The sequence below is a fragment of the Micrasema longulum genome, unplaced genomic scaffold (assembly GCF_059751315.1).
Source record: "Micrasema longulum isolate JH-2025_06_02 unplaced genomic scaffold, ASM5975131v1 h1tg000082l, whole genome shotgun sequence".
NCBI lineage: Eukaryota > Metazoa > Arthropoda > Insecta > Trichoptera > Brachycentridae > Micrasema > Micrasema longulum.
In genome coordinates this window covers 1-142652 of record NW_028277288.1, presented here as the reverse complement: position 1 = coordinate 142652, position 142652 = coordinate 1, and the positions used below count along the sequence as shown (strand labels likewise).

The 142652-nt window shown below is 37.2% G+C and overlaps 13 protein-coding genes and 2 long non-coding RNA genes across 30 annotated transcripts; 5 read left to right on the top strand and 10 right to left on the bottom strand.

Moving 5' to 3' along the window:
• Positions 1-9058: 9058 nt before the first annotated feature.
• On the bottom strand, positions 9059-16430 carry LOC148284874 (uncharacterized). The gene is made up of 4 exons (XM_088233807.1): positions 16414-16430; positions 12765-15512; positions 11150-12722; positions 9059-9697 (listed from the first exon to the last, which is right to left on the bottom strand). Exons 1-4 carry the CDS (start codon positions 16428-16430, stop codon positions 9059-9061), a joined length of 4977 nt encoding a protein of 1658 aa, XP_088089933.1.
• A 1072-nt stretch (positions 16431-17502) lies between these two features.
• On the bottom strand, positions 17503-18513 carry LOC148284873 (uncharacterized). Its single transcript, XM_088233795.1, has one exon. The coding sequence runs from the start codon at positions 18511-18513 to the stop codon at positions 17503-17505; it is 1011 nt and encodes a 336-aa protein (XP_088089921.1).
• A 236-nt stretch (positions 18514-18749) lies between these two features.
• On the bottom strand, positions 18750-25359 carry LOC148284872 (uncharacterized). The gene is made up of 2 exons (XM_088233780.1): positions 25307-25359; positions 18750-20925 (listed from the first exon to the last, which is right to left on the bottom strand). The coding sequence occupies exons 1-2, from the start codon at positions 25357-25359 to the stop codon at positions 18750-18752; spliced, it is 2229 nt and encodes a 742-aa protein (XP_088089906.1).
• A 5380-nt stretch (positions 25360-30739) lies between these two features.
• On the top strand, positions 30740-34592 carry LOC148284871 (uncharacterized). The gene is made up of 5 exons (XM_088233589.1): positions 30740-30901; positions 31197-31386; positions 32299-32416; positions 33269-33922; positions 34468-34592. The coding sequence occupies exons 1-5, from the start codon at positions 30846-30848 to the stop codon at positions 34518-34520; spliced, it is 1071 nt and encodes a 356-aa protein (XP_088089715.1). The 5' UTR covers positions 30740-30845; the 3' UTR covers positions 34521-34592.
• A 396-nt stretch (positions 34593-34988) lies between these two features.
• On the bottom strand, positions 34989-40474 carry LOC148284870 (uncharacterized). The gene is made up of 4 exons (XM_088233654.1): positions 40325-40474; positions 39501-39602; positions 38102-38283; positions 34989-35226 (listed from the first exon to the last, which is right to left on the bottom strand). The coding sequence occupies exons 1-4, from the start codon at positions 40398-40400 to the stop codon at positions 35140-35142; spliced, it is 447 nt and encodes a 148-aa protein (XP_088089780.1). The 5' UTR covers positions 40401-40474; the 3' UTR covers positions 34989-35139.
• Positions 40475-46804: 6330 nt separating this feature from the next.
• LOC148284869 (uncharacterized) lies at positions 46805-47885 on the bottom strand. The gene is made up of 2 exons (XR_015823602.1): positions 47648-47885; positions 46805-46967 (listed from the first exon to the last, which is right to left on the bottom strand). It is a non-coding gene; the product is annotated as an uncharacterized LOC148284869 (long non-coding RNA).
• A 4368-nt stretch (positions 47886-52253) lies between these two features.
• On the bottom strand, positions 52254-56629 carry LOC148284868 (NPC intracellular cholesterol transporter 2-like). Of its 6 annotated transcripts, none has more exons than XM_088233354.1 (5): positions 54509-54518; positions 54083-54230; positions 53315-53422; positions 52910-53094; positions 52254-52389 (listed from the first exon to the last, which is right to left on the bottom strand). In XM_088233354.1, exons 1-5 carry the CDS (start codon positions 54512-54514, stop codon positions 52282-52284), a joined length of 555 nt encoding a protein of 184 aa, XP_088089480.1. In that variant the 5' UTR covers positions 54515-54518; the 3' UTR covers positions 52254-52281. The 6 variants fall into 6 exon arrangements, with proteins under 6 accessions (XP_088089480.1, XP_088089472.1, XP_088089496.1 ...); XM_088233346.1 differs by having other exon boundaries at positions 54083-54239; positions 54509-54516; XM_088233370.1 differs by lacking the exon at positions 54509-54518 and adding an exon at positions 54354-54498.
• A 2807-nt stretch (positions 56630-59436) lies between these two features.
• On the bottom strand, positions 59437-83813 carry LOC148284866 (uncharacterized). 5 transcript variants are annotated; one of them, XR_015823618.1, is made up of 11 exons: positions 83253-83813; positions 82559-82639; positions 70464-70673; positions 69355-69462; positions 68826-68981; positions 68392-68535; positions 66556-67782; positions 65598-65655; positions 63765-63930; positions 60697-62128; positions 59437-59710 (listed from the first exon to the last, which is right to left on the bottom strand). XR_015823618.1 is itself a non-coding variant. In XM_088233483.1 (10 exons), exons 1-10 carry the CDS (start codon positions 83569-83571, stop codon positions 62042-62044), a joined length of 2556 nt encoding a protein of 851 aa, XP_088089609.1. In that variant the 5' UTR covers positions 83572-83813; the 3' UTR covers positions 60659-62041. The 5 variants fall into 5 exon arrangements, 3 of the variants coding, with proteins under 3 accessions (XP_088089609.1, XP_088089621.1, XP_088089633.1); XR_015823620.1 differs by lacking the exons at positions 82559-82639; positions 83253-83813 and adding exons at positions 73176-73235; positions 73337-73925; XM_088233483.1 differs by lacking the exon at positions 59437-59710 and having other exon boundaries at positions 60659-62128.
• LOC148284867 (uncharacterized) lies at positions 74324-77879 on the bottom strand. Its single transcript, XR_015823642.1, has 2 exons — positions 77662-77879; positions 74324-77133 (listed from the first exon to the last, which is right to left on the bottom strand). It is a non-coding gene; the product is annotated as an uncharacterized LOC148284867 (long non-coding RNA).
• On the top strand, positions 78015-94374 carry cin (Molybdenum cofactor synthesis protein cinnamon). 6 transcript variants are annotated; one of them, XM_088233558.1, is made up of 6 exons: positions 85499-85529; positions 86917-87160; positions 87456-88407; positions 89108-89436; positions 91077-91545; positions 93408-94374. In XM_088233558.1, the coding sequence occupies exons 3-6, from the start codon at positions 87478-87480 to the stop codon at positions 93531-93533; spliced, it is 1854 nt and encodes a 617-aa protein (XP_088089684.1). In that variant the 5' UTR covers positions 85499-85529; positions 86917-87160; positions 87456-87477; the 3' UTR covers positions 93534-94374. The 6 variants fall into 6 exon arrangements, with proteins under 6 accessions (XP_088089677.1, XP_088089669.1, XP_088089704.1 ...); XM_088233551.1 differs by lacking the exons at positions 85499-85529; positions 86917-87160 and adding an exon at positions 78015-78089; XM_088233543.1 differs by lacking the exon at positions 86917-87160 and having other exon boundaries at positions 85450-85529.
• Positions 94375-96322: 1948 nt separating this feature from the next.
• CHOp24 (transmembrane p24 trafficking protein CHOp24) lies at positions 96323-101408 on the bottom strand. The gene is made up of 4 exons (XM_088233641.1): positions 101212-101408; positions 100948-101129; positions 99172-99324; positions 96323-96620 (listed from the first exon to the last, which is right to left on the bottom strand). Exons 1-4 carry the CDS (start codon positions 101345-101347, stop codon positions 96471-96473), a joined length of 621 nt encoding a protein of 206 aa, XP_088089767.1. The 5' UTR covers positions 101348-101408; the 3' UTR covers positions 96323-96470.
• Positions 101409-105704: 4296 nt separating this feature from the next.
• Positions 105705-131663, bottom strand: Dna2 (DNA replication helicase/nuclease 2). Its single transcript, XM_088233421.1, has 21 exons — positions 131304-131663; positions 130402-131121; positions 129301-129452; positions 128161-128368; positions 126055-126315; positions 124694-124841; positions 123649-123796; positions 122023-122406; positions 121272-121457; positions 120153-120250; positions 118093-118234; positions 116710-116844; positions 115763-115929; positions 115212-115317; positions 113894-114032; positions 112632-112721; positions 110942-111045; positions 108688-108871; positions 108074-108277; positions 107113-107334; positions 105705-106341 (listed from the first exon to the last, which is right to left on the bottom strand). Exons 1-21 carry the CDS (start codon positions 131322-131324, stop codon positions 106117-106119), a joined length of 4044 nt encoding a protein of 1347 aa, XP_088089547.1. The 5' UTR covers positions 131325-131663; the 3' UTR covers positions 105705-106116.
• Positions 131664-132408: 745 nt separating this feature from the next.
• On the top strand, positions 132409-133055 carry LOC148284862 (zinc finger SWIM domain-containing protein 7-like). Its single transcript, XM_088233473.1, has 2 exons — positions 132409-132608; positions 132694-133055. Exons 1-2 carry the CDS (start codon positions 132521-132523, stop codon positions 133053-133055), a joined length of 450 nt encoding a protein of 149 aa, XP_088089599.1. The 5' UTR covers positions 132409-132520.
• Positions 133056-133058: 3 nt separating this feature from the next.
• Rad1 (Radiation insensitive 1) lies at positions 133059-137955 on the top strand. Of its 2 annotated transcripts, XM_088233454.1 has the most exons (5): positions 133059-133187; positions 133868-134109; positions 135213-135441; positions 135681-135812; positions 137185-137955. In XM_088233454.1, the coding sequence occupies exons 1-5, from the start codon at positions 133077-133079 to the stop codon at positions 137308-137310; spliced, it is 840 nt and encodes a 279-aa protein (XP_088089580.1). In that variant the 5' UTR covers positions 133059-133076; the 3' UTR covers positions 137311-137955. The 2 variants fall into 2 exon arrangements, with proteins under 2 accessions (XP_088089580.1, XP_088089587.1); XM_088233461.1 differs by lacking the exon at positions 133059-133187 and having other exon boundaries at positions 133955-134005.
• A 2547-nt stretch (positions 137956-140502) lies between these two features.
• LOC148284860 (uncharacterized) lies at positions 140503-142631 on the top strand (the record flags this gene model as incomplete). Its single annotated transcript, XM_088233767.1, has 1 exon — positions 140503-142631. A coding segment is annotated over exon 1 (2129 nt), but the record flags the coding sequence as incomplete, so codon positions are not given.
• Between the last annotated feature and the right edge of the window lie 21 nt (positions 142632-142652).

The following is a 142652-nucleotide window of genomic DNA, read 5'->3' as shown; positions in this document are numbered from 1 at the left end:
CCGTAAAGGGTTTCACCGGCCACGAGGCGAAATTGACATTGAGTGGCGCGGGTCCCTGGGAGCTGGGGGCCCAGTGAGGAGGTCGCGAACATCATCTCGGCTTCCAAAACAATTTCTGTCATCCTGGTACCGAAAGGACCTTTGAGACCTCGTCACTTACCTTTTATTGGGCCAACATGTACAGGACGATAAAGCGGTACATTAGTTCGTGCGAGGCGTACAAACATAGCACCCAGCCTAAACTCGGGTTAATGAGCGTACCCAAAGACCTGCGGAAACCTCTGACGTCGCTCTCAGCTGATCTCATTGGCCCCCTACCACTCTCCAACCAGCGGTTTTGCCACATACTAACGGTTGTGGACAATTTTTCTAAATATGTCTGGGCCTTCCTCTTGCGGAATGCCAATACAAAAAGCGTGATACGTCTGTTGGAAGAAAACGTATTCCTCCCATACTCGGTACCCCGAACCTCGATCATCTACAGCGGTTGGCAGTTTATTTCCGAGGAATTCCACAGGTTCACAGAGTCTTACGGCATGTCCCATTTTATGCAGAGAATTTACTTACCTTGTCAGAGTCACCTTCAGGATCTGTCTAACGTCCAGACTCGGCATCATTTTCTGTTGCCTCATCAACATCGGTTTCGATTAGTATAATACCATTGTTGATCAAGAACTGAAGTACTGTGTTCAATTCTTGTTCAATTTGTGCAATTCTTTGCTCCCTCTCCAACTTCTTATCATCCGCCAGCTGTTTTGATCCGGGATATAGCGGAGTAATATGCTAAATTGTTGCATTAAAAACTGAATTTTTGAAACTCCTGAAAACGAACTCTGCTAATCGAGAGTGCAATTCTTTTCGCTTCCTTCCCGCAGTAAGAAGATGGTTGTGTTTGGTTACACTCCACAACCCCTCGATCGTATTTGTATGGATAGATCGATCGTCGGGGTCATCGTATTGCACGCTATAAATAATTGTACCCTGGTAAACTATCTAAACCTGCATACGCCCTCCATCCGTCACCTATAATCCGTGTTCCTTGAAAGTAAAATACATCTTGTAGCCGACGTCATAGTCCTTTATTTTATTATTGTATGTTAGTATAAATGTTTCAATTATTATTTTACTTGTATTTAATATATAACCTAGTATGTATGAGTCTGCGAGGCTAATTCCGTGCCTAACCGGCCGCTGCCGTATAAAGGACAAATTAAGCGGAGCGTGTCAAGCTAGCGGCCCTTTCACGTCCGCTCTAGTCGGCGCTCGATTGTGCAATGGAGGGACGGAGGCGGGGGTCGGGGCTTATACGTTGGCTAGGGGGCGCCTATTTACGTTGGCCGCTCGGGAGAATACTCGACAAGAGTGGGGGGCCGGCACCATTCCCATACCTAAGTTAACCGTAGGGTCAGATTTTGTAATCTTGTATAAATATGTGCACATGTGAGAAATAAAGACATCGATCGAAAACAGTAAACACTCTCTTTTAACTCTACTCTGCCCGATTACTTCGCCACTGCGTCTTCAGATCTTCACTGCATCTTTCCTGGACTCAGCCGAATCCAGAAGCGGATTTACAACCTGCTAGCCGCCACTGTCAGCCGACAGTATTTGGAATAAATATTCATACCTACGGGCTACTGATACCTATCGCAGCTCGCAGTAGAATACCAGCGCCTTGCCGAGATTTTTACAGTCTCACTATTCTTTATACGAGGCGGAAACGCGTCTCGTACAAAGTGGTCCTTCGAGCCGGATCTTCTACTGAATATCACAGCCGCCCAAGATGACTCCTGTATTGCGATCGGGGAAGAACGCCGCCGAACGGGTGGACCCCGCCATATCTGAAAGAGAATCATCCGACGACGATGCTTCTGACAACGCTTCTCAAGCATCAGCCAACACCATCAGATTCCTGAAGGCACAGAACAAGGAGCTTCGCATCCAACTGAAGCGCCAGAGTAGAAGAGAGAGCCGCCCACAGCCGTTGGACGGAGAACAGGGACCATCTACACTCCCGCCATTGGAAGGATCTGAGGAGAGCGCTGCTGGACTCACAGAGACGTGGGTCAACCGCTCCGCAGATCCCATGGCGCAGATGGCCACCGCTATTGCTGAGATGGCCTCAGCAATAAGAACCTCGTCGATAGGGAGCCCCAGGCCGCCTAACGTGGAAGACGACGGCAGAGTTGGGGCCATGATGGCCCGACAGTCCAGCGCCAAGGACCTGCCCGTCTACACAGGAGAGCCGCTGGAGTGGCCCACCTTTAGCTCTCAGTATCATCAATCGACTGAGATGTGCCGCCTATCAGAGCCGGAGAACCTCCTACGTCTGCAGCGCGCCCTGAGGGGGCGAGCGAGAGAGGCGGTCTCAGCGCTACTCGTAGAGCCGCGTAACGTCGGACAAATCATCCGAACTTTGGAGCTGCGCTTTGGCCAAAAAGAAGTCATCGTCGCAGCCATGCTGGATAGAGTAAGGAGACTCCAATGTCTTCAGGGTACTGGTTCGACGGAGTCACTGATCGAGCTATCTGGTGCCATCAGCAACGTGATCGCTACTCTGGAAGGCTTCGGTGGTGAATATCTTACTACCCCGCAGTTACTAAGCGAGCTAGTTGCGAAACTACCGCTATGTATGCGTACATCGTGGTGGGGGGCCAGACGAGGTGATAATAACAGAGCCACTGTTAAAGATTTTTCTGTCTGGCTAGAAGAAATATCGAGCGCCGCAATGTTGTGCGGAGGTATCGAACCGAACATTTATAGTGGAAAAGGCAATCGAAAACGCGAGTTAGTAAATACCGCGGTAGTGCCTCAAATACCTACAGGTGAGAAGAACAAGTGTGCATTGTGTAATCGATCTCACCCTATTCAGTCGTGCCGGGACTATCTAAAGTTATCAGTGGCCGAGCGATGGCAAATAGTTAAAAGTAAAAACTTATGTTTTTCGTGCTTAGGGGAATCGCATAGGGTTACGCAATGTAAACATTCGCGTGAGTGCAGCGTTGATAGGTGCCGTTCATTGCACCATAAAACGCTTCACGAATCTAACCGCGGAGAAGTGCGCGAATATCGACCTACCGCCGAGGTCGAAGCCTCAAGCTCATCGTTTTCGCGACAAAACAATTCCTTGAACGGAAATCAATCCGCAAGGAGAGAATCAAGTGAGAATTTAGTGAGTGAAAGTGAAAACCGCTATGACAATGAAAACTCACGAAATAGAACAGTTGTGAACACGTGGTCAACGAACGGACCGATTCTTTTAAAATTATTACCGGTGGAAATAAGTGGACCAGCGGGAACAGTGACTTCGTACGCCTTGTTGGATGAAGGGTCTACAATTACCCTCATCGACAATGAAGTGGCGGACCGTGCAGGTGCGTCAGGAAAAATACGAGGACTAAAAATTCACGGGGCCGGTGGCATGAATGTGACGGATGAGTCATCACGTCGCATAACAGTAAATATCCGCGGCGATAACAGTGAAATATACAAAATGCGAGCTAACACGATGCAATATTTAAATTTACCGCCTCAAGCCGTAATGGACGACGGACAAATTAAAACAGTGCGCCCGCAAATTTTAATTGGCCAAGATAATGCTTCCTTGATTGTAACGAGGGAAGCAAGGAAAAGTGGGAGATATATTATCTCCGTTACTGCATTAGGAGAGGCGATTCACGGCGGTACAAATATAATGCCGTTTCAAACAATCGCCGCAATACAAGACAACGCCCGATTAGAAAATCTTGTGAAGAAAAATTATGCCGTTGACTCGTTAGGTATTTTGCCGACAATTAGAATATCTTGCAGTGAAAAAAGAGCAATTGATATTCTTCAAAACACTACTCGACCTCTGATATCGGGACAATGGGAAACAGGACTTTTGTGGAAAGATGACGTCATAAGCCTCCCAAATAATCGGCAAACGGCGCTACGAAGACTAGAACTAATTGAAAAGAAATTTCGCAAAAACGAATCCTTTGCTATCGCGTACAAATCGAAAATAAATGAGTATATTAGTAAGGGATATGCCCGAGAGCTCACATGCATTGAGAAAAATACATTGACGAATAGAACGTACTACCTACCGCACTTCGCAGTTAGTCATGTGAATAAACCCGGAAAGCTACGTATTGTCTTCGACGCCGCAAGTAAATATCGCGGTGTTTCGTTGAACGATTGCTTACTAAGTGGACCAGATATGCTAACTTCACTTCTAGGGAACGTGATACGATTTCGAGAGGGAAAAATTGCCCTCGCGGCGGATATTAAAGAAATGTTTCTGAGAATCCGAATACGCGACGAAGATCAACAGTCACAAAGATTTCTTTGGCGTGATAATGAAGACGAACATATCCGGGAGATGGTCATGAGCTCAATGACGTTCGGAGCTACATGCTCACCGAGCAGCGCTCAGTTTGTTAAAAATAAAATAGCGGAGGAACAATCACTTGGAATGATGAAAGCAAAGATGGCCATTTTAAATAATTTTTATGTAGACGATTTTCTAATAGGAATCGACTCGGTAAAAGAAAGCATTCAATTGCGAAGCGATATTACCACAGTGCTCGGACGAGGTGGTTTTGAGTTAACAAATTGGGCCTCAAATAATCCAGATGTAGTACGAGCAATACCGGAAAATCTGCGTGCGAATACATCTATAAATATAATAAGTGGACAAGATGTAACCGAAAGAGTGCTCGGGATAAAGTGGAATCCAGTTAGTGACAATTTTTTGTTTAAATTCAAAGAAACTCCAGCGGTGTCCGAACTCTATATACCTACCAAGCGCGAAATGCTTAGTGAAGTAATGAGCATTTTTGATCCCCTTGGATTCATTGGGTGTTTAACAATCCGACCTCGTATCTTACTACAAGAGGTATGGCGTTCGAAAACTAATTGGGACACTGAAGTAGATGGAAAATACGCGGTAAAGTGGCATAAATGGTTGAAAATCTTACAAGAAACAAATTGCGCGATTCCGAGGCAATGCACAAGCTATAAAGAAGCACCGGTAGAATTACATGTGTTTTGTGACGCTTCGGAGCAAGCAAGCTGTGCGGTGGTATATTTCGTCGAAAGGACAATGGACAAAAGTTTAATCACATTCATAGGCAGTAAATGCAAGGTGAGCCCATTGCGTGCCTTATCGATACCGCGGCTCGAACTGCAAGCCGCTCTTATAGCAGCGCGCCTAGCAGCTACTATTAAAAAGGAATGTGATAGCCGTATTATAAAAACTATTTACTGGACGGACTCGACAACTGTCTTAATTTGGGTACAGAGTGATGCGCGAACATACTCACCATTCGTCGCACACAGATTGGGTGAGATAGACGAACTTACTAACTCAACGGAATGGAGATGGGTGCCCACAAAGCAGAATCCAGCAGATTTAGGTACCCGAGATGGAGAGATACCTGACCTTACGATGAAAGGAATGTGGTTCGGAGGTCCTGAATTCCTCAAATATTCTGAAGATATGTGGCCACCTGTCAAAGGTTTAAATACAAATCGAAACCTGGCTAACACAGAGTTGCGGACCGAAACAATATGTTTGAACAGTGCAATAATGCTGAATGCTCTCCCGGATCAGAACAGGTTTTCGTCGTGGCAACGTTTAATTAGAACTACGGCGTGGATTTTTCGATTCGTCAACAGGTGTCGCAAAAGAGAGCGAATCATTAGCGCTACACTAACTGCTCAAGAAATATCAGCATCGGAACTTACATGGATTAAGATTGCACAATCCGATAGCTACAACAAAGAGATAGAAATCCTTTCACGGGGGGAGTCTCTCCCGAAAGCCAGTAAAATTTCGTGTCTAAATCTATACCTGGATAAGGATAATGTTTTAAAAATGGGTACTAGATTAATGGCAACAGACAACATGGCCGCTGAAATAAAGTCGCCTATAATTTTAGACGGAACTCATGCTTATACACGCCTGCTTGTAAGAAATTTCCACGAAAAAGCTAATCACGCAAGTACAGAGAGGACGATGAGTGATCTAAGGCAGCGTTTCTTCATCACAAAATTGAGATCAAATATTCGACAAATAATACACCGTTGCCAATTTTGTCGAAACGAAAGGAGTCATCCGATTGCGCCATTAATGGGACAGTTACCGGTAGCACGCCTAGATCATCATGTTCGTCCGTTTACACACTGCGGAGTCGATATGTTTGGACCTTTATATGTAACTGTTGGGCGACATAAAGAAAAGCGCTACGGGGCCTTATTTACATGTATGACGACACGTGCGATTCATATCGAAATAACTCACTCTTTAAGTGCGGACGCGACCATCCAAGCTCTTCGAAGGATGGCCGCGCGACGCGGACACCCTAACACGATGTATTCCGATAACGGAACTAACTTCAAAGGAGCGGATAAAGAAATATCGGAAGCAGTACGACAACTCGCAGACAATCCTGAGCTTCAGAATGCAGCCACCGTGCGGGGAATTCGATGGAAATTCAACTCTCCGGCAAGCCCATTTATGGGGGGTAGCTGGGAAAGGTTGATCCGGAGTGCAAAGCGCGCGTTAATGGCAATATTAAAAGAACAGGCCCCAAAAGAGGAAGTTTTATTGACAGCCATTGCAGAAGCAGAGTTTACTGTGAATACAAGACCTCTGACTCACCTGTCACTCGACGCAAGAGACGCTCCACCACTAACACCTATGCATTTCTTGATAGGTGATGACGGTAGCCAACCTCACTTAGCGGACTACCGAGACACGCCCCCAGAAGTGTGCCTTAAAAAACAATGGCGAATCGCCCAAAGAATGGCCGATCAATTTTGGAAAAGATGGCTTCGTGAATACCTACCAACCCTCGCCCAGAGACAAAAATGGAGGGAGATTACAAAACCGCTAGAAGTAGGAGATGTAGTGATAATCACGGACCAAGCTCTACCTCGGAACGAGTGGCCACGTGGGATAATTATCGAGGTCAACCCGGGACGAGATGGTATCATCAGAACCGCAAGGGTCAAGACAGCGAAAGGCGAATTCACGCGACCAACGGCCAAACTCGCAGTACTTAATGTAAAACAAGATGACGTCTGATTACTAAGTAGTGTCTCTCGACAGGGGGGAGTGTAGCCGACGTCATAGTCCTTTATTTTATTATTGTATGTTAGTATAAATGTTTCAATTATTATTTTACTTGTATTTAATATATAACCTAGTATGTATGAGTCTGCGAGGCTAATTCCGTGCCTAACCGGCCGCTGCCGTATAAAGGACAAATTAAGCGGAGCGTGTCAAGCTAGCGGCCCTTTCACGTCCGCTCTAGTCGGCGCTCGATTGTGCAATGGAGGGACGGAGGCGGGGGTCGGGGCTTATACGTTGGCTAGGGGGCGCCTATTTACGTTGGCCGCTCGGGAGAATACTCGACAAGAGTGGGGGGCCGGCACCATTCCCATACCTAAGTTAACCGTAGGGTCAGATTTTGTAATCTTGTATAAATATGTGCACATGTGAGAAATAAAGACATCGATCGAAAACAGTAAACACTCTCTTTTAACTCTACTCTGCCCGATTACTTCGCCACTGCGTCTTCAGATCTTCACTGCATCTTTCCTGGACTCAGCCGAATCCAGAAGCGGATTTACAACCTGCTAGCCGCCACTGTCAGCCGACAGTATTTGGAATAAATATTCATACCTACGGGCTACTGATACCTATCGCAGCTCGCAGTAGAATACCAGCGCCTTGCCGAGATTTTTACAGTCTCACTATTCTTTATACGAGGCGGAAACGCGTCTCGTACACATCTTGTTATCTTGATTTTCAACATTAAATATATTTCTTAGTCAAACAAAAAAAAAAATATTACCCGGAGCAATTTCTGCATTATTATAGGCCACAAAGTTTGGCGCTTCCATCGGGCACTATTTCTAAGAAGCATTTTTAAGTTCCGCCATCAACACCTGTGATTTATGAAAACCAGATCGGTTTGTTGCATAATATTTCTATTTGGTGTGAAAGAAACTCTCGCTTCTCTCCACTCCGCCCAAAATCCACGTTTCAGGAACTAACCGACCACGGTTATACTTCCTCCGTGCGAAAATGGATTCGTCCATCTCGACAACCTTTCCTAATCCACCTATCGCAAGAAGGTTATCATAGAATGACGAACACATCTCTCGGAGGTAGCTAGTGTGGTCGGCAGCTGTACTATTGGTGATGTCGCATTCGCTCTTGATCATTTTCACCGGAGACCCTTTCGACCACATAAAAATAATTTTTATCATGGTTGAAATGGCCAGGTTGCACTTCTCAAAATAGCTTCCCACGAGTGGACTCTCTTTTTTCGTTTTACCGTCGTTTGCCGGGCAATTGCAGCAAGCAAAGGTAATTCCGGCGGTCGATTTCTTAAACGTATATTTCTTCATACTGCCATTACACTTGTTACATATTTTATGCTCTGGTAGTAAATTATTTGAATGACAAAAATTGACCGCCGCCTCCTCGGTGTGTGTAACCGTCATTCCCAAAGTAAAAAATGACAAGTCTTTTTCCCTGAAAAATCACAAAAAAAAAACATTAAAATTCAAAAGAAATTAAATTGGTGTTTTAAGTTAAAATGCATATTTCTTTCACGTTAAATATTGATATTTTCGTTGACTTTGACTCGGTAATAAATGAAGAAACAACGGACGCAGGATGCAGTAAGTAGTTTTTACGACAGTAGCTTGGTACCCAAAAACTTGCGCAAATTTTGACGTTGCGGTGGGTCAGTTGACCAGGCGGTGGGGAAGTGATTTTTTAATAGACAGGCGTTAAAGATTTTGGTTGTTTCTATAATGTCTCTAATGGGGAGGTGTTTGAGTAAAATATTGTGAATTTGATCGGGGCCTGCGGTTTTGTTATTGTGGAGGCGTTTAATAATGCGAATAAGTCGGGCGGGGGTGCAGAGGGGGATGTCTTCGGGGGGAGTTTCGGGGGGAGTTTTGGGGGAATGTTTGATGTTGTGGAGGGAGGCTGCTACTAGGCGGTTCTTTTCAGGGTCGCCTAGGCCGCTGGTGACCGTATACGCTATTTCAAACGCTAGCGGTGGTCTGTGGAGCCGGGTGTGGGGCCTAGGGGTATCGGGGGGTCTGTAGTGGGGGGAAGGAGAGTAGGAAGGGGGGGGTCGGCTGGGTTGGCTAGGGCTTCCCTGAGCCACTTTCGCCCATGCGCGGCCATCTGTGTGGCCGCCAGTATTGGATTTTTTAGAAGTTTACTTTCAAGGGATTGCAGTCGCTTCATGGCTGCTTGTCGGTTGCAGGGAAGAGAATCCTCGTCTTTCGCCCATAATAACCCGGTCTCCCACCGTCCGGATGGTAGCTGTCTCGTTGAGCTGTTCATGAGCTCCGCCGCGCACATATCTGCGGCGCGGCAACGTTCCACAGTGGTTACACCTAGCGAGTCAACGGCGAAGCTCATCTTCACTAGTTCCACTAGGTCCCTTTCACTCCGGCCGTCTGGGTGTAACTCGAAGGCTGGATGCACTGCTCCGCCGTAGGTGACGGCTCCTAAGGCCGTCTCAATTGTCTGCCCGTCCTCTTGTAAGACCGGCAGGCCTGTTGACACTATCAGGGTGGCGTAGTCAAGGCCGATCAGCATTCTTGGCTTGATGCCTGGCCCGTGCGTTTTGGTTCTCTTCCGGTTGCGTTGCGGCAAGTCCATGACCCGCACCGTCTGTGCCTGGACACCAAATTCCTTTTCCCCTTTGACGAGGATTACGGAAACACACTGTGACTGTAGCGTGTCCGCTTTCCCACTGGCGCCGGTGATCCTCAGCTCCTCGCAGGCTCCGGTGGCGCCCACTGCTCAGGCGACATCTTCCTCGAGGAGGGTCACAGACGAACCCTCATCCAATAATGCGTGGATATTTACTGACCCGCGCGGGTCCTTCAAGGTTACTGGCACTACCTTAAAGGTCACTGGGACTTCCGTTCGCCTTGTCATTAGGACATGTCGAGACGCTCTCGAGGCCAAAGCACAACGCCGGTGTCTTGCCATCTTTATCATTTTGACGCTCTCTTCTCATCTCCGTTTTAAGAGTGAGACTGCAGGCATTAGGTTTTCTGCCTTCGCTACCTTAAAGCATTCACATCAATCGCAGCAATCTGATTTCGAAGAATGAACACCAATATTTTGATTCTGTACATCAACCGCTTAGCTGGAAGATGTTTTTTAGTTTCGCACATAGTACAATACAGAGAATATATTTTTAAAATATTGAAATTTGATTCCAAATTCGTCCTTGAGGTTTTAGCCAAGGCAGTAGTGTAATTCTTTAATGGCTGAAAAGGACTTGATATGTTGAATAATTCTGTTTTTTTGGTCAGCTGGTGGTCTATGTTTCGACGATTCAGACAACCCTCTTCCGTCTGGTTCAGGGTTATTTGTCCCGGTTTTCGTAAGATGTACATCATACACTGGTTATTGTAATATTGAAAAGTTAATGTTCTTCTTGACTCTTTATTATCGGTTCCCCAAATGCTCCGCAACTCTTCGTACTCAGGATTACGTTTTGAAATAATATTTCATTTGTCTTCCGGCCATTCTTGGACACCGTATGATTTTTTAATTTTTTAATTTATTTTCTATTATAGGAAACATACAGTACAATTACAAAGTTTTATAGTATGTACAGTTAGACTTAATTCTAATGGACCAGTGAAGTTTCCATATTAGGTATATTATTATATCTAATCTTAATTCTATGGTCTAAGGTTAATAACTATTTATAGTGCAAAAAAGAAGAAAAAAATAAATAAATGAAAGTAGTTTAAAAATTAAAATCAAAGTAAAAAAGATATTTTTAAAAGTTTGTAAAACTACTACTAACGTAACATATTACAACAGAGATGAAGAACATTTTAAATAAGGCAATATAGAAGTCTAGGCATCTTCAGGGCTTATGACCTGTCATTGGCTGGTTTAAGTGGCCACTTTACATCACTGTGTAACAAAATAAAAATTTCATACGTTGCCTGGTATGTAGGTGAAATAATTCAATTAGATGAATCTCACTCGCATAAATAAAGGTTTCAGCTCTTTAACTACTAACGTATTTACAATAATGGAAATAATATAAAAGTATGCAATAATATGAGACTTCGGTCCCTCGTTAGGTAGAATAACTGCTACCTTCACAGCTGGTCTGGTGTAAGTCCCGCTTGTTGTCTTGACGTCCACCACACGAACTTGCCCGTCCCGGGCAGGGTCGGCCCGCGTTATCCTTCCTCGGGGCCATCGGTTCCGCGGCAAGTTGGGGTCGATGATAATCGCCAGGTCTCCCACCTGAAGGGGTGGCGCTGGATCACGCCATTTCTTGCGTTGCGCTAGCGTGGGTAGATACTCTGTCAGCCAGCGACGCCAGAACATATCTGCGATCTGCTGCGAGATACGCCACTGTTTGCGGAGACAAGCTCCTTCTTCCGTCTTGTCGAAATACGCTAACGTCGGCTGTGTGTTGGCGGCTCCAAGTAAAAAATGGTTTGGGGTGAGCGGTTCATCGTCGTCTGCCTGTGTTGAAATGTGGGTCAGGGGGTGGTTATTGACCGAATACTCCGCTTCCGCTAGTACGGTCTTGAGCGTTTCCTCGCGAGGCGTCTGTTCCTTTAGCGTCGCTTGTAGAGCTCTCTTCACCGACCTTATGAGCCTTTCCCAGGCTCCCCCCATGTGGGGTGATGAAGCGGGTATGAACCTCCATTCCATTTGGCGATTCGTTATTTCAGTGAGCAGCTTGGGGTTTGTCAGAAGTTCGGCCACGGCTTCACGGAGCTCCCTGTCGGCCCCGTGGAAGTTAGTGGCGTTATCTGAGTACATCACCTTGGGACAGCCTCTTCGGGCGGCCATCCTTCTGATTGCCATAATAGCCGCATCACTCTCTAGGGATGAAGCGAGCTCGATGTGTATTGCTCGCGTCGTTAGGCACGTGAATAGGGCGCCGTATCTTTTCTCTCGCCGGCGGCCTATGGTCACTGTCATAGGCCCAAAGAAGTCTAGGCCACAGTGAGTGAACGGAGGCATGCGGTACGCTAGCCTGGCTTCAGGCAGTTGACCCATGAGTGGCGCGCGTGGTTTACTACGTGCCGCTTGGCACGCGGGGCATTCACGCGCTATCTTCTTCGTCCTATTTCTGAGCTTCAATATGAAGAACCGAGCTCTGATATCCGCTAGGGTTCTCTCCACGCCCGGGTGTCCACCCGTCGTGTGGTAGTGTGAGATGAGGAGGCGCACATATTGGCAATCGCCATCTAAAACGGGCGGCGCAACGCTTCCTGTCGCGATGCCCTCTGCGGCCTGCAGTCGGGTTCCCATTCGGATTATGCCTTCGCCGTCTAGGAAAGGGCAAGTCGCGTGCAGGCGACTTCCCGGTGGGATGGGTTTCTTCGTTTTAAGCATCTCGAGCTCCTCTCGAAAGGCGGTTTCTTGCGATCGTCTGATCCAGCTTACTTCGGCTGCTAATGTCTCGGTGGCGCGCAACTCGCGGTCCCCGCCCGGTTGTGCTGCGGGGACCGTGCGGCGGCATCGTGCGATGAATCGCTGCATCCATGCTGTGGTCCGGATGAGTTTTATCCAGGAGGAAAAACGCTCCGGCCGGGGAAGGGCCTCTTCCCTATTCGCATGACCGACGAAGTGGCGCGTCGGTTTTGCCTCTAACTGGTCCCCGGACGGCTTGATAAGGGCTTTCTCCTTAGGCCATTGGGCCTCCGGGCTGCGTAGGAATTGTGGGCCGTTGAACTACAATCCTCCGGGCCTTAGGTCGGGAGGGTCCTTGTCTCGGGTCCCCAGGTCAGCGGGGTTGTCTTTCGTTGGGACCCATTTCCACTCCGTCAGGTTCGTCAGTTCGTCGATTTCTCCGAGGCGGTCGGCCACAAAGGCGGAGTACTTCAGGGGGTCAGTCCGGATCCAACATAGGACTGTGCTGGAGTCCGTCCAGTACACGGTGCGCGCAATGTTGGCCCGGCTTTCTTTCTTCAGGGTGGCGGCCATACGGGCCGCTAGCAGCGCGGCTTGTAACTCTAGCCGCGGCACAGAGAGTGGTCTCAGCGGAGCCACTTTGCATTTTGCCATTACGAATTTCGCTGACTCGTTGTTCGTAAAATACGTGACGGTGCAGCAGGCTTGTTCCGATGCGTCGCAAAATACGTGTAGGGTTATGGGGTCCGTTTTAGAGCGCAATGAGCAGCGCGGGATCGCACAACCGTTCTCGCTCAGGAGCTGTAGCCATTCTTGCCATTTCTCCACGTGGTCGGGCGTCAGGGGTTGATCCCATCCCGTGTTGGATCGCCATACGGCTTGCAGCAGTATCTTCGCCCGGATCGTAAGGCAGGCTATGAAGCCCACCGGGTCGAAGATGCTCATGGCCGCACTCAGCATCTCGCGCTTCGTGGGCCTCCGTGGTATTGCAGGTATTCCTTCTTCGTGGTTGAACACGAAGTTGTCACTCCGAGGGTCCCAGACAATTCCCAGGATACGCTCCGTTGTGATCTCGTCGCCGATCGTGATGGCGGTGTTGGCGCGGTCTTCGTGCTTCACGTTGTCCAGGACGGCCGCCCGGTTTGAGGCCCACCCTGTGAGCTGGAATCCCCCACGGCTGAGTACGAGGGTTACGTCCTGTACCAGCCGTGCGGCGGCTTCTTCGCTATCCACGGCATCCAAGTAATCGTCCATATACATGCGTTTTTCTATGGCTTCGGCGGCTTCTGGATATTCCGCGGCGTAGGCTTGTGCCACTTGATTCCTCACAAACTGGGCACTGCTCGGGGAGCACTTGGCCCCAAACATCATTGAGGAGAGCATGAACGTCGATGGGTCCTCATCCTCTTCTAGTCTCCACAGGAACCGTTGGGAGTGGCAATCGGCCTCCCGGATCCTGATGCGCAGGAACATCTCCCTGATGTCTGCGGCTATGGCGACTCGGCCTTCTCTAAATCTGATCAGGTTACCCAGCAGGGATGAGAGCAGGTCTGGGCCGGTGAGAAGATGCTCATTCAGAGACGTTCTTTGAAATTGCGCGGCTGCGTCGAACACTACCCGAATTTTGCCCACTTTATTCGGGTTTGTTGCCGCATTTTGCGGTACCAAGTACCATTTGCGTGGATGATACGCGTCAATCTCTTCAGGTTTGAGTTGAATCGCGTAACCCTTGTTTATGTAGTCGGTTATCTTGGCCCGATAGGCGTTGGCCAGCCCGGAGTCCTTGCGCAACTTCCTTTCTAAGGAGCGCAAACGGGTTAAGGCCGCTAGGCGATTGCAGGGCAGAGTGTCGCCGTCCTTTGCCCATAGCAGGCCAGTCTCCCATCGGCCGGATGGGAGCTGTCTGGTGGAACTGCTCATTATTTCGCGCACGTCCACGACGCGGCGTCTCTCTCCTATAGAGACTCCCAATGAGTCTACTGCAAAGCTTTGTTTCACTAGTTCTTCTAGCTTATTGTCGTTTGGACTGTGTTCGGCGTGGAAATTCGGGTGTACGGTCCCTCCGTACGTCACTGGGCCTAGGGCGGTGTTCACTGTCATCAATCCATCCTCCCTTATCACAGGCGGGCCGGTGGACACGATGAGTGTGGCGTTGTCAAGACCGATGAGCATTCTCGGCTTGACGGTGGCTTCCCTTGCAGCTTGCGCACTACTCCGGTTCCGGTGTGGTAGATCCATTGACTTGATGGTTTGCGCGTTTATTTTGAATTCACAGCCGCCCGACACAATGGTGACACTTATACGTTGTGAACACGGAGTGTCAATTGCACCACTCGCGCCCGAGATAACCAACTCTTCCTTTGGTCCCGTTACACCGATCGCCCGGGCGATGTCCTCTTCCACCAAAGTGACGGATGATCCTTCATCCATCAATGCGTGAATGTTTATTGTGCCCCGTGGGCCTTTTAAGGTAACCGGCACTACCTTGAATGTAATTGGCACTTCGGCTCTTTTGGTGAGCAACACTTGCTCATTGTCCGCGGGCGCTGCTGGCCCGCTTCGGCTTTTATGTAACAGCCGGTGATGGCTCCGTCGGCACTCGTTGCATTTCGCGGCAACACAATCGGGCGAACGATGGCCCGACTCGAGGCATTGAAAGCACACTGCTTTGTCTTTCACGATTGCCCACTTTTCTGTATATGTCCTTTTCGCGAACTCGCGGCACTGCACCAAGTTATGGCGGTTCGAGTCACAATACACGCACTGAGGTTCTTGTGTCACCAATACATGACGTTGCGGTGTGCGCTTGTCCTTCCGGGCGTTCTCGGCGCGCCTATCGCGCTTATCCGCTCGCGCGTTCTGACCATGCGCGGGCATGTCCAGCCCACCTGATGACGGCACTACACTTGTGAGATCTCCCATCCAGTTCGCGAAGTCGTAAATGCTGGCCTTCCTAGGCCTGCTCATCCGGTGGCTGAACCAGAGCCACTTCAGGGGCATCGGCAGCTTGGCGACGAGTTCTGACAGCAGCTTCGGGTCGGCGAGGTAGTAGGGGTCGATCCCTTCGACGGTGGTGATGACGTTTCTGAAAGAAAAAGTAACATACATTCTAAATATGCAATTTCTGGCAGCTAATTTCTTATGGATTTTATAACACATATATCACTACATAAAATAAAAAAAATTATATTGATCGGGTGTCTCGGGGATATTTTTGTAGGCCTTTACAAACTCAAATGATAAACTTTTATAATCCGATAATTCACTGTTTAGTTGTTTCCCCTCAAACCCATGAAATAAAAAAGCAAAATAATATAATAAAGTGAATTATTAAGACCTTCAATTGAAATATCCATAATGTAAAACCAAGCAATAGTGCTAATGCTTTGCTAAAAAGGTGTTGTCAACTTGGGAATGCAAACGCTACTAAAACAATGAGAAATGTTTGGTGCCTTAATTAGCAACTTTGGCAACATCGCATCGCGTTAACATTGTTGCCATATAAGTAGTTGACTCGGTTTAGGGTGCTCCATTTATTTTGTAAGAAATAATTGTAATTAAAAATAGTGAATAAATAACCCGATTTCCCGCTAAATTGACTTTAAAACCTCAGTACGATGTTAAAAAAATTAGGACATAATATTGGACAAATTTCGGACAAACAATAATTTTGTTTGTTGAGTTATATTATAAGCAAATGCAATATAATCTAAGAACGTAAACAAACGTCTCCGCGCGGTGTTCCATCAACACATTCATAAATACGAGTGAGTACCTATATAGTATAATGCTAGCGCTGTTCCGGACGCGCAGGCGGATCTATAACTAGATTATTGTAAAATGTATCATGTTTGTTAACTTAGTATAGGGCGGAGGTGTGGTTGGGGCGACTTCGTTGGTGATTTTCTCTCCTGAGAGAGCGAGGGAGGGGCCTTTTCGGGCATCCCTTGTAATTTGCCGTGTGCGGGCCTCTGCAGAGGGCGCACTTGGCGGGTGTATCCATGCTTTTAGTGCAGGTTGCTGATTCATGGTTTGAGCCGCATTTAACGCATCTCGGTTGAGCGTAGCAGCATGCGGCGCTGTGGCCGTGTTCTTGGCATTTGAAGCATTGCCCAAGGCGGGGTCTGCTTCTTAGTGATTCTACAGCTATGCGGAGGTGCAGCACTGTAGTTAGTTCAGTAAAGATTTTTTTACTGTCCTCTGTATGTTTGAGGTTAACTAGCATGAGTCGGATGGCCTTTCTTTGGGGTCCGGTCCGCATTCGGTGTACGGATACCACTTCATATTTTTTATCTAGGTCATCGGCGACTTCTTGGGCTTCGATTCCTTCCGGAATACCTCTTGTAACGTACGCGTTACCACGATAAAATTTCGCCGGTTCGTCACCCGCGTCTGCCGCAGTCAAGCTTCCCGGCGTAAGTGGGAAGCCGCCCTCCCAGACAGAGTCAAAGACAAAGTCGGAAGGTAGGAGCACAGCTGCGCCGACCGCAAGTCAACCTCAATAGCCCTGAAAAGGACTTTCCACCCGGTCCAAGTGGTGCAGAGAGGCGAAGGCAGTCAGCAGGCAGAGCGGAGCGAAGAGCGAAGTGCAGGAAGGCGAACAGGGCGGAGAACGGAATAAAACACGTGTGAACTGTTCAGAGTTAGGAACTCAACTGATTTAATTCCTCAAAGTGACCGCCTTATAAAGCGGTGCGCGTCGGGCTCCGTGAGTCGGCCATCCCACCCGCGCCGGCTGCCTCGGAGTGGTGGGGGTAATCCTTCCCCGCCACTCGCTACATGACGCCGGCCGCAGGTGGCGTAAATACGGGCGCTCAATGCCCGTACGGGCCTTTTCGTCGGCAGCCGCGACGCGCGCAACATGACATTTACATACAATACATTTTTATACATTTTATATACGCAAAACCTAGCTATTTTTCCCCGGTAATACTGAGGCCAGGCTCGAAAGTGACCATTTTATCTTTATTGAGAGCCCAGCACTCAGTTCTATACATTTACCGGGGATCCTTTCTAGTTATTACATTATTTTTAATTACTCTTCTTTACGCGTCCGGAACACTCCCCCCGTGCAGCTAGTCTATACTGTTTTCCTGCTGGGCGCGTTGTTCCTCTTCCTTCATTAGTACGGCGATCTTCACCGCTGGTCTGGTGTAGGTGCCGTTGGTGGTCCGCACCTCGACGACTCGTACTTGTCCGTCAGCTGCTGGTTCTGCACGGGTGACTCTGCCGCGAGGCCAAGAATTCCGCGGCAGGTTTGGGTCCATGATGAGCGCGAGGTCCCCGACCCGTATTGGAGGCGCGGGCTCGCGCCATTTCTTCCTGTGCGCCAAGGTGGGAAGATATTCCTTCAGCCATCGGCGCCAAAACATGTCGGCCATTTTCTGGGCGATCCTCCATTGCTTATGAAGGCAGGCCCCTTCTTTCTTTTTGTTATAGTATGCCAGAGTTGGCTGTGTGTTGGCTGACCCGAGCAAGAAGTGGTTCGGGGTCAGCGGTGCTTCGTCGTTGGGCTTGGTTGACACATGCGTGAGCGGGTGATTGTTCACGGTGTACTCTGCTTCAGCCAGTATGGTTTTGAGGGTCTCCTCTCTTGGAGCCTGCTTGTTGAGGGTTGCGTGGAAGGCTCGTTTTACAGATCTCACGAGTCTTTCCCACGCTCCCCCCATATGAGGTGATGAGGGCGGAATGAATTTCCACTCAATTTTGCGAACTGTAAGTTCGGCGAGCATTCTGGGGTCCGCCAGGAGCTCGTCTACGGCCTGTTTCAGCACTTTGTCCGCTCCCCTGAAGTTGGTAGCGTTGTCCAAGTATAACGCGTGTGGGCAGCCTCTGCGGGCGACCATCCTTCTTATGGCCATTATGGCGGAGTCGCTTTCGAGGGACGACGCTAGCTCCAGGTGGATCGCGCGTGTGGTGAGGCAGGTGAACAGTGCCCCATAGCGCTTTTCTTTTCTTCGGCCGTTGGTGATCATCATCGGCCCGAAGAAGTCGAGCCCGCAGTGCGTGAACGGCGGCGTCCTGAAGGCCAGTCGGGCCTCGGGCAGTTGTCCCATCAGCGGGGGTTGGGGCCGGCTGCGCAACATTTTACACAGCGGGCACCATCGTGTTATCTTCCTCACAGCCCCGCGGAGTCGCAGGATGAGGTAGCTGGCTCTCAGGTCGGCGATCGTCCTCTCGACTCCCGGGTGGCCACCATGTACATATTGTGCTCGATCGCCTCTGCTGCGGCGGGAAACTCTCTCGCGTGTGCTCGTGCGACTGTGTTTCGCACGAATTGCGCGCTGCTGGGTGAGCACTTTGGTCCAAACATCATGGAGGCTCAGGCCAGGTCAGGTCCCGTCAGTAGATGGTCGTTTAACGCCGTCCTCTGGAACTGGGCGGCGGCGTCGAACACGACCCTTATCTTGCCAGGCTTGTTGGGGTTTGTCACCGCGAAGTGGGGCAGGTACCATTTGCGCGAGTGGTGGGCGTCTACCTCCTCGCGGCTTAGTTTGACGGCGTATCCCTTTTCAATATAGTCCGCCATCTTGGCGCGATATGCGATCGCCAGTATCGGATCCTTCCGTAGTTTATTTTCCAGGGAGTGCAGCCGCTTCATGGCTGCTTGCCGGTTGCAGGGCAAAGAATCTCCGTCTTTCGCCCACAGTAAACCGGTCTCCCATCGTCCGGATGGTAGTTGTGTGGTTGAGCTGCTCATGAGCTCCGCCGCTCGCACATCTGCGGCGCGGCAACGTTCCAGGGTGGTTACACCTAGCGAGTCAACGGCGAAGCTCTTCTTTACCAGTTCCGCTAAGTCCCTTTCACCCTGGCCGTCTGGGGGTAATTCAAAGGCGGGGTGTACAGCCCCGCCGTAGGTGACGGCTCCTAGGGCCGTCTCAATGGTCAGCCGCCCGTCCTCTTGTAGGACTGGCGGGCCTGTAGATACCATTAGGGTGGCGTAATCAAGACCGATTAACATCCCCGGCTTGATGCCTGGCCCGTGTGTCTTGGTGCTCTTTCGGTTGCGGTGCGGCAGATCCATGACCCGCACCGTCTGTGCCTGGACACCAAATTCCTTGTTTCCTTTAACGAGGATTACGGATACACGCTGTGATTGTAGCGTGTCCGTGTTCCCACTGGCACCGGTGAGTCTCAACTCCTCGCAGGCCCCGGTGGCGCCCACTGCACGGGCGACATCCTCCTCGAGGAGAGTTACCGATGAACCCTCGTCTAGTAGTGCGTGGATCTCCATCGACCCACGCGGGCCCTTCAAGGTTACTGGCACTACCTTGAAGGTCACTGGGACTTCCGTTCGCCTTGTCAATAAGACTTGCTCGTTCGGCGCACTGTCCCCTCTCTCGCGGTGTAGCGACCGATGATGCCGCCCGTGGCACTCGTCGCACTTCGCCGCTTCACAGGTGGTCGTTTTGTGTCCCGGTTCCAGGCATCCGTAGCACACGAACTTGGCACGCACAATTGTCCACCTCTCCTCCACCGTTTTCCGGAGAAACTTCCGGCACTGTCCGAATGCGTGTCCACTCATGTCGCAGAACAGGCATTTTTTGTCTTGAGTGAGAAACACGTGTCTTTCTTGGGTACACCTTTTCTCTACTCGGGCGGGTTCCGTGCTGATCCCGATGCAACCCGCGTTTGGTATTGCACCGGTCAGTCTCGCTAGCCACAGTGCCAGATCCCTGGGGGTAGCTTTTCTCTCGGTGTCCGCTCGTGACATAATCCACATCATCCTCTCGACTCGTGGCAGCTTCTGAGTCATCTCGGACAGAAGCTTCGGGGAGGAGAGGTGGCTTCCATCGAGGCCTACTACGGTCGATACGACGTTTCTTATCGCGACCGCGTAGTCCGTCAGGGCCTCCAGGGATGCGTTGTCGGCCAGTTTAGGGAGTTTCCTTATCCGCTCCAGTACTCTGTCCACGACGATCTCCGGGTGTCCAAAGGCGGCCTCTAGCATCTTCACAATGTCCGGCACATTTCGGGGATCTACCAGCAACGACGACACTGTGGCCTTGGCCCGTCCTGTGAGGGCTCGTTGCAGGCGGAGAATGTTCTCCCGGTTTGTAAGAGAGCACATCTGTGTCGATTGATCAAATTGTGCCTTAAATATCCGCCATTCTAGCGGGTCGCCGGAGAATTGCGGCAGATCCCTAGCGCCTGTTTGCCTCGCCATAAACGTGTGCCACTCCGGCGGCTGTCTGTACTTCGTCACAGGCTCGCCAGTGGCACCTGGCGGCATGTATTCCGTGGGTAGCCCCTGTTGTACCCACGCGCTCACTGGGTCACGAAACTCGTAGCCCCCCAGCGGTATAGTACGTGCCGCCACGGGCTTGCCTGGCCCGGCGGCGTAGTGTACGTCGGCGTCCTCCCTTCGGCTGTGTGCAGGTGGCGCCTCGTTGTTCCGATGCCGCTCATTGTAGCGGCCTTGTAGTTGTGCGTTCGTCGCTCCGGCGTAGGCCGGATCAGCGGCGTAGTGTGTGTTGGCGGCCTCCTTCGACCTTCGTCTACACAAATATAGCCGAAGGTCTCTTTCTAAATGCCGACGTAGTATATATAGTGCCGGGTACTGTAAGTTTTCTGCTTTCACCAAATCGTGGATATTGTCAGTTTTATTTTTACATTACATTTTTTTTTACATTACATTTTTTTTTTTTTTTTTGCACCACTACAGGCCAGGAGGCCTAATTACAGTGGTGAATTACATCACAGAGCACCCAGGCTTGAGAAAAATCACATTTTAATTTTTGTGTTCTCACCGGGAATCGAACCCGGAGCCTTCCGTGCGTGAATCGAGCGTCTTGACCACTACACCACGGAGGCCGCCAATTTTCTTTACATCTCGTATACCAATTTCCAAGATTCGATTTCCGGACTTTACGATTCGCATGATTCGGGTTGCCTGCGCCCGGTCCCAAAGTCAGCACGTGTCACAAAGTTTTCGATCTTGCTATTGTTCTTACACCATCAACACCGTTATCTATCTTTTGTAAAATTTCCACTTTTCGTGTTAAAGTTGAGGTGTCACGTTTACACTCTCAGGAAGACTCCATTTCGTAAACTATTCAAACAAAGATATATATGTATTTATTAGATTAATATAAACCATCGAAAAATTAAAATCATTTTACTTTGCATTAGCCCAATCCATATTACAGTACGGAATAATCGGATGGGGTGGTGCTTTTAAAACAAACATTTTACCTGTCGAAAAAATACAAAAAATTATTTTTAAAGTTATTTTGAAAAAACTATATTAAAACAATTTGAGGTTTTAGATATAAAATTATTATATAAAAAGAATTATTTGCTGCAAATACATAAAGACAAAATAAATAGTAGTATTTCTAGGTCACAAAAGTAAGTACGCGACCTAGAACGGGTGGTAATATCTTAATTCCCAAATTCAAAACAACTACAGCACAACATCATTATACTTACAGAGGAATATTTTTCTTTAATGAAATGAACAAAGAAAAATATAAAGTACAGTCAGGAATACAATATAATTTAAGAAAGAAGTAAAAGTTACATTCATAATTCTTTATGTAGCACTGATTAAAAAACACCGTTTACGTATTATTTTTTTTGTAATTTATATATGTTCCTAAAAATATAATAATTAAAATAAAATAAACGATTGCAAGACGTCACTCCCCATTATGTACACAATATTTTATTTTTATTTTACGTAATGGGAAACGTTAATGTAAATATATGTATTTAATTAATATAAAAAATTGTATTTAGTAGTAATATTTATATTTATTTGTTATCTGAAATAAAAAATTAAAAAAAGAATGCGGTTGCTAGAACTGAACAAAGTCCAAAAATGATGATTGACTCGAGTGAAATATACAGTGGCCTGGGCAAGATCGTGGTATAGTTACTGAGTGCGCAAGAGTCGGTTTGCAAAGCTCGGCGCTCGAGTCTATAGCTATAGCCATGCGGCGGATTACTGAGAGGCTGCTGTTCATAGTTGTATGGAAGATCACATACTCGATGCTTCAAATAGGTAGTTTTAGTAATATAAAGAAAAATTATTAAAATTTAAGAGCACCATCTAATGTATACAAATAATATTTATTTATTATATTCACTCGGAGGGTTTTTACATGACGGATACAAAATTAAAATGAAAGCGTTTCATGATACAACAAGACAATATGTAAGTCTAATAAACATGTACCTAATAAACAGTTTCTTTTTTTTTAAGTATCAAATTACATTATGCTTTCGAATTACATTATGTTTTGTAGAAATAAAGATTAAAGTAGGTAGGTACATAATTAAATGTTTTTGAAAATCATAATGGATTTTTTTTTCTGGTTTACACATGAGCTTGTCCAAATGTTTGTAGATAAAGACTGGATTTGACCCCATAGAGAGTTATCAAAATTAAGAGATAGAGAACATTTTAGAGAACAGAATAAGAAATATAATGTGTATGTAGGTGAAATAATTCAGTCAGACGAATCTCACCCCCATCAATAAAGGTTTCAGCTCTTCAACTTACAAAAATCAACATGTGAAAGAATTGAAGAAATATGGATGCTCAAACATAGGCAAAATGGTAAATGTTACACACTGCGTAAAGTGGCCACTTAAACCGGCCAACGACAGGTCGTAAGCCCTGTAAATGCCTAGATTTACTTATTTCCTTCTCTAAAATGTTGTCCATCTCTGTTGTAACATACATATTATGTGGGTGCATATAATATGTATTTGTATGTTTGTTTTGAATTAAAGTACGCATATTGTCATACCTACTATGTTTTATTGTTGACATTACATTGTATTCAGTGCATTTTGTGGTTACCTACCGTACTAGTATTGTATGGGACTCGTTGCACATTATCCGTTCAGTGTGTATCAATTAAATTTTAAAATAAAATGCTTTTTTTTTCAGAATAAGGTTTAGAAATTTACCACACTTTAAAAAATATAATTTATGACATTACTTAACTTTTTACAAAAAAACTTGATTTACAAAAAGGTTTCGTAAGTTGATATAATTTTTTATTTTATTTTTTATTATCAAACTTCTAACCGAGCTCTTTCTTGTTCTCTTTTCAATATAATTACAAGTTTTAAATAATAAAAATTATATACACTTACGCACCCACACACACGCACCCTCTCCTTAATTCATTCACACACGCACATGCACACTTTCCCTCATTCATTCACACATACACGCATTCACATACACACACATGAATACAAACATCACACACATACAATTACGTAAACTCTTTTTCTAATATATTATGGATTATTAGATTTAAAGTGGATTTTTTAATTGGCTCTAGTATTGTTGATATATTTCTACTTACTTTTTTTTGTAATAGCTGTCAAAATCCCAAAGAAAATACAGTAAATAAAACATGCTTCTGTAAAAATTTCATTTTCAATAAATGTATCAATTATCATGATTATTGTATTTTTTTTGTATGTGTACGATAAAATAAATTAATCAATAATGGATGGGTCATGGACTCTGTAAATGTCTAGACATTCATATTTCCTTCTCAATCTCTGTTGTAATCGATGCAGTCGAGTTTTGCTCGGGATCGATGGATGTATCAATTTTATTGTTAATCATTAAATTTTTATGTTTTATATCGAATGTTATTTTTACTTGTAAAAAATGTTTAAAATTATAATTATCTATTGCGATAACATTGTATATATGTACTTATAAAACAACTTGTAACGAAAATTCCAGAGTTCAAAGTTAATAAATTAATAAAATAAGACTGATTCAGTTGTTTATTCTGTTCTTCCCATGACGCTGCACTACAAGGTTTACTATGCGACTTTCAAATCAACAAATAGTATTGTACAGCCGACAATAGGGAAATATCACATACTGCGAATACCGATAAAAATATAGGAATGGATTTAGAGTAATTAATTGTATTTTCAAAATCAATATGGATATTCCGGAGAAATGTTTTTATATCTTTGATGGGCGGACATAAGACCAAATGCAAAAATGCAACTTTTCAGGAGAGCAAAAAAACTTTATTATGAACCCAATTATTTAGCTACAGAACTCATATTTTGCAAAATGGGTCATTATTTATAGATAATTTCATTTGTGTAACAACATTCAAGTAATTTGTACAAATGACAGAAATATTCCAGATATACTTGAACGTACATACTTGAACCATTAAAGATGGGACAGAAATGAGTCTACTTATACTTCTAGAACTGACTAATACTATTTGTACTACTTAATGAATGATAGAAATGAGTCTACTTATACTTCTAGAACTGACTAATACCATCTGTACTACTTAATGAATGATAGAAATGAGTCTACTTATACTTCTAGAACTGACTAATACCATCTGTAATACTTAATGAATGATAGAAATGAGTCTACTTATACTTCTAGAACTGACTAATACCATTTGTACTACTCAATGAATGATAGAAATGAGTCCACTTATATTACTGAATCCATCTTGTACTATTTGTGCCTCTGAAAATATGATACAAATGCGCATACTTATTTTATTAAAACCAAAGTTTAAAAGACTCAAAGTTGTTTATGTTTCGAGTAGTCATAGAAATGTACTGTTAATACCATTGATGCAGTATGCAGTATGTACATGTACAAGTAACATTTTCGCATATAAATCTCAAAATGAACACTATTACGGGACCACAGCCCGATTCAAATGATCTGTTCCTATCCAAAGGGAATTTCCAGAGCAGGATTCTCCTACTACTTTACAAGAGTCTCTTTATGTATTTTTTCTTTTTATAATATATACATCTTGAAATTAAGTTTGTAATGTATTTTATTTTTAAAATAAATTAATTGAATTGAATATCTTCGATTTTGCACATTTCCCGTTTGAAGTAATTTCTGACCTGATTGTTTTGGGTATTTGAGTGTTTTGGGTAATCGATCTGAGGACCCTCATTTCTGATGTTCTCGGCAGGTTCTTCGTTCTCGCGGTGTCTGCTCGTGTTTCTACGGAATATGTCAAGATGGGTCCCACACATGTCTCATATATCTAACTTTGCTGTCAATTCGCATGTTTTTATTTTTCCATATTATCTCTTTTAGGCATCCCGACACTTGTTCCATAATTTAATTTATCCTATACTTATTTTATAGCTGGTGTCAAAAAATAAATCTTCCTTCTGAAAATGTGACATCCCAATATTATGGAAATATATCTTTAAAATGAACACCAGCTTGCTATTTCTATTATCGCTAAATATTCTTGGGGCTATTAAATCATAACGCCATGCAGCGTGCATGTGTTTTCATCAAATACACAGTATCACAATTTAGCAGATACTTAACTTTTCAACTAAATGTTGTAATAATAAAACAATGCCTTATTAAATTTTAAAATATCACAAACATGTATATTAGCTAATCCCCCTGGCTACCGTGGCTCTAAAGCTTTCATTAAATTTGTTATTAACAATTAATGTATATTTAAATACTTTTGTTGACTGCAGATATTGTAGACTCAACTTCCGCCCTGCCGAATACTTCAGCAGCCGCCATCAGCCAGGCTATTCCACCCCGAGTCACTTCAGTTTCAGAACTAATGGAGAATTCACCAGATTTAAGTTGTAACTCGATTGTCTTATTCAGAGTACCATCAGATTCACAGATATGTATCTCATGAGCATACCATATTTGATTGTGATTGTACTTATGCATTTGCTTTACATCGGTGGTATCAAATATCATTTTACTGTTTCTTTTACTTGATTGTATGGTCTTTAAGAACGCCATGGACTCAGGTTTATAAAATGTATAACTATAGATGAAATTTGTCATTTCAGAGCTCCATAGAGCTTTAACTAATTACACACTGCAAATTGGGACAGTCATATATCCAGAATTAGATAAAGTGGTTTCTGAAAATTCAACGGTCAAAACAACATGTAAGCGTATTTTTTGCATTCAAAATCACAGATTTTTTCCAATTGTGTTAGTTTAATGTTTAACAATGCTAGTGCCTATTTGCTATTGTTTCGGATTGCTCGTGTGAAGTTGACAGGGAACCATCAGTTTCTGCAGCAGCTTCGGTGAAGGGGTGGGTAGTCGGTCGCTCGTTCTGACCATTTATTTCTCCCGAGTTTGATGACTTGTTTTGTCCAAATACTCGTGTACAAAGTATAATAAGATTTTTTTTCAATGTTATAACATAAGCTGTATAAGCTTATAAGCTGTATCAAATAAACTTTACTAATGTAACAAAGCATTTTTCATTTTTAAATCCTATTGAAAAATGACATCTTTGTGAGAAATTAAGTAAAAAGAGAATGGACGCAGCAAACTCTGGTGACAACTGTCGTTGGCTAGGCCATATACTGCGGATGCCTCCTGAGAGTCTTAACCACGCTTGCTTACTTTACAAGGCATCAGGTTTTTGACATCCTGGACATCCACTGCTGACTGTGCGTCGGCAATTTATGTCAGAGCTTCGGGACGAGAACCTGACTCGGGAGGCCGCAAAGGGGTTGGCAGCCGATAGAGATGCATGGAGGCTCTTTGTGGATACCATATGCTCCAACTAAGGAGCGGACATAGAATGATGATGATGATGAAAAATGACAAAAATTGAATAACTTAAGGAAAAAGGTATTAAATACGTATACCAACCAATATTGTGAAAAATTAATATGAATAAATGCAATTTCATGTAGTTGATAAAAAGTAAATAAACCTCCTTAGGTTGTTTCGTTTTGACATTTGAATTTTATTCTTAAATATTTATTTTTTTTAGATTTATGGTTGGTGAGTTTATGTTTTTTTTTTTTTTTAGACTGCGAAAAGGTAAAAAATTAAGACAGAGAAAAAATATTTTCCTACACTTACATGGAAGATAACTAGAGTGTAATTTGTGGTCATTTTGTCTCGAAAATTCGATCGTGAAGCACATGCGTTGAAAATAACATATTTTGCCAAGATTTTAACAAAAAGTTGGTGGTTTTGCGATTTATTTTTGAAATTCAATTAAATATAGTAAACATCTGATTGCCAATGCTCGTATAAAACGTGGTACACTGGGGTGGAAATTTTCTCTTAAAAAATTAACTGTTATTTTGTGGTCCAGTGTAACAATCCTACTGTTGTGCTACAAAGTGAAGTGTTGTATTTTTGCTATTCAATCGGGAATCGAACCCTGAATAAACAAACGTGAATGAGGCATCGTCTAAGCCGTTATACCACGTTATCCGCCAAATTTAATTAATTTTAACGGCGTTTTTGATATTGCGCAACCATCAGTTGCAACATCGAAGTGTACAAAATGTGTGTTCAATTAGTGAAATAAATAGTAAAACAAACTTAAGTCAGTTTAATTACTAAAAATAAAAATAACTGCCTTTTCGCGTTTTTAAAAATGTGGATTTAAAAATAAAGTACAGGTATTTATTTTCGGGAGCGATTAGTAAATTCTATATACAACCACCTGGGCTTTACAAAATGTAATTGTGACCTGAGGTGGTATTCTAAACGCAAGAGCGCGCGTAGAAAACGCATTTTTAACGCGTATTTAGTACTGAATACACGCTAACAGCAGCGATCTGTTCGCCCACAATTCCGTTCAGAATACCAGCCCTGGCCGAAAATCGAACCCGAAAATAGATTACGTTAAGCAAACGTCTTAGCCATTCACCACGTGGACAATTTTGGCGTTTTTTAAAATTCTATTATTGCTCAATAATTATTATTGTTAAATCTCGGGAGTGTTACAAAGTGAAGGTCAGCTTGAATAAAAAATCGTAATGTCGGTTTAATAAAAGTGAAAATAAAAATAGTTACATCTTGCAATTTTTAATAAATTTGCGTTATAAAAATAAGTATATAATTTATTCCGGGCGCTATTTATTAAAAATAATTACTAAATAAAGTGGTGCACCATCAGGGAAGGCGACATTAATTGCAGGCAAGCAGATGACAGCAGTATGTCAAAACTTTAAATTATTATTAGATTTAAAATGGGATAATATTTTTTGTGCTTTTCTTGTCTGTATTTACAGGTTTTATATTGTGAATATTTTAAACAGTAAACACATGTTTTCAATAAATGCTTTGTTTGTTTCACTAACATACATAAAAAATAGAGCGCGTTTATTTTATCAACAAAAAACACGGAATTCTCTGATTAATTTGTCTTTTTTATATTTATTATTTATTAACATACAAAAATATTGAAAAATCGTAAAATAATTCATATAGCAATATTTTGTTTGTTTAATCAAAGTAAATAAAATAATTAACAACTATTTCACAACGCTGCGCAAGTATTGAATACCTATTTAAAAGCAAGCTTAAGGTAGAAGGCAGCGTTTTTTTTATTGCCACGATTTCAAAACTCTAACTCAGAAACATAAATGTTTAAATAAATAAATAAATTAAATAAATTAAATAAATAAATTGAAATAAATTGAAATTGAGTTTGAATGCTTTGAATATTCCAGGCAAAGCAGAATCAAAGAGTAGAACGTAAATTTAGTTAAATAAAATTTATTTGAGATTACCAGCTTTAACGCAAAAATTATCAATATACAAGTTTATGATATACGTAATACATAAAATTATGTAGTGTAGTAAATAAATACATGATGGTTTCATAAAAAAACAAAGTCTCATATTTATATTGATCGTGTTTATGAATATATTGTATAGCATTATTTTATTGCCCTTGTTTGTCATTGCTGCATAGTTTTATGTTTTTCTTTTGTTCAGTTTTTTGTACACTGTTGTAGTTGGGTGAGTTACCCCCACCACTCGCTACATGCTGCCGGCCACAGGTGGCGTAAATACGGGCGCCTATTTCGTCGGCAGCCGCGACGCGCGCAACATGATGATTACAAATTTATATTTAACATTATTTAAAATATTCTATGGCTATATTTTGCCTCGGTATTACTGAGGCCAGGCTCGAAATTGAATAATTTATCTTAATTGGGAGCCTAGCGCTCAGTCGTACATATACCGGGGATTCTAGCTAGTTATTTCATTATATTTTATACAGTTACATATTTTATCAATTTATACTACGCATCTGAAACAATAATAATAAATGAAAGCACGTTATTACAAATAAGATGCAATATTAATACCTATATACTTTATAAAAATGATATGTTGTTTGCAGAACCGGAGCGGAATGAGTAGCAAATAGTGAAGCTCTGACAGAGTTTCGCTATTCGCTAGTGATTCCTTGTGCTATGCTTTCGCAACAGTGTGCTTGCGGCGTAAGAAAAATAATGTTTTATGCCGACTTAAATTAAGCTTTAAAAATGTATTTAATTATTAAGGAAAAAAATTGAGCATGTCAAAATGTTTGTAGACAAGGACATTTTAAAGAAGGTAATATGGAAGTCTGGAAGTATTTATCGGTCATATGACCCGCTTACTAGGCAACGCCTGAAAATATTTTTTATTTTGTATGTAGGTGAAACAGTTCACTCAGATGAATCTCACCCGCATCAGTAAAGGTATGCTCATTTACTTCACCAAAATCAAAAAGTGAAATTACGTTCCTCCACATACCCGAAACCGTTTTATAGACCGTGGGTCCTTCGATCGGTTTCACTCGTACAACCCTATATATTTTTTGGTCAAAAAACGAGTTACTCTTTGAATTTTCAATTGTGTATATCGCTATTTTAATTTAATTTAACTCTACTACTTTCACTGCCCCTTTCACTGTGTATTTAGCTAATTATATGGAGGGCCTTTGTCGAATATTATAACAAAAATCAACAGATGTAAGAATGGAAGGTATATGGATGTTAAAATATTAGCGGAATGGTGAATTTTACAGTGTGTAAAGTGACCACTCAAACCAGCCAGTGACAAGTAAATGCCTAGACTTCCATATTTCATTCCCTAAAATGATCCAGAAAATAATGTTAATTAAGAATGTTTAAAACGAATATTTATAATAATCTGTTTATATTGTATTATAATATTATATACCTAGCTGCTTTAAGCTGTATTTTAAAAAAATATGTGTTTATTTTATTTGTTCATCTAATTTTTTATAATATCTTATGCAATTTTTTCTCTCTTTTTTAGCTTATTAAAATTTTTCTATACCAATTTCTAAACAATGTTGTATCTTTTATTTCTTTATATTGTATTTTTTTAATTTTATGTTTACGCGTTTCGTCACCGATTTTTATATACCTATTTTGATATTTTGCCTCTAGACAATAGTTCTTAGTTTTTTTTTGGCTTACTATAGATAATAGATAACTATCATAAACCGTAACTGCCGGGAAACTTGAAAATTGAACTTTGTCTATGGTGTTGTTGACGTTTCGAATTCGGATTATGCTGTTTTGATTGATAATATTTCTTGACAAAATAATTGCACATTATAATATACTTGATGCCAATTCAAACGACCAAAACACTTATAATAAAATGACGTCGGCTTATTTGCATTTAATCAAAATGTATCAGCTAGTTGCCATTCAAAAGTAAGTAATATAATGTAACAAATAACCTAACATTTTCAGAAAATATTAAAAAAGCCTAACGGCCGGCCTTTAATTAATAAAACTGAACTTTAATAATATAGCAAATGAACTCAGATTTACATACTTTTTTCGAGGGCACAGTCAATACCGTTACAAAATTATTTTTAAGAGAATTGTTGTGCCTAACTCAGATTTTCTCGAATGTATTTAATTTTATTATTATTAATTATGTATTTCATTTTAAAATATGCTCATTTATGTGGACTAAAATATTTAAAAACATTATTTTCTTCAGTTATGCAGCTGAGAAAGAGAACATTGAAAACAGCCTCCCTTGTAAGAAGCTCTCTATGAAGAAAGTGACTCGAGGCTACTGCTGTGTTTGTAGCAGTACGGAAAACTTAAGGAACATTCACCATAAGTACATTTACGAAGACGAAATAGGCGATTGCGTGGATATGTTCGCCTCCTGCTTCAACGTTGAGGTAATATAATATTTAATTTATTTTGATTTCGGCTGAGGTTTATAAGGTAGAAAGCAAACCTTTGCGAGTACCCTTTTATCAACAGAGCAAATGGACAGTGAAAGGACGACTAAAAAGAATGAGGAACTTCAGTCCTACGGGAAATTGGATACAAAAATATTTTCTTGCTCGCGGTAAAAATTCCTTAAAAATGTACAAAAAAATAATAAAAACTAGTTTAATAAAAATGCACTAATTTGATTGACGTCACTGGTTCATATGAACCAACCAGGATGTGACGGCTGTGAAGGATACCCGGCTGGCTTACATTGGCATTGGGAAGAACTAACAGAGAAAAACCTCTGACGTCACACGCGGAGTTATTTCAGAAATTCAAAACTTAAAAAATCATAGCGCTGTAAAAAAATAAAAATATTTTTGGCTTATAGTCCTTAAAATATAGCTTGATTAAAATGAGAGCTGTCAAACTAATGTCACCAGTGATGAGAAATTACTGAGCACTGATCAAATCGATTTTATCACTTTTTAAATGCAAACATGAAACTCTGTTTCTGAAAATTGATATAAAAACGCAAAAACAAGCCTATTATAGTGTGCTTAAGACAATTATTCACCAAAAAATAAGACATTTATACTTTTTTCATGAACAACATCACATGAATTATTTTTTTATTACATCAATTTGTCCCATCTCTAACATTTTTGCAAAATGATGTAACCTTTTAAGAACGTCGTTGATAATTAGGTTTATTATTCTTGTATTATTCTACTTTGACTATATAGTATATACCTGCTATTACATGTGTCTTTTTTCTTTTTCTATCATACGTACAATGTATGTCATCCTAATTTTGATATGTAATATGACTGTGCCAGTAATCCTGTATAACTGCCCTCTGTTTTTATACTCAGATAATAGACAACGAGAAACAAGGAGAGATTTGTGAGACTTGCATTATTGCCTTGAAGGACGGCGCCCACTTCAGGAGGCTGGTAGAAGCTTCTGTTCAGTCACAGAATGAGGCCCTAGGTAAGGTTTATCAAAACATTATCATTTTATTTTTTCTTACACGTTATTTGCTCGCTGTTGAAACTGCATCTCCCAGGCGAATGTGTGATAAAATGACTTATGATAGGGGGCGCAAATGTCGAGATCCGTGCATTGACAAAATCACGAAAGGAGTCCTGTGTCGGTTCAGACATTAAGAGTGAATGGACAGAGATAAAACAGCTAAGATATTTACCATGCAAATGATGGATGTAGAAAACGAGAAAGTTATGGCACGACCAAATCTAACAAATAGGCATGTTACAATTTTGAATAATTGTTGTGCGTGCGTGAAAAGATGTATGAATGTAGAAGAAGCGAAGTCTGTCTCCAAAGACGGAATAAAGATGGATTTTAACCTTTTATCTCTCCCTTTTTTTTAATTTTTCTGTTCCTTACAATATTTTATGATATAAATAGTAATACAAGTGTTTCTAAGTTAATATGATGATGTGAAAGTAACCTCAAAACAGGTCAACGCCTAACTCAAAAATTTAAGTGTTTATACAAATTTATAAACAACATAATATATTCAATTATTTTTACAGAGTTAGCTATAGTTGATTGATTCGGTGTTTATTTTGTAGAACTCCATATTTAAACTTATAGTATTAGAAATCAAACACTGATTTGAGTCTACTGAACACTTTATTTTATTTTTACAAATATAAAAAATATAAAAACAAAAATTTCGTGACAATTGTTTCGCTTTGTTAGGGCATTTTCAAACGAATGTCAAACAAATGTTTACATTCGTTTGAAAATGTCCCTAACAAAGTTTCGTAAAACAATTTTTTAAAATTTATTCACCGTGTATTTTCTTGATTATTTCAGCTGTAGATAATTATATGGCCACAAGCAGCAATGCAGAAAACGATTGGTTAAATACAGTCGGACAAGAGATTAAAAAACATGGTAACAAAACTATATTTAGCAATCGAATACCAAAAAAGCCATTAAACTGTATCAAGCCAACCCTACCGAGAGGACTAACAGTCTGCCCAATTTGCAACGTTGAATTCGACTCCCACTTCAGCCTAGTTCGGCATCACACCTCCCACTACCATAATTACCTCTGCGAAATATGCGAGAAAGGATACTATTCCCTGAATAATTTCAAACGCCATACGCAGCTGCACTCGAACAGGAAGCACCCTTGTCAACTATGCACCAAAGTGTACTCCAACAAAGACGCGCTGAATCAGCATGTGCAAATCCATCACAGGAAAATGAAGTTGTATCGATGTCGCAAGTGTCCGGAGAGATTCTCGGCTAGTTCCACGCGGCAGAAGCACATGTTCGACAAGCACGGAGTCGACTGTCGCAGGTTTTCGTGCGCGCAATGTGGGAAAATATTTTTCACGATCCAACATCACAATTCTCATGTGAAAAGAACACACCTAAATCTCAGAGAATATGGTTGCCAACAGTGTGACAAGTCTTTCTACACGGCTAGAGAATTGAAATCACACTCGCTGAAGCATTCTGGTAAGACTTTTCTTCAATGTTTATAGGCTGATCCGATTATATTAACTTTTGTTTGTGGTTTATGGTAGTGTCGCAGTATTAATAACCCGCCACAATAAATACGACCTCACTCTTCCGACTCTGGAAGCCGACTGACAAGTCACAACTTGTTCATACTTGACCCTGACCTCAACGTTCAGGCTATCGGACTTAATGCTTCAAATGGATGTAGCGCCAGCAGTTTCTACTATAAAAATTAATTCACTGTAATTGTTTATCTCACCTTCTTAGTTAGGAAAATAAAAAATAATAAAATGTCTAAATTAAGACGGTCAAATTAATCATAGAAACAAAAAAGATCGTAACTAATTTCAAATGTTACATAATATCTTTGGCATTATTTTTTTTTTTCAATATAAGGAAAATAGTTAAAAAATTATATACACACATATGAGCTTTTCCATTGGTAGATAGATACATTTAAATGGAAAAAAAATTAATCAAACCAATTGAAATATTTTACAAATCAACGCTAATATTTATAGATATATATTTTTTCTTTTCAGATGTCCCGGAGTTACCCTGTCAAGTGGTCCTATGTGAAAACACATTTGCGTGAACATTAAAATATAACTAATGAAATGCGGTTTCCGATATTTCCGATATTATAACTGGAATATGTCAATATTGATAAATGACTTTAGTCCAGTTTCAGAGCTCAAAAAAGCATTTATTTAGACTCTTAGTTTACTTAATTTATATAATAAAAAATATTATAGCTACCCACATAGAATTAAGAATAGTCCAGAAACTGCATACGCACATCAAACAGAAGGCGACTCAACTACTCATAAATGAGCACTCTGGTCCGAGCGCCATTCGTCGCCCTGGCGGCCACTCGGGAAGCTTCGGTCGCGGCCGGGGGGTTTGACCGCCTCTCCGCGCTCATCCCAACGATTTTTACTGTGCAGCTATCATCTCCGACTGGGAGCCCGCAAAAAGGCCGCTTGGCTTGGTGTCAATGTTTAATGCTCGGCGCTCGTTCGCCGTGTCACAGGCCGCGTTCTATGTCCCTTTTCCGCACGCGCGGCGATGTCCAATACAGTTTTTTGTTTTTTATGGGAAAATAAATAAAATAAGGGACGATTGTCAGGTATCGAAACAGCAAAAGAACAATACTTTCCAAGTTGCTTTTTTTTTATTATGATTAAAGTTTATAAGAAAAAAATACAATGTTATCAGTCGGCGATTATGCAATCTACTTTGAAGCATTGGAAGACAGTTTCGTTATCTCCAATTAGAGAGAATTCCAAATTCACATCAATCTGAAACAAAAAATTGAGCATGTCAAAATCATGTAGAAGAGGATCTTCGGGTATTTCATCGTCATAGAAAGATACCATTTCAACAGTCATAACAAGTATTTAACAAATTATGGAAGTCAGGCATTTACAAAACTTTTCTCCTATCGTTGGCTGATTTGAATATTACAACAACAAACATTCTACTATAGCGGCATAACATGTAAAGTGGGAAAATGACGTAAATTTCGAATTTGCATTTATCCCCTTTAATTTAATATTAACATAGCCAAACGCATAGAATTATAATAGTCCAGAAACGTACTGGTGGGATTAAAAGGGAATATGGCAGGATCACATTTCATGTGTAAGAAGTGAATTCACAAATATTATTTAAGAATTAAATTATTTTACCATCTGTCAGATTGTTAAATAAAATTAGGTAAGCATTTTGTTAGTATTGCCCCCTGGCAATTGTCAAATTTTTTACCCAGTTTTCTATTAATAAGCCTTAATAGGTATTTATTTATTTAATTACTAAATGATTATGCAATGATTTTTTCACATTTGTAATATAATAAAAGTACCTGTTTATTTTTATAGTCTGGTTAGTAAAATATAACATAACATAACACGAAATTATCTTATATTTGTGTATATTGTTCGCGGTCTGGCAAAATTACGCGGCCTTTTTACGCATGCGCGCTGGCGGGATGTCGGGTAGAGGGGGGACGTTTGGACACAGTACGATGTATACAAATTTGGTTCTACACGCCTTCTGGTATATTATAGTTAGTAATTACCTCTTTGTCTATGGAAACTATTACTTCACACATATTTACCATTTAATCCCACCAGTCACAAGTTAGTTTTTTTCTACAACTGTTATTAGAATTATTTTTTAGTAAAACATAAGTGTCAAATATTACCCGCTTTACAACGCAAAAAAACTCATTTGTATTGAGTAAGTAGTTTCGCATAAATTCGTTTTCAAATGCACAAAGGTGGAAAGGATTTTCCAGTATCCTACCAGTCACATTTATTCAAATAAAAATTACGCAAAACATATTGACTGTTTGGCTTTTTCTTGAAAGCAGTATAATAAAATGGTTCTCTATCTTGTTTTAAATAATGTTTTACTTTTGTATGAATTTAAATGACATAGTTACAACTCAAAGTTGGTCAAATTCTGGAATCAAATGTCCCACCGGTCACAATGGAATGCCGCTATAATAGAATCAATTTGTTATTTAGATTTAAGGCTTTTGCGGCCAGAGTCTATGTTAAGCCCTGAAAGTTTATGTGATAAAATAAATGTATCATTGATAGAATGATGTCTTCTTCACAAAAAATAAAAACTCAAACGAGAACAAACCTTCCTCTTCAATAAACACTTCTTTACTCAAATTTTTATTTTATTTTTGCGAATAAAATTTTTCTTGATTATTTTTTTATTAACATAAACGGCAAATCTGCCCTTAACAAAAATTTATAATACTAACATATTTGGCTTAATATTTTTTTTTTTTAAAAACATAAATTTCCTTTTACCCAAGATTTATAAAAAAAAAATTTACCTAAACATGATACAACATATTCAGTAGAAAGTTTAAACAATTTAAGAATAAATGTAAAAAACAAATTAAATAATAAAATATTTTAGAGTAATATAACAAGAACATCATGAGTACTGTTTCATACAGCTGGGCAAAGTGAAAAAAATCTTATATATTATGAAATGCATAAATAAATAAATATAATTACCATTCACCATCTTTGAAAAAGTTCAAAAGGTTTGTTCTATAGGAACAATACCCTACATTAAATATATCCGATACGTGGGAATAACTATATTTGCAATAAATTAGCCCATAATTAATGTAATAAAGTATAAAATTATTTTAACAAATTGTAACAGAGATGAACAACATGGTAGATACGGGAATATGGAAGTCTAAGCATTTACAGGGCTTGTGACCCGTCATTGACTGGTTTAAGTGGCCACTTTACATGCCGTGTAACATTAACCATTCTTTCTATGTTTGGACATCCGTTTTTCTTAAATTCTTCCATCTGTTAATTTTTGTGAAGTTAATGAGAAACCTTTATTGATGCGGGTGAGATTTTTCTGACTAAATTGTTTCTCCTACATTCTTGGCAGTGAAGAGATTATTATTTTTTTTTTTTTGAATGGATGTTCAAACACGGTCAGAGTGGTGAATGTTACACAGTGTGTAAAGTAGCCGCTTAATTCAGCCAATGACAGGTCACAAGCTCTGTAAACGCCTAGACTTCCATATTCCCTTCTTTAAAATGTTCCATCTCTGTTGTAATATGTTTTAATCTGCTTAACTCCCCAGGGTGTGAAATCTAGTATTTGTTTTACAGAAATTTGGACAAACTCAAATTTATTGTTATAATAATAAGGTTATTTAAAAAAAAACTGTATTTTTTTTTTTTAAATCACAAAAGAAATATTTGTGTCTTATAATTTACCCAAATATTTAATTTTGAGGGCCATTTTCAACGAGTTGTAAATAACTCACTATTAAAAAATGGGAATCGAGTTGGGGTAGAGTGGGATTCGAACCACAGACCTTTGGTCCGTGAGTCCGAGACACTAGCCACAGGACCACAACCCGATTAATTTCTCTACTCTCCGTTTTCACTTATCTTCATTATTAATATGACCTTATTTAATGCTGTTTTGTCAACACTGGATCTTAATGGAATGGATTCCCCCTGTTAAGCACTATCTTACTGTCCAACGAAATGTTTTATCGTAAGTCCAAAAAAACATTTTTTAAATACAATTTCAGTTAGCGCTCAACTTCCTCATTCAAAGAAGTCTGAATGATAAAGTGGATGATATAACTATAAAAAAAACATTTTGAAATACCTTAGGGAAGGGTGAAACGAGCATCTCCAAATGGTAAGTCAGAATCTCATCCTTCTCTATGGGGCAGTACCCGTTGGTTATGGAGTTACAGGCGTCGGCCTGCTCTCCCTGGAGGGGGTAGGTGACGGTTATAGGGCCGACCTTCGCTCGCACCTTGGGGACCAGAGTGTATGTGTTGATGGCTGGAATAAAGTCATTTTTTTTTAATGCATGAAGAACATACATTTAAAAAAATATTTATATTTAAATTAGATTATGACCAAGTTTTCATAAATTACCTATCAAATGTAAATATAAAAAGTGACAAAAATGTTGTAATGAAAGTAAAAACTTATAATCTCAATGTTTTATATTAATATATGGAGGTTTAAAATAAATTTTAAAAAAATATTATTTTGTAACAAATTTAATATTTGATTACAACGCGCCCCTCTTGTTCATTGATCACAGAAGATCAATCTATTCAAATTTCTATGATGTGATCAATCTGTGTTCGGACGATTTCTAGGCTAGTTGATGCAAAAGCTTAAAAGATTTTTTTTCCATAAGTTTTCATCATCATTCCCTTTTCGTACCTAATGGTGCATAGGGCACTGCATTGGTACACCAATTGCAGTGTATCTTGATCATTTTTGTTACATGAAGGTAAGATGATCGGTCTTACGCTTCAGGTACCAGTCCAGGGACTACAAAATATTTCGGTATGAAAACACCCTTGTAAATAAATACTTCATATTGACCATGTCGGGAATCAGACCCGAGACCTCTTGCATGGTAAACAAACGCGCTGACCATTACACCATGAAGCCGACAACAACTTTTACTAATCAATTACACTAGTATAATTATCATTGTAAAGCTAGGGTTTCCTAGGACAGCAGTACCTGTATCTTAACGTGTTGATAACACCGTTTTTCTAGGAAACCACTCTCTAGTCACCGTTACGACGGCTGTCCACCGCATCAGCGTTCACTATGGTCGTAAAGATTTGGGCACCGCTGTCCTAGGAAACCCTAGCTTAAGCTACGACAGTTTCCCATTTTTTGACGAGATTATTCCGTTGGTATAAAAATTAAGAGACTTGAATGCATAAAACAAATATACTAGTGTTTTGAAGTAAAAAAAATATTTAGAAAGTTCGCTAGCAGTCTAAATAAAGGGTTTTTTTTTTACACAAACATTGACAGTATAGATCAATAGATAAATTAAATAACATAACACTCAAATCCGATTTTCAGATTTTCAACCTTCGCATTTCAACTTTAGAATTCTTTGCTGGCTATATTTGAATTGAAATAACCATAGAAAAAAACACAAACTTCAGCTTTTTTCAGGCGCAAATTTTATATCGATGGAATCAACTTTTTAATAGCCTTTCATCATCAAATTGATTACTTACGTGCTTTGAAGGTGATATCCATCACAGCGACGCCTGACAATGTACACGGTTCCTTATCACATCCCTCAATTTTCACCAAAATAGCGTCGGGACCACTCGTACCTGAAATTGGTGATAATTCTAAGATAAATAAATATAATCGGTGATAATACAATATTTTTTTCAGTTTAAAGTTTTGATTTATTATAAAAATTACTTAAGCGAGTATGGTAAAAATATTATTATTATGGATAGTTTATATATTATGTACATAGTTTAATTTTCATAATAATGGACGCTTTACAAAAGTTATGAAAAAACGCAGTATCTAATTTGATTTAACTCGTGAGGCTTCGACAAGCATTACTAACAAAATTAATACAGGGTTGCTGTGATGGCTTCGACATATAGAGTACATGACTATAAAAATATAATAGTTTAAGTTTCAAAAGGCAAAATAAATTTTAAAAGTATTTGGAGATCAAAGCAAGATCTCGAGAGAGTTTAAAAAAGGAATGCTGGATAAAATTAAAATGGATGATCGATCGAAAATCATGGTGTGTTACCATGCCTGAAGTCTTGAGTTCAAGTTCCGTCGAAATCAACAATTGTATATTTATTTAAAGAGGATGTGTTATCGCTACAATATTTTTCATAATTTACTCGGACCACCATTGGAAGTCTCGTGCTTATAATCAATAGATAATCTTGTATTTATGAAATAAATTTTGAGTCCCAATGCAGCACCAAGAGTAAAGAGGAGAAAATTAAAATAATTTTTAATACTGATATTTGACACTGTGTAGGTACTCTTCAATGCTTGATGAATTTTTTGTAGTACTTACATTTTGAGACAATCGTGCCCTTTGCTAGGGACACTGAAGCCAAAATAACACACAGTAAATATATTTTTGAACACATTATGACTGATATCTAACTATCGACAAGAAGTTTAGAAAACAATGGGACCTTTTATATATTTTTAAAGAATTTTATCTTATCTTACTTTGAGCTTTTAGATTTGAGAAAATAATACATTTCTAGAATCAGATTACAACAAACAGCAAGCAGGTGTTCAAGATCTGTCGGAAAGATAAAACTGTACTAGTAGTATTTTAATAGTAATATAAATATGTTTCAAATATGTCGTCAGTGTACTGGTAAAACCTCAGAGTAATAACGCGCTGCCGCTATAGAGCCGCCCATACGGACAAAAGTCATTCTAGCGTTATCATCAATCACGAAGTTAGCTATCGTCTATAGTTAATATAAACAGCCTAATACTCTCGGCCTATAGTAGGTACTCAGGTTGAGAATCACAAGTACGGTGACGAAATGGTCAGTTTTGCGTTTTTTGTTAAACCAAATGTTGCAAATCCTCCAAATGACAAAATTTGAGAAAACAAGTTATAAATGCAGTTACATGCTATTTTTTGAGCTTTATCAACTGATAAAATTCTCTGAGATTTAGTTTCGATGTTATGTAGTTTTTCACCCACAATTTCTTAATGCTTGTTTTTTTTAATTGAAATTGTTGAAAATCATTAATTCCGTTTACTAAATAATTTTTTTGAAATTCCACCCATTGAAACAGTTTGCGAATTAACATGATTTCATAAGTGTTCCGGACGCGCCGGCTATTTAAATAAATAAATACATAAGAATGATTTGTATTTTATTTATCTTAAATATATGAATAATATAGTACCCCGGCATATGTAAGCCAAGTACAGAGCCCCTAATAAAGACGAATTGTTTCACTTTCGGGTTCCGCCTTCGGCTATACCGGGGGAAATATAGAACAGGGCATAAATGAGTATAATAATGATTAAAGTATTGAAAATTAAATGAATTAATTGTAGTTCAGAAAAATATGTTAAAAACCTGTGCGATGAATACAATGTTATTTTACTGCCAGAAGCTTGGCTTCTTCCTTTCAATGTCAACTATCTGTCAAACATTCATCCGAAATTGTTGAGCTATGAAAAATGGACCATTAGTTGAATTTTAGCCCTTTGTGTGCTACCGCTCTCCGCTCTGCCTTTCCGACTACCTTCGCCTCTCTCGACCGCTTGGACTAGGTGAATAGACCTTTTTAGGGCAATTGAGGTTGACTTGTAGCCGGTGCAGTCGTGCCCCTACCTTTCCGCCTTTCCTTTTGGCTCTACTTGGGAGGGTGGGTTCCCGTTTATGCCGAGAAGTCTGACTACGGCAGGCGCGGGTGACAAACCAGAGTAAAGATGTGGTAATACGAACGTTACAACGTACAAAGCTCCAAGATTTGTGAATATTGATTTTAATTTGTATTATGGAAAATTCATATATAACTTCGTCAATGCCGGTCCCAAGCCCGGATGAATCCTCAGTTTCAAAATTTATGAAAATGGTTTTAATAAAAATGAACTGATTTGAATCAACCAATCAATTACAGTATTGACATGAGTTGTGATAGATTTCCGATTTCCAGGAAACCATTGTTTTCAACGTTTAGTATAATTTGATAGCTACGGGGTTCTACTTTTAAATGTCACATCAACTCACCGAGGAGAACTAGTGACTTTACGGGCGGAGTTTCAAAATTACAAAACTTTAAAAAATCATACTGATGTTTTATGTCTTTAATATTTAGTAAACTTTAAAAAATCATACATGTTTTTTTAATTTTTTTGGCTAGCTAGTCTAGTAACAAAAAAAATATTTTAAAAACCACTGAACTTCCTCATTATGGTTTTCACTCCGCCTTGACCAGAGTTCTTAGGTCCTCCAACAAATATCCCAGTCTTGATTTCTTTGATTACAAGTTATCTTCTTTCATCCAATCACTGAGTCAAATTCAATCACTACTTCATCAATTCTTTCTCTTCCATTCCCACCTATTCCAATCTTGCTTCCCTCTCTTCCTTAATGATCATGTATTATATTGATGATCATTAAGTATTCTTGTACTATTCTACTTTGACTATATACCTACTATTACATGTGTCTATTTTCTTTTTCTATCATTCGTACGATGCATGTCGTCCTAATTTTTTTCCCAATAGGTTTAAGTTCACCCATTACTTTATTTATCAAGGCCAAATCAAAACAGACAAAAAGCAATAATGCAAAACACTCAGTGATGAATCCTGTAACAGACGCGGCGGATCACTGCTTCGTCCGTAGCAATCGCGCCCGTCACAAGAACTGTATTTCTATAGGTGCTGGTGTCAAACGCAGAGTGGCCGGGCGTAGGCGGGCCTCGGCCGACGAACGATAAGCTCCGGGGGAGGTATCGTCGCCTAGAGATCCCTTGCGGGGTCGCTAGCGAGTAGCGCTGGCGGCCGCAATCCTGAGTCAGGCAACCGGGTTGTAAGGCCGGTATCTCTCCGTCGGTGGGAACGGCGGGGTGTGTTCCGGGGAAGTATCCAAGGGTCCAAATTATCCGGGGTCCAAAATCCAATCCAAAGAGTATCCGAGTTCCAAGTCCAGGGGGGTAGCGGTGTTCGAATCCAGGTGGCGATGAGGTCCGGTTTGAAGCGAGGTAGGGAGGTGAAGTGGAGAGTAGAAAGCCTTAGTAGTGTGGTGAGATGACTGACTTTATTTTTCCCCGGCGGGGCTATATATACAACATTTTGCCGTGCGGCGGTGGGCTAGGCCAATAGCGGGCGGTGCTAGGTTGACCAATCACGCGGCGAGAGAGATAGCGAGCACATTTGCCGGCTCTATCGGTCTCTCTCGCGCCACGTATAAGGTCCCCACCCTCCCGCTACCGGCCGCAGTTCCCCGCCGACCGCGCGGCGATCAACACTTATACAGAACAACATAAAAACACATTATGGGCATACAAATATTTTCATGACTTCTAATCTATATGTGGGCTTCAGTATGGCGATCACCACCCCCGAAAGTGACAAATACTAGTCTTTATTGAGGAGGTGGTAGATCGCTTACACATACTGAAGCCTCCTATGCTACATTAAAACCCCAGGAAGGGCCGCCAAGTTGGTGCATGTACTTTTACGTCGGCAACAAATCCCATGTGGTGTAAATGCTGATCCTCTATTGATCAATTTTATTATAGAGCCATTTGGAAGTGCCTATTCAATTTATAGGGTTTTGGCATGGAACTCAACCTTTTTTTTTGTTTTTTTCTATATTTTAAAATGGAGTTTGAAATAAGTTTTAAGTACAATACTTTCTAATAAAATAAATAAAAACACTTAAAGGTTTCCCACCCGTACACTTGACTTTATTTATTAGCTCCATACGTAATATTTAGTAAACATTGGTAAAATAAAATAGGATAGAGTTCATTAGTTAAGTATACCTTGATAAATAATCTTGTATAGCTTTGTGTGGTTAAAAACAGAGATGTTTATTTGTGTTTTTATTTTTTATATTTATAACCACAAAGTTAGAGCTTCAAACACAAATTATAATACTTTATTTTTTTATTTTAAATATTTTTTTCTCTGTAAAATTACATTCAAACATATTTTTTTCCATTTTCGATTATAAAGGGGTTGGCAATTGTACGACACATAATGTTGCCTTAATTTGAATACAACATAAGTATTTAAAAAAATGTATTTGAGGTTATGATTAAATATTTTTCCCCATACAAAGTAACATCTTTCTCTGTAATTTGAAAGAAGATATTGTTTAAATAAAAGAGATGTTTGCAGTGGTAAAGCAGTTAGTATTTATTTGTTAATTTTTGTTTGGATGGAACACTTAAAAACCATGTATACCCTCAAAATAAAATATTTGTTTAAAAAAACACTAAATTTAATTTAAAATTCCTGATTAACGAAGTTTTTATTGTCTCCGGTAAATGTATTATTTAGTGACTTACGTTGTATTCTAACTAGGCGGCGATATGTATAATAAAACAAAGTCCCTTTTTTACAAATATATTTATATTTTGGCAATTTCAAACTTATCAAATATATTAATGTACAGGTCAAAATAATAATAAGTATCCCAAAAAATCTATTCGATATACATCATTTAAGCTCCGACAACTTTGCAGGCGACCTTGAAGCACTGAATCACTTGGTTGTTGTCTCCGAGAAGGGTGAACTCCAGGGTTAAAGAAATCTGAAATAAAAAAGTTTGTCATATTTATGTCTGATTGGTACGTGTAAATAACAAAATTCAGACCCCTATTATAGAGATGCCAAGAGATAATTTTCCCGATATTTGTTAATACAGTTAAATTCTAGGCAAAAAATTGTTTGTAAGGTATGAGGTTTATTTAAAACAAACTTCTTTTCGCTATCCGTCCCCAGGAGTGCATAGGGCACTGCATTGGCACTACAATCGCAGTGTATCTAGAGTATTTTTCTTACACGGAAGGTTAGGTGATCAGTCTTATGCTTCAGTTACCAGTGTTCAGGAACAGCAAAATATTGCAGTGTTAAACCACTGTTTAAACAAATATTTTACGTGCCAGAAATCGAACCTGGGACCTCCAGAATTGTAGGCGGATGCGCCAACCACTACACTATGAGGCCAATTTATCCCCACTCGATTTCCATTTGCAGGATTTTTTACCTCTGAGTACTTATCCATCTAGTTTAAAATGCGTAGAGGATTTTGGTTTTATTTTACACACAGAACTGTATTCTTTATCCGCCTGGACACAGACACAAATACAAAATACCATTTTCTGGGTTGTTATGCCATGTACAAATAGCACTTGTGTTGCCTTTTCAGGGAGCTTTTTAACACCTGGCATAGCTGCAAAATGCGGTATCTAAAATGCCGTGAAAATCTACGAAGTAAAATTATTTATGCCGACAAATAAATAATACCTTGGGGTATCCTTTGATGGGCATGGCCAGTTGGTACACATACTGCTGGTCCTTGACAAGGGGACAGGCGCCCCCGTTCAGCAAGCCCTTGCAGCCGTCCTGGAGCCCTCCGGGCAGGGGATAGTTCACCGTTATCCCGTCCACCGTCGCGCGCACCTTAGGGACCAGGGTCTTGCTGTTGCTGGCTTGAAGTTGTCAAAATTAGCGGATCAAAAAAAGAGTAGAAAATAATTCTGTGGCATTTAAGTAAAGAGGTACAAGCTGATTGTACCGGGGAACCATTTAAAGTTTCTTACTGCTTGAATTATTTTATTTACCTTGCAATTTCAAATTATGCATTAACTAATTTTGTTATTAAAATAAATATTTTTTCCTTAACTTGTATCTCTTTGCCCGATCTTCTGTAGACTTTATAGAGTAAAACTGCATACTTAACTAATTTTCTCAGTTTAAGTGACATGTGCCTCTTTACAAAAAACCAAAGAAGTATTATAACCCTTATGTGTATGTGTCAAATGAGTCTCCATAAAATACAAGACATGCTTTATCTCTCCTATTTAAAAAAATAATAAACTAGTATTTTGCCATAACAGGCCTAAATTCATAGAAATTAGAATAGTCCAGAAGGAGCGTAGAATCATATTTGAATACATCGGACTGTGTCCAATAATTCCCCCACTATGCCCTACTTTCACCGCGTGCATTCGTGAGGTCGCAGTGTAATGTTGCTTGATGGTAAAAAAAAAACAACACAAATGTAAGGTAAAAAAAAAAAGCAATCGGTTAATTTCTCTAAAATTTTATTGTGCACGCGGAAATATTGATTGACACAACAGAGCAGATAAGTAAAGGGTCATTTAATAAGAGTAATTGAATTAATGAACTTTAAACTTCAAATATAAAACAAATTTTATTTTACATAAAACGGATATTTTTATATCATGTTAAATAATATTTGATGTTTTGAAGATAATGTCGGCCAGATGTCCACCACAGAGTTGTTTAATCCGAGATTCTATTTTCATTAATTCTCTCATTAGATGAGCAAAGTAGTGTAAAAAAAATTACTACCTAGGCAACACTAACGAAATTTCCATTTTGTTTCTTCGACAATCTGACAGATGGAAAAATAATTCAATTTTTAAGTAATGCATTTGTTATATACACATTCATTTGCTAATTACACATGAAATGTGATTACATCCTGCTTCTTTAAGATCCTAGCAGTATTTCTACACTTTAAAAGGACACAACACGGCATAGTTGAATTCAAATCAGGAGTTGCATACTGAGCGAAATCTACAAAGAAACTAATGTGTCAAAATGTAAACCTACTCATTTATGAGTAGTTGAGTCGCCTTCTGTTTGATGTACGTATGCGGTTTCTGGACTATTCTTAATTCTATGCCAAAATGATATAATTATTTTTAAAAAATAATGAAAAGCAGATTATAATCTACGGATGAATTCTGTTATATATAACAGAATTCATCCACACTGTAAATTTTGTTTAAGTAGGTACCTACACTGATGAATACTGTATAAGACCTTTACATGATACATTAAAAATAAAATAGTAACTTACGAGCTTTGAATGTGATGTCCATTATGGCGTTTGTTCCATCCACGAGGTTACACGGCTCCTTGTCACATCCCTTGATGTCCACCTTGACGGCGGAAGGAGAGGTTCCGCCTGGAACATCCAAGCATACATAATATGTTATAAATATTTTGCAAAGGTACATCATTCTTTTAAAAAACAGGCACAAGATTGAACTCACTAATGTTTTTTTATTTTATTTTCACTACAACAGATCGGTCGAGACTCATCGGTCTCGTGATGTAGTGATCAGCGCGTTTGTATATCATGCGAGATGTCTCCAGTTTGATTCTCAACAAGGTTGCAAATCACGGTAATTCGGAAAATTGAGTGCTGTCATTGCACGCAATCAAGAAAATAATCCATTACTTTTTAGCTAGTTCTTCATAAAAGTGAGAAAAGTATTTGTCTCAAATGAAATCCTCACAGAATCCACTTTGAGGTCTAAAAACCTGGTCGAGACCGGATTTATCGGATCAGATGGTAACCCTACTTGTGATTAATCTTACAGATTGAATTGAAGAAATATAAATGTTTAATAATAGGCAGAGTAGTAATTGTCAGACAGCGTGTAAAGTGATTACTTAAACGAACGAACCAATGACAGGTTATCGCCGACAGTTACTTTTAGATGATAATGTTGCACTTGTTAGAAAATGGCAATATTGTCATGTAAATAAAGCAGTTGGCGATAACACAGGGCATAAGCCCAGTAATGACTTCCATTTTTCTTCATGTATATTTTATTTTATTTATACACTGAGCATAGTTACATTTTTGAACAGCAGTGGCGGATGTTGCGGAAACGAAGGCAAGGACGAAGATCAGGAAGAAAGCTTTGGAAGACATTTTGTTGGTTGTCTGCTCTCTGCTGTTTGCTGTCACTGAGAAGATTAGAACTGTATGTGTGCTCCAATAAACCTGTGAACACTATTTATACTAAATTGTATTTTTGGAATGCCCTTTAGTCTTACAGATTAAAATTTTTATCACACATGGGTGATATAACTAACAGATGGTCATGGTAATCTAATAAAATCTCACTCACAAGTTTAGTGATTTTTCACATACATACAATACTCGCACATCCATACACATATACACACATCCTCACCAACCCTAACATGTATAATAATAACACTGATACACTAAAACAAGTACTTGGCACAAATATTATTATTTCGTAATAAAAGTTATCCTCATAATGTAATTGAGACACATTTTATACATATATATTTCAACCGACACGTTGAAACTATTGTATAAATTCTATGTGTTTTGTTTTTATGAGAAAAATAAAATTATGGAAATTCATATATGACTTCATCAATGCCGGTCCCAAGCCCGGATGAAAGAGAAGGAGGGTTTCTGTATAAGGTAAAAAAGAAGAGTACTCACAGCCCAGAATACTCAGCCTTGGAACACAGACTGATCACTTAAAATATATAAGACATGTGACATATATGACATATGACATATCCATCTTGACATATTTCATAGAAACACGAGCAGACACCATGAGAATGAAGAACCTGCTAAAAACATCAAAGATGAGGGTTTTCAAATCGATTATCAGAAACAGTCTGCAAGACTAGGTCAGAAATGACTTTATACGGGAAACTTGCGGAATTGAATATATAGTGCACTGGAGCAGATCCCGTAGAAGATTCTGGAGAGACCACATAAACATAATGAGCAGCGATAGACTCATCATGGGAGACTGAGTAGTCTAAGTAGAACAGATCGTCAGATCTACAAGAAGACAACGAAGAAGAAGAAGAAAACTAATACGGCGCATCCGAGATCCTAATTAATCAAGGCCCTTAGAGCTGATCAACTGAGGCCCGTGGGGCCGATTTAATAAGGTCATTGGACAGATTCATAAAGGCCTGTAAGGCTTATTAACTGAGGCCCAAAGTGTCAAATTTACTAACAGTCAGCGATTGATGACTGTCAGCAATTGCTTTAAGAACATGGCTGAATAATTGTGAGACCCAAAGGGGTAATATTTCAAGGTTGCCGATATCTTAATTAACCGAGACCCGAATGGCCGAATTCTCTAACATGTAACAGTCTGTTGCTGGCTAGTTGATAAATATGTTAACAAATTACAACAGGGATGGAGAAAACCTTAAAGAAGGGAATATGGAAGTCTAGGCATTTACAGGGCTTATGACCTGTCATTGGCCCTGTCAAGCCCTGTAAATGCCTAGACTTCTATATTCCCTTATTTAAGGTATTCTCCATCCCTGTTGTAATTTGTTAATCTTAATGACTCCCGAGGGGGGGAAATCCAGTCTTTTGTCTACAAACATTTGGACAAACTCAAATATTGTTATAAATATGTTTACAAAATATTGATTAATTAACGAAGCTTAAATGTGATTTTGATCGTCCTTGGTCTCGGCCGATGGTTTTTTGGCATATGCATATTTGCCTGTCATACCTAAACAACAGTAGCAAATTGTAATTTTGTTTACAGGTAAGCTATAAAAATGACCATAAGTTTGTACCTACATAGTACATAATATTATAATAAAAGTAATATATAAATTGCTATTTTTTCTGTGGTTATCACACAGGTGATACAACAACATCTCTTATCTATGAAATCAACTCAAACGGTGATCATTATTAATTTCGTGATATGGCTATATTCTCTATTATTTTAATACATAACTTTTATAAAAGTTGCCACAGTGAATTCAGTAGATATTCCCATTACGATTGAAATGTCAACTAGCTGATTTGTTATCAAAATGAATAATACCAAAAATGTCCGCATCAGGCACCCCACATGTCCTGCGATATAACTGCATGAAAGTAACGGTGGTCATATGTTAAGTGTATCATCTCAAAGAAAAATATCCCTTAGGAAACAATGTTCGAAATACTGTTTCCCAAATTGAGAATATTCAAATAATTTGTGTAATATGCAAGCTTACTTTAGGAGGTCAAAACTGCTACTGGATTTAAGATATAGCATACTTATTTGTACAAAGAAATAAGCTGGAATAACCGTCTAATTTCTTGGCTCTCTGCTGGATGGCACTAAGCCCATTTTATTAATGTTTTTTGGAGTAAAATACAAACGGTGGCAATGATTTAAAAGAAATAATCATTATTTGTTTGTTTTTCTGTAAATAAAGTTACCATAAAACATTATTATGGATAGCTAAATATAATGGTAAGCTGCGCATAATCGCTTATATGGGCTACAGGTGAAGACCTCAATGGCTATGATGGGGGAGATGAAGTGCATCAGTTATGGCAGAACAGGCGGAAGGGAGACAAATCTTCTATCACCACTTATACCACCCGGACATACTTCGGGCTATAGGCTATTGGGAGACAGCGGTGTCGGGTAGGACATTGAGTTGAGGATGGCAGCGGAGGAACAATAGTCAACGGTGGCACCCTAAGCCGCAGTTAACAAGAGGGGTTACTCGGCGTCAGGTGGCAACTGGCTGTAAAAAACCAAATCTCCTCGTCCGATGTGTAGATTGAGGACTAGGAGGGCTGACCCCAAGTGAATAGGACCACAAGCTGGAGGAAGAAGAAATGTGATTTTGATCATTTTCTTCTACGTTAATTAACACCACATATGGCAAAATACACCCTGAATGGTATCTGATGAACTTTTAATCATCAAATCATTCTTCTTTCGTGAATCTTTATCAATGGGTCTTTTCCTTGCATCTTTAAGATTACAAATATAAGCGGAAGCTACTGGAGCTGCAGTTTATCTAGCAGCTAGAAACTAGAAACTATATAATAAGAATATGTCTTCTCTTCAGGATTGTTGAAATAAATTAGATTTTTTAGTCCTATTCAAAATCCTCCATTTTGAAATGTATGAAAAAATTGATGAAAATGGTTTCAATAAAAATTTTAATGACGTCACAGGTCTTTGTGAATCAACCAATCAATTACAACGTTGAGCTGTGATAGATTTTCGGTTTCCAGGAAACCACTTTTTTCGACGTTTAGTATATTTTAATAGCTACTGGGTTCTACTTTTAAATGTTACATCAACTCATCAGGTATTGTTAAAAGAAAGGAGATTTTTGCAGTGGTAAAGTAGTTAGCATTTATTTGTTAATTTTTGATTTGGATAGAACACTTAAAAACCATGTATACCCTTAAAATTGTGCATTCTATATGGGATTGCCCAGAACTTTTGTCACTCGTCAACTTCAGGGTGCCTGGAAGGATAACTAGGCGGGTGCCACCGTTTTGCAGTAACAACTCACGCACAGTGTATAATTGTAATGCCGTATTAAGCCGACTTCATGAACTCGGCAATAGTTGTTCCCACATATCGGATATATTTAATGTGGGGTATTGTTCTTATAGAACAAACCTTATAAACTTTTTCAAAGATGAGCAGTAATCATATTTAATGTAGTTACTTCATATATGATTTTCTGTTTTTTTTTATTTTTTTTTTTTATATATATTTTTATTATAAACCTTATTATGTTTAAAATTTGATTTACTTTTTATATTAATTTTTAAAGTTCTCGTATACTTTTTATTTCAAACTTTTGTTTTATTTAAACTTTTTTTTTTTTTTTAAATATTATGTTATATAATTTTTAGGCTTGATTATTGTTCCTTAGTTTTGAGTGCAAATATGTAGTTTAAAAAATATCAAACCTTATATGTTTATATTATAAATTTGTAAAAGGCAATTATGCCGTGTATGTTAATAAAATAAAAAAAAAAAAATAAAAATAAAACAAAATATTTGATAAAAAAAAAAAAACTAAAATTTAATTTTAAATTCCTGATTAACGAAGTTTTTATTGTCTCCGGTAAATGTATTATTTAGTGACTTACGTTGAATGAGGAACTTCAGCCCTACGGGAAATTGGATACAAAAAATGTTTTCTTACGCGGGGTAAAAATTAGAGCATTAAATTGTACGGCAAAGTTTCTTGAAAATGTACAGAAAAAATAATAATAAATATTTTGGAAAAAACGCACTACTTTAAATGACGTCACTGGTTCATGTGAATCAACCTATAATCTAAGAGCTATGGAAGATTTCCGGTCTGCTTGTCGCTTCTGGACCAATGGGAAGAACTGAATGAGAATAAGCGGAAATGAACCTCTGACGTTACAAGCGAAGTTATTTCAGAAATACAAAACTTTGAAAAATCGTAGCGCCGATAATACGATATATAAAAATTAAAAATAAAAAATTTTGACTTAGTTTAACAGTCTATTAACAAATAAAAAAAAAATTAAAAACCACTGAACTTCCTCATTCTAACTAGGCGGCGATATGTATAATAAAACTAAGTCCTTTTTTTTACAAATATATTTATATTTTAACAATTAAAATCTTATCAAATAATATATTAACGTACAGGTCAAAATAATAATATGTATCCCAAAAAATCTATTCAATATATATCATTTTAGCTCCGACAACCTTGCAGGCAACCTTGAAGCACTGAATCACTTCTTTGTTGTCTCCGAGAAGGGTGAACTCCAAGGTCAAAGAAATCTAAAATAAAAAAGTTTGTCATATTTATGTCTGATCGATTGCAGTAAATAAAAAAACTCAGACCCCTATTATGCTGATCCGGAGATGCCAAGAGATTAATTTACTGATATTTAGTAAAATTCTAGGCAAAAAATTGTTTGTAAGGTGGGGCAGCGGATTTATTTTAACAAACGTATTTTCGCTATCCGCACCCAGAAGTGCATAGGGCACTGCATCGAAACTACAAGCGCAGTGTATCTAGAGCATTTTTTATACACGGAAGGTAAGGTGACCAGTCTTATGCTTCCAGTTACCAGTGTCCAGACAGCGAAATATTGCAGTGTTATACCACCGTTAAAACAAATATTTTACGTGCCAGGAATCGAACCTGGGACCTCTAGAATCGTAGGTGGATGCGCCAACCACTGCACTATGAGGCTGATTTATCCCCATTCGATTTCGATTTGCAGGATTTCTACCTATCTAAAACGGCATAAAAATCTACAAAGTTTAATTATTTATGCCGACAAATAAATAATACCTTGGGGTATCCACTGATGGGCATGGCCAGTCGGTACACGTACTGTTGGTCCTTGACAAGGGGACAGGCACCCCCGTTCAGCAGGTCCTTGCAGCCGTCCTGGAGCTCTCCAGGCAGGGGATAGGTCACCGTTATTCCTGCCACCGTCGCGCGCACCTTAGGGACCAGGGTCTTGCTGTTGTTGGCTTGAAGTTGACAAAATTTGCGCATCAAAAAAAGAGTAGAAAATGAAGTAGTATTTTACTATAACAGGCCTAAATTATATAATTATTTTTATCAATTATGAAAAACAGATTATTAAACGGAATTTGTCCGGACTGTAGTTTTTGTTTAAGTAGGTACCTACACTGTTGAATACTGCAGAAGGCCTTTACGTGATACATCAAAAATAAAATAGTAACTTACGGGCTTTGAATGTGATGTCCATTATGGCGTTAGTTCCATCCACGAGGTTACACGGCTCCTTGTCACATCCCTTGATGTCCACATTGACGGCAGAAGGAGAGGTTCCGCCTGAAACAATCCGAGTATACATAATATGTTAACAATATTTCGCAAAGGTACATCATTCTTTTAAAAGACAGGTACTAGATTGAACCTTTTTTTTTCACTACAGCATTAGGTTGAGACTCGTCGGTCTCGTGATCAGCGCGTTTGTATATCATGCGAGAGGTCTCCAGTTCGATTCCCAACAAGGTTGCAAATCACGGTAATTTGGAAAATTGAGTGCTGTCATTGCAAGCAATCAAGAAAATAATCCATTGCTTTTTAGCTAGTTCTTCGTAAAAGTGAGTTTGCATCGGTTGCGAAAAGTATTTGTCTCAAATGAAATCCTTACGGAATCCACTCTGAGGTTTTAAAATCTGGTCGAGACCGGATTTATCGGATCAGATGGTAACCCAACTTGAGATTGATGTTACAGATTGAATTGAAGAAATATAGATGTTCAATTATAGGCAGAGTCGTAATTGTCAGACAGTGTGTAAAGTGATTACTCAAACGAACGAACCAATGACAGGTTATCGCCGACAGTTACTTTTAGATGATAATGTTGCACTTATCAGAAAATGGCAATAATAAAGCAGTTGGCGATAACACAGGGCATAAGCCCAGTAATGACTTCCATTTTTCTTCATGTATATTTTATTTTATTTATACACTGAGCATAGTTACATTTTTGAACAGCAGTGGCGGATGTTGCGGAAACGAAGGCAAGGACGAAGATCAGGAAGAAAGTTTTGGAAGACATTTTGTTGGTTGTCTGCTCTCTGCTGTTTGCTGTCACTGAGAATATTAGAACTGTACTTGTGCTCCAATAAACCTGTGAACACTATTTATACTAAATTGTGTTTTTGGAATGTCCTTTAATATTGCAGATTAAAATTTTTATCATACATGAGTGATATAACTAACAGATGGTCATGGTAATCTAATGAAATCTCACCTCAAGTTTAGGTGATGTATGCAATTTTGTTTCAACAAAATATTTTCTTTTTAGTTTAATAAAAAATATGTTTAAAAAAATCCCTCATCAAAAGATGCATTGTTTAAATTATCTCAAACAAAATTAAGTGTTTTATTATTTTCAAAACAACAAACCATCATGCCGTTTCACCATAGAGATAGGCACAGAAGATAGAATACCTCACTCTGTCTTGCATATAGACTTTGCTTCCTCTACGTTCATTCATCTTCTCATGAATATGCGCCGATTATTCCAACTAAAAAGCTCTGTAAAAACTTATCTATCTTCAAGTAATTTGTTGGATTTGGTCGCATTTTAGCCGTTCTTTCGCTATTCATTCACCCATGTCCAAACCAGTGCAGAACTCCTTTCCTGATGCTGTTGATAATGCTCTAATGAATCTCGACAATTGTGGCCCTATTGTGCTTACCTTATTTTACCCTATTTTACCACACATTGGCCTGAGAAATCGTATTTCCATCGCATTCATTCTTGTATTTCAAATATCATACTCCGCTTCCATACATAATCCTTCTTATTTACATTTAAGTCAAGATTGAAATGTCACTATCTAAATATTTAAATTGTTCCTTTATCCTTCTTCTTTCCTTCCCATCCCCTCTCCTCTCTTCATAGTATAGTGTTAATTTTTTTTTTTACATATATTTATTTTTGTTAATCTTTGCTTTTGATTTTTGTATAAAATTGTAAGATTCAATATGTCCATGTATTTATAATTTTCTCAAACTGAACGATTTGGGTAGGTAGGAAGAAATTGCCTTAAGGCAATATGCCCGCCCTTATATGTATATTTATTGTATATGTATATAAACTGTCAAATAATAATAAGTATTGACACCAGGATTTTATTGCGAATGGCTAATTTTGTCTCCTGTGACAAACATTTATTTTCCAAAATTGATTTTAGTGCATGTTCACCCCGTTTCCGCCATCCTTGTCCAGAAGGGGTGGATTTGCCGCGAAAGGTTTCACACGTAAATCCTGTACACTTCGCCAGACTCTCGACTCGTGCTTAATTCGCGATTACATGTTAGGCACGAGAGAATCGCGGTGAATTCTCTCTTTCTTGACAAGCTCTAAGATTGAAAAAAGTAAAAAAATTTAATTTTGCCTTAAAATATTTTTTTGTAATTGTTCGAAAATAGTAAAAAAATTACGTAAAAGGTTTTTACCATTGAAGATTTAGATCTCAACACGTCTTGTGGCTATAGATAGCATATTCATTTGTCTCTGATGAGATATCAATCTGTAAAATTTGTCAGAAAAATTTAAGTGAAAAATAAAGTAAGATGAAGCGACCGATTTTGCTCATTTTAATGAAAACGTAACAGTTATTCAATATTACATTTTGGCCCTCATAAAATTACAGAAATCACTCATGATGAAGAATGGAGATTTTCTCTTTGTTTTTTATTTGCATCGCAATAGGCCAAGAGGCCGATTGCAGTGGTGAGAAAGAAGACCCAAGCTTAAGAAAAATCACATCCAATTTTTGTGTTCTCTCCGGGAATCGAACCCGAAACTTTCCGTGTGCGAGTCAAGCGTCTCAGCCATTACAACACGGTGGCTGTCACAGATGTCACGTATTTATGTTTTTAAAAACCAACAGTGAGATATCTCTGGAGAACATAATATTCGGACTTAGAGGTGTGCAAAGGGTCTGACTTGAGTTTAATTATTTGAAGTAGATTATGAATACTGTATTTTCATATTATTTATGTTCAAAGCATTAACTTTGTGGTCAAACATTTTAATTAATATTAGTAATAAACTACTCACCGGTAGACCACAAAACCGCAAACCACTGAAACCCCGAACTGCGAAACCGGTAGACATAAAAAGTTGGTGAGTGGTTAAATACAAATATTTACTAGTATTAACTTTTTTTTCACCATCTAACTTTAATATTTTATTATTTAAAAACATTAGTTCTCAAAATCGGAAATTTCGGATTTATCTCACTGCTGCTTTTATATATTCCGCCACATTGTCTTCTGTTACTCTGTACGCACACAAACATTATTCTCTACCTTCCATAACTCATTACACAAATACAAGAGTTACTAGATTACTCCACCCTGAAAAAAACAACTCACTACTACTCGGTTAAAGTGTACAATCTACTTGCATTGTCCATAAGGACAATTAGTAAGTAATCACAATATAAAATTGCTATTAAGAAATGGATTGTCTTGTTTATAAAATTTAGTCTACAAGTTTATATGAATTTGTTATGTTTTTTATGATTATTTTAGTTTATGTTGCTTATTATGTTTAAGATATCATTAGGTTAATTAGTTCAATTACATTTTTATTTTCTTATTATATTAACTATGTTTAATAACTAATTTATGTTTGACAAATTACAACAGGGATGGAGAATACCTTAATTAAGGGGTATGGAAGTTTCATTCATAGGCAGAATGGTGAATGTTAGTGTGTAAAATGGCCACTTAAACCAGCCAATGACAGGTCATAAGCCCTGTAAATGCCTAGACTTCCATATTCCCTTATTTAAGGTATTCTCGATCCCTGTTGTAATTTGTTATTCTTAATGACTCCCGAGGGGGTGAAATCCAGTCTTTTGTCTACAAACATTTGGACAAACTCAAATATTGTAATTTATGTTTCACTTATTGTAAAATGTTTCCTTTGGCACGGGACCCCAGTGAGGTGCCTTTTTCTCGGCATTTACAGGACTTATAACCTGTCATTGGCTAAATTAACTGGCCACTTTACGCACAGTGAACATTCACCATTCTGCATATGTTTGAACATCATTTTCAGCTCTTTAACTTCACGAAAATAAACAGATGGAAGAATTTAAGAAATATGGATGTTCAAACATATTAATGTTACACAGAATGGTAAATGTTACACAATGTGTAAAGTGGCCACTCAAACCAGCCATAAATAAGCCCTGTAGATGTTTCCATACTTCCATATTTAAAATATTTTGATAAGAAAATGTTTTTTTTTTTTAATATTGTAATCCCATAATTATTTTTTGGAAATCAGATAAAGTTAATAACAGCGAAGATAAAAAACATAAATGACCATATTTACAAAATATGCTTTCGTTTTATCATTGATCAAATATTTTATCACTTGACAACAAATACACGTGTATTTTTCATCAGAAAATATGCAGTATCTATCTATCTAGGTGTCCACAAGGGACATGTGGGACATTGTATTTGTATCTGATTCATAATACATATTTTATTTTCAATCTTCCCCACCAGGTGACAGGTGCAAAGCTAATTTTTCTTATCGCAAGTAGTCATTTTAATTGACATTAAGTTTTAGTAAATACATTTTTAGTTTCAAGTGGCTTTAATCTTAAATCCTGCACTGATTATTATCATTATTGTGTCGGACACCATTTAATACTTATTTTTTTATAACCATTTAATGTTGATTTAATAAGATAATTAATTTGTGAAGTAATCCAATTAGAATCAAATTGATATTTAAATTACTTGAATTTAATTTTGATATTTGAAAGTCCGACGCATTCCGCTTCTATTAGTTTTAATTTGGTTAATTTAGAATAATTATCTGTTGCACGTGTAATTTATTTCATAATTTTTTTAATAACTTCAAATTTTCACCCATTATTTTGAGTTTTCCCGCGTGAAACAAGTCTACATATTTTGTACTGAAAATTATTTTTCTTCTTTTTTATTTTGTTTGTGTAAAATCAGGCAAAAAACTCAAATCCATGAAGATTGGCGGTTTCCGCGGTGGAATCGGGCCCTCGGGGCGTCCGCAGTCGTTCTTAGAAAAATCAGTCAGGCGGATTCAAGAGCGCGAAAGTTTGAATCTGGCCGGCGCGAGATGGAAAAGACGATGCCGGGCACCGATCTCGCTGCGGTCTTCAGCGATCAACTTTTTAAAATCTCTACAATTTGGCTTTAAAAAAACGCATCCTTTTATAACTTTTAGTTTTCCATACACATTGAACAAGCCGCATCAAATCATCAAGCGACTCAGATATCTCAACTTTGAACGACCGTATTTAATTCCACCTTTGCAGTATCTACCTGGAATTTGCGCCATTTGGTCGGGCCTGGCGAGCTCTATCTGAGGAAACCGAGAAAGTTTAGAATTTTTACCTACCTGATTTCAAACAAATTAATTTTGCAATTTTTATAACTTTTATGCTCATAAAATACAGGTAAATCTAGTGCTTCAAGCCAGCCCTTTAATAAAGGAGAGTTTTTTCCACCCCAATTGCTGGCCGGGCACTGTACTTTGTAAACGTCATACAAATTTTTGTATATTTCGATATTTTACGTGATCTCCAATGTTGTAAAGTGAAAAATAAAAAAAACTATTTGAACATGCACTTTTTTGGTTGCGCCGTGACAGAGACGGTGCAAATGTATTGACTATTGATATTACCTGTGCAACTTTTGTGAATAAATGCTCAGTTTTTCTCTACTTTGATTTAAATAGTGAAATTGTCACCTCCGCCTCATGCCGCTCCGAATCTGAAGATCATTGGACGCTTTGCCCTGCAGTTGTAGCTGACCCCGTCTAGAGCCTGACCAGGTCTAGACGGGGTTATCCTACGGACTAAGCAACGAGGTTCTGCACTGCTGGCCTCCGAGCCGAAGCAGGGTTCGGGAGATCGACCTTCACTAGGGACGGCGGCGCCTGCGCAGCGGCCCCTGAACGCGACCTCTCTTCCGACATTAGTATCCCTTTCGCCCCCTGCGGAGTGAGGCCGTAGCCGTATTTCTAGCGACGCACCACCTCGGTTCCGGATTTAGAGTCCGGAACCAGGAAATGGAACAGCAGTCGGATGGCCGAATTTTTCGTTAGCCCAGTGGCCGCCCGCGACCCTTCCGGTCCGGTCTCTCCTCGTTCTCTCCTCGTTCTCTCAAAACTGAATAAATACAATAAAAAAAATATTGATATTTCTTTGTCCTTTATTACTAATATGACATTGTAAGGTTTTTCTATGACCATTCGTCAAACTTATTATTTTTATAATATAATTGGAGAGTGGGTTGTTACAAATAAAACATTTTCAAATGGGTGAAGTTTTCTTTAATCATCAACAGGATATATTTTATTTGATTCTTTTTTATAAAACCCTTGGAAGACGAAGTGTTTATGGTGTTAAATGCGGAAAATCTTGCGGATATAATGTTTATCCAGTCTTTTAGATATACCGGAAATTCGGGTATTTAAAGGAATACCGAAACGCCATCAGCTGGTTTAATTGACCTCTTTATGCACTAAAATCACTATTTTACATGCGTCAACTTTAAAATGAACAACATTTTAGCAATGAAAGTATTTACCTAAAAATAAACATTAGAGGTTATGAAATACATCAATTTGAATACATTGACAAAGTTGAATTAGTTTGCCAGAATATGTTTTGCAGTATTTACTTTTAAATCTTATAATAAAAATATTTTTTTTAGGTGTTCTAATAAAAAATAAAAACAAAGGGTATTCATTTAAACACAATTTAATTTTCTGTTTGAATTTGGATATTTTTCTTTCATCCCCGTGTGTATTAAAAAAAAACTGACTTGCATAAAATTGTATTTTGTGACATTGCATTCTCTTACAATATGTTATTTTTTAAGATTACAAACATATTGCATTTGAAAAAGCTGATCTACCAGTGTACGTTATTAGTCATAACAATACTCTCGTGACATGTGACTTATTATTAGTATGAAATATTGGAGAATAAGTACCTCAATTCTGGTGGTATATTTATGTACCACTTTGTTCTAGGTGCCCTATAAAAAAAAAGGTCACGTGGCAGCCTGAAATTATCTTTATCTCTCGTGTTATGGCAATGTTTGCGTGGATTTTCATTTTAAGTTGTTTGATTTTAATTTGTACAGAAATCTAAAGGGTAAATAAATATTTTCATTATCAATATTTTGATTGTGTCCAAATGCTCGACGCAAAAACTGGAATTTACTTTATAGGTATTATAACGGAGAAATGTTACAGTGACTTGACTTAAATCACTCAATGACAGGTCACAAGCCCTGTCATGGCCAAACTTCTATATTCCGTTCTCAAGAGTGTTCTCCATCTCTACTGTAATATAATAAAGTAATATCGATGTTAACACGATTTTACAGAATCTTAATAGATCTTAATATATTATTAATATAAGAATTATTTAAATGTCTTAAGACATCACAACAAACGGGCGTTTGGAATGGAATGATTTGAGGAGTCGAGACTCGCATGACTTGGGATATTTTTAAACAAAAATAATGTTACAGTTAAAATAGCATTTATTTTGTAAGCCTTTTACCTGATACAAATTCACAGTGTGGTACGAGATATGAACCCCTCTTTGACTTGGATTTTATTTTTTCACTTCTTCCACAATTTAGAATTCGATAAACAGATGCCAAAGCAGCACTCTATTAATAAGGACTATGGATGATTCATAGACAAGATTGCATCACAATCCTCGGTGCTGTGTGGAATAATGTATGTATATAGCGCCAGTAATGATGGGAAGCGTACAAATAACTTTGACATACGGTGACTTGTGTCAACTTTTATCGAGCGAGGGCGATACAGTTAGCTGGGACACATACCGATGATGCCTTCCGAGAGCCTCAACCGCGCTCGCCTACATAACGAGGCGTCAGATATTCTGGTACCGGACTTTCACCTTTCGACTTTGACGTTCATAAATCAGCAAATAACAGAGAAGACTGAAGGAATGTACATTATAGGTAGTTTTCATTGTATCATTTGAAAGATTACGTCTTCTATGAAACATTTCGGTTTATACCATTTTTATTATTATACTTCGGCGGATGAAGAATATACAGATTTATGTGAAATATAGAACTCTGGATGAGCTTTTTCTACTCCAAGGTTGCACTAAGGTAAAAATCCTTAATAAGGAAATTGGGTTTAATTCCTACGGCAGGTCGGTTGCGAAATACTGATATTAAATGTTGTTTTTAGACTGCAGTGTTTCATTGTTCCTAGATTGATCATTTTACCTTCATGATGATCGAAATACACTGCATTTGGTTTGCCAGTGCAGTGCCCTATGCACCGCTGGGTGTGTAAAGGGGAATGATGGTGATGAGTTTCGGCACGGGTAGTCAAATACTTTACGTCCAGTGAACCTTAGCTGCGTTGACTGTAAACTGTTATCGGAGTTTTGAGAAGTCCTATTTCATATTCTTGTATTTGTTTCTATGTAGTTATATTTATTGTTTTCTCAATGTGTCCCAAAGAAGATAACTTTCACGAAAATATTTCTTACGGTCGGCAATTCGGACCTTGCAAAAACATTCACATTCTGTTACAACAGGATTTTGTAACAGAATCTTAAAAATAGTATTCAGATGATGCATGTAATACGAATTATTGAAATAAACAATGATGCATATTCACATAGTGTCTTTTATACTGAATAAATTACACGAAGGCAATCAATATTTTTGGTTTTAGATTAACGCAAGGCAATCCGTGATACATTTTGGAACAAAGTGGTCCAGTTCAATCCGATTGAATTCAACCCAGACCATATGAATTGTGGTTTGATTTGTAACCGCCATATTCACTAAATCTTCTCGAGACGAGTCATCCACTATCAAGTTTCAATATCACAGCAGAAATGATTAAATCCTTCAGAAATAATCGTGGTCAAGCAATAGATTTCTTAAACTGGGTATTATTTCGGTTGTATTATTTGTGGGTGGCGACAATGTATTTTTCTGAAAACAAAAATAGTTTAAGAACAAGGCCATAATACACCATAACTTATTAGCTAATGGTTCCCCGGTAATCAATCACAATAATAACAATGGTAGGTATGATATCGTCCGGTTTCTGGAACAAATTGGTAACTTGACATTTTCTTAGCAGTAAGATATTGCCCAAATCAATTCGGGACGAGCTTCAAACTTTAAAATAACTTTGACAATTAAAATAAAACCACAAGTTGAATATTACAAAATATTATTTAATGTATTTATAAAATACTAAATATTTTTCAATAATTTGACTTCAAGAGCAAGTAGTATTTTGACCGTACAAAGGTAGCATAATAATTAGGTTTTTAATTTAAATCTTGAATGAATTTTTTAAAGTTATTTAAATTATTATATCGTAAAAAATTCAAGTAAATGTAGGTACTACCTAACTATTATTAATAACATAGCTGTCTGCGTTTAAATAATATTATTTCTATTACAAATTATTATTAATTGTTTTGAAAATTACAGTTTGGGAGCATTTAGCAATGAGGAAGTTCGGTGGATTCTTTTTATTTTTAGACTATTAAACTGAGCCAAAAGCTTTTTTTAAAAATTTTATATATCAAATTACCAGCGCCATGACTTTTTTAAAGTTTTGCTCAGTCAGTTCTGCCAATTGGTCTGTTGACTTACCGTAAACTGGAAATCCTTCACAACTGTCTTACCATTCATCGATTGCTTCATATGAACTAGTGACGTCGTTCAGAGTGTACTGTTTTATTTTTTTTTTCATGTATTTTCAAGAAACTTTGCGCTACAATTTAAATGCTCTAATTTTTGTTGCACGTAAGAAAACATTTTTGATTTCATTATTTGTAATTATTAAGCATTTTTGACGTGTCAGGCAAAGACAGTTGCCCAGTGTGGAAGTAATTGTTTTTAACTTGCAAAATGAAGTAAGCGATATTACAATATTTATCCAGACAATGTTTCAACATCTGAGCATTTTCGATTATGAAACTGAGGTATTATTAGATTATTTGATGCCAGTTACCAAAAAATCTCATCCTTTCGAAATTTGTATTTACCAACTTGTGCCAGAAACCCGACGATATTGGCTATTATATTTATAGAGGCTATTGATGTTGTTCACACTTACAACAACTACAAACCATCACGCCGTTTCACCGTAAGGGTAGGCAGAGAGGATAGAACGCCACATCACTCTACCTTTGCATACAGATCTCGCTTCCTCTACATTCATACATCGTCTCGTGCACGCGCGCTGATTATTCCGACATTTGACATGTCCATCTTCGAGTATTTGTTGGATTCGGTCATGCCATGTCTGTCTCGCTCTTCTTCTATTTCTGCATCCATCAACATTCGCATTGTAAATATTCTCAGCCGTTCTTTCGCTGTCCATTCGTTCTACATGTCCAAACCAGCGCAGAGCTCCTTTCTCGATTTCGTCGATAACGCGTGTCTCAGCCTTACATAAGGTACGGATCTCGACATTTGTGCATTTATCGTGCATAGTTTTACCACACATTCGCCTCAGAGATCGCATTGACTGTAAATATTGTCCAAGTTGGGAACTCGGAATAATGAATCGAGTGTTTTGGTAATAATAATATAATTGAATATCAGATACCTCATTCTTCAATAATATTTCCGCTTGCTCCTTCAGCTCTCTGATCCTCTGCTTTTGTTTTGTGTTTATGTTATTTAATTCTACCAACTTATTATTTACTTTATTATTTCCCGCATCGGAAGCGTTCATCGCGCCAACTACATCGGAGATAAATGCCAACACGTTTCTGAAATAAATATTTTTGTATTTAATAAAAAAACATACTCAAAATATGTACATTCACGGACACGCGTTTCACACAGTGGCAAAAATCCAAGGGGGGTGTTAAAATAACATGGGGTGGTGTAACAGACGGTTAAAATAGAATAATAAAATAATATAATTAGGGTCCCCGTGTTAGACCAGTGATTCCCAAAGTGGTCTATGACAACATGCAAGGGGTCTACGTCAACGAAAAAAAATTTTGGGGGTCCATGAAATGAAAATGGGGGTCCACGATAGTGGATCTCAACATACACTGATAGTACCTATTTACTTACATTATACTATCTTATAATATAAAGACATGTACATTATTTATAAAAGTACCTATGAATTAAAAAAAATATTTTATATGTTAATAAAATTGTGTAAGTTGAGGATGTAGGCATTCACTTTGTGATGTTCTAGAATTTTATGTGACATTATGTAGATTTAATGTGACAAATGTTGATAATTTATTATTAAAGCATCAGGTTCATCCTTCCCACTAAAAACATTTACTTATTACTTAGTTTATTTTATGTTACGTTTATTTTATATAACAGATGCAACATTTTATTTGGGGAGTTTAAATTTAAATTAAATTAATAAATGTATAAAACTTAACATTTGTTTTAACTTTAAGTTTTTAACACTAAACTTCACTACAGTTCAGGTAAAAACCGAAAAACATGGCAAGGGGTCTACGACACAAAAAAGTTTGGGAACCTCTGTGTTAGACCTACAATAAAGGATGAATATTCCACTTTCGGGTCTGACCTCAGCGGCACAGGGATACTTTAGAATAAAAATTGTGCTTAGCGTTTGATTAATTTTTGCCCTAAGAAGAGCATTATTCTTAAACTTCGACATATTATTGCTTTAAAAAGAGCATTCGTACCCATTTGACGCTACACATACAGTAGTGGGCGGCATGCGCACACACTGATAACTTACAAACACTACTACTTTAAAGAATTGTTATGCATATTACAATTTGTGTTTTTTTTATATCTACTCAAATTTGAATCTGAGTTTTATTTTGGAATCCAAGATTTCAGATGTGACATTTTTGATCAAATGAAGATTAGTTTCATTTTCTGTTTTTAGGGGTGCTTAATTTATATTTCACATTTTTAGGGTTTGGTAGCCAAAACGGAACCCTTATAATTTTGTTATATCCGTCTGTCCGTTCGTATGTCACAGCCTAATACCCTCTAAAAAGATTCTTCATCCTCTGTTGAAATAACTTTTTTTTTATAATTAGAAAATAAATATTAACATTCTAATAATTCACTGAAATATATTTATTTTTTTAACTAGTCTGACATAATTGTGCTAAAAAATTGGAACCAAGTTGAGCTACACTCTGCAACGGGGTTTGAACATATATACAACATATATAATAACATTTCTTATTCCAATGTATCCGTCAATACTGATATAGGGCCAGTTGCACTGAGTAAAATAATTGTTGCATTTTTGTCAAAATGCACAAAATTTGTTGTATGAAAAAAGGAAGATAAAACAACAAAAAAGAAACCATATTGATGTAAATGTAACAATTGTTCAACTTTAAACGAAATGTCGAAACATATATAAACACAATGGAAACATTTGAAACATGAAAACAAGTTTTAATTTATTTCTTACTTGCAAGAGTGGAGATTTCTTGATTTTAGCTGAGATCTTGGTGAAGTGTTGTCAATACCTGAAATCAATTGAAATTATATGTTAAAAAATAACAATATTGACTGAATCAGCATTCATTTTCTAACACTTCATGATGAATTGTTATAGAATAACAACTTTATTACTTTTACACATTTATTTTATTAAAAGAAAGCACTCGATAAAGGCGAGGGATATATGTTCCCTTTGCGATATGATGTCAGACCTTCTCACCTCTCTGGACTAGAACCCGTATAATATGCTAACACCTTTGATAAGTGGAAAACCCACCCGCTAATCCAGTATTAGTTTCTACCACTGATTTTTTTATTTTTTGTGGATTTGTGGGATGTGAATCATACATTTCCTGAATGCAAACAATAGATTGTCAAAACATTCAAATAACTAACGGGCGAATATAAAATCACCGAGATACGCGGAATTAGCACACAACCTCAAGATGCCACCGGGAAGTAAAATGAACACTGGACAATAACTATATATAAGTGGTAGTATCTTTAATTAGCCAGTTCATAAAGACAGTTCGGACATTCATTCAGTCGGTTACAACATGTAGTTCAGTGCTCAGTTACCTGGTAAAACATCTACGCGTTAACTCTCTCTGTTAAGCCGTTTAAACAACATGGAATAAACACAAATCAAGGAATATTATCGTTTTCTTCTGTCAACCTCCAATGCCCCGAGCATCAAATCCTATAGATTCTACAATTGCACTGTAGACCATATTCTATATTCATATAATTAATTGTGTATCACCCGTCGGTGGGAGGAGAGCTCTCCCGAAACTGTAATTGTGTTTTATTAATTGAATAAATGTGTAAAACTAATAACAAAGTTGTTATTTTATTACAAAAAGAATAACAATTTTAAAACTAAGTCTTTACACTAGTACCGTGATATAAATATGAATAATACTTGCCTAATTTATCTAGTTTGCATTTATTTGAAGCTGAAATATTTTTATCGGGTATTCTGTTTATTTCCTCGTGGCATTTATCGATAAAATTAACCACGGGCAGAGATGGCACATTCCACGATTCAATTTGAAACTCATTGTGTTTTGGTATTTCATTAAATGACAACGGAGCTTTGCGTGCATCGGTTTGAGAAATGGGAGAGGAGGCACTCTTGTTTGCACCAGAATGAAGATTTAATAATGACGAATGCATTATTTTGAAACGCTTTCCATTATTTGTCACTATGAATTCTGTGGGAATGCCGTTTTTCGAGCTAGGATGGATGATACAATTTTCGGATGAACACAAAGATGGAAAATCACTTTCAGAACTGGAACTTCTCGTGTCTATCGGTTGGATATTACTTTTGGGTGAATAGACTAATTCGCTTTTTACAGTAGACAGTAATTCCAGATTATTCAACGGAGTTTCCTCGGAGGTTTCTATGACTTTAACTTCATTTCCGTCCATTTCTATTTTAAATTTAGCGGCTATTTCAATCGGGTCCTTTTGCCGAGGGATGTCATCAGTCATTTCTGTTTCTGTGTCTATTGGAAAAGGATCTTCCGATATTTGTACCATGGACATACTACGGTGATCAGCCTTCTGTTTGGACTTACTGTATACAGGTTTCACATAATATTTTCCATTTAGGGATAATTCGTAAGTATTGACTTCATTTTTAGCGTTGAGTTTTTGAGCGTTTCTCGAAAAAACATCACTCTTCGAGGAAGGAATTTTAAAATATGTTTTATTCAAAGTTTCATTTTTTTGTGTTTCTTCTTCCACCTTTACTAAACTTGTTTTATTTAATTTCTGGGCGTTTATTAAAAACGATTTATTTTTCAAGGAAAGGTCACCTGAATTATTCAATTCATTCAGGGGGTCTATTTTATTATTTTGCGCGTTGTTTGTATCGTAATCTAGACTCTCATGTGTTTCTTCTTCCACCTTTACTAAACTTGTTTTATTTAATTTCTGGGCGTTTATTAAAAACAATTTATTTTTCAAGGAAAGGTCACCTGAATTATTCAATTCATTCAGGGGGTCTATTTTATTATTTTGCGCGTTGTTTGTATCGTAACCTAGACTCTCATGTGTGGAATCAGGGTTCTTACTGCCCGACTTGTCTGTGAGTGAATCCGGGACCATCACATAAAAGCCTCTGTCGGGAGTCGGGGCGGGGTAATCTAAAATGAAAAAAAAAGGTAAATGAAATAATTTTAAAATCAAAACAAAAAAATTTATACAAAAAAACATTTAATTGACTTTTTTGACAGAGATTTTGTCCTCAATTTGACTAAAGGTCGCTTCACACGCAACGATAAACCATAATGATGAAACTGTGCAGTTTGAACTGCGCATCGACATGTGTATGACAAATAGTTGCAGTTTCGTCTGGACGGTCCGGTCCATCTACGGCAGTTGTATTTTCTATTCGAAAATCGTTGTCGATCGCGGCTGCGCAGTTTTATCGTAGCGGGTGGATGGTGGCGTCAAACGACCGTCCAGTTCGTCAGGTAGCTTGCTGCGGGTGGACTTATTGCTTCTCTCATTAGTGTTCTTTTTCTTTATTAGCAGAGTGACTAAAGTCAGAAGGTTAAAATACGACTCTGCGTTCATTCTCAAATAGTTATGCCAATCTTTGGGAGTGAATTTTAACTCTTTAATAAGGCAATTTCATAGGTCTACCTTAGTTTGTCTAGTTTTTTTTCTTTAAAATTAAAATTGCGGCCTGCTGGGTTCTGCCATATTACCTAACAGCATTTAAAGGTTAATAAATAAAATGAAATATTTACCATCTACGTCAGATTCGTCACTATTAAAACAAAACACTTCTCCCAATTCAACGTCCTTTTTACTTTTCACGGGCAGTGATGTATCCGCATCACTAATGCAACCATCATGGTAGGAATCATCATTTCTGGATGTTGTTTCTTTCGCTAAAATAAACAATCAAATGTGATGTGGGAAAATTACATACAAAATTAGACATTTATCACCTCTAATTTAATAATAACATTAAGCTTAATACCGTTTTTTTTATAAATCCACACAAAAATATCTTTAAAAAGAATGATTTTTGTCTATGGAACTTATTACTTCAGAGTTACCATTTAGTAAATATTTTCCAGTCACAAAGCCCTGTACTCTCTCTCGACTGGTGGGGGCAGCAAATATGGGCAGACTATTGGGAGTGTGACATTCACGGCATTATTATTAGTGTACTTACTTTGTGCAGTGGCTTCTTTCTGTTTGAGTAGTGAATTATTTTTTTGTATCGACGTGTTTAATTTCTGTACATTATTTCTCTGAGGTTTTAAAGTGCTTTCCATTGTCTTGTTTGATTTCTGTACATTATCTTTCTGCGGTTTTGTAGTAGTAAGCGCTAAAAATGGTTTTGAAATTGATAATGTCACATAAGTTACATGGATTCTTACATATCCTCTATTCAATTCTAAACTATCCTAAAAGCAAATTAAAAAAAAAAAACGCTATTTACTATGGAACATGATTCTCTGGGTTGGTTGGAAGAAATTGCCATTCCATTTACCGGATATTTTTATTTGAAATCTTATCTGTTGAAACAATTTAAAGGAACTAAGATGGTTTCATGCGTATATATCATGTCCAAAATGTGAATAAGGAAAACCGGAAAAGACATTTGTCGAGTCAAACAATCAAATAGATTTTTCTCGGTATAAGCGATAATGCATTTAGTGTCATACCGAGGATTTATTTACACATCATATTCTACTTACCCGTATCAGCACCCGACCTTTCGGAAGAGGACGAGTCATTTTTATTCAAACTGTTTACTTTCAGCAATTGAATACTTTTGAGCGCAGTGACGCTTCCTGGGTTTACTTCTACAAAATAAAACAGTCCGTATGAATACAGGTAGAAATGACACGATGCATTTATTTAAACTAATGTTAAACGTGCTGTGGACTGTGTCATTCAGCCTAAACAAATTTCCATTTATCTACTCCATTACAGACTGAAAATATAATTTTACATTCTTGAAAAACACGCTTTTACAATTAGGACCGTTATCACAAAGCGTAACAAAAAAAAACCATGTGTTTTTTTATGGAAATCAATTCTTCTATATGAGATTTATCGATTGGTGAAATAAAATTTCAGCAAAACAACAGATGTGTGAAGTTGTAGCGGGTCGAATTGGATTGGATTATCATTTAATTGAGTTAAAATATGAAAATATTTTTAAAATAACATACCTTAGGCATATAAAATATAACAAAAAAAACCAATTTAATAATGATTTCATGAAAAAGCAAACTTTTATGTTATATCCTAACACAAATCAACTTTTCTAAACAAAAGATGTAAATATATAGTGTTTGTAAAAATTCGGAGTTTGTTTTTTTTAAATGGATAGTTCCACTTCTTCTATAATATTGATTTCCAGTACATGGAGTCAGGATGGAGAATTTCTATAAAACAGTATTTTTATTTTTGTTAAAAACCCTAGTTAGTAATCTATTTTCTCATAAAAAAATCTTTTCCTGAAAATTTCACTTTTTGTGGTTATATTCGCTTTGTGAAAACGGTCCTCAATTAAGGTTTCGGCTCTTTAACTTAAACAAAAAAAAAACAACAGATGGAAGAATCAAAGGAATGCAGATGTTTATACATAGGCAGAATGGTGAATGTTACAGTGTGTAAAGTGGCCGCTTAAACCAGCCAATGACAGATCATAAGCCCTGTAAATGTCTAGACTGTAGACTGAGTGTCCTAATATAATAATATTGATACCTCGCACGGGGGTTGAATCCAGTCAAAATTTGGATAAACTCAAAATACCTAGTGTTAATTTAAGAAATATTATAAAAATGATTGTACTCACTTCTAATGGCAATCTTCAGTGGTTTACTTTGAGCCTGACAGTCGGGAGATACATTTTCATTTGGTTTATTTAAATCATTGAGGATACTCAATAGTTTGGGTGCATCCGTAATATCTATTATCTCGGTTTGATTTGATTTATTATCGGAGTCATCGGGCGGCTCCGAAGATGCGGGTTCGGGCCCCTGCTTAGGATCATCCGTTTTCACTCCTAAAATCACAAAAATAACATATAAAACAGTGACACTTCTTACCATCAGTCAAATAATCCTTTATTTGCATTATGACCATGTTCGAGACACGGGTGATCCACAAGTCTGGAAACAGCGGTTTCATTATTTTAATTGTATTTTAAACCAATGAGGACGTTCAGTGATGAGGGAAATGTTTTCGTGCACGGAGTAAAATATAAAGCATTCTATTGTATGGCAGGTTCTTGTAAATCAAGCAATCAATTATAGTACTGCAATATACTAAGTATCGACATGGGATAACTCACAAATGCAGATTTGAAGTTACCTAGATGTAGTAATTACCTAGCGATTTCTAGACATTTCTAGACATTCTAGTCTTTGACCTGTCATAAGCCGGTTTGAGAGACTACTTCACACACTATGTAACATTCACCACTCTGCCTTTGTTTGAACATCTTTATTCTTTCAATTCTTCCATCTGTTGATCTTTTTGAAGTTAAAAGGCTGAAACCTTTATTGTTGCGGGTGCGATTCATCAGACTGAATTATTTATACTACATACTAGACAATGCCTGAAAACATTTTTCACTTTTTGTACTAATCAAAATAAACAGTATTTTGAGTTAGTCCAAATTTTTGCTGACGAGGACTGGATTCAACTCCTCTGTTTTCTGGCATTGCCTAGTATGCGGGTGAAATAATTCAGTCAAATGAATCTCACCTGCATCAATAAAAGTTTCAGCCATTTAACTACGCATAGATCAACAGACGGAAGAATGAGCAAATTCATACCTTCAGGAAATTTAATCTTAAAATTGTTTTCTTACGCACGCTAAAAACTTGCACAGTGCGGTGCACCGTTCACCCTGTTCCCGGCACTCACCCTCCTTCCAATATCTTTCTCAGTCTTTCCATCCCTAATAAACATACTTCCCAGATACACAAATTCTTCTACCTGATTCAGAATATCTCCGTTCACACTGATCTCACATTTAGTTATATTTTCATCCCTTTCAAAAAACCATCACTTTCGATTTATCAACATTCATTGGCAAATCGCTTTTCTTATATGCATCGTAGACTTTTGTTATCAAGAATTGCAGGTCTTCTTTGGTGATAGCAAGAAGCACGGCATCGCAGAGACAGTTAACAGTTATACAACTCTCACTTGTGAGAAAGAAAAGAAACTATGAGAGAAACAAGTCATTAAAATATAGCCCAAAATAAATCTGTAACATACACGTTACCACAATGTGTGCTTGTTGCCGCAGTCGGGCTTCCCGGCATAAACGAGAAGCCGCCCTCCCAGACAGAGTCCAAGACAAAGCCGAAAAGTAGGGGCACAACTGCGCCGGCCGCGAGTCAACCTCAATAGCCCTGAAAAGGGCTTTCCACCCGGTCCAAGTGGTGTAGAGAGGCGAAGGCAGTCAGCTGGCAGGGCGGAGCGAAGAGCGAAGTGCAGGAAGGCGAACAGGACAGGTTCAGAGTTAGGAATTCAACTGATTTACTATAACAAAATACACGCCTTATAAAGCGGCGCGCATCGAGCTCTGTGGGTCAACCGTACTACCTGCACAGCTGGCCTAGAGTGGTGGGGGTAGCTCACCCCCAACACTCGCCGCACACTGCTGGCCGCAGGTCACGTAAATAGAGGCGCACCCCGCCCGTACGGGCTATTCTGCCGGTAGCCGCAACATTTATTTATTTATTAATTCATGGACATTGCCCATTTATACAATTTGTAGGGTTTAAATATTACAATAAAAGAATACTTAAGTATTTATTCAGTGCTTGTTTAAATCGCTGTAAACTTAAACCAAAAAAGTCCAGATCTTGTCTTGAGTTAACAATACGACAAAGATGGGTCATTGGAGAATTAAGGCCATAGTTTGTTCTATGCTGATCGATGAACAGTACTGCATTGTTTCTCAACCTACGAGTCGGAATATTGAATTTTACTTGTCCCAGTAATGATGGGACATCGATTATACCATTTAGTATGCCAATCATATATGGAATAAATATTAGGTTTACGTTTTTGTAGACTAGAAATATTTAACATTGACTATATCAGCATAAGAATAATTACCTCTCTCTAGTCCGTGACAAACATAATACAATGGCCCTTTTTAGGGCTGGATTTCAAGACATATGAACGTTTACATTTATTTTTATTTCTATCCGGCTATATTGACACCAGTAATAATAACTGAGGCCAGGCTCAAAAGCGAGTCATTTATCTTTATTAGGAGCCTAGCACTCAGCCAACAAATACCGGGGTTCCTAGCTGCATATCTATTAATATATTTATTGTTTATTTATATCATTTACACTTTATACATATTATTTGCGTCCGGAACAAAATCATTAGGAAAATGCGGCGTGGCCAATGGACCCAGCCCAGCGCCCGGTTGGGCGAAATAAATAAATCGATAAATAAATAAGGCGATAAAGATCGGAAAGTCTAATAGAAATATCTTATCTCTTAAATTAATGAACTTAAATTAACAAACACTCACCCGAATATTGCGCTACCGTGTTTTCATGCAATTCTGGCGGATTCCTTATATAGGGACGGGCTACAAAATAAGTGACATATTTTGGCCTACACTTGAAACAATCTCGAGATCGTAATCGATATGTATATAAACACGAACGACAAAAATGTCCGGGTACTTACATTTAAATTTCGAGCAATCGGGTAATGAATAATTGGGAAATGTATCGATTTGTGGCAAATTTATATCTGGCGCATCAAAATAAAACAGAGATCCATTTTTTTTCCGCGCTGAACTTGAGAGATGATAGTCGCAAACGAAAATACGTTTCTTACGATTTACGTTTTCTAAAAAATCAAATCTGCCAATTCGCCATACCCATTCACGAAAATTGCTTTCCTTTTTCAAATACGAAGGAAAGGAATGCCTAGTTGAAATCCTATCTTTACATCCAGTTACACAACAAACATTTCTGGTGCACATTGTAAATTAAAAAATAGTGAACAGTGCGAACACCTTGTCAATTGTTGTTGTTTTGACTTTTGACTTATAGGTTATAGGTAATGACGCAGAATTGACGGTTAGAATAAGACAAAACAATCCCGGACTATTTGGTCTCATTCGTACTATTTCAATTTTCACGTTAACGTCGTTCTTTTCTTATTTTTTTAACTTTTATATTTTTATCTCCTCGCACCCGTGGAAGTGAAAGAGAACAATTCCGTCGGATTGTAAGATAGACAAAATGGTAATGGTGGGAAGAATCGAATTAAAATAATCGAAATATTCGATTATTAAAAAGATCCGAGACATTTCGAAATGCTTACAACTAATCGAGTTCACTCGTACTAATCGGAAAAATAATCGAGATATTATCTCGAGTAAATTCATTCGAAATGGTTTTCCGAGACAATCGAGATATGAATTCGGACTTGAGATTTCGAGACAATCGTAATATGATTTCGATACAATCGAAATAAGATTTCGATCTTGACATTTCGAGACAATCGAAATATGATTTCGGACTTGAGATTTCGAGACAATCGAAATGTGATTTCGGACTTGAGATTTCGAGACAATCGAGATATGAATTCTGAGATGTGGGTAAACATTCACAACTTTTAACATTTTTGTGTGTCGTATCATCAGCACTATGATTTTAATTTTGATTTTATTTTGAAATTACTCTGCGTGTGACGTATTAAGTTCACGTCTGTTAGTTTGTTTCCCGAAAATAGGATAACTATCATCGTCACCATCATTACCTTCCACACCTAATGGTGCATAGGGCACTGTATTGGTAAACCAATCGCAGCTATTTTGATCATTTTGTGTTACATGACGGTCAGATGATTAGTCTTACGCTGCAGATACCAGTCCAGGGACTATGAAATATTTTAGTGTGAAAACACCCTTATAAATAAATATTTCAAATCAACCATGTCAAAGACCTCTTGCATGGTAGGCAAACGCGCTGACCATTACACCACGAGGCCGACATATAACTTTCATACATTTTCAAGAAATTTACAATTACTGTTCTAATTTTTACCGTGCGTAATAAAACATGTTTTCTATCAAATTTTCCGTAGGGCTGAACTTCCTCATAATTATTTTGAAGTACTTTGTTATTACAGATGTATTTTTATCCCCCCACCCAACAGTTACCAATGTTGTTTTTTTTTTGGCCGTTTTCTTATTTTCACGGTAAAAAAATCGATTGATTCGATTTTTGAATTCGATTATTGGCATGTCTCGAATGCTTGTATTTCGATTATCCATCATTACAAAACGGCGTCGAGCCCCACAACGCAGCTTGGTTTAAGATGGTTAAGTTGAGACCACTGATTTTGCCCATAGAAATATGATCATCACTTTCGGCTTCTTCTCTTCGTTTATTGGCTTTTTTACCTCCCTACTTTGGTGTTCCAGCCAGTGTTAAGTCTGAAGCACATGTTTTAGTTTATATATGAATACCAGAAACTTAAAAGGCTCTATGTGCCATGGACAAAAAAGGAAAGCAGACGGGAAATTAAAAATACACATAATAATTCAAAGAAAACATTATTTTATTTTTATGCCAAATCAACAAAAGAGCTTATTTTAATGTAGTTTAGTAAAAAATATATAAAAAAGACATATTAAACTAAGTATAAAATCAAAAAAACAAATAATTTAAAAGAAAGTCTCATGTACCGTTGTTAGTTTCTTTTAAAAGGGCCAAAGTGCCCTGCTCTCTAAAGCAATAAAGGTGTTAGTGCCTTAGTGAGAATAAAGAAATAGGTACATCCACTGTTTCATCTATCTATAATAGTGATGTGACGACGATGAAAATTCCCATGGTATTTATAACTGAATTCAGTATAATTACTATTTAGCACCCAACATCGTGTATATCTAAAATTCTATTATAAAACTGTTTATGTTCTTCCGTGTGCAAGTAAGGTATTAGATTTTTGAGATCTTTTTTCTTATCTTCTGTTATTTTGCTCTTGCAATTCAGCATGGGTAAGAAATAATTATCTAAATCCGATAACTTTTTGTTCTTCTTCAATAATCTTACAATTTTCCAGGGCTCCATAGAGTTGTGGGTCTCTTTCATTTTGACAACGAAAGGATTATCACTTACGAATTTCAAGCGATGAGCCTTCGATATCTGCATTGTGGTAGTATTCAAAAATGTTTCGGCAGCCAATTTAAAATCCATGAAATCATGTGATGTCATTGAAATAACATTAAAAGGCTGCTTGTCACGAGTATTTTTCATCATATCAACAAGATCTGCAGGAACAATGGAATGTGTTACTCGTTTCCTTTTTTCGATTAAAGCAAAGTCCCTGTCGCAGCTAAGGAATGAATGCCCGCTCATTAAAAATTTATGCTCTATCGATGTAAAAACTTTTTTATACACAAGATATGCCCATAAAAATATCATCATTTTATTTTTATTTTGTCCACTACAATTGTCACTCAACATGATGAGATTCTCCTTTCTTATAAAATTATTAGAAAACATTTTGTAAATGCAGGATGCTATCGCATTTCCCCCTCTTCCTGTAATAGCTTCATGCCACATAAGCATATACCCATCACCGGTATTTTCGATATGCACACCCAAATTGAAATTTGATAATTGTCGCGAATAGTACATGGGCCCATGAGTTAAAGTTGGTGTCAGCAAAACTTGTTGCAAGTCCATGGCGGCAGTGCATATATTACTACTCGGCATCTGTGATTTTTTTATATCAAGTGACATCTGTTTTGTTGCTTTTTCTGCTTTTCGATGGTGTAATTCAAGTTGATTCTTCAGTATTGTTTTATTAGATGGATCGGCATTTATTTTAGCAACATAGAGGTCGCACGTTGCACATGTATCAGTTCGTTTCTGGCCAAATTTTAAATTCGGAAACTCCTTTCCAAAAATTTTAGAGTAGAACTTATATGTGACTTTTGACTCCGGAAAAGATATCTTAAATGCTTTAAACAAACGATGTATATTTAAATCTGGACTTAAGTATTCTTTCTCTGATCTCGCTCGACCATAATGACTTACAAGTCTGGGAAACATATTTACATGTTGTTTAATTTCATCCTCATCTTCGTCTGAATATTTTCGTTTTTTCTTATTGATGTTTCCTCTTGATTCCAAGTAGGTTGTATGTCCTTGTTTCTTTTTATCGAGTAGTACTTGAATCTTTTTTGGAGAAAGGGAAAAAATGTTCATGAACGTTGCTTTGCACACACCGACAACATTTCCCTTGCCATCTGGAAGCATATAATATGCGGTGCATTGTCGCCTACTTAGAGCAGGAGATTCATAGGTTCCATGCCTTCTTCTTTTAATTTCTGTCAAATGGATTAATCCCATCAGAAAAGAAGATTGCTTTTCATTGTTTTTTAACGCATAGAATTCCGTGAACAATGACATCTTTTGTTCGAAAGGTATTTCTTTGCAGTTATAGCTGCATTTGCAGATACACTAAAATAAAAAATGAAGTGAATGAAAGCAACATAGATAATATAGGTACGCAACCGTGGGCGTATCTTAGGGACTTAGGGTCAATATCTATCACTCAGTAGAAACTAAACTAGAGGAACTAAATGTGGTGGAGTGTAATAATGATATAGTAATTTCTCCCGGTTGCAATCATTAGGGCGTAACTTATTTTCTGATATGCCGTTAACATAGTTATTTACACATTAATAATAATATTTACGAAAATATCCATGAAAATATAATTATTAAGGTTTAATTATCTTTAAACGAATTTATAATAAAAAATATATTTTTAAATTCTTTTTTTTGCTCTCCTAAAAACAAGTAAAAATAAAGTTTCACCCAAATACCTCTGACCGGGAGATTTAAAAAATTGAATTCAATACAAATACTCCATTTAAACTATGTCATGGTTGGCAGAAAATTACAGGTTGGCACATCCCTAGCGCATGATGAGTGACATTTTATCTAGTAGAGACAACCGGTGAAGATTTAAAACAATGTACAAACCTCTTGATTTGGGGGTCGTTTTGCAGGAATCAACTTTCTATTGGATGTAAAATATTCTTGTCCAGAATCTTTTAGCTTCTTTCGGGCCACTTGGGCACTTTTTTCCCCCTTTTTACGTCTTTTAACGCCACCACTATTCACAGAGACCGGTTCATTGTCAACCATTTTGATACAAATAGCATATGACTGGCGATGGCACTTACAACCAACGCCATCTTTAGAATTTTTTATAAAATATTATTTGTACTACAATGGCATTTATACCCTTCTGTAGGACATTGGCCTTGGCACATACTATCCATTTCTTAAATAAAATAATTTTCGTTATTTATGGCACTTACACCCTTTTAAGTTTCTGGTATTCATATATAATATTATACACGAGTTTCAGCGCCAGACCGCGAAACTTCAACTGAACATTTCTCATGGTAAGCTTATTCATTTTATTTTTTTTATAATTTGAAAATGGAGTAAATCTTCCATTCCTCGGATTAGCCTCGCTTCCACAAACCCCTACCCCTCCACTACATTTTTTTTAGATAGAACGTATTTGATAAACGAAGCAATACGCACCGGACGCGGACTGGGGAAGCGCTGGGTAGGAGACGGGTTTGCGGAAGTGATGCTAGTCCGAGAACTTAAGGATTTACTCCATTTTTAAATGAACAAAAAAAAACACGAAAAAATATAGCAGTTTTTGAAAAATATTATTAGGATTCTTAAAAAAAGTTTACCGTGAGTAATGTTCCTCTAAATTTTCGCAATCTGGCCCTGAAACGCGTGTATATTTACACAAGTGTTAATAATACACACAACAAGTTAGTGTGTTAATATTTATTACAATAAATTTAGCATATTAACGGATGAACATTTAGTGGTCATTTATAGGGCATGGTAATCTCTCGTAAAAAATAGAAACGTATATTTTACCTCTTTGCACTTAGTATCACATCTTTTATGCAAAAAAATAAATAAAAAAAGATGAACCCGACAAATCTATAAAGTGCATGGACCCATTGATAGGTCGATGGTCAAATGAAATAAACATTTTCCCTGTACAAAATAAGAAAAACTTATTACATTCAAACAAACAAACCATCGTGGCATCTTACAATTGCATATATTTATTTGCTGAGGTATGATTTTCTTTGCCCTTTTCACAAATTACCTATATGATTTTGGAAAATTTTCAACGCGATTGCGAAATGAAAAATGTGTGGTTTGTGAATCATATATTTATTTGCAAAATAAAATTTATATTGATCAAACATACTGACAAACTTTACTGACAGAATGCAACAAATCTCTGGTTGGTAGCACTGGCATTCCCCCCCACCCCTCATGCTTACAGCCTCTGGAGGGATAACGAATCTTGAGGCTGGTAACGTTGCCCATCCCCCCAGTCCTCGATGATTGGGTTGATAATGAATCTACGGATTTATTTTTCAGAATCTGTCGATTTGTACTTGACGGAAGACGGCAACAAAGGTGTGTTGCACTTGAATGCCATATTGGAACACTGCAGATTAGTATTTATAAGTTTACCAACTAGACAAAACGTCCAATCAATGATAGCATTCAAAATCTGCTTGCTTATTTATTCCCTTTTAATTTTGTGGTTGATGCAGAAGTTTAATATCCGTTTTTAAACAAAAGAAAACTTGAATTTTAGGGATCAACTCACATAACGCTGCAATTCACAAAACACACCACTTTGTCAGATTTGTTTAATTTTTAAAAACGAGGAAAAGCCCAGAGGATACATTGTTGTATTACTGGTAGTAATGACTGTCCCTCGTATGAATATCTGTGAACTTTCATGATTTTATATAATTATGGGAATAAACGAGGTTAAAATAAAATGAATTTAAGTACAATGTTAACTATCAACCAGCGGTCCGTGTTATAGTTTTAATAAAATTTTAATTCAAATACATTTTTACTACAAAACTTCATATAATAATAAAATTAATAACTTATCTTATTTTGTTTTGTACACAATTTTGTGAAAAAGACCTAAATTATATTGTTATGGTATTTGTTACAACAAATATAGTGTAAAGTTTTCGCAAACCAAGTTTTGTAAAATTTCCATTGAAAATAAACATAAAAATGTCATTTTTTAATAAAAAATTATTAATGCGCGCCATCTATGAATAATTAGTTTCATATTTTCGTTTGGAGAAAATAATGTGACAGAGAAATTTTATGAATAGGTATTTGTAAATAGTTTTTCTGTCACTCTCTCAGAAATGTATCTCCGATTTTGTGCAAAAAAGACAACTGCACATCGGACTGATTATGTCTATCAAAAATCGAGAAAAACAAGGTTTCCTTGTCCCATTTTCCGCACCCCAAAACTGAACCCATTTTGTTTTTTGCTTTAGAAAGTGTATCTGAATGAAATTTCCTGTGTTGGCACCTTTTCCATTATTCAAAATTATTTATCATACTCGCATTCCGTGTGTCCGAAGATGGCAGATAAAACTGGGCGATTTTATGGGTTTTTTGACGGTCCTAGCTCTCATAAAAAAAAAAATATTATATCAAAAAAGCAAAACAATAAAGACACAGCGGTAAATGTTATCTGTCTTATTTAAATTATCTTGTAAAAAACATTTAGACCATATTTCTTAATGAGTTTATAGCACACCTAGTCAAACTCTCCTTTGGATTCTGATATATGAAATCTACAAAAATGCATATTTATTTATTTATACATCAACGATTCAAGGAACCTTTTACAACAAAAAAAAAATTACAGAAATAATCACAGTAGTGCACAATAAACATGTAGTACATAGTATGAAATAATAGAATAATTAAAACTTAAAAATTTTGTGAACATATAATACAAAAAACAAAAAAGTAAAAAAGAAACAACATCTCTAAATAAAATATAACAATAACCATGAGAAAATCTTATGTTCTAAATATATATTGAAAAATATATAGTACGTATGTATTGACACAACTCATGAATATTGCAGAAATAATGATGATTACTCTGTAAATACCTAGACTTCTATATTCCCTTATTAAAAATGTTTCACTTTTCTGTTGCTACAGTTAAGATGTCGGAGATGTTAAGTATACAGTCCACTTGAAGTGATTTTTGTGAAAATGATCTGGGGTTACTCCGTATGCATACGCTGAAGGAAGAATTTATTAAGAGTAAAAAAAATTCTTCTCATGTGTTTTTTTCATTATTATTGTTATATTTTATTTTTTTGCAAGTGGAATAATACAGAGTGGCTTTTCACGGATACGCTTTCTTTTAATTTATTTGTCAACAGCTGAGCAAAAACTCTTCAATTGTTTAAAAACATTATTGTTGAAATAAGAACCTAAGTAATAAAATCCAAATAGGGGACTAACTTGTTACCGATGCAGCAGGGCGTTGGGATCGGTTTACGTTTATGACACTATGTAAGTGGCTATGTACCCAAGTGGTGTTTTGGCCGACAACATTGACAAAGTATCACACATATGGTAGGGATGGCATGTAAAAAATCCAAGCTTTGTAAATTTAGTAAGCACAGGCTCGGCACCTTATTACAATTTACAATGTTTTTTTTTTAATGTTCTATGGTCAATGCATAATGAACATTACGAGTGGGTGATGTCAGATAAGTTAGTTAAAACCTAACCGTTGAATTGTAAACATTACTAAAAAGCAGAAGTGTTTCAATTGACGAAAAAGTAGCAATTGTATAAAATAGAACGAGGAGCGAAATATGTTGAATTGTGTAGAACTAGATAATCAAACCATACATGATTTGATTAAATGAAAATATATTTTATTTATTTCGAATACAGACAGATGTACAGGTTAAATTGATATTTTAAAAAAACTATATAAAATGTTTACATAGTAGGGCCTGTTATCCAATTATAAGTATTCACTAAATAATACTGTAATAAAGCGACGACGGCTTAAAGTTTAAACTATATAAATAATACAGGTAATAATAACTAGACAGGATGTCCTTTAAACCCTGTCACATTCAAAACCACGATGATCAGTATGAGTAAGAAGACATATTAGCACAATAAAATACATTTTTAGAACAAATAAAATTTAAAAAAACAAATGGTTGCTAACTTCTGCAGGAGAGAAATGAGGAGGGGGGAGTCTGACACACGGTTAACCACGCGGCCGCGCCCCCCTCGCTTCTCCCATGCAGAAGTAAGCAACCACTTGTTCTTTTTAATATTTTATTTTTACAAATTTTCTTCGTTCAAAATATTTTTTTTAATATGCCAATATGTCTTCTTGCTCATACTGATCATCGTGGTTTCGGATGTGACAGGGTTTAAAGAACACCCTGTATATTAAAATAAGATAAATATGGACAAAACAAGGTGATAATGGGATGGAAAAGAAGGAAATTGCTAAGGAGTGGTAAATGATGATTGAAGGAAAGGAATATATATTTATAAACCAGTGTTTTTAATCCGTAGCTTAACGCATATAGGTACATCGAATACATATCATTATATTTTTACTATTAAGAATCACAGCGAAATTCAGACGCAGGAGCATCCTGTGTATATTTTATTACCATATCATTAGCAACTAACAAAGCAATAGTTGTCTATGTCACGCTTATTTTCATAATGCGTATGCCGTGCAATGTCATACCATGAGCTTGTCTACAGATACTACACAATGCGTTTGTGTAAGAATTGCGAACGCGTCAGCTTTAAAAAATCCACCAGGACTCCTACATGCATTGAGACTACAATCGACTGTTGACTGTTGTCACATGACATAATATGAGGGATAGAATCACAGTCTTTTTTGGAGTTCCATATGGAACTCTTGTCATGAATGGGTTACACAATTTTATTTAATCATATTTCGTGCAGGAGGGTTAACAGTAAATATACTGACCGACAGCGTATATTATGCTCTGGGAAGAGGAAGGGCCAGATATTGTGCGCCGGGAAGAGCCAGTAGAGTATTGTTTTCTTCCTATAAAAAATTACCAATAATAAATAGATGCCATAGAATTAAAAATAGTCCAGAAGGAGCGTAGACTCATATTTGAATACATCGGGCTGTGTAAAAAAAAAACCACTTTCACCGCACGCATGCGTGAAGTCGCCGCGTAATGTTGCCAGATCGCGAACAATATAATCATAACACAAATGTAAGATAATATTTTTTTAAAAAGGCAATTTGTTAATTTCTCTAGAATGTCATTGTCCGGGGGGAAACATCGATTGACACACCAGAGAAGATAAGTAAAGGGTCATTCAATAAGAGTAATTGAATCAATGAACTTTGAAATTAAAAATTAAAACAAAATTTATTTAACATAAAACCGAAATGTTTATGTTATGTTCAAAAGATAATATCGTTGAATTCAAATCAGGAGTTGCTTATTGAGCAACGTCTACAAAGACATTAACGGGTCAAAACTCAAAACCACTCCTTTAAACTCTCAGTTTAGTCACCTTCTGTTTGATGCCCGTGTGCGGTTTCTGGACTATTCTAAATTCTATGATCGATGCATTTAAAAATATTTTGTTAAACTTAAAAGATAATTGTTAAAGATTGAATGTATTTATTTTAAGGCACTTACCTCGATTACAATAATAATGCTCCGGTATGTGAAATTTCTTCTTTATAATGGTTTCCATTTCAATTTCATCTTTAGTGAACAAAGTGGGTACCGCTCCAGGAAGTAACCCGCGATCTCCTTCGATGTATCTGGCTTTAAAATGCCTTTGACAGACACGAAAATATCTCACGATTGAATTGTATGATGCTCTTGATAATTTCGCATTTCCTACGTTCTTTATCCATTCCTCAAACAAGATAGGATTTTTGCTGGGGAAGCAATAAAGCTTGACTTCATTACTTGACACTCGACAAGATTCAACACAACAAACATTATTCATTGTAAGTAACAAGATTATCTAAAAAAAAAAACCTGAAGAGACTGTATAACACAACAAAACTGTAAAACTTAAAGCCGTCCGGCATTCGGAATATTCAGAATTCCAGCCAGAAATGTCGAACGCGAAACAGAAACACTGTTAACGAAAAACTGACAAACACACTAGTAATAGTTCTACATTATCTCTGACAAACACTGACAAACATTAGCAGGGCGATAGACCATAGCTAAAAGCACAGATGTGACACAGATTAAAGGAAAGTCCATATATATTGCAGAGAACAGATGGAACATTTAAAACCGCCCGACCATAATGACCCAACAATCGCGCTTCTTCTTCTTTGTTAATTACATTTACATTAAAAAAATTTTTTTGCACCACAACAGGCCAGGAGGCCTAATTACAGTGGTGAATTATATCACAGAGCACCCAGGCTTGAGAAAAATCACATTTTAATTTTTGTGTTCTCACCGGGAATCGAACCCGGAACCTTCCGTGCGTGAATCAAGCGTCTTGACCACTACACCACGGAGGCCGCCAATTAATTGTCCCTTTCATAACGATTGCTCAAAAACCCTTTTTACGGGAAACTCAAATGTCATTCATTATTTACAAGGGTTGTTTTTAAAACGCGAAAATTTTAGATACGATGCATTTTTATTATTATAAAAATGTCAGCATAGTTGTAACCGACCCGTTACAGGGAAGGATGGCGTGGCGGCGGCTTCATCTTTCAGTTCCTTGCAATCGGCTCTCCCAGCGTAAACGGGAGGCCTAGGAGCCCGGTGCACCAAGAAAGCATTGACCGCTAAGTCAACCTCGATAATCCTGAAAAGGAATTTCCGACGGGTCCAGTTTACATAGAGCGCACGCGTGAAGTGGCCGCTTAATTTTGTCAGACCGTGAACAGTATATTACCATAACACAAATGAAAGATTATTTTATGTTTTGTTTGTTTATTTTATTAATTTATTGTATAATATAATTACATACTTGATACATGTTTTTATTTCTTCCATACAATCTACTTTTAATGTTGTAGCTGTTACTTTCCATAAAAGAGACTAGCTATTGTGCTTGGAGAAGGACTAACACTATTATATTTATTTAGAGATAAACAGAAAATAATTATACAGCAATTGTTTTTACTCGGGTACATTTTAAAAAAAAAAATATTTTGAATTTATTTACTTACTGCGATACATTAGTTTTCACAGTTTTTAGTTCATTGTTTTGTTATGTTTTATCATCAAAAATATTTTACTGACTGGACTATAAACAAAAACAGGTACTTTGATAAGACAAACGTAAAAAAATCATTAAATAATAATTGAGTAAATTCATTTTTATCATTATTCCCTTTCTACGTCAAAAAGTGCATAGAATACAGCATTGGTACACCAACCGCAGCGTGTCTTGATCATTTTTGTTGCATGAAGGTAAGCTAATCAGTCTTACGCTTCAGGTCCCGGTCTAGAGATAATGAAATATTACAGTGTAAAAACACCCTTTCAATAAATATTTTACATCAACCATGTCAGGAGTTGAACTCGAGACCTCTTGCATGGTAGGCAAATGGCTATATATGAAGCAAAGTGTAAACGAATACAAAAAAAAAACTCAAATCAATCACTCTACGGCTCTAGGGGATAGAGAAGATTTGGAATACCAGCCTAACTACGTAAATGGTAGGTACGTAAATTACCCTAGAGAGTATTCAAAATCGCACTACTGTTGTGTGTAGTTTTCATTACTGAAAAATTAATATAATGTAACTGAATTTATTCGAATAAGCTCAATAATTATTTAGCTTATTCTGGATTTAACATCACTACCATCAGCTGTCAATTTCAAGGTCAAGTCAAAACAATCTCTACTGCCGGTATTCGATTTATGAATCATCTTTGGTTTGTCAATTTACTTATGTTTTGGTTTAAGTGTGGTTTAAGTTTATTGTGGTAAGTGTCATTTCTCTGCAGAACCGCTGCCGGTTTTGTATATATTCGAATATAACTGGTATTCCTTCTATTTTATCCATCAAACAATTATAATAACGGTTATAAATTAATATTAGAGGGATAATTCTGCCAGTAAATAAGTTTTTGAGGCCGAGAAAACGAATGGGAAACTTATTATTTTGTTCCAAAACAGATCGTACCTGGAATGACAAGGTTTTTTCAGGAAACTTCACACATGGCAAGAATATTGGGTAGCCTCTTCCCAAGCCAAGGGAAGATACCTTTTCCAATTGAAACCAAATGTAACAGAAAAGCCCTGGTTCTCCAAAGTGATTCTGAACAAATTTGAGACATCTTCTATATGCAGAATGTTGCAATAGTTCTCATTTGTTTAGAATCCATGTCCGGGACTCTGCCATGTGCGAATGTCAGCTTGAGGAGGAAGATCTGAATCATGTTTTCTTTGGATGCCCCATAAATGATTGTTATCCTGAGTTCCTATCTGACCTCTCCAAAATCAGCGTCCCATTCCCCACTAATATTTTAACTCCTTTGTCCCCACCCAATAAACAGATATTTAAAATTTTATGTAAATATGTAGTTATAAATGGAATTAAGTTGTAAATAAGTTATATAGTATGTAAAGTGTATGTAATATAAATACTAACACACTAACTAGTATGTATAGTACTAACACATCTGTAAATATTTCAATAAGATATCTTAAACTTGACACTGGCTAGAACACCCCAGTTAGGGGTGAAAAAAGCCAAAAAAAACTAAGAAGAAGAAGAATGACAAGGTTTCCAACCATTCAAATTTGAAAAAAATATTTTGGACTATTCCAAAAAACTGTCGATTGTTAGTCAATAAATACCAGTAGTATAAATTGTATTTAAATTAATGAATAATACGATTTTTACTGAGTGAAAAGTAAATCTGCTGAACTTGGTAAAATGTTTTTAATAAATGTTATGATATTATATGTCAGTAAATGATTGTATATACGTACTTAACCGACTTGTCTATATCTACCGGTTTCGAGACGTAACCGACTCTCCACCAGGACACTAAGTTCATTAACATGCCAATCCCACTATACACCGTCACCATAGTAGTATTTACACAAAAATATGAAACCGTTCTGGACGTTTAATTATAGGCAGAATGGTGAATGTTACATAGTGTGTAAAGTGGCCACTTAAACCAGCCAATGACAAGTCAAAGCCCTGCAAATGTCTAGATTTCCATATTTCTTTTTCAAAAATGTTTTCCTTCTCTGTTGCAATAAATTTAGAATATATTTTTTATTTTCTGAAAGAAACAAATTAATATTTTTTTGTTTTTTTATGATTTGTATTTACTATAGTTATTAATAAAATTGCAGCTGGGTCCAATCTACAATATCCAAATAAATTAACATTACAACAGAGATGAAGATCATTTTAGAGAAGGAAATATAGAAGTCTAGGCATCCACAGGGCTTATGACCTGTCATTGGCTGGTTTAAGTGGCCACTTTACAGACTGTAACATTTACCATTCTGCCTATAATTGAACATCTATACTCCTTCAATTCTTCCATCTGTTGACTTTTGTGAAGTAAAAGAGCTGAAACCTTTATTGTTGCGGGTGAGATTCATTATTATTATGGATAACTTATATAGCGCCATTTTCGTAATAAAATACCTCAAGGGCGCTTTACTTGGTGATTCTATTATAAGGTTAATTTAATTGAAGCTTTTAAATTTGTAATTTATTTAAAACAATTTATTTTGTTATTGAATTATTTCACCTCCATACCAGGCAACGCCTAAAAATATTTTTTCTTAGAACAGGTGGATTTATCAACAATGTTTTATTTGTATATCAACAAAACATTGTGGATCTAAATAAATAATTTCAATCTTTTTTTCTGATCCAACAGAAATAATTCCACTAATTCAAAGATGGTTCAGTTAAGATGTCTAATTCTCACGGTCAGCGACACTTGCAGCGCTGGTAAAAATCAAGATACTTCTGGGCCTTATCTAGTTGAGGCCATCAAAAGAACATTTGAAGACATTGAAACTACGCTGCTCATCACACCGGATGATGTTAACCAGATAGAAAGACTTTTGTTGAAATATTCTGAAAGTGACGCCGCACATCTGATTATCACTACTGGTGGTACAGGATTTACTCAGAGAGATGTCACGCCTGAGGCCACAAGGAAAGTTATCGATAAAGAAGCCCCCGGAATACCCACTGCCATCTGTATTAAGAGCCTCCGAGCTACAGAAATGGCCATGCTGTCGCGTGGAGTGTGCGGGATAAGAAATAAGACTCTTATTATCAATTTTCCTGGTAGTTTAAAAGCTGTTAAAGAATGCTACGCAGTCGTAGAAAACATTCTACCACATTCTTTGGACCAGATTCTCGGGGAAACTTGCAAGGTCAAAGCTGTACACGCACAGTTAAAAAATAAAGACGAACTTCCTAAAAGTACAAAACCAGTTTGTCATCATAAAAAACAAGATGTTTCACAGGTTGCGTACAGAAAACGCGAGTCTAGCTATCAGATGATCGAAGTAACCGACGCTGTTGATTTTATAACCCAAGCTATAAGCTGTATACATTTATCTTCCGAAGAAGTTCCGTTACAGCAATGTTTGAATCGAGTTTTATGGGGTACCGTTAATGCTGCGGAGCCATATCCCCCGTTTCCGGCGTCTACGAAGGACGGGTACGCTTGTAGGAGCGAAGACGGAACGGGCTTGAGGAGAGTCAGAGATGCGGTGGTCGCGGGAGACGAAGGAGGGCTTCCACTCCTTCCAGGAGAATGTTCTCGCATCAGCACGGGAGCTCCTGTGCCCCCAGGAGCTGACTGCATAGTGCAGGTACAATATTTTTTTTTGCTTTTTATAAACAAAAAAGTATAAATATGTTGAGTAAAACTGAGTTGAGTTTTCCGATGACCTTAGCGCAGTATGTCTATTTTGGTTAAACTGTGACATGCGTTCTATATTCTGTAAATTTTACATTTAGTGGTAACATGTCATTGTAAACACACTACTGAATCAGCAAAATCTTCAACATTGCCAAATCCACATGCGCAGAAAAATTATCCGAACATTGTAACACAAAATTATTTTCAATTAATTATTATTAAATTTCAAAATATTAGTGCCATTTTTTCTTCTGAATGAGTTCTCTAGAAGGGAATATTAAAAACTAACAAAATGTGGCTTCCTGCCTTATAAATGGTAGGAATTAAATATGGGGTCACAGCTGACAATAAAACAGTCAAAATGTGATGATTGTTACAATGAGCTCGTTTTTGTCAATTTAAGAAAGGAGTTATTTTATTAATATGATTTGATTTTGTTTCTCTTTTTTGTGATTGTATGTAAAAATATATATTACATTAATTGAAAACCTATTTTATTAAATAAATGAACCCAGTGCTTCACAAATATGGTTTTTATTCTTCTATTTTCTCTCCTGTCAAACTTGTTGAGGATTTCTTGCCATTTCTTTTCAAATATCTAAAATAGATATTTAAAAAGTCATCAAAACTAATTTTAATATTGTTTTTAGGTTGAAGACACTAAACTAATAGATTTTTCCGAAGACGGTACTATAGAGTTTAATATAGAAGTTATGGTGAAGCCCAGCGCTGGTCAAGACATCAGGCAAATCGGTTCAGATATTAAAGTGAACGAGGAATTACTATCTCCCGGAACTGTCATAGGTCCTGCCGAGTTGGGGTTGCTCTGTACTCTGGGTGTGAGGGATGTTTGTGTCTACAGCGAGCACAAGATCGGTGTTCTATCCTCGGGAAACGAACTTCAGCATCCCCATGATGCTGACCTGAAACCCGGCCACATCAGAGATTCTAATAAATCTATGCTAATGGCTTTACTCGGGTACGTTACTTCCTCTCCTTATCTTTATAATCTTTATAACATGAGATGAAATTAACATATTTTCCTAAGTCTTTTTAGAAATAGATTTCTTTATTTTTTTATTGTTACTATCCAGATGTTATTTAGAATACAGTTCTGCATGTCAAATAAAACTAGCATCCGGGACAAGTGTTTTCAATTCAATGACTGCTTTTAGGTAAAAGTCCCGAATTAGGATATCAAATGGAGATGAGTCCGTCTCGTTGTGTAGTGGTTGACGCGTTCACCTACCATTTTTGAGGTCCCGGGTTCAATTCCTGGCAGGGCGGACGGGAAATATTTATTTCAAAGGTTTTTTAACTGCAATTTCATTTTTCCTGGACTGGCACCTGAAACGTAAGACTAATCACCTTACATTAGTGTGAAAGATGATCGAACTATACTACATTTAGTTGACCAATGCAGTATTCTTAACAGATTCATCTCTGTTGAAAAAATACTAAAAATAAGTTGTTTTATTTTTTAAACCCTTGTGTGGCAGCTACACTAGTTTCATAGAATATAAGACCTGATATTATATTCATTATAATATCTCCCTTATTTTGATTTGATAATATCGCTATAATATGTCTTCCATTTTTTAAAATAATGAAGTCGTATTTTGCTATAACAGGTCTAAATTTGTGATAGTTTTTATGACTTATGGAAAATGGATTATTAAGCAGTATATATTGTGAGGTTTTTGGTGCAAGTTGGTAACTATATTTTACTGTTTGTGAGATATTGCACTCTAAAAGTTAAAAGCTCATCCCAAATCAACAATTTAAATAAAACTGCTAGCTGAATATTACAAAATGTTCTTTTTTGTATTTGTTAAAAATAAAATATTTTTATAATAAAATAAATAAAACAACTTTGTTTTTAACCACTAATTTTTATTTTTCACCGACCGGTTTCAAAGCAAACAAGCTTCTTTGTCAAGGTTTACATAACTAATGAATTGATTCCTTTTTATTTTATTTCTATCATATTCACTAAATACTACACGTGGACCCAATAAATCAAGAAGCTTGTTTGCTTTGAAACCGGTCGGTGAAAAATAAAAATTAGTGGTTAAAAACAAAGTTGTTTTATTTATTTTATTATAATGAATAACCACAAAGTTAGTGCTTCAAATATAAACTTTATAAAATATTTTTATTTACTGTTTCAATAAAGATATTTGATGCCATTTATGAAGACATCTCATCATTCAAAAATTTGTAGTTACCAACTTGTGCCAGAAACCCGACGATATATGTGTTAAATATTTGTGTTTAAATACCTGTATTTCAAAATATTGTTAGTCTATCTTGTAAAACTCATGAATCCCAAACTTGCTTTCTTTCAGAGGAAAGTAAAAACAGTTTTTACTTCAGTACCAAATGAAAAAAAAAATTGCAACACTGTACAGTTAACGTCAAAATATCATTATCGATCATTTAGATTTCCGAGTTTTATAAGTTGTGACGATATCTCATCTATTTATCAGCACCGTATCAGCTTAATGTATCAGCACCGTTTGCGATGGGATTTTTTGGCAGTCTCAAGAGTTAGATAAATATATTTTGTTAAATGTTATCTACTTTTATACTAACCTTTTCTTCAATTGAAATTTCCAGGCAGTATGTGGAATGTGTGGACCTTGGAATTGCGATAGATGACGTCAATTCTCTGAAAAATGCTCTAAGCAAAGGGTTTGAGACTTGCAATATTATAATATCTACTGGGGGCGTGTCGATGGGAGAGAGAGATCTGTTAAAAACCGTATTAATCGAGCACTTTGATGGGAAAATCATATTCGGTCGTGTCAATATGAAGCCTGGGAAACCCATGGTGCTAACACAGTGCGGGAACGGAAATATTGTATTTGCCCTCCCCGGCAATCCCGTGTCTGCCTTCGTGACGAGCCATTTATTTGTGATTCCCGCTTTGAAGCTCCTCTCCGGAAGGGACAAGTCCGATTGGCCTAAGATAAACGTAGAAGTGGATGAAGACATCCCACTTGACATTCGGCCGGAGTACGCCAGAGCTAATTTCTCCCTAGAAGCAAAAAAAATTTTGCCTCTTGCGAAGCTGACCGGAAATCAGGTAAAATTACACCTTGAAAATAGTTTTAAACGGTCTCACAGAGATAAAGATCGATAATGAATATTATCATTGGCTGGTTACGCAGTGTGTAAAGTGATTACTTTAACCAAACGTCAAGTTAAGTTTACAACGATTTAAACGAGCACTAAATAAATAGTCCAGATCTTGTCTCGGTGTCCCTTATGTTTGTCAATGCTTCTTTTCTTTTTTTTTTATGTTTTAAACTATTATTTTATTGTAATATTTAAACCTTATAAATTGTATACATGGACAATGTCCGTTAATAAATAAATAAATAAATAAGTCATAAGCATGTAAATGCCTCATCATATATTTCCGACTCAAAATAATTCTCACTCTCTCGAAATATCTATTAATCATAATAAACTTCTTAAAGAGGTTAAATTTAATTCCTTTCAATAAATTATTATAAATATTTATACATACTTCAAATTTTAGAAAAATGATCATGCTGATTTCAATCAAAGCATACTCATTTAAACAACTTATATTTATTTTTTGTTTTCTGTAGAAATTGAACTTTTTTATGATTATAATAAATATTTAATTCATATATGAATGAGTATGAGCAAACTTTAAAATCTCCACCAAAAACGGAAAATTAGTTATTGATGCCAAAATAAACTATACATAAAAATCTACCTTCCTAATTAATAGCGTAATTCAAAACCGCTCTAAATCTTGCAAAAACAGATTGCAATTATACTACTTGATACCGCAAACTTAGCATTCTCCATTGAGTTAGTGAAGCATAATTAAAAATCTCGTAATTCTTTTTTCAAAGTTTTTTGCAAATATCTCAGTAACTCTTTCAATTAAGATTTGTAAGTTTGCTTCTTATACCCTCAAATATGTATTACAAAACAAGTTTGGACTTGAACAAATGTTTGTAGACATGCTGGATTTCCTCGCTAGGGAGTTATTAAGATCTAAATTAGTTGCGGCAGAGAGGTATAACATTTTTGAGTAGGGAATATGGAAGTAGGCATTTACAGGATTTTATACCCTGTCATTGACTTGTTTGCCTAGACTTTTCCTCTCTGTTGCAACAAATTAAGTTTGTTCTTTCCTATTATTATAAAATTCTCTTTTGTAGTTTAATATTGCCAATCATAAAAGTACTAATTTTATGTGATCTGTTTTGTTTTATACTTAAGGTGAATTATTGTTATTATATCCATTGGAGCATAAATCAGCTGCACAGTGTTTTAATGGGCATTGCATACAAAATTTCTGCTAATCAAAAAAAACATCCTTGTATTGTGTAAGTTAGTATCAACATTATGTCAATCGCATAAATCGCATTGAATCAGTCCAACATTGCTTGCTTCGAAAAGTAGCATGGATGCTTGGACTAGAGAGGTATTTATTCTTATGCTGATGTAGAGTCAATGTTAAATATTTCTTGTCTACAAAAACGTAGAACTTATATTGACTCCATATATATGTTCGGCATACTAAATGGTATAATCGATGTGCCATCATTACTGGAGCAAGTAAAATTCAATATTCCGACACGTAGGCTGAGAAACAATGAAGTACTGTTTGTCGATCAACATAGAAAAAACTATGGCCTTAATTCTCCAATGACCCGTGTTTGTCGTATTGTTAACTCAAGACAAGATCTGGCCTTTTTTGGTTTAAGTTTACAACGATTTAAACGAGCACTAAATAAATAATCCAGATCTTGTCTTGATGTCCCTTATGTTTGTCAATGCTTCTTTTCTTTTTTAAAAAATGGTTTTAACTATTCTTTTATTGTAATATTTCAACTCTATAAATTGTATACATGGACAATGTCCGTTAATAAATAAATAAACATATGAATCGAACGATTTCAGATAAGCAGTCGCCTGGCTAGTGCGGTGAATGCTCCGCTACTGTTGCAACTTCCCAGTTCTTCTAAAGCCGGACCAGTTCTGCCTAAAGGATCCATCGTCACAGCCTTGATCATTGGAAATATTTAAAACAAATTATTTTCTATTAAAACTGCTGATTTGAAGCATGTTAGAAAAATATATTTGTGCTCCCATTATCTCTCTTCAAACATAATAATAAATTCTCGAGAGATTCTCTATGTCTCTAAATATTTACATTCTATGATTTGATAAAACTTATCAATTTTGAGGCCATTTTCAACTAGCGGGAACTAACTATGCTTTAAATTGGGAATCTAATACATAGTGTTAGACCGTAGTTGGAATCTCAGACTTCTGATCTGAGTATGCAACGCGATATACTTTTGATAACCAAATAATTCAAGAAGTGGTATGGAGGCTCTTCTTATTCATATAATTAGGTATTTTTTCCAATCATTAATAAACTTTAATGAGGTTTGATGATCCTAAATAAGAAATAAAAACACTAAATGTAAAATTACCATTTTAGACAATACATCTTTTCCTAAGTTGCTAATTTTTGTAAAAAAAAATATGGAATGATTTGTAAGCCAAATTCAAGTATTGTAGGCGATGTTTTTTTTAAAAGTAATTCAATTTCTTAGATTTTCATGGCCGTTGCACAATGAGTTTTTCTAGGTTATTGTGCCGTGTATCATTCGTACTATGTCTGATGTTTTGGATCACTTCACAGCGTCCAACATCAGGGTTGATGTAACCTTTTAAATAAAAAAATTATGTAAATGTTAGTAAATATTTGTATATAACCACTTACTGACTGTTCTATGGCTATGGGTTTCGTCAGGACACTTATTATATTAACATGCAAATCTGACTATACAAGATATCCTTTCCCTTACTGTGCCAAAAACATCCTCGCCTTACGGTGCTGTGTAGTACACATGCAAAATTGAGAGATTTTAAATTGGAAAAATGGAATATTCATAGGCAATCGCTTCAATTACTTATAGTTGATGTCAAAAGTGATAATATTTTTAATCTCATTGTTAAAAACATGAAAAAACCATTAGCTGACACTCGCAGTGCGAGCGAGAGGACCGCCTTTAACGAAATTCAGAGAACTACTGATGTCCGGCAGTGTAGTGTACTAGCTCTTTGTTATTGGTATGTGTGACGCGTGTAATTGTCTCTCGTTTGCGAATATACCTGTAGCACCGAGAGTAAGACATGAAGAGTGTGTGAGACAATCCTTGTTTGGTGTTCTTTTACTTTATACGCCGCGAGTTGCCACACATCAGTTGTATTGGTGATTTATCTCAGATTTCTGATATTCAATACTTTTTCTGTGCCCAATAAATATTTATTATTTAACACATTATTTATTAGAGATATTAAAGTTATTAGATGCGATGTGTACCTACACATCACCGGGAAAGGAGAGATATATAAAAAGTAAGTGGTTATATACAAATATTTACTAATATATTTTTTTAATGTTTGATACCACAAAGTTAATGCTTTAAATATGGATGATACTTTATATTGTGATAGTTTGTTTGATACTGAACTGAAATTTATACCTGCACATTGTTATTACTTTATAGTTTTTAAAGATAAAAAAATATTTTTACAGTAAAAAACACTATTAATAAATATATTTTTGAAATAAAAGCTGTTTTTAGTAAGGGCAAGTTGTGTACCTTTGAACAATCTTCATATTTACGGCCATATTGTAAGTGAAAATTCCCCAAAAATAAGTGTGGATTACATTTTTGTCTTTTCTGACAATTTTGTCATGCTTGAAATATGTTAGTTACGCGCATTAAATTATTTTGCTACAAAAAGTAAGTTTATCAGGACCCTGAACGCAGATAGGGTATAGGAACCGCAGGCCAGGTGTCGACCTTTCCTTTCGGTTTTCTCCTTGCAAGAAGGGTACCCCGCTGTCGGGGAAAGGTCGGCACCAGCTGCCCTACGCAAGCATATCTGCTCAGTTAAGATTGTATAAAAACAATCAAATAAAGCTCCGATCGATAGTTCCGATCCAATTGTGCCAGTCTCATGAGAATATATTTTAGTGAAAGAAGAGTTAGTGAGTGAAGAGCAATGCCTCTACTCAACCGTATCTCTTCAGATATCGACATCTTTTATAATGGTGGAAAAAAGTTCAGAGAGAATAGTATCCTTTTTCTATAATTGCTGGGTATTTTTATTTTACCATCTTTACAAATGATGAAATCAGGCGAGAGTGCAAATCTGAGTCAAGTAAAATTGATAAGATTAAGAAAGGGTCTCCGAGATGGTTTGGTAACGTAGAACGAATGGACGACGAAAGAATGGTAAAACAAGTATATATGGCGAAAATGAACGGTGACGAGGACGGCTGAGGAAGAAGTGGCATGATCAGATACACCAAAATCTTAAGTCTGGTCATGTCAAAAGTAGACAGAACCGAAGGGCATGTATGACAAGATGTATGAATGTGGAAGAAGCTAGGAATGTATGCCAGGATGGACGTGTGTGGCGGTACATTCTCTCTGCCTACCCCTAGGAGGAAATGGCTCGATGGTTGTAGTAGTATATTTAAGTTTTAGTATTATTTTTTTGTGTTATGTATGCCTTGAAATATTTTTGTAATGTACATAAACATATATAAAATAAATAAATAGAAATTGTATTGATCGAACCTAAATTATGATCACTTAGATCCCGGATTACACACATGTTGAGGTATTCGAGATATTATTATTAAGGGTTAATTGATGAATTTATTTTTATATTTAATATTTTCTTGTTAAGAAGTAGAGTAAAAAAAATATTCAGAAGTTCTTCAAATGGGACTTAGTTTCACACTATAATAGTTCCACCAAGAAATGTCAGTAGAAAAACTCAATATATTAATTTAAAAGGCTTTCAAGTTTATTTGATGAGAAGGAATATCAAAATAAAGGATACAGGTAAATTTGAAAGGTTTTCTTTATTAATTTAAGAAATACATTAGTTTATGAAAAAAAAACAACAAAATAATAATTAGGTTACAATAATTTACACCACTCTTCTAACTTCGAAGAATCGCTTTAAGTAGTAAACTTGACCCAGAGTCATGGCCACCAGAACCGTCGCCTCAAACACCGACCATAACACAACTCGGGAGTTTGTGCTTTCGTTTATTGAGCGGTGAATTCTATCACGGATCTGAAAAGATAAAATATTTTAAGAAACATCTCTATATTTTAGATCTTTGACCCTGCGAATGTTTCTATCTGGGTAAAACAAGGAAGATCCAGAAAGACATGGCACAATTCATCATCATCGTTCCCCTTTCCGCACCCAGTGGTGCATAGGGCGCTGCATTGGTAAGCCAAATGCAGCGTATTTCAATCGTCTGTTACATGAAGGTAGGGTGATCAGTCCTACGCTTCAGGTGTCAGTCCAGGAATAATGAAATATTGCAGTTTAATTTTTTTTGTCAAAAAATTTATATTTCACCATATTCCACCCTGCCAGGAATCGAACCCAGGACCTCAATGTTAGGCAAAGACGCCAACCACTGCAATAAAAGGCGATTTATCTCTATTTCGTAACTTGGCTATGCCATGAATTTCTTATAAAATAATTTGGTAATGCTTAAAAAATATAATTTAAAAAAATATATATTTATATAAATAGATAGTTATCTATGATGAAACATTTTATAGCCACTTACAAAGCCGATTTTTATTTTTTTTAAATGTATTTTGAAGAATAAAATATGATTTTTTTATTATTATAAATAATTAATTTTAATTAAAGTTTATGATTTATTTAAACTGAAAACAGTTATTATAAAATAATTAATTTCTTGTAATTAATTACCAAGATATTAACAATCTTTAAAAAAATATTGTTATTTGTTAAAATATTAAATTATATTTAATTAAAGACCGCTGGTCAACTAACGAAAATAATAAGGTAGGACAATTTTTTTATTTTTGTCTATTAACTACTGTAATATTGGCCAACCTGCTCGGCATTATAGTCACCAATCACTTAGACTCGCAAAACTTAGAATTTTATTATTATTTCATAGTTAAATATAAAAGTTGTTGGCATATTAGTTTTTATGCCATGAATATAAAAGGTGAAAAAAATATTTTGAACCGTCCCGTGGCTAGTGTCTTGGACTTTATTATGTTCAATAAATTACGCATTTTGTGTGCTAAAACTAAAACCTACGCTTATTGAGAATTTTATTGTTTTATCTCGTTTCAATCCGTATGACCACTTTTGTTCTGGAAATGCCTTTAATTTATTTATTTTAGCGAAGAGTCGATCTATGTTTGTCGATCAAAACATTAATAACCTATGGAAAATTGTAATCGACCCATGGCAAAATACAAATTATGCTGACAGTTCTTCTTAGTTTTATTTTGCTTTGTCACCTACCAACTGATAAAATGGATTTGATATAGAAATAGAAAAGATTTGAATGGCCAAATAATATGATTTATTTTTATTAGAATTGTTGACATGTATTTCAACCATCGCTACATTCACATTGCTTTATTTCTGAATACGATGCATGAGAGTTCAACTGTTATGTTTTTCTATGGTTATGTCTACTTATGTTATGTATCCAGGTAAAGCCCTCACTACTAAGGCAGAATTTAAACACAAAAAATCACTATAATTTTTGTACTAGAAATGCCAGTAAATCAGCTTAAATGGAATGAAGTCATATTTTTCGCGACATTGGTTAGCAATGGAGCTGCAATCATGTTTTCCAGCAAATCTCATACAACCTTGTTTTTTAAATAGATTCTGAATACATACATAATTATAAAATTGTGTTTTATTTCAAAAGACCCTTTTCCTTATAAAATAACCAAGTACATAGCTAACTTATCATGTATATTACACACATTGCGTAACTGAACTGTCTTTTTTCTCTTTTGAACATGAATATGTATTATTATTTTAATTTCACAAAAAAGCATTATTGAGATTCTAACTAAAAAAAATAAAGAATGTGTCTATCTTATAGTTCTTAAAATATAGCTTGATTAGAATGACAGTTGTCAGCAAAAGTGACGACATAACTTTGTAGTAATGTCTAAGGAGTGATTTATATTGACAAACGGAAAATCATTTGTATCTGGCATGTTAATTAATTTTTTTAATACAATACTTGACATATAAATCAACATATATGTATAAAATCAGCTTTAAAACTAAAATAAACCCAATTATTAACGAGGTTCTTACAAGGTTACATCATTTTGCAAAAATGTTAGAGATGGGACAAAATTGATTGAATAAAAAAATAATTCATTTGATGTTGTTCATGAAAAAAATATAAATGTTTTATTTTTTGGTGAATAATTGTCTTAAACACACTATAATAGGCTTGTTTTTGCGTTTTTATATCAATTTACGGAAACAGGGTTTCATGTTTGAATAAAAAACTGATAAAATCAATTTGACTAGTGATCATTAATTTCCCATCACTAGTGACATTAGTTTGACAGCTGTCATTTCAATCAAGCTATATTTTAAGGACTATAGTATGTAAAAAAAATTGTGTAAATACAGTAGAAGAAATTTTAAAAAATTAATACGAATTTACGAATGAAACGATATATCTGTTTTGTTTTTTACAGTTGCAGTACAATTCGAGCATTTTTCCATCACACACGACAGTATATTTCTGCGTAGCATCACATCTAATCACGATGAAATGATGATGACTGGAATAACAATTTATTACCTGCATATACTCCTGCTCGTGCTTGACTCCTGTGAGAGTTCCGGACAGCTCCCTGATCATGTCCTCGAGCTTAGTGTGGCCGACCTCCTTCTCCTCCTCCGCTCCCGGAGGGCGGTTGGGGGCTTCGCCGATCTCCATGTTGAACATCACCACCTAAACAAGAAGAAACCATTATTATATTTACTTTATGAAGAAAACTTTACAACACCTTTCATATGTAAACTAAATAATTATAATTTTTGTAGCTAACAATGTTTTGAGTAGTCCAAATTTATGTAGACAAGGACTGGATTTTACCCTCTAGGGCAGTGTTTCTAAGCCTTCTTTATGCCATGCCCCACCGTAGTCTTTTCAAAAGTCAGATGCCCCATCGGCATCTTTTTTCATTAAACAGCAGGTAAATTTTCAAATCATATTGTAAGATGTTTGTAAACATATGAACCCCTAATGAAACGAAATAAAACCTATTCTTATTAGATATGATGTATTCATATTAATATTAACTTAAATTATTACAAAACACAAATTGAAAATGTAATTAAGTAGAATAAAAAAAATTAAAACAAAAATAAAACACAAGTGACAATTGAAATTGAGTACAAACACACACATATCTTGACCCATAATTCATTATTAAATTCAGTTACGCTTGCTACAAAGAAATTTGATGTCCGGATCTAACTTAGTTGATTTCAGTCTTAGGTCCCCTGTATTAATTATATCCAATCAATTTAGTTTTTTAATGAGTAAATGGCTTATGGCGCTAAAACCATATCCAACCAATATATTTATAATTTTCTGAAACTGAACGGTTTGGGTAGGTAGGAAGAAATTGCCTTAAGGCAATATGCCCGCCCTTATATGTATATTTATTGTATATGTATATAAAGTGTCAATAAATAAATAAATAAACCAAATAAGATGAGGGAAAGGGTACTAATCATTTTCTGGCATGCAAAGTAATATTAGGATATTTTGTGTTAGTTTCTTCGCAAATCCATGCCAATATTCCTACATCCTGCACAGTTTCTGCGTTTTTAGATAATTATTGAAATTGTAATGGGTACACCACGAGGCCAACAAAAATCAACAGATGGAAAGATTGAAGGAATATGGATGTTAAAAAATGACTCGCCTATAGTCTGAATTGAATGCCGCAGCAAGACTTATTTTTGGAATCTCTAAGTTCAGTCATATCACTCCACTACTTCGGGAATTAAACTGGCTACGTTTTACACAGAGGGTGGTATACAAACTCCGCTGGCTTATGTATAAGTCACTGCACAACTCTGCTCCAGAATATCTAAGGGAACTCTGCATTCCAGATAAACTAGCTGACAGACGTCTTACTCTTAGATCACCTACATTTACGTCGAAAGGAAAAGTTATTATACCTCTACGCAAACAGCGCACTGAATTCGGCAAACGCACATATGCGGTCGCAGGCCCTACGGCATGAAATGCTCTCCCAGCAGAGGTCCAAAACTGTGAGAGTGAAGTGATGTTTTGGACGAAACTTAAAACCCATTTATTGATTACGAAAATGGCGCTGTATAAGTTATAATTAATAAAAAAAACATAGGCAGAATGGTGAGCATTATGCGGTGTGTAAAGTGGCCACTTAAACCACCCAATGACTGGTCATAAGCCCTGTAAAAATATTCATCCATCTATGATGTGATGTGTTGATTTTTGTAATTAGTATTAAAAAAAAATTGTGATGCGTATGATTTAAGGTCCTACAATTTCTACTGCGTTGAAATAACGATGCTTTACCTTTGGAGTCATGGTGGACATCTGGTTGCTGAAGCAGTATGAATACCTTCCGTCCATATACGCGGCGAATGTATACTTTCCTGACGACTCCCTCTCACCCTGGTACATTACTTTTCCATCAGGACCCGTTATTCTCACATCGATATCAAGAAATCCACCATCAGCAATTTCGAAGACAAGACCTAAAATCCAAGCATTAACACATTATTTCATTACCTCTCAAAAATCATAATGATTCTTCTAACCTATGTTCGGCAAACATACCCATTTTTGAGCCGGTCTGTACATTATCGAAGAAACACTCTTCCGCGTGGGCATCCACTGTTATTGTATAGGCATTAGAATGCACTGTATATTGTAATAATAGTATTAAAATGGAAGCAAATAATGAAGGAAACATTTTAAATAATGTAGGCAATCTGTCACTTGTCAGCCACGTAATTTTATTGAGTCTTAATTTTTTTAATGAAATAAATCTATGGTCTTTTTTTCAAATTAATTTTTAGAACATGATAAAAAAGGGGTAGGTAGTGCAATAAAAAATATATATTGTTTTTTTTTATCAATTCACCGGAACTCATTTTTACAGTTTCGAAAGAATACGGTTAAAAAATAAATGTAAAAACAATTCGACATTAATTTAACAATGCGGAATCGTTTATATAGCATTACACTGTTCAATTTCGGAATTCCCTAAATCGCCCTTTTACTGATAATAAATTTCGTTGCTGTGTTTTAATAAAGGTAGTGTACAATAAATAGTAAGCAATTTTGTTTTTCGAAGTCCCGAATTGATTGTTATACCAGGAAACCTATTGATGTTTTTTGTTGATATTTCTTGTTAAAACTCCGCCATGTGTTTTTTTAAAAGGAATAACCCGCTAAGCCTCTATTTTAGAGGATTGTCAGCAGGTGGGAAAGAGGGGATATGGAAGGAGGTAGTGAAAAATTCACCACAACACCCAGACCAATTGAGAAGAAAATCTTTCATGGATTTTTTTATTACAACTGGCGGGAATCGAACCCGCGACGCCAGTTTCACAGTCGGCCGTCTAACCAACTGCGCCACGACGCCTGTCTTTTCTTTCTTCTTTTCTGTTCTTTTCCCACCTTTTAAATAATAAAAGCTTAATCCCAATTTCGGTCCAAACCCCCAAAATGATCTGTTTAGCAAACTAGTTATATTTATGTTTTCTGTCCCCTGTTAAAATAATTGTTTGATCTTATCTCCAAAATAAGTTAAGAATAGTATAAAAACTGTAAACAATTCACCAGTCTTGAAGATGCCTACTTAGGCGAAAGCGCTCGTTGGTCAAAATAATAAAAAGTAAAACTAAACCAAGAAGTTTCAATGATAAATTTATTTATAATTGTATCATAATCTATCCATAATTACTTAATCCACCATTATTTGTTTTTTTTTTACAAAAACTGCATAGCTGAAATTGGAATATTTTTTCATTAACTGCAAAATACATCCCATATAAAATATAAATGAATTAAATGCCAATGACAGGTCATAAGCCTGTAGATGCCTAGACTTCTATATTACCTTCCCTAAAATCTTCTTCATCTCTGTTGATTACAACATATTAATATTAACACTAACAGCTCCCCAAAGAGTCGAATCCAGTCCTTGTCTGCAGAAGTTTCTCAAAATATTGTCATTAATGAAACGTTTGGATTGACAATAAAACAAGTTTTCCAATATTGTGTTCAAAACAATCCAATTGTTCAGTTAATATTTAAAACATACTGTTTTTTGTAGTTCATAAGAAAATATTCTAATTTCAATTATGCATTTTTATATAAATAAGCAAAAAGATAGATCTCAGATTGAAATCAATAAATTACTTGAAACTAAAAAGGTGCTAATTATGCAAACAAATTCATATAAACTGCCTTAGATCACCATCATCAAACTCTTATTTGCACCTGATGATGCATAGGAAATTGCTTAAGTAAGGTAAATGCAGCTTTTCTCGATCTTCTGTTATAGGAAGGCGAGGTGGTCAGTCTTACGCTTCTATTCTACATCCACTCGGACACAGACATGGAGCCCTAAATAATATAGGAAGTACACTGATATGAAAAACCTATTTCCATGGTAAAAATATGTACCCTATGACAAATAATTAAGTAAGACAACATTGATTTGAATTTTGAGTAAAAATGTGAAAAGGGTAGAGAAATAATAGTATTAGCTACTTAATCACATTTAATTTAATTTAATAAACAAATAATACATTATTATACAAACAAAACTATACAATAAAAGTCACTTTAATATAAAAAGCAAATGTACACAGCACGGAAAATTCAAATTGAAAATAAGTACTTGGTTAACATATAGATGCGGAATTTGTTTTTCTCAAAAATATTAATTTAAATAAAATGTCCAATACACAAACGAGTGGATTACTGATGGTAGGTATTTTATGTACTTGCACAATTCCACATCCCGCTTTATATAGACATCTACTGAAGAAATATTCCATATATCACAACTTATGACACCAAAACAATTATACGCTAAAACAATACTCACTTATAGATTCAAAAACTACTCTTACCCAAATGAAAGACAAAACACCCACAATACATCACATACAAATAATATAATCACTAGATCCTCAACACATAGACAACTTAAACAAATACAAACTAATACCACTTTCGGACAAAGGGATTTTGAGTATTATTCAATTAAAATCTATAAACTACTTCCACTATCTATTAAAGCAATTAGTAATGAGAAAATGTTTAAAAAGGCTATAAAAAAATGGATAGTGGAGCTAGGTAGAAGTAAAATGGATTGTCTCATTCGCCCATACCAATGCTGAATCAACTGCTCCACAACTGTATAGCTTATGTTAGGTTTTTGTTATTTTTATTGTGTGTTTTGTAATATAAATAATATAGATGTACATAAATACCTTGCTTTTAAAACTGTCTGAATATTTTTTACTTATGTTTGTTTTTTAAGTTAGTCTTCTTTGTTTATTCTCAAATGTAATTTTAAAAAAAAACTAAATTGTTAAGTGTCCTCGGCACGGGAAACACCAGTGAGGTCACATTATTTTTATTATTAATTATAGTTTGTAAGCGAAAAATATGAATAAATAAAAATAAAAAATATTAAAAAAAAATTACAATTCAAACTGACGTGCTTCCAGCTCAAAGTATTCCCAAACATTATCCAAACAAATAATTAAAATTATTGTTAGAATTATTTCAGTGTGCCACCGCCAGCCATGTGTCAAAATGCCAATATTAATTTATATGAAGACAGGCGACTAGCATTTTTAAATATTCCCAAAGTTCGATTGAATTACAGTCAAAATTCAATTACTTTGAAGTGGCTTCAATGCCTTTATAGTATTATTCAACTTATTTCATCAAGGATCATAAATAGTTTTTTTTTTAATGTCCAACAGGCGCATGGAACATGACTTGATTTTACAAGTTCCTGCATTTATTTCTCATGGGATTAAAAAAAAATCAATTAGATACTTACCTAACTATCCGTATATAATTAACAGTTCAATCATTGGTAACATTGCTTCTGTTGGAATGATGCAAAGTGATGTTTTTAATATCTGACCCCTAACACCCAGTACTAGGCTTTTAAAACACCATATTAAAAATAAATTAACCTCATTCTTTGTGCGCTCTATTTAGATGTTTTATTTCATGTTACACAACATTAATAATCAATGGGTTTACAGAGTCCGCTTGTCCACATCCTTTTATTATTTAAAAATCCAAAATTTCATCATAACATACAATTCTTTGGGATAGGGGAACCCGGGGTGGAACGGGGTACCGGGGCGGAAAGGGGCAGGAGATTCGCTACGTACGACAGAGATGCATGAACTTCGCGCACAAAAGCCAGTTCACTGCGCTGCGCTATATGAAACGGTTGTTGTCAGTGTCGGAGTGCGCTTAATTCGAAATTCATCGAATGTTGGAGAAAAAGCTTGAAAGTTCTAATATTTACTCTATTACACCAAGGTTTATTTAAAAAAATTACATTACATGTTAATCTCAACCTACTTTTGACTGAATAAAAGTCTAGTGATAACTCAAGATCAACACTTATATCGGCCATAACTCCCGTGTTTTAAAAAACGCTACTGTCGGGGCACAATGGGGTGGTAACCCGTTCCGCCACTGACAATATTTGAAAGGTATTCTTTTTCTAACTAATATTATAAATGCTAAAGTGAGTTTCTTTCTTTGTTGGTTACGCTTTTATACCTCTAACGTCACGTTTTCAACTGCAGATGGTACGAACATATATAAGAAAAACCAGCTGGCACTCCAAGTCTGCGGATGCTATGTATCAAGCCCTTGAGGCAGTCATAAGTTGAGAAATAGGATACCTGGCGGCGTCTAATCGGTACGAAGTGCCATCATCGACACTTGAGAAGTATGTTCGAAAAAGACGGGAAAATCCATAAGCCTGAGAGCCGCATAGACCCAAGCAAGACACAGAAATACATAGTATTCTAAATATTTCCCGGGTATAGCCAGAGATTGAACCCCAAAGTGAACTGGAGCGATCTTTATTAGGGGTCCAGCACTTGACTTACACCTATCCGGGTCCTATGCTAACTATTTAATTAAATTAATAATATTACAATATATTATATGAGTCGCCCATTTTCAGAATTCATCTTATCCAGTTTTTATCTCAAATGAACCGTGGATAGCATTTTATGGCTTATTAAAGGAGGCACATAAATCTTCAACCATTTTTTTTTTTAAACAAGTCTTTTACAGTCTAACAATGGCTAAAAAACATTATCTAGTTCCAAAACGCATCTTGTGCATATACTCCCCTTTTCCAAAAAATATTGTCTATCATAAAACAGTTACAAAAATCATATATCTATAAATAATTTAAAATCTTTGTATAATATTTTAGAAATGTTGTGTTTCATTCAATTTAATTAGATTTTTGTTTTTAGAATTAAAAATACAGATTTTAATATACACACTTATTGTGAATATCTCAAAACAAGGCAAAATGGACAAGATAAACTTTGGAAATGGACAATTAGGTGGTGCCGTGTTAACACGCCTAAATAGTTCATCCATCGTTCCATCCTCTATCGAACAAGTAAAAGCCATGCCAGTCTTGATGACATAATAATCAGAATATCATCAAACTACACCCATGACAGTCTCCCAACTGAATTGTTGCTTCGCTTCCAAATCCAGGAGAGGAATTACGAGTCCCAATGAACTATCAGCCTTGAGAGCATTAATCAGAGTTCTAAAGGGGTTATAAGAAAGAAGGGTTTGGATATCGCCAACTATGATCAGTTTATGTTTAGCTCTTGTGATGGCCACAGTCAGGCGCCTGTGGTCATCCAGAATTTCATTTTCCTGTAAGAAATATCAAACAGTATTAAGTAGACGTTCAATGATTAAAGCTATGGTTTCTTAAGAAAGCAATGCCATTATCTAGCAGCCATGATATGCCATGATGCGGTGGGCGTAACAAAACAGCCGTCTTCATAGTGACCAGAGATGTCGACTTAAAGAGAGCGGTGTCGTTATCTAGCGGCTATCACCTAATTTTATTAACTTATTTTTATGTAACGGAGGTGAACAAAAAAATGACACATGTGTCTGATTAAACTATCAATGGACCTCTCAGACCCTCTCACAGTTCTGAGCGGGGTGCCTCAGGGGTCAGTTGTTAGCCCGATTGCATTTGGAATCTACTTGACTGATTTGAAAGAACTAATTCGTACGCCCATATCTTTCTTTGCTGACGATACAAAGTTGTTTGCCAACCCAATAATAAGCCACTAGCAAATCCAAGATCACCTTAATCAGATTTTTCAATGGACAAAAGAATGGCTTTTAATGCTCAACCTTGAGACATGCACCGTCCTACACATTGGCCCTAGGAATACGAAAATAATATATACCGTGGATGAAAATCAAGTGCAAGCAGTATCGTCACAAAAAGATCTTGGAGTTGTGATTACTTGCAATCTTAAATGGGAATCACATATTATCGAAATTGTCAAATGCGCCAATTCCCTCTTATAAGGTAATAATTATATTTATTGTATTCGCTACATATACATATTATGAATGTGTAAATCTTTGCGAGGTATTCCATAAAATATGGGTAAATACACTTACCGTAGATTTGTGCATGTCACTGTGCTGACGATCTCTACTTTTTGAGCAGGAGTAAATAATTACACTTTTATCTCTTCCCTGGTACTGGTCTACAGTATTGACTTCAATATCTTTATATTGTTCAGAAGAATCCTTTGTATTTTCCAGGCATAATTTTTTTAAAAGGGCTACTTGGTCTCTGTAGGGAGCTATTACACCGATGTCGCTGTTTAAAATTCCCACCTTTAATAGAATTAAAAAAAACTACAATAACACAATCACTAACACAGATGCAAATTGAATAACTAAAAATACTATGTTTGATCAAAGAAATGGTGCACACTTTTCCTTTAAATGAACAGTTTACCTCTACGGGTCTATCTGAGATTATTGAGACAGGTTGTGGTCCCGTGGTTATGTAACGGACACTGGATCAAGAGGCTCGAAGTTCAAACTTCGCTCTACCACATCTTGTCTCACATTTTAGGCAATCCATACTAATATTATAAATGCAAAAGTGTGCTCGTTTGTTTGTTCGTGTTTCCGGAACGGAAACGGAACGACCGATTGACATAATTTTTTGCAAAGGGATAGTCGGAAGGGTAAGAAGTAAAATAGGATACTTATTTTTCATCCCGAATTCAAAAAAGTGTAAAGAAAAAAATATATAATATGTCAACGGTTAGCAACATTATATGGAAATGAGTGTAAGGTAGGATGTCAAAAATAATTAATTTGAAATTGATTCTTAAAATTCTATAATTGACTTGCTTTGTCTATGGTTAGTTTGGTTCGCTTTTCATTTTGGTTTTGTAGTAGGATTTTGGATTTGTGAACAAAACAACGATACTACGTCGCTATAGACTAACGGATCGTCGTATTTTTTTCATAGCGATAGTAACGACAAAACTAATTTCTCACTAATACCACGTGGGGACATCTCAGTGATAGAACATTGATTCATATTTGAAGTATGACATACCGCAAGCAGACTGTTGATAATATTCATGACCAAAGCAGCTTCATATATATTGGAACATTTATCCATTTTCCGATTATTCCGAGTATTATATTCCAGACATTTTTTGTGAGTGTTGCCAGTATCCAGGAAAATAACAGAATCATCTAACAAACCCGATACACACTGTTGCAACCATGTGTCATCTGGTATTGAAATATTCACTATCTGGAATAAGAATAAAAAAACGCATTTTAGCAGTTTTATGATAATATCTGCATGTATTAAACATTGTTGTTCTTTTTAAAAAAGGACCGAGAGTCTTGTGCTTGAATGTAGGATTCAATCTGTGTTTTTACAATTGATCTTGAGAATTTTCAGTTCACAATATTGCCCAGTATATCGATACTAAGTAATTTCATCAATCATTTACGTTGTTGGATGTATTTTGTACGAAAAACATGTTATTTGGAAATCGTGTTCTAAGAGAGTTTTTCTCAATTTTCGCTTCATGTTTTATGAAAACTGCATTTTAAGAATACCGCATTATAGGAGGGTTGAATGTAGATATATTATATTATGTTGAAAGAGAATACAAAGAATAATTTGTTTGAATAATGGATAGTAAATATGTATACTTCTTTATTGAGTTTGATGGTGTCAAGTTCCACAGCTGAATTAGCGGCCTCGAGTTGACCCTTGTAAGAGAGAACATTGGCCAGCCCCATGATGGGTTTGTTCATTCTATACTGCAGGCAGAGAGAGAAGGTAGACTGGGAGTTGTCCAAACGTTTAAACAGACTCTCGTCTAATCCTAAAGACCTAAAAAATAAGTTTCCATAAACCTTAGGCTAAGTGTCCTCTTGAGATAAAATCTCGAGATAAAGTCTCGAGATCGGTCTCAGGATGTTGTTCATTTGAGATCACTTGATGTATCGAGATAGGTATGGGAGACTCGACAATTCCGTGTCGACTAGAGAATCAACACGCAGTCTACTGTGTGACTTGATCACACATATTTGTGTTTTTATTTTTCAAAATGGATTTGCGTCAGGTCCTAGCTTTTTTAATTGCGTATAAGACTGTGTAAAAACAGAAAATAAATAAAAAAGTGTTGGGTGAGGAAATGCGTGGATCTTCTTTGGAGCCGGTTCAACTCAATTGGATGCACAGCAATTTTATTTTTTTATTCGGATGTCTGCAGTGGAGTTTGAACTGCTTTTAGATGTAGTAAACATGCACTCATTTTCTTGTCACGATTCTTGTACAACTTGTGGTTAACGTTCCATAAAATCAACATTTTTCTCGTAAACATTTATTAATTGAAAACATTCCTAATCTGTCCATTGTCGTACGCTCATTTAACCAAATTAATTCAATTGATTTAAAGACAAAAAATGAAAAAAAAGCGATGCCCTGTTCGAGAGTGCTCTCAGCTCTTCTAAAATTGACGGAAGACTGGAGACTAGGTCTCGAGTGCAGAAATGAGCATGTCCACTTGCGATACGTGTAGTCTCGGCGACCAGTGACGACTTGTCTCCGAGAGTGCTCTCAGCTCTTCTAAAATTGACGGAAGACTGGAGACTAGGTCTCGAGTGCAGAAATGAGCATGTCCACTTGCGATACGTGTAGTCTCGGCGACCAGTGACGACTTGTCTCCGAGAGTGCTCTCAGCTCTTCTAAAATTGACGGAAGACTGGAGACTAGGTCTCGAGTGCAGAAATGAGCATGTCCACTTGCGATACGTGTAGTCTCGGCGACCAGTGACGACTTGTCTCCGAGAGTGCTCTCAGCTCTTCTAAAATTGACGGAAGACTGGAGACTAGGTCTCGAGTGCAGAAATGAGCATGTCCACTTGCGATACGTGTAGTCTCGGCGACCAGTGACGACTTGTCTCCGAGAGTGCTCTCAGCTCTTCTAAAATTGACGGAAGACTGGAGACTAGGTCTCGAGTGCAGAAATGAGCATGTCCACTTGCGATACGTGTAGTCTCGGCGACCAGTGACGACTTGTCTCCGAGAGTGCTCTCAGCTCTTCTAAAATTGACGGAAGACTGGAGACTAGGTCTCGAGTGCAGAAATGAGCATGTCCACTTGCGATACGTGTAGTCTCGGCGACCAGTGACGACTTGTCTCCGAGAGTGCTCTCAGGCCCATATACATTTGTGAGTCTGGTCTCGAGACTATTTTGTCTCAAGTGGACACTTTACCCTTATATACAAATTCAATAATTTGAAAAAAATTGCAATCCAATTGCGAGACAAAAGAAAAGTATCCTTTTCTCATCATGTACTTAACGAAAACGAGTTTTAATGTTATAAATGTTTTCACTCTTTTTTTGCTCTCCTGTAAAAATGATTATTTGTTGATAAGTCTGTTTTTGTCGTGTGCTTTTTACAATACACTATTAATGACTTAATTGCAAGGTTTAAAATACTTATTTTTGTCTACGAGGTGTGTTCTGAAAATAACGGGTTAAAAAGCAACATCCATTTGCCGGTGTTTTTGTTTGAAATTCAGAAATTTTGGAACAAATTTTGCTGCAACGCGTTTCATACACAAAAAATTAGAAAAAATTTCATGGCATGAGCCAATCTATATGTCAACATCATCAGAGACTTCTCTGATTGTGATTCGGCGATCGTTTTTGATCGATCACAAAATTTGATACAAATTCTTTGATTAATTTTTAACCAATGAAAATCATCAAGCTCATAAAAACATGTCTAACCTTAGCGGCTGCCACAGACAAAGTAAAATTTTAGCACACTTCAGGGGCATGTATACCACATATTTTTTAAAAATTTGACATTCGGACTCTCCAAACCCGCAAAATTAAAAAATTCCCGTTATTTTCCGAACACACATCGTACTTTGTTTAAAATATACTAACTTAGCTTTGTTGCTTCTTACTATGGGCGGTAGCTGATCAGGATCTCCAACCAAAATAAACTTTTTAGCCGCAAACAGTGGCCGTAATACAGAACACTGAAGAACCTGAAAAGATAATTGTTTACATGTATCTATGATCGAGGTCCAAAAAGGAAGCTCGGTTTGTATTTCTATATATTTTAGCATCGCAGTGCCATGACAGCAATAAATCGACTAACTAGTTCATCATTGATCAAAGATGGACACCCACTCCATCGTGCACATTATCTGACCTTTGAACTGTCTCACCCATCTCCTTAACATTGAATCACTCGTCACATTTTCTCTGCACACCTCGGAGATCTGTTGATGAATGTGAACTGATTTAAATTTCAACAATGTTTTAAGTATGTCCAAATGATTAGATAAAAATTTCTTGCAACAGAGAGGGAAAAATTTTTCAGAAAGGAATATGGAAGTCTAAGCATTTACAGGGCTTAAGACAACTTGTATAAGAAGAAGTACAAAAATTGGAAAATCGTTTTCAGGCGTTGCCTAGTAGATGAATTGGTTCAGCCGGATGAATCCCCCCCACATGATAAAGGTTAAAAACTAAAAACTTCACAAAAGTCAACAGATGGAAAAGTCGAATAAATGTGGATGTTTAAACATAGGCAGAATGGTGAATGTTACACGGTGTATTAAGTGGCCATTTAAACCAGCCAATGACAGGTCATAAGTCCTGTGAATGCCTAGATTCCCATATTCCCTCTCTATTACTGTTTTTTAACTCTTTTTTACAGATACTTTTACTTTTAAGCATTTTAAAGCATGTTAATAATTTGTTTACAATTTTCTTTTCTGTCCGCTTACAACTGTGTACAATTTTACTAACAAGTTATGTTGATTTGTTCAATTTTGTTACAATATTTCTGTATATCATGTAATTTTTATTTTCTTACTAGTTATGTGGAGGAATATGTATTTGAATATTTTCTTCCTTAGGGGGGGATTTGAGTGAGAAACTCCTTGATGGTTTTTCAAATATTTGAGTTGGTTTTATTTCAATTTTGTTTTTTATTTTTGCATATATTTTTTATGTTTTTTTATTGCATGTTTTTTTACATTTGATTTACCACAATTTTTTTTATGATGTTTATTGTTATATGTATTAAATATGGTGAAATTGACTGCAAAATTTTTAAACATATATTCGTCCCAAGTCAACACAGGACTTTGGTTCCATGGAGTTGGAACTTGTGTCTCAATAAATGTTCAAATGAATATATTGTGAATAAATACATAAATGTACCAAATTCTGTATTTTATTTCTTACTTTATATATTTTATCTATGTAGCATACTAGTAAAAGCCCTCCGGTCGATTATGTATACAGAATAAATAAATTCCCTTCTCAAAATGATTAAAATTTCTTGCATTAAGGAAACGAATTATAGACTCCATCTCACAAGTGGCAGGATTTTCAATTTTGTTCGGATCAAGCAGCAAGAACCGTACACAACAGTCAGCTAACTTATAATGGTGTCAACTCCTTTTTCAATGGGTCAGGGTAAGTACCATGCATCCGCGGAACTGTCATCCCAGAGCGATGCCAAGAAATGCGAAAGGAACTTATTTTCCTCGTACACATTTGACAAAATGTTGATTAAATATCTACAAATAATAGAGTAACTGAACCAAAAATAGTATACCTGTGTGCTCTCGTCCACGATACAGATATCAAAAGTTCTCTTGGTGAAAAGTGAGTGTCCGGAGCCCAGACATGTCACACCAACTACTGACTATAACAAATTAAAAGTAATTGAATTATTCTTGAGTGTGCGGTGGTCAAACTTTTTGAGGAATGAAGAGATAAGAGAACGGATGCAGCAAACTCCGGTGACAACTGTCATCAAGTGGAGGCAAAATGGTTGGTTGGGCCATATACTGCGGATGCCTCCTGAATGCCTTAACCACGCTTGCCTACTTTACAAGGCATCAGGTTCTTGACGTCTCGGATGTCCGCTGGTAACTGTTCATCAGCAGTTAAAGTCAGAACTACAGGACGCAAACCTGATATGGGAGGATGCACAGGAGCTGGTGGCTGACAGAGATGTCTCGAGGCTTTTAGTGGACACCATATGCTCCAACTAGGAAATGGACATGGAATGATGATGATAATATAGCGTCGGGAGAATAAAACGTTGGAAGTGTTTATGACCGTGCAATAATTGATTAAATATATGCAATAATTTATTAAATTTATAATTTAGCAATAGTTGTGAGATATTGGACTTATAAAGTTAAAAGCTCATCTTAAATCAACTATTAAAATAAAACTGCGAGTTGAATATTAAAAAATGAAATTTTTTGTTTTTATAAAATATGAAGTACAATTTTATTTACTATTTAAACAAAGATTATTTTATACCATTTACAAAGACATCTCATTTTTCGAAAATTTGTAGTTATCAACTTGTACCAGAAACCCGACTATGTAATATAATGAGTAATCATTTTGAAAAAAAAACAGATATACGAGGGTAAAGTCGATGGTAAATGAAATGAAATTATTAACATATAAACAAAGAATATTTTACAATACAATGATATTTGTTCATAAAATTATAAACTCTAATAAAAAAACAGAATTTTGGAAAAAAATTGATCGGAACCAGCATGAACACATCACAATACTAGAGAAAAGAACAAAATTAGACTTCCATTTAGGAAAAAGGCAAAGTCACAAAATTCAATTTTATTTAAAGCAATTAAAAAGTATTACGAAATGGAAAAAAATATTTATGAAGAAAAAAACATATCAAAATTTAAAATAATGGTCAAGACATATGTGATAAACAATTTATGAATTAAATATATTTGCAATGTTATTATTAGAACACACATAACAATATGTATGATATGTGTGCCCTATTTTAAGATTTAAATAAGATTTAAATAAATATGTACTTACAGCATTACTGTAAACTTGATGTAACTCCTCAGGGGTGTGACAGTTCCGTGTAAGGGTGACCTCGCAGTACGGTAGCAGCTGAGAATGCACCCGACTGGATGATCCTAAACGAAGCATGCTCACCCCACTAGACAGCAGTCTGGAAGTTTTATTATTAACATACATAATATGTTATTATATTAACTATGTTAATACTGTTTTTTTTTTTACAGTATACTAGGGGAGTGATTACAAACGCTGTAAGAAGCCATCAGAAAATAATTCATTGTCTTATGCATAAACTAGAAATATTGTATAGGTACCTACCAGGGGCGAATGCTCCTTATAATCGATTACATGCAGCTTACCATATTTTTTTGACATCGTATATTAGGAAAAAACACATCACCAAAAAAATATATTACTTTTCTTGGGTAAGTAAATTTATATATTCCATACAGCGACCAGTTGTGCCTCTATTGGCCAAAATTATTACTACTGGATTACACGAGATTACTCTGCTCACTTTAAAATCACTAATTCAAATACGTCTTTAACCTAAAACTTTAGAATCTCGTTAGAAAAATTACACTTGCGATTACAGTAAAATCTTGCAGCTTTCATTAATGCAATTTAGTCTTTCAATACTTTTTCATAAGGGCTAGTATTCTTTAAAATACATCAATTTGACTTACGACAGTCCAAGGGAGGTGACAATATACGCACTCGTTATGTGTGAGAAAGAGATAACGAATATATTTTGTATGTCTTAACACGGAAGTTACAATAATAAGTAATTAATTGATCATACTTATGTTTCAGTGGTTTGAAAGTAAATTTGCTTTAAAATAAATTAATATATTGATATTTTAATCGAAACGAATTGATATTTAATCCATAATACAGTATAAATCCTTTAGTGGGTTTTAAAAAAACAAAGATTCGCTAATTGTTTTTTTATTGTAATTCGTTTTTGTGCATACGATGACAGTTGAATATTGTAGGTTATTCTTCAGTATCCATTTAAACTTTTAAAATTTAGTTAGAGTTATGATAAAAACATTACTAGTGTATAGTGTTAAGAATAAATATATATGAAGAATTATAATATGTATAACTTATGTCTATATATTAGAGTTAAGTCTAACTGTGTAAAATATGAAACTATGTAACCGTACTGTATGTTTCCTGAATAAAAGAAAATAAAAATGCTAATTGTTAAGATATGGCTTCAATACCTATCGATTGTAATCGTTACTCCAGATATACACAAGGCCTTATTAAAATAACACACAGAAATCACAAAACAAGGGCATCACTTGGCAGAATAAATACATACCTAACAAGAACGTTGTCTACAGCAGAATGCGTTTGGCTGGTGATGAGGACAGATTTCCCCAGACGTACGAGAACTTCAACAAGCGCCACGATAGTTTGAGTTTTACCTAAAAACACATTTAAAAAACTGTTCTACCTTATTAATGTTTATTATTTTTCAGGTATTGATTAATTTATTCCCTCACAGATTTATCGATTCATTTTTAATGTTTTTAATATTTTCTGGCTAAAAACGACACATAGTTCGTTCTCAGCCAGGCAACGAATTTGATTGAAATGGACTAAATTTGTTATTTCTGTATAAAAGCATTTGTGCATTATTGCGGGTCTCCCGATTTAAAATCTAATCTTTCAAGAATAAATCTCTACAGAGAAGGCCTCCCATTACAGTCCACAGATACAGTAATATTCTTACGGGTGTTTATAAATAGAACATTTAGTTGGACTAAATCTGATTTAAACACATTTAGCATGAAGTTCCTCCATATATTCTTCATATTTACGAATAAAAAGAAATGTTAGGTTACGTAACTTAATGGACTTTGTCCGTACCTGTGCCAGGCATGCCACGTATGAGAATGTAGTCCTTGGTAGCCAAAGCTTTAAGTACGGCCCTTTGCTGAACTGGATTCAATCTTTGAAGGATTTCTTTTCCCTTCTCGAATACTTTGCGAGAGATCTTGTCTTCGAATGTGGCATCCTGTTTGTCTATCACAATACTAAGATAAAAATTTGGTTAAAAACACATAAAGATATTGTTATTTATTGAACTTTCGTACATTCATATTTGTACATTGGCAAGTTTATTGCCAAATGGCAATTTCATCCAACCAGCTAATAAAATAAAAGGTCTTATTATGTTCAAAATTTATCAGAGAAAATAAAAGAGAAAAAATCTGTACCTTAGAGCATAAACTACGGGGGTCAAATTGAATGAAATGGTCAGGAAACAAGATGTTAAGATTGTGTGCTTTTCAAAACATGATAACTTTTAAACCAAACGAGAAAATTTCAATTTTTAAAGAACTTTCAAAGTAAAATAATGATTATTTTGATAATAAAAGTACATATTAAAATTGTGTATCTGGGACTACTTATGTTTTGGGCACTAAAACAAAGTGGACTATATATTATATTTCAATTTAAAAAAGAATTTTTATGATGAAAGTGGACTTTGGTGTTTTATTAATGTATAAAATAGCTTATTGCGATAATTTCTGCATTTTTAACTTCAAAACAGCAAAAAGTAGTGCCCTAATTTATCCTCTAAGATACAAATAATATATATAAATTAATGAATATCGATACTAGTCTTTAATGGGAAAAAACTAATAAAGGGACAGGAAAAGAGGAGAGATTAAGGAAGAGAAAAGATATGTGTCTTCAGTCGGGATTTAAACAGAGTTATCGTAGAAACATCTTTTGAAAGTGGATGGGATTGTTTCCAGTCGATTTGCAAATTTAAATTTACTTTTCTAATGAAAAATCTAAAAAAGTACCTTCTCAAATTAGCAGATATTTCGGTATTGTCCATCAGTAGGCCCAAGTTGGTCAAGTTGTATATCACAAGAGATTGGGATTCGTACAAGTCTAAATGGTACACAGTAGAGGCGGAATTTCTTTTAGACAAATCTCTGAAATAAGCACACTTAAATGAAGAAAAAAAAAAACAATAATTTCAAATTTGCAAAAAAAAATACAGTGAAATACAGCAGCACAAATATTTCACGTCAATCCTGTCAGGAATCGAACCCGAGGATCTCAGACATGATAGGCGAACTCGCCAATCACTATATTAAAAGGCAAAATTATCTCCATGTAATTTTCTTTTTTAGAATTTTTAACATTTTTGATAACATTTAAATCCATTACAATTGTTTTGTCATTAAGTCCTGCAATTTTCAAGAAAAATCTGCAAAAAGAATGCTATGTGTAACTTTTGCGATTAAATAATACACTAAATAGAGATTCATAGTTCTTAGGTAAAAATAGTGTAAAAAAAATAATTAAAAAACTGTAGTGCTGAAAACAAAAGCTCTAGAGATTAAGTAAAATGCAGTAATTTCTATTGTTAACAAATAAAAATATATTATAGTTAGGTTTCCTATGTCAGATTTTGATCAAAATGAGTTAGGCATCTGAAAGTACTCCTAAATAACGATTCATATATCCAATACTACATATAAACTGTAAGGCCGGATTGTTTGATCATTAGGAATAGTTGAAAATTAATAGCAATAGTGAAAGTTTTGAAAAAGTATTCCTTTTATTATTCAAAAACTCTTCTGTTTTTAATTTTTTTACTATTGCTTTAGATTTTTTGCTATACTAACGATCAAACAACCTAAGCAGGCTGCAGCAGGCCAGAATAGCTCTCAATAAAAAGGCAAGGATATTTTAATGACCTAACATAATTTTTTCGAGTTTGTTCAAATGTTTATAGACTGTAATTAGGATTAACAAGTTACAAACATTAAATTATTTCTCGTCATCAAATCAAATGCAATTTTCCCCTCCCACTCTCCTTCATTCATCCTCCACCACCCCTCATCACTTTCCTTCTTTTTTCTTCCCACTATCTCCTTGTTTTGTCCCTGTTTCTATATATAAAAATAGTCTCTCTATATATAACATTTTAACCTGTACATCTATTTGCATTCTAAATAAATACACATATCTAAATATATTACATTAATGGAAAGGTCAGTCACCTTAAAGTTTTGTAAAAAAAAAAAAGTATATATATTTAATAATAAGCATTAAATAAATCTTAATATGAAGTAGTGAAAGAAATGTCTACATTATGTTGACTAGGCTAATTTTATACAAAATAAGGACACTTAGAACTAACCCCCAGATTAAGAAAAAAAAAAGAGTCCTACCTGTCAAGAAGTATTGTGATAACTTGCGTGTCTATATGTGTTATGGTGCCGAGAGCGATAGCCACCTTTCCTTGAGTGCTAACTACGACATATTCTCCGGTTTGGAAAAGAGATTGCTGGAGGTCTTTAAACTGGTTTTCTTCTGAAAATAATGGATGATAAACTGACGGCTTGTTGTTCACAAACTTTATACATATATCATTATCTTCCACAAGCAGGGTACTGCATTGAACAGGCAGCTTAAGACCAAAAACACTGGCAGACCATTTTTTTTACATATTGTAAATTTGTAATATAAGTATTATGCTTAATAATATTATTTTATGATACAGCGTGTATGATAAACCCTATCATCCGAAACTACAATGATCGGTATGAGCAAGATGACATATTGGCATATTTAAAAAAATAATTTAGAAGAGTTTCAAAATTTAAAAAATTGATAAAAAAAAGGGTTGCCTACTTCTTCAGAGAGCAGAGCTATATACCCCTTCTGCACTCCTGTTTTCTTATCTGTAGAAGTAAGCAACCATTTGGTTTTTAAAATTTATTATTTTTTTTAATATGCCATTATGTCTTCGTACTCATACCAATCATCATGGTTTCGGATGTGACAGGATTTACCATACACGCTGTATATCTGACGCAGGTGTAAACAAGCGATAACATGTGCAACGACAGCTCGCACATTGGAACCAGATCAGAACGCTAAATCCACCATCATTTTATACACATATTGTACGTAACTAAATCACATATATCCAATATTCTGTCAGGATGCTAAGTTCCGAGGGAACTACACACCCGAACATGCGCCGTCACTGCGCGGATCGTGTATAGTACACTGTCCTCTTCCTTCCTTCCTTCCAGTCGCATGATTTACCGCTATTCATTTATTCATTCAAAATTACACTAGTTTAAATATTAATGAGCTTATTAAGGCTTTTTAGGCTATGCCCGTGTCAAGCCACAATAAAAATACATAGTAAAATGAATTAGATTAAATTATAATGACATGTGATGCAATAGAATAACAATCTAGAAAAAAGGTATAAGTAATAAATAATAAAATTCCAAAGAATACAATGCAAAAAAGATAATAAGAAATAATTTTTAAAATATAAATTATACAAATTAAGAACCACACATAATCAAAAATACAAAATAATGGTATTATTAAAATCCACAAAATAATAGTAAAATATAATAGTATTAAAAAAAAGAGTATCATTGAAATCAACAGAAAAAGAATATATCTATAAAAACATGATTGAAATGATAATTGAGATACGTTTTCTAGAAACTCACTCAATACTATAGTAAGAAATATAAGAAATAGGAGCAATAAATCATATGCCAAATAATAGTACGTACTAAATCAAATAATACAAAAATACATAATGAAAAAACATAAAAATATCAAGATATATAAAAAGCAAATAAAAGTAAAAGTATGAAAGGAAAGCAGATTTGTAAATGTTAGCTAAATGCTAATCTCGAACTTTAAAAAAATTGACAACCTCGTCCCTATCGATGTGCAGCAACCAATTGCAAACATTTTTCTTAAATACATTGGCACTTGTGGAGTTTTTTATGGCTGCCGGAAGTTGATTAAAAAATTTCGGAGCCAGGAAGTTAAAGTTTCTTTGAGCTAGCTTCAAGTGAGTGGATGGGCCATGAAGAGTCTATCTCGTTCATGCCACGGTTTTACCAGATATGGTATTTTTTATAAAAATTTAGGGTAAAAGCTCGTGCAAAACAAAATATGATCGGTGACGATTAACGCACGTGTGAGATGACAAGAGAAGAAGGTCATCTGCTAGAGTCAAACTCAGTCAACCTTTTGGCGATAGTAATGAATAAAATAAACATACAATGTTGCAATGAATCCCTGTTTCTTTGTAATACTTATTTTAAGTATCAAATTAACACATATTCTTACTTGGCAGGAGCTAATCGCAGTACAATATATTTTGATAATTTGTTACTTGAAGGCAAGTTGATCAGTTATATGTCTCATTCTTTAATTATCAAACCTACACAAAATAGTTTCTACAAACCTTTGAGATTTCTCTGTAGCGAATGTTCAAAGCGGTCTCCAACAGGAACTACAGTCCCCTCTATCACCATGTTGATGACGCATTTGCCTCGCTTTTCTCTGCAATTTGAAAGTGTATAATTTGTCATCAACATCATTAAACTATTATCCATACCTGATGGTGTATGCACCATTGCATTTGCAATTATATATATATCTAGAATAATTATGCTTGTAAAAGCAAATTATTCTACCAAATCCCGAAAGGAACACTCCCACACTACCAGAAGTCAAACTAGAGGATGGGTCATGGGGTTTACCACAAACTCTGAATTCGGGCAAAGAAATTTCAGGTTTCTGGGCCCCAAAATATTTAATATGTTACCCAAGTACAAAACCATGACCTGAATTCAATCAAATAAATTTGTAATAAAATGGTTACTGGATTTAGGTAGACAAAAATCTTAAAACTTACTAAAAAACATTCTAAAATAATAAATGGTATATATATTGTACAACTTTATAATAAATTAACTAGTAGGTAATCATGTTTATTTTTTTATTTAACACTTTATTTACATTTTTATTAATAAACCATTATTATTTGTTGAGTAAATACAGTGTATCTCGATCGTCAGTTTTGCGCCTCGGGTGCCAGTCCAGCGAAAAAGAAATATTACAGAGTAAAACCACCTTATTAAACATATATTTCATATCGACCCTTCCAGAAATCGGATCCAGGACCCCAAATATGGTAGGCGAACAGGCCAACTACTACACTACGAGCGGACTTTTCCCACTAGTTTTTCTTTTTCAGGATTTTTACCTGAAGTTAATCATCGAGTAAAAAACTTTGGTCCAGGAATCTGGTTCTATTTCACACACAGAACTGTATTTATCATCCGTCCAGACGCAATTTATAAGCGTGTAATTAAGTCGGCGTTTAACATAAAAGAGGGTTAAAATCCAGTATTAGTCTACAAAGATTTGGACATAGACAAAACTTCCTTTTATTTTTGCACCACAACAAAGAGACCCATATCAGGCTTGTCGATGACTTTAATTTTGTGGTCACAGAACTCTCGTGCATGAGACAGGCGTTTTGCTATAGCGATTCATTATTTTGTGGTAAGCCAGTCACCTTTCTGCATGGGGCACTGTCCATATGTCCTTCATTGGACTCAGCACCGAGCGGTCCCTCTCCTCCAGGGCGAGCAGAGCAGTCCAGTGCAGGAGATACTCCCGGTGGGCTCCAGTAAGGTGCCCCAGCGCTTGCGGCTGAAGCTTCATCAGAGGATGATTCTCCGATAGACTGAGTTTGCTTGCACTAATTAGAAATAATATGTAATCAATGTTATGTAAGCAAAGATAGTAGATAGTAGTAGTAAACTCCTCCTTGATCCATTCTTTACGCATTCCTGGTTTGTAGTGAATTTTTTTCATGTAAAGATTGAAAAAAAAAATTTAACTTACTAGAGCCTGTATTCTAATGGGATGTTTAAATTTATCTTCAATTTTATCTAGTAAGTAAAATTAAGTTTTCTGTATGGAAAATAGAATATGTCAACATTTTTTTTTCTAAACATGTCTAATTACGGGTTACCGACGAAGATACTTTGAATTTTTAATGTAATTTTGAAATTACTCCGCCTGTGACGTCACGATTTGCCGTCGCTGCCGTTGAAAGAAGAACCCCGTTGCTGTCAAAATATACTAAACATTGGAAAAAATGGCTACTAGGAAACATTTTTTTGTATCAAATTTCTGGTAGCACTGAACTTGTTCATTGAGTCAGATTGTGGTCCTGTGTCAGTGTCATGGTCTCCGAATCAAAGGTCTGAGATTAATTTCCTGCTATACCACGTCTTTTAGTATTTATGAAAAGTACCTACCTCAAATGAATAGAGCAGAGTGTAAGATAGGGACATTTTCCACAAGCACTGTGATGATTTATTGGTTCTGGCAACTCCATTATTGCCAAGTCACTACACTCTGTTTCTTGCATATCGTCCTTCATAAAGCATTTCTGCAGATCCATAGATAAGAATTCATTTTCCTCTTCGGTAGCTATGTTGGGATTCTGTTTGTGACTAGAATTTTCAATAGTTCCTTTGTCTGTGGCAGCGGGGGCTTGTTTAGAGGACTCTTCAGTTTTACGAGAATTTTTTCGACCCTGTCCCCATTTAGAGAGATAGCGCGCAAGTTCATTTCTTAATAGTATGAGATCTCGTTTTTCTGCATGTCCGGCCGATATTTCATGCATTTCAATTGATTCCCTGCGAATTTTAAATAAAAAATAATTCAATTATGTATTTCCTTTTGGAGGGTTTTTCCACCTGGGACCGTTGAATCATAAACTCTCAACGAGGGTTTTGGTTCTATTTCACGCACAGAATTACATTCTTTATCCGCCCTGACACGAAGTTAACAAAATCCACTACACTTCAAGTTAACAATTCCTAATTCAAAATTTTCAAAAGAAAAAATGACCCACCGGACTTGTTCTGTAAAATGTCAACTAAGACAACCAAATCCCCAATACACATCACAATATATCTGTGACTTGGATCTAGAACGGCCAATGTCAGATTTCATATTTTTCTTGCCATCATTTTGTAGACTTATATATTCAAGTATTTTATACACACATGTACATGTGCTGTAATGTTTTTTATTAATATTTGCTATCAAAGACCTCGAACAGTTCATTAGAACATCACAAAATTACTAAATAATTACTCCTCTGTAATATTATGATTTACGACATTGGTCCTTATAGATTGGAATTACAAATAAGTTCGGAGAGCAAACATTAAATTGCGTTATTCCAAGGTTGTTCAATGATCTCCCACAAACCATCATTAACATGAAAGATCTATCTAACTAACTGTAGAACTGAAGAAATATCTTCTAAATACTTTATAGTGCCTGCTAATAAATAAATTTATGTAATATAAATAAAATAATGTAAAATAAACCTGTTATTGAAAAAAAAAATGTGTCCCACCGAAAAGTCTTTATACTTAGTGGGTAACAAATTGTTATATGTATTTTAAATTATTAAATAAACGCTGCTCTGCAGCACTGAAACTAGAGATCCAGGCCACAGATATATGTAGTTAGGAAGGAATAGTTTAAAACTCTTAATCCGAGCGTGGAAAGGGTACACCTCTCTTGGTAGGTTGTTCAACAGGCCAATCATCCCCCCACAGGCATCAACGATCGGTCCTGCTTTTAGAGAAAACAAATGAAGTGGTTAAAAGAAAAAACGCCACTGCCCATGTCACGGTTGCTGAAAAACCGGTAGCTAAAAGACTATTTATTTTAAGATAAATTGAATAGACTTTTCACTACCCAAAAGTTGCACATTGAACATAAAAGAAATAGTCTTTTTGCCACTGGTTTTCCCAAAAACAGTGATCATGGATGCATATAATTTTATGCGCTCCATAAATTAAGCCGTTCAGAAGTTTAAAGGCCAACCATAGCGAGGCAATGTCTCTTCCTTTATATCTTACCGTAGGTACAGAAGCAGCCCGGCATCGTGCGGTTCTATGGTAGAGCCGAGGTTGGCCATCATCATGGTGTAGAGGATGACTTGACCGCGGTGCTCGGAAGATACACTGGCTCGACCTGTCTTTAACTCCAGGGGCATGAGTCTCCGTACTGAAAGTATACATATCTACATGTTACACAATATTTATTATTAACATTAATGTGATAGGAGGAAATAAAAATAAATACACTTATAAAAACAAATACATATTTCATAATTTCATACTATACAATGACAAAGCACATTAAATAAATTACTAAAGAAGAATCAGGCAGTGGTCCTGTGGCTAGTGCTCATGATTGTTTTGTTAATTATATATGTATATATGTAAAATATGAAATTAAATATTTTAGAATATGAGCCATATTCATTGACAATCTTTTGTGGTTGTGCCGCTATAATTTTTGTATCTTTAAAAAAACAATGCTGGCAACAAATTTTCGAATAAAATCAGCTTTTCAAATTAATATTGCGAGGATCAAACTCGAGATTATAGGGTTTTAACATGAGAGTAGACATCGAGTTGAGAACTCATTCAGGATTCTGGTTCTATTTTACAAACAGAATGGTATTCTTAATTCTGGCGGGACTCGGTAAACATCATCAAACTTACAGCACCTGATGGTGCAAAGGGCACTGCATTGAAATGCAGCGTATCTCAATCATAAGGTAATCAGTCTTACACTTCAGGTGCCAGTCGAGGGACAATGAAATATTGCAGAGTAAAACCTTAAAAACAAATATTTTATGTCGACCCTCCCAGGAATCAAAACCGGAACCTCAAGTATGGTAGGTATAAAATCAAACGAGATGAACAGTAGTAAACATGTGTTAGATAATGATTTTTTTATGCCATTTGTAACAATACGTATTCATAACTAAACATAACACGGCAGCCCAAGAGTTCCGGATTCAATTTCCAGTGAGGGCGTTCTGTGTCGTAATTCAGTAATGTAGTTGGGCCTCCTGGCCTGTCGTGACTCAAAAAAACATTTAAAAATAGATACCTTTTTTTTCATCTTTAACGTGTATTGTCACTTCCATTGTAACATCAATCTTTCCCTTGACGCCGATATGGGGCGACCAAATGTTCTCCTCTATATCGACTATGCTCTCAATAGTTCCATCCCATTCGGTTTTTTCAGGGGGAGGCCTCTAAAGAACAAAAAAAATAATTTTAATACGTACACAGCGGCTGCCAGGGCGCAACCCTAAGGGGGGCGTACTTTGCAGACCCACACCTTTCTTTTCTCTTTTTCTTCCAAGAAAATAAGTCTCGGGGGCGTAAAATTCAAACCTTGCCAGGAGTGCCCATGGCCCTAGCTACAACGCTGTATGTACATCCTTTTAATACATAATAATATAACAAAAAAAACAGATCATTAAAAAACATCCCATAGAAAAACCAGCCTGGAACGCTTCTCTTGAAAAACAATTCTATTTTGTTTAAAAAAAAAACAAATGTTTATTTATTTGCATTTGAAATTTAGAAAATGGTATGTATGTAAACATTTTGTAATTTTCAAACAAAAAACAAAATAAACCATCATGCCGTTTCTCCGTAGGGGTAGGCAGAGAGGATAGAACGCCGTATCATTCTGTCTTTACATACAGACCTCGCTTCCTATACATTCATATATCTTCTCATGCATGCACGCTGATTATTCCTACTCTTGACATGTCCAGCTTCAAGTTTTTAATGGACTTGATCGTGCCATGTCTTTTTCAGCCTTCCTCCTTTTCTGCATCCACCAAAATTCACATCAAAGATCCTTTTAGCCGTTTTTTCGCTGTCCATTCGCTCTACATGTCCAAACCAACACAATTTTCCTTAACAGTTTTATCCAAAAATTATCTAAGTTTATGAATTATAAGTACGTATATTTATTTGTTTACTTGGTGACAATATGCAATGGCGATTGGATTAAAAAAAGCTTTTGCTGGTAGTGAGTAAAGCAAATTCAGTCGGTCCCATCTTCCTCGTAATTGTCAAGTTCGACTGTAATATCAACCCTGGTGATGGACGCTGAAATGCAGTCAAAAATGACAGTAAAGCGTGCATACAACACGCGGCATAGCAACCCAGAGAACCTCGTTGCGCATGTTTGTATAGGGCTGTCCGTTGAAAAATAATAAAGCTTAGTACTATTTATTTCTAAAATTAGTTGACATTACAAATATATCTAAACTACTACAGAAAATATGTCACTTCCAAAGTTCTTTCATATTTATTTGACAAGGTCATAAAACTATATTTCAGTGCTGATTTTTTTAGTGTTACTATAAGAGGAAAACTACGGGAACATCAGTGCCCTCAATCTATTCCTACAGTTTTTTGACAGACTACAAAAAAATATTGATGCAATACCTTATTTAAGTACCCCACATTTCTCTTTGTTTGGTTTCCAGTCTTGACAACATATTTCTCTATGAATCTAGCAATCTGTGGTGTGAACTTCATCATTTCGTCTATGGCTTCACCATCCGACATATCAGCACCATAGAGCATAAACACGCAATCCTGGTTTTTCAGCATAGACCGACATTCCGCCTTTATTTCTTCCAATGTAATCAGATTCTTGGATAGGGAGACTTGAAACAGCTCGTGCACAAGAGAACCAATAACCATCTAAAAATAAAAATAAATATTTGACATAATTATAATAGGGTAAATTTCTATTTCCCACTTTTAATTTGTGACAAGGCTTTTTTTATGACAATTTCTTGTACATATAGTTTCTAATACTACCCAAAAGGTTGATAATTCTAGGTTTTCGGGGTCTAATTAACCGAAGCTCGAATGGCCGATCACATGGGGCCAGTAAAATTTTATTTCTACAGTGTGTAAATTGGCCACATAAACCAGCCAATGACTGGTCAAAAGCCCCGTAAAAGCCTAGACTTCTGTATTTCCTTCTCTAAAATGTTCTCCATCTCTGTTGTAATATGTTAATTGTAACAGACGCGGCGGATCACTGCTTCGTCCGTAGCAATCGCGCCCGTCACAAGAACTGTATTTCTATAGGCGCTGGTGTCAAACGCAGAGTGGCCGGGCGTAGGCGGGCCTCGGCCGACGAACGATAAGCTCCGGGGGAGGTATCGCTGCCTAGAGATCCCTTGCGGGGTCGCTAGCGAGTAGCGCTGGCGGCCGCAATCCTGAGTCAGGCGACCGGGTTGTAAGGCCGGTATCTCTCCGTCGGTGGGAACGGCGGGGTGTGTTCCGGGGAAGTTGCCAAGGGTCCAAATTATCCGGGGTCCAAAATCCAGTCCAAAGAGTATCCGAGTTCCAAGTCCAGGGGGTAGCGGTGTTCGAATACAGGTGGCGATGAGGTCCGGTTTGAAGCGAGGCAGGGAGACGAGGTGGAGAGTAAAAAGCCTTAGTAGTGTGACGAGATGACTGACTTTATTTTTCCCCGGCGGGGCTATATATACAACATATTTTGCCGTGCGGCGGCGGGCTAGGCCAATAGCGGGCGGTACTAGGTTGACCAATCACGCGGCGAGAGAGATAGCGAGCACATTTGCCGGCTCTATCGGTCTCTCTCGCGCCACGTATAAGGTCCCCACCCTCCCGCTACCCGGCCGCAGTTCCCCGCCGACCGCGCGGCGATCAACACTCATACAGAATAATATAAAAATATATTATGGGCATACAAATATTTTTATAAATTCTAATCTATATGTGGGCTTCAGTATGGCGATGACCACCCCCGAAAGTGACAAATACTGGTCTTTATTGAGGAGGTGGTACATCGCTTACACATACTGAAGCCCCCTATGCTACATTAAAGCCCCAGGAAGGGCCGCCAAGTTGGTGCATGTGCTTTTACGTCGGCAACATTAATCTTAATAACTCTTAGGGGGTAAATCTAGTTTATGTCATGGAATGGATATGAAAAATATTTTCTTACACGTGGTAAAAATAGGAGCATTTAATTGTACAGCAAAGTTTCTTGAAAATTTATGAAAAATAAATAAAAAAAACTACTTTGAATGCCGTCATGAGTTCTTGTGAACCGACTAATGATAGAGTTTTGAGATAGATTTCCGGTTTAGGGGAAGCCAATTTACCAATCAGCAGAACTCACAGTAGAGAACTTGTGATGTCAATGGCGGTGTAATTTCAAATCTTTAAAAAATCAAAGCGCTGATATACACACAGATTTTTTTTTGGCTTAGTTTGATTAGTAATAGTAATAGTCTATTAACAAATTTAAAAAATCAATTGAACTTCAAAAAGAAGTACAAAATTGAAAAATATTTTCAAGCGTTGCCTAGTATTAAGTGAAAATTTTTGCATCAATAAAGGTTTCAGTTCTTTAACTTCACAAAAATCAACAGATAAAGGAATTTAAGAAAATGGATGTTAAAATAAAGGCAAAATGGTGAATGTTACGAATGGTGTTAAGTAACTGCTCAAAACAGCCAATGACAGTAATAATGGATGAAAAAAAAGTAACTAAAATGGACTCACTGCGCGGTTTCCGCTGTCCACTCCCTTGAACCTGTCTTGCAGGACCGCCTTCCTCGGGCAGAACAGGGAGCCCACCACAGCCGTGCCGGAGACCAGCAAGTCTGGCTGTTCCACAAGGAGCCCCCCAGAGCTGCCGACCAAGAACCCCGAGGGCCCCTGAGTGGCCATGACTGAGATTATGTCGCCAGGACTCACAGAAGACTCCAGCCTAATTTATTATAATATTTTCAGATCAATCAAGTGCTACATATTGCAGTTTATTATTTTTTGGTAACAAATTGTCTTCCTTTTCTATAACCATTTCACTCTTCCCTCCTTTAGCAATGTTCGACTCTAACCTATTCTTCTCTCCTTCCTCGGCTCCTTTTCTACCTTACAAATTGTGTATTTTTGGGAACATTTGTTATCAATGTACAAGCAGGGACCCAAAAAAAACGTGAATTTCGTCATAACTTCTTTATTTTTTAATATTTTTACACCAAACTTTGATCACCTTCAAAGTATTCTCCCTTGACCACAACGCACCTCTGCAAACGATCCTTCCATTGTTCAAAACATTTTTTTAATTCACTTATCGGGATGTTCTTTAGGCCTTTCAGCGATTTTTGTTTTGTGCGTTGTGGTCAAGGGAGAATACTTTTTAAGAAAACGACTTTAGAATGAGTTTATATGAGGTACTCAAATATTGTATTAAGGTATTGAAATGTTAATGTAAAATGTGTATGTAAATGTATGAGTTGTGACATAATCCAAAATGCTAATGAATGACTGCGATCTGGGGGGACGCGATCGTGTATGATACATGGCACAAACCCACACACCACACACAAAACACAAATGTTGCATTCACAAAATGCATTAAAATACACCATTTGGTCCGCTCGTCAGCTGAATGTATGTGTATTTGATGTATATTGCGCACGAGACTCGAGTGGGACAAAGCACTTAAAAATTTATTTTTTGTGATGGCGGGACATTTTGCATTCGTGTGAACAACATTTGTAGTGTCTCTTGTATGAGTGACTCGACACTAGTCCATATGGTCCAATGGTTAGTGAATTTGCCTACCATGCAAGAGTTTTCAGGTTTGATTCCCGGTGAGGTTGACATTAAAATAATACAAAATGAAAGTAAACAAACCAATAGCCTTCTAAGATGCATGTTGCTTTTCGTTCATTACAAGTTGATTTAAGGGTAATAACTTTTTTTGTAGGACTCTCTATTGTTACTGATAGAACTTCACATCTTTGCCATTTTAGCAAATCAAGATCCTCTTTAAATTCTCTTTCTTCCTGAAAACATGACTAAATAAAATGTGAGCATTTAAAAAAAAAATACATAATATTATAGGTAAATGCTAATAATGAAAAATCTGTCGACGTTTTAGTCTATGAAATTTTTTTTCTGGAAAGAAATGAAATATGTATTTGTATAATGTGTCGATGAAATCTGAAGGACTAATGCGAGTTTGAACCTTTAAATTTGACTCAATATCATCGATATTTTGGACAACTTTCAAGACATGAAATCATTCTGAAACTCTTCCACGGAGCAAATTATCCTAGATAACCTAGTCCCAGATTCCTCAGAGAAGATGATGACACGACGAGCAGGAAATGAATCATGAGTCAAAACCCATAGAACAATCTTCACAAATCTTTGCAGTGTCGTTCCACCATTTTTAGGACTGTTTAAATTGAAATCTAGAGTCAATATTCGTATTTCATTTTGGCAGTGTATTTTAGTTCTCGCTCTTGCAAATTCTAGAATCTATTAGGTAAAGATCCCTTAAGAAATGTTAACTAAGTTGTATTACATGTTTAAATTTGGTTTCTGTAAATAAAATGTTTCACTTAAAAAGTTCCCATGTTCTGTTTTCTATAATCAATAGCTTATATTTTGACCCATGTGGCACCCTGTCATGTCTCTATTGGTGGCTTGTGGGTGGAAATCTTGGTACGCATGTAAAAGATCAGAGGTTCACGGAGCAAATTTTCTAGAATGTGTAAACTAGAATTCCCTATTCTAAAATTTTATATTTGTACAAAATGTTATCAGTAACATGGTACCATGTTACTATCGGAGGCAACTTTAAATTTTGTACAAATATTCCAATTTCAGTAAAGAAAATTTGAGTTATATATTTTGACAAAAATCTATGCATTTCTTACATTCCTAAAAATAAAGACAAGCTCTTAAATTAAAGTTAACAAGTTAAAGTATCTGATAAAAAATACTTACAAGTACAGAATCTTCATCTTCCCACTTATCTTCAAAAAAACTTCCAAGATCATCAAGATTAAAATTTTCTTCTGAAATTTTAGAAACCGCAAAAGTTTTCTCTGCACCATTTTTTGCACTTCCATTACTGTCGCATTCTATTTCAGCAGTCTTTTGTTTTTCCAATACCTTTGAATTATATTCATGGTTAAGTACTGATGATAATTTTCTTTCTTTTTCTGGCAATACATTGTGAAATTTTTCTTCTAATTTTGAACAAGGCAGATCGGTGGCTCTTATTTTTTTATTTGCCGCGGAAGAAAGTTTTATTTTTTTCGATGGCGACACGTAGTCAGGTACACACTGTTCGTCGCTTTTGTGATGTTTTCCTTTGAGTAATAAATTTGAAACACTCAAATTTTTATTAGAATATTTATTGCATAATTCATCATTCATAGACAGCTGTTTGTCAACTGCAAAAATGTCCTTTACTAGTAATGATTTTCCTTTTATTGTAATTAAATTAGAAATTCCTACACTACAACAGTCAACTTCAGCAGACTTGGACATTTTACCATCATCCTCAAAATGAGAGGAACTAGAGTTATCTGTTGAACATCCAATTTTAGCAATATCACTAGGATTTATGTTATTTTCTTCATTTGAAAGAGTATTTTTCTTCTCTTTGGGTTTTGAAAAGAATGAAGATATAATGGGTTGTGATTTGGGAACATTTTTCAACTGGAAAAAAGGCAGTACGATACATTAACAAGATATTAAAAACAGTCTTACAGTTTATTGTGTCCAGATATAAATTCTAAAAATAAAAAAAAGCTGTTAAAATAATTCATTGAAAACATTTATTTGTGTTTGATGTTTGAATTTTCTAATAAAATGTAAGAAAATTTGAGATAGTGGTTTACCTTCAAGGAAGACTTCTTCATTTTAAAGTAAAAACAGAGAAGATGAAAAGGATAAATCAATCGTATAAATTGATATCCTGTGAATTACTTTAAAAAACGAAACATTGGAGAGATAAAACAATACTTGATGTATTCAAAAATGGAATCAAAACTCTAGTAAACTATGAGAGTTATAATGCGCCAAGCCACAGATTACTAATACTAATATACGCCGATCTAAGTAAACTGCGTGTTTTGTGATTTGACAGATATTTTGACACTTTGCACGATTTACACGGATTGTGGCATCACAGATGACACATATTAAAGACACGAGATTGTACAAGATACAAGGTTTGACGTTTGACATTTGACATATGTAAATAAAATGGCGCGAAAATGACGTTAACTTTTTAAAAACATTAAACTGTTAATGAGTAAATATTTAGACAGCCATTTAAATTAACAATGTCAACGAAAGATACCTTTCTATTAGTGATGTTAATCTAAATATTTCAACTAGATTCGATTATATTTTAAGTGGGCGGGGTGTCCAACTTTTTTGGTATTCAAAAACATTTTTAAAAATATTTATAATTGCCCTAGAACTTTAAAAAAAATACTGTTAAAGTCCTTTTGCCACCGAATGCTAATGGTTGTGATAGCGAATGCTAATGGTTGCGATAGCGAATACATATTTGTATTTTTTATTTTAAATAAAGAAATTGCACAGTAATATTGAAAATGTCAATTCCTACTCATATTCTAACTCTCTTATCCCTATTCAATAAACATGTATTAAAAAAAATTATGTTAATATCTAGAAAAAAAAAATGTAAAGTTGTAATACGTTTTGTAAAATGCATTTTTTAAAAAAAGTGAAAACTCGACATTGGCTTGAACACCTCAATTCGGAGGTGAAAAGGCCATAAAAAACGAAAAAGAAAAGGGTAATGTAGATTCAATCATTCAATGGAAAAAAGCAAAACCCCTTGTAGAGTGGTTTTTGAAAGTAGACGATTATTATTACCGATGCCCATTACTAAGTCCTTTTATATTGTCGTTGGTTTGATTAATGGTCTATTGTTTTCCGAACGCGCGAATTATAATTTTGACATATTGAATATTCATATCTCACTTGTTGATGCCTTTTCATGCTGATTGTTTAAGAATAAGTTACTTTTATTCAATATTTTGATAAAATTATTAATGAAAGTTTGAATCGATTTTGCACTTAAATGAATACACTATTTCCTGTGAAAATTACTGATGTCGCTTTTTGTATATTGAACAAAATTGCATCGAATTGTCTAGAAAACCAAATACGTAAGCTCACATAAACGTATTAATTAATCTTATGTTTTAAATGATTTAAACAAAGCCGTTGAATTGTGTTTTTCTTTATTTTTAGTTTCGGATGAAGATATTTTGACTGTGCACTCAGTTTTTGGTAATGTTTTTGAGCGCGCGGCAGAAATTTTAGAAAAGTCAAACGCCGTTACTTTTTATGTTTTGGACGACGGAGTTCGGACCATCGCCCAGGTGAAGGGGCATTCAGACAAAATTTACAAATTGATTCCGGACGTGAATTTTTGTCCCTGCCCCGCGTTTCATTTTCAAGTTTTGAGATCGAATTCGGAGCTTACCTGTAAACACGTACTGGCCGTTTGGTTGGCGAAGGTGACCAACAAATTTGTGGAGCAAAAAATATCCCAGGCGCAGTATTCTTCAATGGTCTGTTCCATCTACATGGTAAATGTAAACCAGGAGTAAACAGATCGATATTCCATCAAAATGGTGTCCAGTCAGGAAGAGTCCATCAGAGCAACGCAGTATTGTTTCACGGCCTTTTTGGATAGCGTGAAGACACTTTATTCTGTTTTAAAGGCGATCAATTTTCAAGAGGTAATATAATACTTTATTCAGTGTGCAGGCGGATGACAAATTCAGTCCCGCATGTTAAATAGAACCAGAATATTGTACGAGTGTTATCGACTCGATGGCTACTCTCTGGTAAAAATCCTGAAAAAGGAAATCAAGTGGAGTTAAGACCGCCTCGTTGTGTGGTGGTTGGCGTGTTCGTCTACCATACTTGAGGTTCCCGGTTCGATTCCTGGGAAGGTGGACATGAAATATCGATTTAAAAGGTGGTTTTAAACTGCAATATTTATTTTTTCCAGTTTTTGCTACCACGGAAAATATCTGACATGAGCCCTCCATATAATTTGCTGGACTCCGGGAAAGGGGCAATAAAAGCACTAGAGTTAAATTAATATCAGAGTTTATAAAACTGAAATTTTCCATCGAGTAATTTGTTTATTATCAAAAAAAAACATTGCTCTTTTGTACAAGCGAAACCAATAGAAAGATCCACAGTGTTACACAGCGTGTAAAGTGGCCACTTAACCCAGCCAATGACAGGTCACATGCCCTGTAAATTCCTAGACTTATTTTCTTAACTAAAATGTTCTCAATCTCTGTTGTAATATGTTGATGTATAATAATTATGTAGTTAGTGACTATTTATATTAACATAATCACCACTATGTGGCAATGAACTGAACTAAAATAATTACAATTTCCAGTCTGCCGTATTCTGCGCTACGGACCAGGGCTTGAAGATCACCGTGGAGCAGAACAAGTGTATCCAGGCCTCTGCGTACATTCCGGCGGATAACTTCTGCGAGTACGCAGTCCACGGGGGAGAGGAGGTGGAACTGAAGGTCAGCCTGTCGGTGCTGACAGAGTGCCTTAACATATTCGGGGCTGGTGAGGACTCTAGTCTGAAGATGTATTACAAACACGCGGGGGCTCCACTTCTTCTGGTGTAAGTTGGAAACACCCGGTAAAGTTGTAAGTTAACCCGTGTCAAGAACTGCGCGCCCATCCCAGATCTGTGATACCGTTAGCTGTCGACTTCAACTGTCAATTCATATTTTGCAACCCCCATCAAGGGTGCCATAAGTAAAAAAAAACTTTGTTTTTTATTTTCTTTTATTTCATTGGAAAGTGTTGAGTCTCTTATACAGCTTGCCCACCACATACCGCACACCGCATCTGAGGACATAAGTCTCCTTGGCGGTGCCCACATACACGGAAAATTTGCTCATTGCCAAACAAGAAAAATTTCCCGAAGGAGCTCTCTGTAATCTGGTAGCCTTAGCATCTTTGTGCTGAAAGAAAGTAATCCAGAAGTACATAATATGCGCTTCATTGGATTGAGAAAAGAGGGAAGTGAACTCTTCACTGACTGGGATTAAACTGATTGGAAATGATCAATTCGCCGAAATGATTACAAAATTTTTTAAAACCCTTGAAATTCTTTTTGGAAGCCACCAGATCTGTATATCCGACAGGACCACGGATAGTAGCGAGAAGCTCCATTCGGTAATCATTTCAATAATCAAACAAGTTTGAGTCACTTATACAAGAGACACTACAAATGTCGCGTACACAAATGCAAAATGTAACGCCACCACAAAAAATAAGTTTGTACCACCTCAAACGCTTTGTCCCACTCGAGTCTCGCGCGCATCTAACATATCGAACACACATACATTCAGCGGATGAGCGTACCGACCGACACGGGTGTATTTCAATACATTTCATTAATGACATTTGTATTTTGTGTGCCCTGTGTGGGTTTGTGTATGCCGTGTATGATTCAACGGGCCGATACATTTGTGTCTACTGATCACATAACTATCCCATTCACTAAATCAAAACGTAATTGCTTTTTTTTTGCTATTTTTAAATTAACAAATTTATAAAATTAAAATTGAATAAAATCAAATAATATATGTAACGCAAAAGCAAACACAAAGCAGAAAATTTTATTTTGAATGACATATTACCGCTAAATTCCGCTAAACTCCTAAGAGGGACATGCTCTAAGTATTTTTTTAAATTATTCAATTGTGTCATTTATAGTCTGGAACACGCTGAGGATGCGATGACAGACTGTGAGATCCGTACCCAGGAGCCAGAGGAGCTCATGTACTTCAAGGGGGACAGCCAAGTGCGGGAGACAGCATCGCTAGTGGTGAAAGGACCCGCTCTGCTGGCTGTACTCTCCGACCTGGACAAGTCCTCGGAGCTGCTGCAGTTCATCCTGTCTCCGGACCACCCTCACTTCACCATAGTAACCACGAGCCCGCAGGTTATTATCACTATCCAACCTCTGTTTATTATTGCTATATACAAACCAGCCGCGTGATATCCGACTGAGAATGCGAACCTTCATCTTTATTGAGGGTCCAGCACTCCGCGAACAAATACCAGGGTTTCTAGCAAATTTTTAAATTAAATCTGCATGTCCAGAATAGCTGGGATTAAAGAGAGTTAATGTGGGCTGGTGATTTACTGAAAATGTATTCTTTACAAGTATTTTTCTTACAGGATAAGTCACGAGTAGAGATTCCCAAGACATCCGACATGATACATAGCTTCTCTTGTACAGAGCTTGTCACTCTGAAGTACAAATATTCTTCCATTCGACTCATCATGAGAGCCCTGGGATTAGCTACCAAGGTATTCAACAATATTATATGAAATTATCAAAACAAGTCCATGATTTGCTGTGATGTGGTGGGCGTAACAAGACCCGATACTTATTTATTATGCAGCACCCTTGAGGCGATTTTCACAAAAATGACCCTATATAAATTATCCAACTATAATAATTATTATTTATTTATTTATAATTTTTTTGTAAATTTCCTATTACACATATCATTATATTTATTAAAACAATCCCACATAAGCATGGCCTGTCTGTGGGTATACTAAATCTAGAATATATCTATGGTGTGAAAGTGAAATAGAGACATATAAGATAAAAATGGAAAGTCAAACAGTTTTTTAAATATTTCTAATGGGTTTTAGTGGAAAATAAAAGAATAAGAAATAGAAATTGTTAAATAGATGTAGAGACAAAAAAATAAAATAAAATTAAGAAAAATTACAAAAGCAAATAAAAAGTTTATCTTGTATTAAATTCATCGACATTTATATTTGTGACCCAGTTTATAAATAAATTATTAAAGGAAGAGAGTTTATATTAACAGCTAGGGAGCTGAGCTGAGGACTCCCTAGGGAGGGAGTCGAATCCAGTTCTTGTCTACAGAGGTTTGGACAGACTCAAAACATTGTCGATAAATCCAACTGGTCCAAGAAAAAGTATAAAAATGGAAACATATTTTCAGGCGTTGCCTAGTATGTGGGTGAAATAATTCAATCAGATAAATCTCACCCTCATCAATAAATGTTTTTTTTTTTTTTTTTTTTTAAAAGAAGAAATATTTGCGTTCTTATGATTTACCCAAATATTTAATTTTGAGGGCCATTTTCAACGAGTTGTAAATACCTCACTATTAGAAAATGGAATCGAGTTGGGGTAGAGTGGGATTCGAACCACGGACCTTTGGTACGTGAGTCCGAGACACTAGCCACAGGACCACAACCCGATTTAAATATTATGGTTTCAGTTCTTTAACTTCACAAACATAAACAGATGGAAGAATTGAAGGAATACAGATGCTCAAATATGGGCAGAATGATGAATGTTACACATTGTGTAAATTGGGAAATTAAATCAGCCAATGACAGGTCATAACCACTGTAGATGCCTAGAGTTTTATACTCCCTTCTCTTAAATGTTCTCAAGAAGAGAGGCTTAAATTATCATTTTCTGTTGGCTTCTTCAAAGTCGGAGTTGTAAAGTTTAGGGGCAAGGACATTTATGTGCCTTTGTCCTAATGTTGATTTACAAAATGGAATCTCCAACATGGTTTGAGTTTTGAGGAAACTAGAAATTATAATAACACATGTGTAATGAATGAATTTTGTCGATTGATTATGGTTATTATTTTTTCACTTATTATTTTTTATTTTGGTGTTTCAGGTGGCTATCAAGACAGATTCTCGGGGCTTGTTGGTAGTTCAGCAAATGATAGAGAGAGAGGAACAGAGGCAGATGTTTGTGGAATATTACATTACACCCCTGATTGATGAGGATGACGATGATTAAATATTTAAAAATATTATAATTTTGTGATTTAATAACAAATTAATTTTATAAGATAAAATTTGACGACTTATCCTCTTCGAGCCCGTGGCCATTTTTCAAAAGTTATAATATTTTCTCAACTTTTTTGTATTCTTAATCAATGAAATTAGTCCGGCAAGAGTGGAGGAAACTCCTGGATTCAGCCGAGGCCCACTCAGGGCTGTCGAGCTTATGATGATTGTTCCGGACGCGTAAAATCGAATAAATTAAAATAATACATTAATTAGAAAGGATCCCCGGTAAATGTATAGAACTGATGGCTGGGCTCTCAATAAAGATAAAATGGTCACTTTCGAGCCTGGCCTCAGTATTACCGGGGAAAAATAGCTAGGTTAAAATGAATAAAATGTACAAAAATATATTATGTAAATGTCATGTTGCGCGCGTCGCGGCTGCCGACGAAATGGCCCGTACGGGCATTGAGCGCCCGTATTTACGCCACCTGCGGCCGGCGGCATGTAGCGAGTGGCGGGGAAAGATTACCCCCACCACTCCGAGGCAGCCGGCGCGGGTGGGATGGCCGACTCACGGAGCCCGACGCGCACCGCTTTATAAGGCGGTCAATTGGAGATATTAAATCAGTTGAGTTCCTAACTCTGAACAGTTCACACGTGTTTTATTCCGTTCTCCGTCCTGTTCGCCTTCCTGCACTTCGCTCTTCGCTCCGCTCTGCCTGCTGACTGCCTTCGCCTCTCTGCACCACTTGGACCGGGTGGAAAGTCCTTTTCAGGGCTATTGAGGTTGACTTGCGGTCGGCGCAGCTGTGCTCCTACCTTCCGACTTTGTCTTTGGCTCTGTCTGGGAGGGCGGCTTCCCACTTACGCCGGGAAGCTTGACTGCGGCAGACGCGGGTGACGAACCGGCGAAACTTTCATCGTGGTAACGCGTACGTTACATTTGGTCCTTCGGAGCTAAGGATCGTCGCCAGTGGTCTCCAGTCTACAACACACCTACAGCATGCCGGTCAACAGATCGCCTGTGTCGACGCGTTCGGGAACGCGTCGAGACGCCGGCACGGAGCACGAAGAGGAGCTTCAGGAGCCCCAACCGGGGTCTGTACGAGCACATCAGGAGGAGCCCCAGCCAGGGCCTTCACACGACTGCCAGGAGGAGCCTCATCAAGGACTTCTGGAGGAACAAAAGGACTCGGACGAGGGATCCGCACCCTCGGAGCGGTCCATCTCATCGGCGACATTTCGCCGACAGATGGAGGAACGCGAGGCGCATCACGAGAGGCAGGTGAGCAGCCTCAACGAGATCATCGCCGCGCTGAAGGCCGCCAACGCGAGAGAGGACGCCAGACGAGACATGGCAACCCCCCTCACGCCCACCATCGAGAGGGACCTCACATCGCACGGGACGTCGGAACCGGCTCACAAGCCGCTGCCGCTGACGTCAGACGCGTCTAGGACCGACGCAGCCCTCAGTACGAGGGAGGCTGCCGCCGCACGCCACGCCGCACGCTACGCCGCTGATCCGGAGGATACCGGAGCGGCGTACATCCAGCAGCCGAGCCACTACGACAGCAGCCGGGCGAGAGACGGGGCCGCTTGGAAGCGCCCTGTCACCGACGCGGAAGCAGCCTTCAGCACAAGGGAGGCCGCCGCCGCACGCCACACTACACGCTACGCCGCTGATCCGGAGGACACCGGAGCGGCGTACATCCATCCACCGAGCCACTACGACAGCGGCCGGGTGAGAGACGGGGCCGCATGGAAGCGCCCTGTCGCCGACACGGAAGCAGCCTTCAGAGCAAGGGAGGCCGCCACCGCACGCTACGCCGCTGATCCGGAGGACACCGGAGCGGCGTACACATTTCCGCCGAGCCACTACGACAGCGGCCGGGTGAGAGACGGGGTGCCACGGAGGCACCCGGTCGCAGAGACGGACTCCAGGATGAAGGAGCCCGCCAACACACGCTACGCCGCTGAGCCGGCCTACGCCGGAGCGACAAACGCACATTTACAAGGCCGCTACAATGAGCGGCATCGGGACAATGAGGCGCCACCCGCACACAGCCGAAGGGAGGACGCCGACGTACGCTACGCCGCCGGGCCAGGCGAGCCCGTAGCGGCACGTACTATACCACTGGGGGGCTACGAGTTTCGTGACCCGGTGAGCGCGTGGGTACAAGAGGGGCTACCCACGGAATACATGCCGCCGGGTGCCACCGGCGAGCCTGTGACGAAATACAGACAGCCGCCGGAGTGGCACACGTTCATGGCGAGGCAAACCGGCGCTAGGGATCTACCGCAATTCTCCGGCGACCCGCTAGAATGGCGAATATTTAAGGCGCAATTTGATCAATCGACACAGATGTGCTCCCTTACAAACGCGGAGAACATTCTCCGTCTGCAACGAGCCCTCACAGGACGGGCCAAGGCCACAGTGTCGTCTTTGCTGGTAGATCCCCGAAATGTGCCGGACATTGTGAAGATGTTAGAGGCCGCCTTTGGACACCCGGAGATCGTCGTGGACAGAGTACTGGAGCGGATAAGAAAACTCCCTAAACTGGCCGACAACGCATCCCTGGAGGCCCTGACGGACTACGCGGTCGCGATAAGAAACGTCGTATCGACCGTAGAGGGCCTCGATGGAAGCCACCTCTCCTCCCCGAAGCTTCTGTCCGAGATGACTCAGAAGCTGCCACGAGTCGAGAGGATGATGTGGATTATGTCACGAGCGGATACCGTGAGAAAAGCTACCCCCAGGGATCTGGCACTGTGGCTAGCGAGACTGACCGGTGCAATACCGAATGCGGGTTGCATCGGGATCAGCACGGAACCCGCCCGAGTGGAGAAAAGGCGTACCCAAGAAAGGCACGTGTTTCTCACTCAGGACAAAAAATGCCTGTTCTGCGACATGAGTGGACACGCATTCGGACAATGCCGGAAGTTTCTCCGGAAAACGGTAGAGGAGAGGTGGACAATTGTGCGTGCCAAGTTCGTGTGCTACGGATGCCTAGAACCGGGACACAAAACGACCACCTGTGAAGCGGCGAAGTGACCGACGAGTGCCAGGCGGCATCATCGGTCACTACACCGCGAGAGAGTGGACAGTACGCCGAACGAGCAAGTCTTATTGACAAGGCGAACGGAAGTCCCAGTGACCTTCAAGGTAGTGCCAGTAACCTTGAAGGGCCCGCGTGGGTCAATGGAGATCCACGCACTACTAGACGAGGGTTCATCGGTAACTCTCCTCGAGGAGGATGTCGCCCGTGCAGTGGGCGCCACCGGGGCCTGCGAGGAGTTGAGACTCATCGGTGCCAGTGGGAACACGGACACGCTACAATCACAGCGTGTATCCGTAATCCTCGTTAAAGGAAACAGAGAATTTGGTGTCCAGGCACAGACGGTGCGGGTCATGGATCTGCCGCACCGCAACCGAAAGAGCACCAAGACACACGGGCCAGGCATCAAGCCGAAGATGTTAATCGGTCTTGATTACGCCACCCTAATGGTATCTACAGGCCCGCCAGTCCTACAAGAGGACGGGCGGCTAACCATCGAGACGGCCCTAGGAGCCGTCACCTACGGCGGGGCTGTACACCCCGCCTTTGAATTACCCCCAGACGGCCAGGGTGAAAGGGACTTAGCGGAACTGGTAAAGAAGAGCTTCGCCGTTGACTCGCTAGGTGTAACCACCCTGGAACGTTGCCGCGCCGCAGATGTGCGAGCGGCGGAGCTCATGAGCAGCTCAACCACACAACTACCATCCGGACGATGGGAGACCGGTTTACTGTGGGCGAAAGACGGAGATTCTTTGCCCTGCAACCGGCAAGCAGCCATGAAGCGGCTGCACTCCCTGGAAAATAAACTACGGAAGGATCCGATACTGGCGATCGCATATCGCGCCAAGATGGCGGACTACATTGAAAAGGGATACGCCGTCAAACTAAGCCGCGAGGAGGTAGACGCCCACCATTCGCGCAAATGGTACCTGCCCCACTTCGCGGTGACAAACCCCAACAAGCCTGGCAAGATAAGGGTCGTGTTCGACGCCGCCGCCCAGTTCCAGAGGACGGCGTTGAACGACCATCTACTGACGGGACCTGACCTGCTTTCATCCCTCCTCGGAAACGTGATCCGCCTCAGAGAGGGACGAGTAGCCATCGCGGCCGACATACGGGAGATGTTCCTGCGGATAAGAATCCGGGAAGCCGACCAGCAATCGCAGCGGTTCCTATGGCGGACGCAGGACGGGCAGGAGCCCGACACGTTTGTCTTCGCGTCCATGATGTTTGGAGCGAAGTGCTCACCCAGCAGCGCGCAATTCGTGCGAAACACAGTCGCACGAGCACACGCGAAAGAATTTCCCGCCGCAGCAGAGGCGATCGAGCACAATATGTACATGGATGACTACCTAGACGCCACAGACAGCGAAGAAACAGCTGCAAGCCTGGTACGCGATGTTACCCTCGTACTCGGCAATGGCGGGTTCCGGCTCACCGGGTGGGCTTCAAACAAACCAGATGTCCTGGAAGAAGTAAAGGCCGACGACCGGGCCAATACAGCAGTCACCATAGGGGAAGAAGTAATGACGGAGCGGGTCCTCGGGATCGTATGGGATCCCAAGAGCGACCTATTTATATTTCGGCACGGAGCCGAAAGTGCAGCCATCCCGGAGCGACCCACCAAGCGCGGCATGTTGAGCGCCGCCATGAGTATCTTCGACCCAGTAGGCTTCATTGCGTGCCTCACGATACGGGCGAAGATATTGCTGCAAGCCATCTGGAGGACAAACACAGGTTGGGACCAACCGCTGCAACCGGACCACGCCGAAAAGTGGTTGGAATGGCGCGACCTGCTGGCAGCGAACGGCTGTACAATACCGAGATGCTCGCTGCAAGGGCAGAAAGAACCCGTGACACTGCACGTGTTCTGCGACGCGTCAGAGCAGGCATGCTGCACAGTGGCATACTTTGTGGGGGCCGATACCACAAGTTTCGCAATGGCGAAGTGCAAGGTGGCCCCCCTAAAGCCTCTGTCAGTGCCTAGACTAGAACTCCAGGCAGCGCTACTAGCGGCAAGGATGGCCGCCACCATAAAAAAAGAGAGTCGAGCTCTCATCACCCAAACCGTGTTCTGGACGGACTCGAGCACGGTCCTGTGTTGGCTGCGAACCGACCCACTGCGGTACAGCACGTTCGTCGCAAACAGGCTGGGCGAGATTGACGAGCTCACAGACGTACGGGACTGGAAATGGGTCCCCACCAAGGACAACCCAGCCGACATAGGGACCCGCGACAAGGGCCCACCCGACCTTGCGAGGTCGGGACTATGGTTCGGAGGCCCCGGCTTCCC

What these genes read in the sequence shown, in the direction of transcription:
- Rad1 (XM_088233454.1), top strand. Translation starts at nt 133,077, where the DNA reads ATGGTGTCCAGTCAGGAAGAGTCCATCAGAGCAACGCAGTATTGTTTC. An exon ending in AGGCGATCAATTTTCAAGAG is followed by an intron (nt 133,188 to 133,867) that starts GTAATATAATAC and finishes TACAATTTCCAG; the next exon opens with TCTGCCGTATTCTGCGCTAC. An exon ending in GGGGCTCCACTTCTTCTGGT is followed by an intron (nt 134,110 to 135,212) that starts GTAAGTTGGAAA and finishes TGTCATTTATAG; the next exon opens with TCTGGAACACGCTGAGGATG.
- LOC148284871 (XM_088233589.1), top strand. Translation starts at nt 30,846, where the DNA reads ATGACGTCGGCTTATTTGCATTTAATCAAAATGTATCAGCTAGTTGCC. An exon ending in GTCACAGAATGAGGCCCTAG is followed by an intron (nt 32,417 to 33,268) that starts GTAAGGTTTATC and finishes TGATTATTTCAG; the next exon opens with CTGTAGATAATTATATGGCC. An exon ending in ACACTCGCTGAAGCATTCTG is followed by an intron (nt 33,923 to 34,467) that starts GTAAGACTTTTC and finishes TTTTCTTTTCAG; the next exon opens with ATGTCCCGGAGTTACCCTGT.
- CHOp24 (XM_088233641.1), bottom strand. Translation starts at nt 101,347, where the DNA reads ATGTTTCCTTCATTATTTGCTTCCATTTTAATACTATTATTACAATAT. An exon ending in ACAGACCGGCTCAAAAATGG is followed by an intron (nt 101,130 to 101,211) that starts GTATGTTTGCCG and finishes CTTGGATTTTAG; the next exon opens with GTCTTGTCTTCGAAATTGCT. An exon ending in TGTCCACCATGACTCCAAAG is followed by an intron (nt 99,325 to 100,947) that starts GTAAAGCATCGT and finishes CTTCTTGTTTAG; the next exon opens with GTGGTGATGTTCAACATGGA.
- LOC148284862 (XM_088233473.1), top strand. Translation starts at nt 132,521, where the DNA reads ATGAATACACTATTTCCTGTGAAAATTACTGATGTCGCTTTTTGTATA. An exon ending in TTGTCTAGAAAACCAAATAC is followed by an intron (nt 132,609 to 132,693) that starts GTAAGCTCACAT and finishes CTTTATTTTTAG; the next exon opens with TTTCGGATGAAGATATTTTG.
- LOC148284870 (XM_088233654.1), bottom strand. Translation starts at nt 40,400, where the DNA reads ATGTGTTCAAAAATATATTTACTGTGTGTTATTTTGGCTTCAGTGTCC. An exon ending in GGGCACGATTGTCTCAAAAT is followed by an intron (nt 39,603 to 40,324) that starts GTAAGTACTACA and finishes CACCAATTTCAG; the next exon opens with GTACGAGTGGTCCCGACGCT. An exon ending in TCGTTTCACCCTTCCCTAAG is followed by an intron (nt 35,227 to 38,101) that starts GTATTTCAAAAT and finishes TTTTTGTTTCAG; the next exon opens with ATTGATGTGAATTTGGAATT.
- LOC148284866 (XM_088233483.1), bottom strand. Translation starts at nt 83,571, where the DNA reads ATGAATAATGTTTGTTGTGTTGAATCTTGTCGAGTGTCAAGTAATGAA. An exon ending in GAGCATAATATACGCTGTCG is followed by an intron (nt 70,674 to 82,558) that starts GTCAGTATATTT and finishes TTGTGATTTTAG; the next exon opens with GAGTGAAAACGGATGATCCT. An exon ending in AGAAATCTCCACTCTTGCAA is followed by an intron (nt 63,931 to 65,597) that starts GTAAGAAATAAA and finishes TATTTATTTCAG; the next exon opens with AAACGTGTTGGCATTTATCT.
- cin (XM_088233551.1), top strand. Translation starts at nt 87,478, where the DNA reads ATGGTTCAGTTAAGATGTCTAATTCTCACGGTCAGCGACACTTGCAGC. An exon ending in ATGCTAATGGCTTTACTCGG is followed by an intron (nt 89,437 to 91,076) that starts GTACGTTACTTC and finishes TGAAATTTCCAG; the next exon opens with GCAGTATGTGGAATGTGTGG. An exon ending in CGAAGCTGACCGGAAATCAG is followed by an intron (nt 91,546 to 93,407) that starts GTAAAATTACAC and finishes GAACGATTTCAG; the next exon opens with ATAAGCAGTCGCCTGGCTAG.
- LOC148284873 (XM_088233795.1), bottom strand. Translation starts at nt 18,513, where the DNA reads ATGTTGCGCAGCCGGCCCCAACCCCCGCTGATGGGACAACTGCCCGAG.
- LOC148284874 (XM_088233807.1), bottom strand. An exon ending in AAGGACCCTCCCGACCTAAG is followed by an intron (nt 12,723 to 12,764) that starts GCCCGGAGGATT and finishes ATTCCTACGCAG; the next exon opens with CCCGGAGGCCCAATGGCCTA. An exon ending in ACACCAGACCAGCTGTGAAG is followed by an intron (nt 9,698 to 11,149) that starts GTAGCAGTTATT and finishes TTTGGTGTCCAG; the next exon opens with GCACAGACGGTGCGGGTCAT.
- LOC148284868 (XM_088233346.1), bottom strand. An exon ending in CGCCACTGCTGTTCAAAAAT is followed by an intron (nt 53,423 to 54,082) that starts GTAACTATGCTC and finishes GGATTGTTTCAG; the next exon opens with GCGGAACCTCTCCTTCTGCC. An exon ending in CCATCAGTGGATACCCCAAG is followed by an intron (nt 52,390 to 52,909) that starts GTATTATTTATT and finishes TTTTTATTTTAG; the next exon opens with ATTTCTTTGACCTTGGAGTT.
- Dna2 (XM_088233421.1), bottom strand. Translation starts at nt 131,324, where the DNA reads ATGAAGAAGTCTTCCTTGAAG. An exon ending in ATATCTGCTAATTTGAGAAG is followed by an intron (nt 115,930 to 116,709) that starts GTACTTTTTTAG and finishes TTTTTATCTTAG; the next exon opens with TATTGTGATAGACAAACAGG. An exon ending in ATCAAGTTTACAGTAATGCT is followed by an intron (nt 112,722 to 113,893) that starts GTAAGTACATAT and finishes AATTTGTTATAG; the next exon opens with TCAGTAGTTGGTGTGACATG.
- LOC148284872 (XM_088233780.1), bottom strand. Translation starts at nt 25,359, where the DNA reads ATGAGGGTCCTCAGATCGATTACCCAAAACACTCAAATACCCAAAACA. An exon ending in CAAATACCCAAAACAATCAG is followed by an intron (nt 20,926 to 25,306) that starts GTCAGAAATTAC and finishes ATATTTGTGTAG; the next exon opens with ACGAAGGTCGAAGGAGGCCG.